The 144,179-nt window shown below is 37.8% G+C and overlaps 1 protein-coding gene across 1 annotated transcript; it reads left to right on the top strand.

The window, feature by feature from the left end:
* Positions 1 to 24,256: 24,256 nt before the first annotated feature.
* Positions 24,257 to 139,493, top strand: LOC126481710 (cilia- and flagella-associated protein 47-like). The gene is made up of 5 exons (XM_050105659.1): positions 24,257 to 24,547; positions 28,290 to 28,764; positions 94,488 to 94,661; positions 138,541 to 138,774; positions 139,377 to 139,493. Exons 1-5 carry the CDS (start codon positions 24,330 to 24,332, stop codon positions 139,491 to 139,493), a joined length of 1,218 nt encoding a protein of 405 aa, XP_049961616.1. The 5' UTR covers positions 24,257 to 24,329.
* The last annotated feature ends 4,686 nt before the right edge of the window (positions 139,494 to 144,179 follow it).

Below are 144,179 nucleotides of genomic sequence, written 5' to 3'. Positions count from 1 at the left end.
CAAAATTCTCCCCACACCACCCAGAGTTGCCTTTTGTCGCCCCCCTAACCTCCGTAACATCCTTGTTAAACCCTACAATATTCCCAGACTACCTTCTCTACCCAGCGGTTCCTACCCCTGTAACCGACCCCACTGCAAAACCTGCCCCATGCATCCCCCCACAACCACCTACTCCAGCCCCGCTACTGGTAAAACATACACAATCCAAGGCAGGGCCACGTGTGAAACTACACGTCATTTATCAACTGACATGCACAGCCTTTTACATCAGCATGACAACAACTAAACTGGCTGAGCGCATGAACGGACACAGACAAACTGTCCGCCTAGGAGATGCCAAATACCCAGTAGCGGAGCATGCCCTCCAGCATAATTCTAGGGACATAGGAACCTGCTACACCGTATGTGCCATTTGGCTTCTCCCACCCAACACCAGTCCCTCTGAACTGCGGAGATGGGAACTTGCACTCCAACACATCCTTTCATCCCGCCATCCCCCTGGACTGAACCTACGTTAAACAACCTCACTCCCATTTACTCTTCAGTCTTCTCCTCTTTCCCTTTCCTCTTTAGCCATTCACGCATCTTTTCATCCTACATAGTTGTGTTTATGTTTATACTATATACCTCTTTACTTCTGTATGCATCCTCTTTGGTTTGAAGCTGGCACAGTACTTACAGTAGAATATCTTTGGCTTCCCTCTGACAACCATGCCTCCATCCTTGCTACCCTCCCTATTTTCCTTTCCCTGTTGGTTCATAACCTGGGTTGTGAGTAACTGAATCTCCTTTCCCCTCTTCCCTTTCTTTCCCCTCTCTCCCCCCGATGAAGGAACATTTGTTCTGAAAGCTAGGAACGTAAATTTTCGGTTCTGTTTTATGTGTATCTATCGGCTGTACTGAGCTGAGGTAAGTACTGGCCAGCCCGTCTATCACTTTGTTAGTATTTGTTTCACATCTTTATATGAGATTTTCCATTAATCATTAATGTCTTGTCTGTATAGACGTGTATCTGTTGTCTTTAAGATCCCTTCACCTTCACACATAAGTCTATATAGTAAAGTAAGACCCTCCCAGTTCTTGGCTGATCTGTGATAAGATAGGCAAAAAATTAGACTAATGGAGGATTCTTAGTATTATCTCTATTTTCATTTGCTCTCTGTCTTTCTCTCCTTTATCTATGTTTAGTTTTTAATATTAGATTTCATTACGTGATATAGTGATAAAAAGAATCAGCCAAATAGAATCTTTGGTGGATTCCTTCGTCTTGGTAATCAGCAGCTGGCTTGCTGTAAGAGACCTTTACATTTATTATTACTGTTAAACACTGCACTCAGTCAGGAGAATCAATCGTTTGGACAATTTGTTCCTTTTATGAAAGATTGCAAATTCCAGATGTGTATGAAGCCTTTTTGGATGGTTTAACACAGACTCAGTGATTGCAGGCTTTCTTCGACACAGCTGAAACTTCCCCACTAATTACAGGGCCAACATGATCAACAAATGATTCAGGAAAAACTCATTTGTTCATTCACTCCAGAATAAAAAAGTCACAAACCTTATTTATGGAGGAAATCGTGTATTAAATCCATCTCCATTACGTGTCCAGATCTCCGGTGATTCCACACCTTAATTATTTTCCTTTTACAATCTCTTTCTCTTCAAAACAAACTGCTAGTGGCACAAATGTTAATTGGCTCACTTTAGCGAGAAGAAAAGCAGAATATGTATCTCTCAGAAACACGTCAATCGCTCAACAGATACTCCAGAAGCTGTCCTCGTTACCACTCTCACAACCATGGAGAATGCATATATGCATCTCTGTTATTTCAAAGAATAAATGCACTAGAAAATACTTTGTCATTGATGAGCTGTTGCCGCATATATTACCAGAAAATCAGATCAGATAACTTTTCCAAAGTGAATGAATGTGGATGGTTTGATTGAAAATGATTAATTGGTGCGTGGTAGAGGCTATTTGCTGTGGGGACATTACAATGCCCCTCACAGCGAGCGAAGATTGTGAGCCTGATTTTGATTTACTGAACACACTTCACGAGCTATATATTAGTGTGGGTAACGCAGAAGTGATGAGTGTCAGTCCTCTGACTGAAAAAAAAAAAAATTATGTATAAGACAGACGAAGAAAAGAAACATTGAAAACAGGAGAAATGAAGAGACAGGTGCCGGGGCTGTAATGCTTTTATGTGCATCAAGGTGTTATGTTTGCTGTGCACAACCAAGGAAGATGATCTTTCATGAAACAATTATCAGGGTCTACCTATTCGGGAACTTTCTTAAGCAGGGAAACCTTGTAAACCTCTTAAGCCTTGACCCCAGCCTACGGTACATAGAAGATAGGAAAGCCTACAGAAGAGAAAAAATAATTTTGAAATTGATCTCTAAAGGAAAGATAGGGATAGATTTATATAACAATTTGGAGAAGAGTGATTTGTGCCATAAATTAATTGATTCTGGATGCTAGTTGGTAGTCTTGCCTTAAGTATGTTTATTATGTCTGGCAAGGGCATAGGTCTGTCCCAGTATCTCATTTTATTTATATATTTTTCGAAATACCTTCTAAGGCTTCCTTGCAAAAAGGCGAAAGGCTCTGGGTAGAACACCTCCTGCCTTAGGTGTTCCTGTACCCTTCTGACCAGAACTTTGCTAAAAACGCCTTCTCAAAATCGTCATATGTCGGGCAAACAGAAGTCATGTCCAAGGCCCAGATCGCCCCCAAACCTTGTATATATCCTGTAACAAAACTGATCTTCTGCCACTCCAACCAATTTCTGGGTAGCACTCCTCTGAAACTTCGAATAAAAACAATTGGATGGAACCCCCTTTTGTCAGGGTTAAAAATCTGGAATTGCCAATGCTTTATCATTTTTTCTTTGGCATGGCAAAGGATTTCGTAATCTCCGGTAGATAAGAATTCATGCAAACAACTAGCTTGTGGCAATTTAATGTTTGGATTACTTGCACAAGTCGGTATTGTGTGCGAATGGGCAGTAACTGCCTCTATAGTCATTGCCAACTTCAGCTGCTGCCCTGTATTCATTTATTCTGAGCTTTGTTGTGAAGCGCGCATCGTCTCTTCTATAATTTATTTCCAATGCTCAAGATCAGCACCTAACTGCTGTCGCACCTCCTCAAGTACTTTCACAAACAAATTCTCATACTGTTTGCCAGATAAATTCTGGAATGCTGCCTTAACAATTTGCTCAACATTTTCACACATTAGCCTTTTGTTTTCTAATGTGATTTCGGATAATTTACCCATTAATATGTTAATTTGGTGGTCTATAACGTGTTGTTGCTCTGTCAGATGTTCAACGCTTTTCTTTAGGTTAGTCTGTGTACGTGCCAATTCAGGAAGTTGCGCAATTGCACATGACATGGCGTCTTGCTTTTGCACTAACTGCGGAAACATTTCCACTTGTTCCCGTACTGTATCTATTTTAATAGCCACATACTCCTTCATTTCGACATGTATGCATTGAGTAGATTTTCCTCTCATTGTGCTTTCACCAATTCTATTTGTGCAGTTAATTTTCGTTCTATCTCTTCGGCCTGATCTTTGAGTTCCTTGGTCTTCGCCTCTATCCGCTGCTCTAATTTGGAAAAACTATCTTGTAACTGCTGCTTAATCTCAGTCTGGACTAATTTCATCTCTTCTTGAGTTTGAGTGACTGTCACAAATTGTGCTTTAATATCGGTTTTCAGATTTTGCTGCCCTTCAGTAACTGAGGCTAATTTCGTATTCAAATCATTTTGCCCTTCAGTAACTGAGGAAAATTTCGCGTTAACGTCAGTTTTCAAAGTATTCATGCTCTCGGTTATCATCTGCATCTGTCTCATGATAATTACCAATGGATCTAATCCCTGCTGCGTACTCGCTGTTACACCCGCAGCCGTGTCTACAGGGCATTCTGTTGCGCTATCTGTAGCCATCGGTCCTACAACACTTCTTACTGCTTCGTTATTATCAGTGCTAACAGCTGAAGGCTGATGCATGCTGCTTCGCTCTGCTTGACTCATCCTAAACATTGCCTGAGTTCAAACCATACAAATGTTCTACTGTCACAAAATGAAACTTCCTTCACGCGAGAGTACTTCTGTGCCTAATTTCTTAATGTACACATACAGATAAATGCAACAGGGACAGGTCAAGCAAAACACTTCCTATATCTAACACAAACACAAATAACACAGCTCTACAAAATAAAATTTTTTTTTCGTTGCCAGGGAAGTTTGAATGAAAATGGGATATTGTTATGATACTCATTCCGAGTATATTTGTACTTTTTCCAAATTGGCTCTGGTTTTTGAGATATAGGTTATTTGTGGAAATGAGAGTTTCATGTGGATAATATCGACTGCAGGGTCCATATATGGTGTAATGTATTTGCTAGCTGTTTTTTAATTAGTGATATTGTACTATCTTTATTAAACAATTGTGCTCAGGGAGTGCATATGTGTGGTTGAGGATTACATCATGCAAACATCACACTGTCAGCATGTGTTCAGTCCTGTTGTGCGGTGTGTGTGTTGAAGATATTGAGGGTTGTGCAGATTTGAATTCGGCGGTACTCGACATTCATTTGTTGGCCGAGGTAATCCCTGCAACAGCCGATAGGTAGCATTCAGTGTAAACAAGAAAAATGGCGATGGTCGAAAGTCACACACATGTGCAGTGCAGCTTCAAGGAGATAGAACCTTTTCATCGTGATGTAGCAAATAAGAGGTGAGTATTCATTTCACACAAAATGCATCTCTGTTATTTCAAAGAATAAATGCACTAGAAAATACTTTGGCGTTCCACGAGCTGTCGCCGCACATATTACAGCAGCATTATAAATATGACATTGAAAAAAGTGCACTATCCCATGAAACAGTCTCAGTGCTTGACAGCATTCAGGAAGAGGGAGGTTTTTGATGAAATCAATGGGATCAGACATCAGGCTGATACCCTTGAGTAAGACAGAACGTTCAAAAAACAGAATGCGGCGGCATCGGAGTTGTGGTTTTTCATGGTTGATTTCTGCACAGTGGTCAGAAAGAAGTTGTAGGATGTGTTGAAGATGACGTTCATGTTTCTCAACAGAGGAAGAAAAAATGAGGATGTCATCCAAACATGTGAAGCAAAAGGAAAGTGAAATCATTTTAAAGTCAATACATCTCTGCCAAGTTTGAGCTGCATTTTTTAGATCATATTGCATGAAGCAGTATTTGAATAACCCAAATGGGGTAGTGATCACTGTTTTTGGAATGTCATCCTCAAATATTAGAATCTGATGGTACACTTTGCAGCAACTGATCATGTTTAAAACTTGGGTGCTGTGAAGCTGCTGCAGGAAATCCTGAATGTGGGGAATAGCGTAACTGTCCAAAGCTGTATGAGCATTCAGTTAGTGGTGGTCCCACAGAGGTGGAAGAAACCATCTTTTTTCAGCAGCAGATGAATAAGGGATGACCAGGTCCTATTGGAGGGTTGTACAATACCCACTTCTGACAGTTCCTGTACCTCAGCCTTAGCATGATGTAACTAAGTAGTGTTAAGGTGGTGAGGTCTGTGGGAGACTGGAGGACTGTCTGTGACATGCATTGAATGGCCCATACTGTTTGTAATCATGACAATCTGATGTGCAGAGTCGATAATCAGAAGAGTAGTTGATGTCACAAGAGAAGTCTGAGGCACAGCACATGAAACATAAGAAACATTAAAGTCACTAAGTTGAGAGGCCAGTGATGATGTCATAGAAGGCAAGTGCGCAGAATCCTTGATAGAGGGTGCCTTCAGAACAGAGAACTATTCAATTGCCAGGTGAGCTTGCTGCAATTTATGTGTCATGTCGATGATCTGTCAGCATAGAGTGTCATCACTGGATCAAAGAGCAGAAATGTCATGGCACTGTGACACAACACTGGCAAGAACAGCTGTGAGGAACACAGCCAAGTGCACACATCCAGTAGATGTGTGAATGAGAGGCTCAGATGAATAGACAGAAAGGCTGTGTTGAAGAAGGGAAACACTGGATAGTATTGCATGATGAGAAGTGCAATAACGCTGCCATGTTGAGGACAAGATTGAGGCCAAGCCAGCAAAGGATATCTATGCCAAGAATTGGAACATCCACATCAGCCACTTGAAAAGTCCAAGTAAGAAACAATTCAGGCGAGGACTACAGTCATATAGTCACAGCCCTGTAGACAGCACTGGGAGAGTGATTAGCAGCATCAAGAACCAGTGATGGTGGGAGAATGTCCATTGGAGGAAGTGACTTAGGAATCATGCTCAAATTGGCACCATTTCAACCAGAAAGGAGGACATGTAGCAAGATACTATGTGTAAAGCAGGCTGGAAGGCAGATAATCTGATTTGAGAGGAGACACCAAGGAGAGACAATGCAAGACAGGGTGCCTAAGTCAAACCACATGGCACATTTGGATCCCATGTGCGTGAAGGATGGTAGTTACATGCTGCATCACCAAATGTGATGTGAAGCAAGCATTGTGGATGTACTAGGTCAGCACATGGCAGGAGTTGTTCTCACCATCTGTAGCACTCTGATGTGTACCAGGAGAGGGAGGTTCCGTGGGAGGGGGAGCCGCCAAGTCTTGAGTCTGGCCAACAGGTGGTAACAGTGTTGCCCGACAGGGTGTGTGGTGGCCACGTCTTCAAGGAGGCCAGTGAGGCATGCATTCCAACTGTCTCAGATGAAGAGAGCTTCATAGAGGGTAAGAGTTGCCAAATACAGATAATGTTGTACCTCCTGTCTGTGAAGCAGAGATGAGCATCCAGGGATTGGCTACATGAGACAACAGTTGCAACTGAAGGTTATGTGGGAACTTGACCATCCATAAAGTCCACTAGGAGGAATCTGCAGCACTTATGAATTGACAGGGCACAGAGATATCTCCAAAATTGTGAAGAAGTTTTATCTCCTAACACTACTTCATAAATGTTGTAGTGCAAGGCATCATCATGAGAGTGAGAAAGGCACTGAATAATAATAAACTTGGCATTTTCGTACTTCACGAAAGAAGGTGGGGAGAGTAGGAGGTCATTGATTAGGTCAGTATGTTCATATATATGTGAGATGAGACACACAGATTTTGCATCATCACTGTGCACACCTTGTATGTTGAGGATGTTATCTTCTAGCGTGAACCAAGTCTGCAGGCTGTTCTTGGTGAGCAGAGCCATCCAAGGGAAGTGGCCAATTTGCACTGATGTTACCACCAAAACAGCAAGCATTGAATGGGTGGATGGCAAGGTAGGTTGTAGACCCAGTGAAAAGTTGTCAGTTATCTTTGTACTGTCCTTGAAGGAATCAAGTGGGAGTACTGATGTGGCACACACAGGTGGACAAAACACAGGCATAGGTGTGGTAGCGACTGGCATGGTTGACGAGACATAGGCCAATGTCTGCACGGAGTCCATAAAAACAACGCCCAAAAATCCTGATGTGGCTGGTGTGGGCTGATGAGAAGCTGGCAGTTGTGTTTGAAATGTGAGCAATGTATCGAATATCATAGATGAGAGACAATGGCCCGGAATGTGGTATGTTGCCCAAGGTCTTGATGGCAGCCAGAAGCGGGTGGCACAGAAGGCATAGCACAGTGGACATGGAAGCATAGAACAATGTAATGGCAGGGACTGATTCTGGAGAAGTAACAATTCCATCCAGCACACAAGAAATGGCAATCCTGGCTGGGATGTACCAAGCTGGCAAGGAACTAGTGGTAGACCAGTAGGCAAGCTAGCGATAGCAGTACCAGCACTGGTAAATATGTAATCGTCCAAAGAATAAATCATCACAGCCACGGAATCCTCTTGCTTATCTGGCATAAAATTGGGACATGGACATGTCATTGTATTGTATTGTCCAGTCAACATAGTATCACAATAGGGCAGCATGGCATGGCCTTTCTGCCATGGAGGCAGCACACAGACAGGTTATGGTCCTGCATTTGTGTGTCTAGAAGCATGAACAGGTGGCTGAAAATTGTACTGCAGGTGAGAAATGGGAAACTTGTGATATATCTGGTGCACATTAACAGAAAGAAACAAAGCCTCTACCAGAATCCATTGTCTGTGACCATTATGCAAAAATAACTGCATAGAACAGAAAGAAGAGATGACATCAACATGAAGTCTGGGTAACTACTGTGGAACTACATATGCATAATTAATAGTACACGCTATACAAGTAGTAGTGTACAACACTTTATTTTTGCACTTAGGATACACTGTGTAACATGATGTTGCACATGTTAAGGAACCAAAACATCAAAATGCAACTGGCATCAAAGAGGTTCAGTCCAAAGAGGCAACTTCCATGTATCAATAGTTCAAGTTCGAAGTTCACAGAAGAAGCTGCAGTACAGAAAACTGGCAGGAAAGAGTACTTCAACAGTTAAGACCATTGTGCTTGCCAAGCATAAACGTACAAAATTGTGTACATCCCTCTAAGGGTTACAATAATGACATAAAACAACATATTTGCATATACTTTAGAACAAATAGAGTTAAAGCAAGTAACTGAATCAAATTTCATCTAAACTGATATAAAGTTACTAGTTTGGCATTTAAGTTTCTGTTTGCCAGTGAATTTTGTTTTTCTTTACTCAACAAGTCCAATCTTACAATGATTCAAGTTCTGCTTCGCATACCTGGATGACATACTCATTTTCAGCAAATCAACTGAAGACCACAAAGAACATTTATCCCAGGTCCTCCAGACTTTGGCATCCAATGGTGTTGAGGTCAACAAAGAAAAATTCCAATTGCGTCAGTCTTCTGTGACATTTCTGGGTTCCACTGTCTCCACAGACAGAATACAGACTCCCAAATTCTGCATGCAGGATATCATGTCATTGCCACCCCCAGCTATGTGCAAAGAACTCAGACATTTCCTAGGTACTATAAATTACTACCACCGTCATCTGCCTTCTGCTGCTGCCGTGCGGCCCCACTGTTGGACTCACTCTCCAGCAAACAAACTTCGGGCGTTAAACCAGTCCATTGGACTGAACGTATGCTAGAGGCTTTCAGGGCTCTTAAAACAGCTCTAGCTCATGCAGTCGTACTTGCCCACTCAGATCTGTCTGCTGATTTGTTCATCACTACGGACCCCAGCAACATTGCTGGCAGGGCAGTATTACAACAGAGCAAAGGCGACACAGTTTCACCACTTCATTTCTTCTCCAAAATACTGTCTACAGCGCAGAAGAAATATTCCGATTTTGACAGAGAGCTTCTGGCGGTGGCCATCAAACATTTCCGAACTGACATTGAGGGCCATCTTTTCTTCATTCTTACTGATCACAAACCACTGGCGGGTGCCTTCTGCAACCTGCGAGAGGATCCCCCCCCCCCCCCTCTACACACACACCTCCCCCCCACCCACCACCCCCACCCGCCCAATGTTTCCAACACTTCGACCTGGTCTCTCAATTTACTATGGATGTACGCTACAACAAAGGTATGGAGAACATCCCTGCTGGTTTCCTCTAGTGGATCAATGCTGTTTCAAGTATCGTCAATTTATCTGACCTCACTGCTCTACAGGCTTCGAATGAGGACACTTAGGTTCTGCTCACAGACCTGCAGTCTTCACTTGTGTTTACCAAGTCTAAGTTCCCTGGCATTTCAGACAAAGTGTAGTGCAACTCATCTACGGGCATTCTGTAGCCTTTGCTCCCACCCACGCTGCACTGACAGGTTTTCAATGCCTTGCATAATCTCGCCCACAGGTATATCGCATCCACAATAGACTGAATGCCTTGTTGAGTGGAAGCCATCTCCTTACCCAACATCACAGCAGAAACTGTGGCCAAAGGATTCGTTTCTTATTGCATCACTAGGTTCAGCTGCCCGTCCACCATCACAACCGACCAGGGTTGACAGTTTGAGTCTGCAGTATTATGATTCTCTGTAATCTTTGCAGTATTAAAAAGATCCATACAACAGCCTACCACCGACAAAGAGACGGGTTGGTGGGACGATGGCACCACACCCTTAAAACAGCACTCAGGTGCCATGATTGTCTCTGGTCCAAGGCACTTCCTTGGGTGCTGCTGGGCCTACATTCTAAATTTAAACCAGATTTACATGAGATGATTTCCGAATTCGTTTTCAGCAAATACCCAGTTTTACCTGGGAAACTAATTCTCCCCCTGGATCCTGGGGATTCCCCCTCCTTCCCAGATTTTATCAGAAGGATGCGTGCACACTTTAGAAACACCCGGCTACACCCCCCTGTCAGCCATTCCCCACCTGACACTTACGTGCAACCACACTCAGCTCTTGCTCACATATCATGGTCATGGAAGACTCTGTCAATCGACCCTTACAACCCCCTTACCTCAGCCCCATCGAAGTACTCCGGAGGGGCGAGACTATGTTCAACATTATGGTAAATGATCGCCCACAAACCGTTTCTCTACACAGGCTCAAGCCTGCCTTCGTAGACTCCGACACCCCTCTGCCATCCCAGTCAGACTGCCCGAGCACATGTTCTTTTGACGAATCCTCTAATGAGTCCATTCATCCTACAATCGGATTTTCTCTGTCCAACGATTCACCACCGCAGTTAGCGGGTTCCTCAGGCATGTCATCATTATCCCCATTCACAGGTTTTGAAGATATTTCAGGTACTAGAGACTCAGATGCTCTGTCCTTCATTTTGCACTGCAATGTACCACCTGCCCGCATCAGCGACATGTCAATTATGGTGTTAGATAATCGTGTGCTCGTACTGCTCACCGACAGCACAGACCAGACCCTCCCCAAGGAACACAACGTCAAGATAGTGCACAGCTTGTCCCTCCCACAAGAGTGCAACCTGTCATGAGTTTGAGCTTTCATTTCTTGGGTTGAGGCAGTCTGCACTCGGGAAAGGCACACTCACACACCACCTCCTCTCACATACCACTACTCCCGAGTTGGCCAATGCATCATTGCCCCCCCTCCTGGTTTTCTGATCACGAGTTGGACTGGTGGCTGCCCTTCACACCTTTGCATCCTGACCTAACAGAGATGGAGCTTCTGGTTGTGTGCCTGCTGCCTCGCACCACTCATGCCAACACTGACACCAGCATGACCCCCCACTCAGGTCTCATTGGCCATACTCCGTATTGATGGGATTGGTGGGCGGAGGGGGGGGGGGGGGGGGCATCGATAGGTTACATAGACAACACAAATTACAATCTTTGGAATATTAACTGCTCTGTATTTCATGCAGTGTTAATGTGTATCAGCCTTTATGGTAAAATATATCTGCGTATAGAAAACTTGGGAACTGTTACGTATATTATGATCCGTATCCAGAATCCCATAATGGTATAGTCATTCTTGAAATTTTTCCGGTGAGCAAGATGTATGAGACTGGCGAAATACCCTCAGACTTCAAGAAGAATATAATATTTCCAATCCCAAAGAAACAGGTGTTACAGATGTGAAAATTACCGAACTATCAGTTTAATAAGTCACAGCTTTAAAATACTAACGCAAATTCTTTACAGATGAATGGAAAAACTAGTAGAGGCTGACCTCATGGAAAATCAGTTTGGATTCCGTAGAAATATTGGAACACGTGAGGCAATACTGACCCTATGACTTATCTTGGAAGCTAGATTAAGGAAAGGCAAACATACGTTTCTAGCATTTGTAGACTTAGAGAAAGCTTTTGACAATGTTGACTGGAATACTCTCTTTCAGATTCTGAAGGTGGCAGGGGTAAAATACAGGGAGCAAAAGGCTATTTACAATTTGTACAGAAACCAGATGGCAGTTACAAGAGTCAAGGGACATGAAAGGGAAGCAGTGGTTGTGAAGGGAGTGAGACAGGTTTGTAGCCTCTCCCCAATCTTATTCAATCTGTATATTGAGCAAGCAATGAAGTAAACAAAAGAAAAATTTGGAGTAGGTATTAAAATCCATGGAGAAGAAATAAAAATGTTGAGGTTTGCCGATGACATTGTAATTCTGTCAGAGACAGCAAAGGACTTGGAAGAGCAGTTGAACGGAATGGATAGCATCTTGAAAGGAGGATATAAGATGAACATCAACAAAAGCAAACTGAGGATAATGGAATGTAGTCGAATTAAGTTGGGAGATGCTGAGGGAATTAGATTAGGAAATGAGACACTTAAAGTAGTAAAGGAGTTTTGCTATTTTGGGAGCAAAATAACTGATGATGGTCGAAGTAGAGGGGATATAAAATGTAGACTGGCAATGGCAAGGAAAGCATTTCTGAAGAAGAGAAATTTGTTAACATTGAGTATAGATTTACGTGTCAGGAAGTCATTTCTGAAAGTATTTGTATGGAGTGTAGCCATGTATGGAAGTGAAACATGGACAATAAATAGTTTGGACAAGAAGAGAATAGAAGCTTTCGAAATGTGGTGCTACAGAAGAATGCTGAAGATTAGATGGGTAGATCACATAACTAATGAGGAGGTATTGAATAGGACTGGGGAGACGAGAAGTTTGTGGCACAACTTGACTAGAAGAAGGGATTGGTGAGTAGGACATGTTCTGAGGCATCAAGGGATCACAAATTTAGCATTGGAGGGCAGCGTGGAGGGTAAAAGTCGTAGAGGGAGACCAAGAGATGAATACACCAAGCAGATTCAGAAGGATGTAGGTTGCAGTAGGTACTGGGAGATGAAAAAGCTTGCACAGGACAGAGTAGCATGGAGAGCTGCATCAAACCAGTCTCAGGACTGAAGACCACAACAACAACAACATTCCCAATCTACTGAATATTCTATGAGGTTTTGGGATTGCAGTTGGATCATTTGACTTCTTGCCATAATATTTTGGCTATCAACTGTCCAGCCATCTTCAGATGAGCGTCTGCCACTGGAGACTACTGGTGTATGGTGTTGGCTTTATAGCAGAAAGTGGCGTGAAAACACATGCACATTGGTGACTGCCACAGAAATGTCCTCTATCAAAATCTGCCTCCTCTGCAAATATTGTTACATATGTGGCAGACAGGCACATGTTTAAAGGTGAAATTACATGGTTGCTCTGTGTTTGAATGCACGCTTGAATCGCTAAAAGCAAATGACAGATGTCGCCAGATGTGTCATCCTGCACATTGGTGACTGTCACAGGAGCGTCCTCTATCAAAATCCACACCCTCTGCAAGTATTGTTCCATCTGTGCCATGCAGGTACATGCATATATTTGAAACTACATGTCTGCCCTCTGCTGGGATGCATGCTTGCATCACTTAAAAAAAAAAAAAAAATCCCGGATTGGTCTCTCTGGGGCCATGATTTTTGTAGCAGAGTAATCCATAGAGTTTATTTATTTAGCAGCTTGTGATGTACATCTATGGAGAAAGTCCAAGTATATATTTGCTATGTCAGTTTTCCAATAAAATACATTACTTTTACTGATCCTAACTATAGTTTTGCTAAGACAACTAATAAATTTCAGCCACAACATTTCTGAAAATTAACATCATAGTTACAAAATTTTAGATACTGTAAACTGAATGGATTTTATGAGGCATACATAATCTATGTACCTAAATTACAGAACATTTAATTGCAATAATTCTAGCGTATGGGTCCATCATTTTATATACATAGTATAATACAGTCACACAGCACATACATATTCTAGATCCCGTTTTGTTTACATTTATAAAAAATTAATAGCAATAATGCTGTAGAAAAACAAAATCATTAGATAAAACTATGCTGTTAAGAAGTTAACACATTTTACTTTTTCTTTTTCTCTATAACTGTGTACATTTTTCTTTTACTGTACTATGCCTGTTTGCTCCAGTTATTTTTGTTTGAAAGAAATTCTCTGATTGAATATAAAGGGGTTTCTAATAGCAGTTGTTTGATTGACTATTTAAACTTATCCTTCGATTTGGCATTTATGATGTGTGGTGGTAAAGAGTTGTACAACTTTACTGCCACATAACCACTGCTTCTCTCATATTGAGTTGTGTTATGCTGCGGAATTCTTAATTTCTTGGTGTTTCTGGTGTGGTAGTGGTGTACATCTACGATTTTGTTGAATTTATTTTTATGATCCCAAGCAAGGAGCAAAATTTTATATATGTATAAGCTGTAGAAGGTTAGAATCTTGTATTTTTTGAAAAGAGGCTTGCTACTATCACTTGCTCTTTTGTTTCCTATTATTCTTGAGGTGGATGCTCGAGTGAGACACACCAAACAACACCTTGCACCTTGTAATCAGGAGTTCATTTATTTACCTCTTCACACAAGTAAGGCATACAGAGAACTAGCTGGCGGAACTACACAAAGATAATGTTTTGCTAGGTTCAAAGATGATGCTCAGATTGATACTGGTGTCGATCTCATCAGTGCCACATAACCCCCCCCCCCCCCTGCAGTATGGAGTACTCCTGAGGTGGGGGGGGACTATGGCGTCGGCAGGGGTGCTCTGCAGAAGCCGAACCATGGTCAGCTCGACAGCATCGTTGGGGAGCTGTGTTGGTAGATGATGTGAAGGAAGGTCCGGCCACCGAACCTGGAAGTCATTGAAGCGCGCCGGGGGTCGTACTGGGTGTGCTGGTCATGTGGCGACAGGTAGCCCAGCGATATGTGGGAGGAACAGAGATATGACGATGACGTCTCCGGTGGCCGTGGCGAACACACGAGGCATGTCCATGTTGACGTCAGGAGAGAGGAGAACACATTCCACCAGGTGGCAGGGAATGGCGGAGTTTGTGTCATGAGCACCAGATGAAGGGTAACATATGACGAACAGTGTGTCATCGCAAAGTATTATAGAGATGTCATGGATATGTCCGGGGGACAGGCACAAACACCTCAAGCGAGGGTTTGTTCAAGATGGGGGGGGGGGGGGGGCGTGAGAAACTTCGACAGGGCGAGGCAGGCGAAGGGGGAGAGGTCGAAAGGACTGGAGAAGGGCCTGGTGGGGAGGGCGCGATCGTAGGTAAGCTCGACGTAGGGAGCATGTGATCACTCGACGGAGTGCATGAGACCGGAGTAGAGGGCGAGGTCAGAGAAGAGCTCAACGATTGGTGCTGGAAGTCACTTGACTGAGTGAGTAAGTCCGATGTGGAGGAAGTGGTCGGAGCGTTGTGAGCCATAACAGTGAGTGGCGTGGTCGTGGCCTGAAGGGGAAGGACTGTAACAGCTGAATCTTTCATCTGGATGTCGTAGGTGTTGACTAAGCACCAGATACCTTGGTATGGGCCGGTATATGGGGGTTGGAGGGGAGCGCGGACAGTGTCATGTCAGAGCATGATGTACTCGCAATTGTCCAGAGATTTTGGGATGTGAACCTTAGGGCGGGAACAGCTGGTGGGCGGAGGGATGTGGAAGTTGATGAAGTGGCATCTGACGTGGTCCATGAAGGAAGGTAAGTCAGACTGAGGGAGAGAAGCAGAAGGGCTCACAACTTCGTCAGGGAGAACAATGTTCTGGCCGTATACGAGCTTGGCTATTGTGCCATTGAGGTCTTCCTTATAGATCGTACAAATGCCGAGTAGCACAAGGGGAAGGCCTCTGTCCAAAGAGAGTTGTGGCATTGTAGAGCTGCCTTGAAAGTGTGGTGCCAGCACTCAACTAGCCTGTTACTTTGCCGGTGATATGCTGTGGTATGGATGCACCGGATGCCGCAAATGTTACAAATCTCGTTGAACAGGGCTGACTCAAATTGTCTGACCTGGTCAGTCGTGATGATAGCTGGATGTCTGAAATGTGATACCCATGACTCAACGAAAGCTCGAGCAAAACGTTTCTGCCATTATATTGGGGAATTGGACAGCCTCGACCCAGCGAGTTGCTCGGTCGATAGACTAGAGAACATAATGAAAGCCGTTAGAAGGGGGGAGAGGACCGACAATGTCAATATGAATATGTTGGAAACGCCCAGGAGGGATCATCCTTTACCAAACTGAGAAGGGCCCTAACCCCTGCTGGTGGTTGGAAGGCATATACTCCTTCAAATGGTTCAAATGGCTCTGAGCACTATGGGACTTAACATCAGAGGTCATCAGTCTCCTGGACTTAAGAGCTACTTAAACCTAACTAACCTAAGGACATCACACACATCCATGCATGAGGCAGGATTCAAACTTACGACTGTAGCAGCAGCGCATATACTCCTTCCTCTCAGATATTTCTCTCTTCATTTGTCATTTTATAGTACGATGGAAACTCCATTTTTTCAGCGTTTAACATTTTCAAGGAAGTTTTCTCCATTGAACCAGCCTCAGTGTCCATTCTAATTTCTTCACCCATCATACATACACTCCACCATCTATTCACATCTTCTATCTCCACACACACTTTAAATAAATCGTTAAATATTTCACTTGCAAAATCACCATTCATTTCCTCTATCTTTCTTTGTACTTTGAATTCCTCTGTCACTAACATCTGATGCAGCTTTGCATGTGTCACCCAATCATTTATATTATACTCATGCTCATCTTTCCTCATCTATTCATTGTTAATATCCCTACTCACAACCACATGGCTTCCACTTTCCCTGAATACAAATGTTTAAACCTTTGACAGACTTGTATTCTTAAATTGAATGACGTTCCTCCACTGAAAAATTCTGTATAATTATGTTTCCTATGCCCCTTGGCTAACTGCACTGATGGAATTGCTTTACCAAATACTTCATTAGACATGACATTCCTTAAACTGAATCTCTCTCTCTTTCTCAATATTTATTACTTCTGTTCTGAACCTGTTACTGTTATTTCTAAAGCTCTCCTCAGATTTGTTTACACCCAGTATTTTAATTCTCCATTTCCTTGCAATTCATGTTGTGCACATTCCACCACTACATACAGTATTCACATGAATCACCATTTACTCTCCTATATGTTACATTTGTGAACAGCTTTTTCGCAACTTTAATATGACCCTTAATACTATCATTAAATTCAGTTATCTTGTCATCAATGTGATCTAATTCTTCACAGACTTCATCTGTTTTTTCATTAATTTTAGATTCTGCTTCTTCATCATTACTGATTTCCAGATTCTCACTATCTGATTTATTCTACACCCAGCCCCCTCCCCCCCACTACCATCCTTGCAATTACCTTCCCCAGTTTTATTGCAAGAATTATTCATTTTTATTACTTTGTCAGAAATTGATGGCATATTATTAAACCTTCTAGACACTTCATATATTTTATCAACAACTTCAGCTCTGAAAGTCCCAATTTGAGACTTTATACTATTACCAATCTGAGACTAGACCATCGAATTTTGATTCCATTCTGCCAATTAGTTTCTCACTCAATGAGTTGAAGTTGAAGAACAGCATAAACTGAATGGCCATGGCTGATGACTAGAACACAAGATATATATAATGCAACTGATGCTTGTACTTAACTTGTGGCTGCTGTGAGGCTGCAATGCAGACAGTTGCTATAACATGTGGTGCAGGCGATGGTATGGATGATGCATTGGTGATGTGAAAACTACGTGGGACAAATGGAGGCAATGGTGCGGAGACTCAGGTGATGGCATAACTTGCCCATGGTGTGAGTACGTACGTGGGTTGAGCGATGGCATGGAGATGGCCACATGATGGTGGGAGATGGATGGGCGACAGCCTGGAGATGATCACGGCACATGTGGGTGTGGCAAAGAAAGCAAAAACAATGACACTGGCTGGCAATGGTATGGTCAGCACTGCCTCACAATGACTGCCACATGGACTGGCAGCAGCATGACTATGGCAGCTCTGCAAAATTCATGTGGACCAGACTGTCTCACAAAATGTGGTGACACAAACTAGGCCTATGCTGCCAAGTCTCTTATGCTGTAGGCCATTGATATATCAATGCTCACATTTGTACAATGATTGCACTGCCAGACTATTACTGCAATGCACTGCCTATAGCTCTGAACCCTGACAGTAACTTTTCACAGGCCTATACATTTTCTGTGACACTCACTCTCAAACTACTTAAATGGAAAGGAAACCATCTAATCCAGTACAAGCCTACCAATTGCAACATACTGGGGAAATGGCATACACTATCACACTTTAATAACAGGAATCAATGCTACTTTTCTACCAAAGGGCCAAGTGTACAAACTAAAATTAGCAAATGGCTCATCTACTGAAAGGGGCAGTTGCTCGCCATTGCATTTACATCCACTTGTGTATGTTACAGTTTTATGAATCTCAGTCAGTGAATTATGAAGGCATTGATTTAATGATAATAGTTCACATACAAAAACTCATCAGTGTGATATTATTCCAAGTACAAATACATACAAGCAGTTTTCTGAGAAATTACATGTATGTGAACGCACACACACACACACACACACACACACACACACACACACAAAACACTACATAGTGTTCAAAAGACAAGCGGCTACTGGTATTTCAGAAACTCTGAATATGTATTTCAATCCCAACCTAAAAAAATCATACTGCCAAAATGCTGTACACATATATCCAAATGGCACTTCACCACCTAAATGATCTCACCCAATTGGCAGCCACTGGGAAAAGACCATGAAACATCCCTGCATGCTCTCAGCTCCATGAGTCACATGATCACTACCCTAGTCATAACTCCATCTGCAGCAAACCACATTTGATCACACTTGGTCATTTATGTTTAACAATTTATGTTTAACAATTTGGGATATGTGCGTGTGTGCGAGTGTATACCTGTCCTTTTTTCCCCCTAAGGTAAGTCTTTCCGCTCCCGGGATTGGAATGACTCCTTACCCTCTCCCTTAAAACCCACTTCCTTTCGTCTTCCCCTCTCCTTCCCTCTTTCCTGATGAGGCAACAGTTTGTTGCGAAAGCTTGAATTTTGTGTGTGTGTTTGTGTTTGTTTGTGTGTCTATCGACCTGCCAGCGCTTTTGTTCGGTAAGTCACCTCATCTTTGTTTTTATATATAATTTTTCCCACGTGGAATGTTTCCTTCCATTATATTAACAATTAACTCATATTCATGAAGATGATTTATCACATCATTTAAAATATTCTTCAATTCACAATTGTTATTATATTTGTTTATATCATTAAATCCCCTGAATCCACATACCCTAGTCAAGATTCTTACTATATTTATGATTCCATTCCAGCACTACGTTATTCAAAGTTATTTTTTGTTATTAATACTAGTTTCTCAATCAAAACACAGTCAAACCTTATGTGGACTGAAGTAAAACTGTTTCATTGTGGATGACTTGTCTTGATACTTATTTTTTCTAAACCACTATTCTCTCTCATTAGAAAATTGTTGGCAAAATTTCCAAGAATTCTTATGTTCCAGCAGGCGGTGCCACAGCTGTAATATATATTATCATGCAACACTGCCTGATTATTTCAGTTTGCAGAGTAACACGACATTATTGAGGACAATGTACATGAGACAGTCACTCAAAAACAGAGTGCACCACCTTCTAGACAGACAGGTGGAGGGCATTTTTTTTCTTTTTCTTTGGGATTGGGGGGGGGGGGGGGGGGGGGCAGGAGGAGTTGTGTGTTTTGTCGCATGTCAAGAACCAGTAACAGTGCAGATGCTAGGTGGAGTGGGGAACTCACATGGTCAGATGGTTAGGCAACACTGGGGTTCCCCATGTGGTGCCATACTTGTCATCATGATGGTTGGGTATTGAGACCATGAGCTGCTCGCACACCATGGCGAGGACAGCACATGTGTCATTTTTAAGTGGCAGGTAGCATTGCTGTTTCTGTACAGAGTGCACCCCATGATGCACAGCAGTTGGTGTAGTGTTGTTGAATCACCAAGAACTCATCAGCAAAGGAGGCACACTGCTTGAGTGTGCTGATGGATGTACAATTGTCTTTCTGCTGTTTTTCTTGAATGGCCAGTGTACCAGGCACTGGTGGAGTTCCCAGGTCTAAAGATCCTAGGATGCAAAGGTCCATGTTGAGTTACAGGAGCATGGCATGATGGACAAACAAGTAGAGGTGGAACCAGTGGAAAAACTCCACCACTAGATCTGGTTATATCATGTCCTTAAGAGAGAATGTCCATTTGAGGCTGCGAGTTGATGACACTTGCAGAGTCCAGATCATGGATCCATGAACTGTGACCAATGAGCTGGCAATTTCATACAGATGCAATGCCATAGATTCATCCATTGGTGATGAGCAGCCAAGTGATAGCAAGTTGATGTCAGAGCTGATGTCTGCCAGAAAAATGTTCATCAGAAGTGGGGTGGTAGGTGCTCGGAGCCTCACATAACACTCACTAGAATCCACACAGTCACTGATATGATGCAGAACACTGAGCCAACTAGGATAGTCTTCTCAAACACATTAGCTTGTTGTGAGAATTATTGAGTAGTCACAAGATGGGTAGCAGTCATGTGTAGTGTAAGTGAACTGTTCCCATGCAGATGTGGTGGCACATGGGACAGGATTGCATCACACAGAATCATTTGTTATGAAAGATTGCAGGACACTGGGCTGGACATTGGTGGGCACATAAGTTGCCAGCTGCTTCCTGAAGCAGTTCTTCCTGAGTGTGGCACAGTCGATCACATGAAACTGCTGTGTGGACACAGCACATTTTATCATATTTTCTGCACAGGTGAGAATGCGGGGTACTCAGTGTTCTGTGTAGGGCAAGGTGCAACATGGATGATAAATTTCTGCACACGCAACACCTCTCTGATTTTTGTCACATCTGCCATTCCATCCCATATGTGGTTCAGCTAACAGCCACAAACTAAGGAACCATTTCCCAGAGCTGTTTTGTCAACATTGTTTGCTCTGGGATTACACAGGTGACACAAATATAGCCAGCAGTTCAACCTCTGCACCAGTTACATCCTATTTCCCCACTTAACCCTCATGTGCATCATCTTAATCTGCATTATGAAATGCAGCCATGTAATAACTCCATGCCATGTCATCACAGTCACTGGTTATGTCCCCTGGTCCCTATGAGCTGACAGTTTCTTTGTCTCAGAGATTTCTGCCTGTGAAACAGGAACCACTTTGGGCACAATACATCTTACTTGCCCATGTGTCCAGTTTGCTCTACCATTCCTTTACAATTGGCTATGGCTGTGGCACCCATGCCAGTATTTCAGTTTCTTCATTGCTCATGAATTCACTCACACTGGTTTTGACCTCACCAGCCCTGATCATACATTTATCTGCGCTAGTTTTGCCCTCATCCCCACTATGTATGTTCATCATGTGGGCTCACCCTTCTACTATTTCTTTCTACCATTTCCTTGGCCATTCTGGCTATTCTCCACTCAACAATTCCTTGAATTTCTACTATAATTAGTTCTGTTATCCTGTTGAGCTGAAATTCTCTCCCTGATTGATTATTGTCATCAATATTCATGCTGTGATCTTCCACTGAGGGCTTCACCCTCTCTACTTTATAAACACAATTCAAAAAATCACTATTATTACCCCTAGGGGCATGTACAAACAATTCTCTAACTTTCTGAGGCAACTTAGTTTCTAAACCCATAATTATTGATTCACTGCCTCTTTGTCAAAATATTTAAGTTTGTTTATCCAAAGCTGACAGAAACCTTTCACAGTACCCTTCCAAGAGTCAAATCTCCCTCCTCCCATAATTCACTCAAAATTTTCTGTTGTGTATCTATTCATCTAAAAATGCTTTCTTAAAACTTTATGATGAAGTAAGTACAACTATCAGCTACCTGAGCTGCCCATCCATAAGCATCCTCTTTCAAAAGGCCTCTCATAAATAAAATTTTTTCTTTGTCATTGCATGTTTCAGGCAAATCATTAAATTCCCTAATGAAATCCAATGGATACACTTCCCCATATGGTTCAAAATTATTAAATTTGTTACAACTAACAAATGAAGGACTGAAACTTCCTGGCAGATTAAAACTATGTGCCCGACCGAGACTCGAACTCGGGACCTTTGCCTTTTGTGGCAAGTGCTCTACCATCTGAGCTACCGAAGCATGACTCATGCCCGTTCCTCACAGCTTTACTTCTGCCAGTATCTCGTCTCCTACCTTCCAAAGTTTCATATCAGCACACACTCCGCTGCAGAGTGAAAATCTCATTCTGGAAATGGACTGTTTGGACACTACATATTCTATGCTTTAGATTTTGTACCTCTTGCATCTTTTTCTCCATTTCAGCCAATTTTGAATCTACATTTTTATTTAGTTTTACCAGTTTATCCTCTACCACTAGTGCACACTTGGTTTCTACCTCTGCTTCAAAATCGTTTTTAATCTGATTGATTTGGTTCTCAAGTTTGACCCTATTTTCAGCACAGAATTTCTTGGCTGCTTTGACTTCATCTCCACACTGTTTCTCTGAAGCCTTTAAGTCCCCCCCCCCCCCCCCCCCCCCCCCCACCCGCACACACACTATGTTCATTCAAAGTTTCTTTCTTTCTTCTACGCATTTACTGCTCATCAATGTTAATTTCTCATTAGTGATGTGTACTACATCCTTGATCATTTCATCACAACCTTTCCCTATTGCTTCAACCTTCTTATTTAGTTCTGAAAGACTAGAGCTAACTACCTTAATTTCCTTTTTAATTTCCTTCTTCAGTTCATCCTTTAAGCTAGTCATGTCACTTTTAATACTGATAATCCCTGCTTTTATACTACTAATGTCTTCTTTCATACACATATTACTCAAACTACACATAATTTATCTTAACATTGCTTCCACTTCTCCATCAGCCATAAACTTTTGCCATTGCTGACTTTCACAGCTAGATTCCTCCCCCTTAGCCTTAATGATTTCACCCACTTCAGTACTGTTTTCATCCATTTCACTCACCTCACCATACACTGTAGATGACGCTATCATCATTTCATCTATAACAGGACTTTCATCCCCATTATCCAAAGTTGCATTCATGAATGACTTATAGCCACTATCATCTGCAGAACCAGTCCACGCCACTCATTATGTACCACTTAATATAAAACTGCTTTTGCTATGAAATTACCTTATTCTTATTCACTCATCTCATGCTGCTGCTGCTGCTGCTGCTGTTGTGGTTGTCATCTTGATTCATCATCTGCACGGCTGCTGCAAGTTGTAATTCTCTCATTCGGCTGTATCCATCTGTGTACTGATCGGTTCCTCCTGTACTAAATAGCTGTTTCCTTAAGACCCACTTGCTGATTAGCTGCTGTCATACTATGGCCATGAAACCCAAGCACTGATTGGCTGTTGCATTTCCGTCATTAAATTCACTTTACTGTAAACCACTCTTGAGTTCACTCTTCAAAGTTCGCAAGTTCTAGTTTATTGTGCCCACATAAAACAGTCCTCACCCAGAAGGGCATCATATGTGACATTCACCTGGTTTATTTCTTCATTGATAGTCCTCAGTGTCAGTGTACTGCATTGTTATACTCGCTGCAAAATGGGGGATGGAAGTTCAACACTAATTCCTGTAAATGAAGTAGCCGACAGGTGCACAGTTGCGTTTCACAGTTATTTGCTTTCACTGTTCACAACCCCCCAATATTACACAGTCCACTATTGATTAACTTTTGATAAGCCTCATTAGTAGTTTGCAGGCAAACATCAGCATACTGTTACAACAGTTTACTGTTGAATATCTATTAGCAGTAAAAACCTGGCCACACTGTTTACAGTTCTTGCAGAAAAATATGGTATGTATTGAACAGACACTGTCATTGTTTCAACTCATGGCCTATTTGTGGCACACTTATTTCATGGATAAGTTGATGGATTGTTGTTCTAACCAGCATTGCTCGCGATAAGTGGGAAATCCGGGTTCGAGTCCTGGTCCAGCACAAGTTTTCACTGTCATCATTCCATACTACTGCTGATGGTAGTCATTGTTCACAATTGCAAATTCAATTGATGTGTTTCAGATGGCTGTGGTTGCCACTGTGCATCATCGTCAGAATAACACAGGCAATACAATATCGTATCCATCTTGTAACTGTTGTACTTGTTTTTTGATAATGGTGACATCATTCTGTAAGTCTGACACATATGATTCTGTTATCTCAGCTATTTTCTGAACTTTTTCATCTTCTTCTGAAGCAACACTGTCTATTTTTTTCATTTAACTTATTTATAAGGATTACAGCTTGTTTTCTAGTGTCTCCAACAGCAACTTTACATCGAACTTCAACAGCACCTATCTCAAATCTGAGATCCTTGTCAACTTCCCCTATTTTTGTCTCTAAAAATTGTATTTTGGATTCTGAAGCCTCTACCCACCCCTCTACTTTTTTCACACGTTCATCTATAGCTTTCACTTGAGAAAATGCACCAACTAAGTATTTTTTAAGGTTTGAAATTTGCACAATAAGCTCTCCTTTAATGAGATTAGATTCTGAGACTATAGACTTTTCAAGTTTTTCCCTATTTTTTTCAAGTTTGTCACTATTTTTTTCCATTGATGACATTATTGCAGTAAGCATGTCTTGTAAATTTAACTATTTGGGTTTTTCATTCACCATTGTTTTACTTACATGTGACTGTGCTTGTTTCTCATGGTCTGGACTTGAATCTAAAATGCTACTGTCTAAAAATCTCAGGTCTGCACTGATTTTATTTCACTGTTTTGGTTGACTATTGTCTAATACATCCTGAAACATGTATTAATCAGCTATATCCTGTTTAAAATCGCTAACTGAAGCTGGTATGTTTGGTATATTTATTTCATTGTTCTGATCATGATCCATTTTTGTAAATTTGTTCATAAATTATCAATGTGAAAAAAAACTGGTCAAAATGTTCGCACAACACTGCACTGAGAAAATACAAAAATAAATGTTTGAATTGGTACTTATCTTATTATTGTCCTGGACTGGGTAGATGGTGTTAACTTTAGTTATAATGCTTCAACATTTACAACCATGTATGTTTATAGTGTTGCGTCATTCCAAAACTTCTCCACATGTACTAAGTCAAATTGTATTTCATTTAAAATCATTTCACTTTGCAACACAGTTATATGCTTTTTGGTCACCTGAAATATTAACACAGTCAAAAATCCAAATGTACGAGTGTCCTGGTCATGATGGCTTCAGTTTAATGATCTACATTGTTATGCACAATTGGATGACCATTAATTGTAATAAATGTTTATAGAGTAAAAAAAAAAAGTATTGGCCAACTCTAGTGGTAGTTTTAAAGAAAGATTACTCATCTTGTTTTTTGAGGATCTCCTTCAATCTTTTGCTTGAATTTTTTCTGTCTGGAACCCGGATTCTCTTGTAGTCCGGAAACCTCATAGGTTCACATCTTTCTTGAATAATATAGACGACAAACTGATTCACATGAAATTTTCATATTTCATAGTCCTAGACCCCTTGGTGCCATCAATTACAATGTTCACTCATCAAAATACATTTCATTTGTACGCAACTCAAATTTACAATCTGTCCAATAACTGAACACAACAGAAAAACTTTACATCCCTCCTCCCCTCCTACCCACCATAAAACACACAACTAACTCAACACACAGTTAACATCATTCCAAAGTAAATCAGTTAAGATAGTCATACAAAGATTGAAACGTTGAACATTAAACTGAAAATAATTTACAGAAAATGAAACAGCACAATATAACAATTATCATAATATATATTCACATAAACAACAATTTATCATTCTGTAGTACTGTAATTTTATGAAATTTGTTTTTTAATCACAGGGGTTAATTGTTAGTGTGACAAATATTGCTATACAGTCAGAGTTTAAAAAAAGATCGAGAAAAGGATAAGATCAAAAATTTGAGAATATATTTGTTCCAAAGGGCTTATTGCACATTACTCAGTCCATGTAGGCTTTCACTCTTATTAACAGGTGAACAATGTTGAAGCAGTAATCTCAGTCTTGTGTATTATCCTGTCTTCCACTTTTAAGCTTGGTTTTCGAATCCCATCTGGTGCAGTCCCCAACAATTAGCCTACCTTTTCAATGTCTCTGGTAAGTCTACCAGTGACCCACAATTCTGGGTGACTTCTCGGAATTGTACCCCATTTTCTGAACCTCTCTAGTCCTTTTCCTTCATCCCTCTTCCTTGCCCTTCAGCTCTTCTGCTGCAAGAAGGAACCACTGGCTGCAAAAGCATGGATAACTGAAACATTTGTGTGTGTGTGTGTGTGTGTGTGTGTGTGTGTGTGTGTGTGTGTGTTTTCTCTTGCCGCTGGTTGGTGAGTAGATTTTTTTGTCTAACTAATCACATTATAAAATTGATTATTTTTGCTGTTATATTTATTATATGGGACAGGTTTAGCTGTTCATTATAACTGATGGAAGAAAACAAAAGTTCAGATATTTAATAACAATGCATTTATGCATTTCGTCAATTGTAGTGGGCCACTTCATTGTAACTTGTTCTTGTTTAATACCAACAACATAATTTTATTTATGGATTCTTCTGTTACTTCTTGGTACAAGAATTTCATATTTAAGGTTAAATACCAAGTACACTATTTTTTTCTATTGATTTTCGTTTACTTCAAACTACAAGGTGTACAACTTTGCTTCTGCTGTTTGCTGATAGGTGGCAACAATGGTAAGTAACGGTTTAAAGAAACAGATCACAGATGTCAGGCAATTAGCTTGGACCTCAGTCAACATAACCTCATTCAAACATTAGTCAATTTGTGTCCGCATCATAAAGATGTTCTTGATTAAAAATGTCATTTTACAAACCTAATTTTGTCATTTGTGGGAGGTGTTACTGTTTTGTTTCAATATGAAGAAAACAGTGGCTGAGTCTCATCGAATGCTCTCAAGTACATGTGGTAAGCATGCCTTTAGTGAAAGAACATGTTGTGAGTGGTTTCAACATTTCAAAAATAGTGATTTTAATGTTGTAGACCGGTATAGTGGTGGAAGAGAGAATGTTTTGGAAGATGCAACATTGGAGACATTGCTGAGTGAAGGCTAGCAACAAACTCAAGAAGAATTGGTAAAATTAGTGGTAGTGAGACAGCAAACCATTTCAAAATGTCTGAAGGCTATGGGAATGATTCAGAAAGAAGCAACTTGGGTCCCGTGTGAGCTGAAACAGAAGAGACGTCGAATGGCGTTTGTGTGTTTGTGAACAGTTGCTTCAGGGGCAAAAACGGAACAGATTTCTGCATCACATTGTGACCGGGGATGAAAAATGGGTTGATTACAATAACACTAAATGCAAAAAATCATGGGGATATCCTGGCCATGCTTCCATGTTGATGGCCAAACCGAATATTCAAGGCTCCAAGATCATGCTCTGCATTTGGTGGGACCAGCTCAGTGTTGTGTACTATGATGTGTTAAAACCAAGTGAAACAGTCGCAGGTGCTTATTATTGAACACAATTAATGCATTTGAGCAGAGCATTAAAAGACAAATGGCCGCAATACAGCAAGAAGCACTATAAAGTGGTTTTGCAGCAAGACAACACTCAACCCCACGTTGCAAAAGAGGTCAAAACATACTTGTAAAAGTTAAAATGGGAAGTCCTACCACACCTGCTGTATTTTCCATACATTGCTCCCTCTGACTATCACCTGTTTAGATCAATGGCGCCTGACCTGGCTAGCCAACACTTCTGATCTCATGAAGAAGTCACAAATTGGATCGATTCGTGGATCACTTCAAAATATGAACAATTTTTTCGATGCGGGATTTGTACACTGCCCAAAAAATTGAGAAAGTAGTGCCAGTGATGGAAAATATTTTGAATGATACATGTGTAACCAATTTGTTTCATGAAAGCTCAAACATTGGGGAATAAACAGTGGAAGCAAAGTTGTACACATTGTAGTTTTTTGCTTATTTTGCCATATCATCTAGAAGATGCCCTAATAAGACAAAAACTACATAAAAATAAACAAAAACTAAGAGAACAAACACAGTGTACTTGTTATTTGATCTTAAACAATATAAGTTCTGTTTACTATGAAATTCAAATTTATTGTGGAAAGTCTAAGTATTGCTGAGTCATAAGTCGTAAACAATGAATTTAGTTATGTCCTATACATTTAAGGAAAGAGTGAAAAATTTAAAGTCAGTTGACAGATGTTTATATAAACATTATCCTCCAACATAAATTTGTGTGTGATGTGGTAATGATGCACAATGTTTTTAGCAACATTAATTTTGTAGTAACATGCTTTCAACTATTACAGGTATTCATAAACAAAAGTTGTGAACTTCCATTTATGTGTGAAGTATTTAGTCATGCCCTATAAGATTTTATGCTCTTGGAACTAACAGACTTTAATTTAGTACTATAAAGTAATCTAATAAAAGTCTAACCTTGTGATTTATTTTTCAGTTTATATGACAATAGCATGTTGCACTCAAAGGAATCGCATGAAAGTCTACCTGCAATCAATGTAGCAGGTACAGTGGGAAAGTGTCTTTTAGATTTTTCCAAACAAGAATTCCACTTTATCTTGTACTCAGATGATGAAGAGAGCTCATACACTAAAGAAAATCTTTTCATATGGAATAAAGCTGCAGAAGATGTATCTTTAAGAATTGATTGTGAGGAATTTAGTGAAAACTGCCCCTTTTTATTTGTCAAGATGAAAGGGAGCAGTATTACAAGGGAAGGCAATTCTATATACACAACTTTAGAGTACAATGAATATGCTATGTTTAAACTAGCCTTTGTCCCAGAACTGGCAGGTTACTACAAAAGTGAAGCTGCTGTTTTTATAACAGACTACTCATGCAAGGAGCCATTTTGTTACATTAGCTATGATGGAACATGGACACCACCAACTATCCAGCTTGAAACTAGTGAGGTAACATCTCATCTTTAACTTACATAATTAGTAATCACTTCTTATGATGTTGATTTAATATTGGTTATAAACATGCCATGTCACTCAGAATTTTTATCAATAAAATTTATATCAATAAACTGCCCATGTAAGTTCCTTTTACTGACTGGTCATTATAAACAATCCACAAATACTTCTTGGCCAATGAGTGATTCATAATATGACAGAAGTTGACATTCCCATGAAGTTCTACCCTAAGTCCTCTAGTAGGAGGCTCATGGGGAAATTGACTCCTAGCATGTCATAAGTCAATAAGTATTTCTGGACTATTGATAATGAATAGTCAGTCAAAATGAGTTGAACCTTTAAAGAAGCTATGAATGAATTTCACAGATATAAACTTTGTTGTTAGAAGTAATGTGCTCCGTATTGCTCTATGCCAATAACATGGCAATTGCAAACATTTATCAAACCTCCAGCTAAAAATTAGTTGTTGCAGTCATGCATATTATTCTAAACTGTTACTTACTAAGCAATTGTAATAACTGGAGGAAGATATTAAGCTTTCGAAAGATTTTGAAATTTAATTTAAAATTTTTCTTCATTAATCGTGGGAACTGTCTGTTTTGTTAGGAGCTTTGCATATTCAACATCTCACATTGTAGGATTCCAAGAAACTTAGTAGGTTGCCTATATATGTTTACTTTTATAAATTCTACAGTCTGAAATGTGGAAAGAAGTTCCTCATAAAAATTTTTTTAGCTGAATCATTTTCTTATATCAACATACAGTATGATAGATACTGATTATTCTACAGAAGTAACGCCTTTTGGCACAACTTTGAACATGGTCCATATTATACTGCAAGTCATTCAGTCTAATGATTGGCTGTAGGCAGTCTTCTAAATAAGACACAGTGCATGGATTCTCAAAAATAATGAAATTAGGAATCGTACTATGATAATATGACTATTTTTTGTAAAATAAGGATTAAATGAAACAAAGTTAACTTGAGGTTCATAAGTATGTATAGTGACTCTTCTCCTTCCACTTCCACCATGAAGAATTGAGCTGTCATGTTTAAAATGGCAATGAAAGAGTTTAACATACTAGAAGTGAAGACATCCAAGAAATTCAACCACACCTAAAATTGTCAAAAAATGCACTAAATATATGACCCTGGAAGATCAGCCTATGAAGTCACACAAAAGTGCCAAGACTGTAGGAATGAAAGTTTGGCTAGATTTTGCATGAAGAAATGTATATGAGAAAGCTCTGTGCATGATGGATGTTGTGTCGTGCCACAGTGGATCAGGACCAAGTTTGTGTGAGAATATGTGGCTTCACCACTATGGAAAAGAACCGAAACATCAATCAAAACAATGAATAGAAGCCGGTTCTTCAGCTCCAAAGAAGGAGAAGACACTAACATCAAATACAGTAACATTGTTGCTTTGGGACATGAAAGAAATTCTTTAATTAAAATTAATTTTCAAAAATTCTAGAAAAGATATTTGGCTCACAGTAGGAAAAAAGTCATTGCAAATCAAGACAATGTCTCTGGTCACAAAAGTCTCTTGACGGAGGTAAGCGTGAGAAATCGTTGCTGTGAAATGTTGGAAACCCTAACAAATTATCAAGATTTAGTTTCTCCAGACTTCCATCTCTTTGCAAAGCTCAAAATCTTTCTTGATTATCAGCATTTTTCATATAACGAAGAAATAATTTTAGCTATAGAAGAGTATTTTGGAGCTCTTCCATTGGAGCCCTGCAGAGATGGAATAATACCACTCAACTATTAAAAAAGATTATGTTGAAAAATAAAAGGCCCTTGAGAGCATAATTTTTCATTTTTTCCACCAGGCTAGAGTACCTTTCAGACATTCCTCAAACTGGGGAACTCACATTCCTCAAACTGGGGAACTATCAAGAATGGGGTTCCACAAGGGTCGGTCTTGGGTCCTTTGTTGTTCTTAATATATATTAATGACTTGCCATTCTATATTCATGAAGGGGCAAAGTTAGTTCTCTTTGCTTATGATACAAGTATAGTAATCACACCTGGCAAACAAGAATTAACTGATGAAATTGACAATAATGTCTTTCAGAAAATTACTAAGTGGTTCCTTGTAAACGAACTCTCACTGAATTTTGATGACACAGTACATACAGTTCCGTACAGTAAATGGTATGACGCCATTAATAAATAATGACCTTAATGAGAAGCATATAGATAAGGTAGAATATTCAAAATTTTTAGGTGTGTCCATTGATGAGAGATTAAATTGGAAGAAACACATTGACGATCTGCTGAAACGTTTGAGTTCAGCTACTTATGCAAATTTGGTGATAAACATCTTAGTAAATTTGCTTACTATGCCTATTTTCATTCATTGCTTGCATATGGCATCATATTTTGGGTTAATTCATCACTGAGGAATAAAGTATTTATTGCACAAAAGCGTGTAATCACAATAATAGCTGTAGTCCACCCAAGATCATCCTACAGACATTTATTTAAGGAACTAGGGATATTCACAGTAGCTTCTCAGTATATATACTCTCTTATTAAATTTGTTATTAACAACCAAACCCGATTCAAAAGTAATAGCAGTGTGCATAACTACAATACTAGGAGGAAGGATGATCTTCACTATTCAAGATTAAATCTCACTTTGGCACAGAAACGGGTGAATTATACTGCCACTAAAGTCTTTGGTCACTTACCAAATAGTATGAAAAGTCTGACAGATAACCAACAAGTATTTAAGAAGAAATTAAAAGAATTTCTGAATGGCAACTCCTACTCCATAGAGGAATTTTTAGATATAAATTAAGAAAAAAAAATTTAAAAATAAAAATAAAAAAAAGTTGTAATATTAACTTAATTATGTTGTTAAATTAACTTAATTATGTCATGTATTGGAAAATTTGACTCGTTCCACATCATTACAAAATATCATATTTATGATCCATGGAACTAGTATTAATCTAATCTAATCTAATCTAATCAATCCACATAACATGCTGGTTTATAATACCAGCCTCTCCAGATAACATGGGTTTGGATCATATCACTGCCAATATTTTTAGTCCCACATAAACAAATCATAAGATTTATAGGTTGTAATAAATCAGCAAGGCAGTTAAATACACAGACCCTGTAATAAATGAAGCATAAAAAAATATGACACAGAATGTGGAATGAATTTAACTGACAAAGTTTGGCGGACAGTGAAAAGAGCTAACAGTGAGGATATCCCCAGTTTATGGGATTATAATTTAAAAATTAAATACAAAAACATCAACCTCAATGAATGTTACATGTTACACAGCTGATTAAATGTTGAGCTGAGACATTCATTAATGAGAAATCTCTATGGTTTCTGTTACATCCCTGCAGACAAATTGTAACATAGAGGAAGTGTGACTCACACAATTCACATTGCCACATCATGCTTAATGGGCACCATCAAGAAAAACATACAAGAACATCAGAAAAAAGATAGTATAACAAACTGCAGCAGAACTGCCTGGCATTATATCATTGTGGAAATGACAGTGGGATGTCATAATACAATCTACATGAGAAATGATGCTTGTCAAATCTGGAGGTGTCGTGTTTGTCACTACCACTACACAGTACCAGAGAAGCAGCAGCTTATCGTGAAACTTGGAGTTAACTGAGAAGAGTTGTGGTTTGCAATAGCAGTGTTGAGGCTAGCTTGGAAGATTGGATTATAGTCAAGTGTGGGTGTCCACAGAAATGTTTAACAGGTGGTGGGCAGGAGATTCTAACTCACATCTGTATACTTAATAATAATAATAATAATAATAATAATAATAATAATAATAATAATAATACAAACAAGGAAAATACTTAAAATGTAATCATATTTAGAAATTAATTTGCAATATAGATGCAAATGACTTATTCCACAGCATTACAATGTATTGTTCAGACAATCCATAAAACATGAAAATACCTAACTATTACATACATTTTAGGGTACAGCCCAGAATATCATTTTGAAATCTAAGTATTTATTGAAACATTAATTATTATTCAGTTGTATTTTTCACTAGAAATTACTTTTTTCAGAACTTGTTTGTTTTTATCACATCATAAAATTCACAATAAGAAAGTTTGTGATTGATTTCAATATTTAGCAGAAGTTTAACAGCAGATACTGAGAGTCCACCTCTTTCTGCAGAACAGACATTCCATCTCATTGGAAAATCTCCACTGTAGCATCTGTGCCAGGCAAAGACCTTACAAACTCAAACATTTCAGAAGTATTGTAACATGAAATACCAGTCTCTAGAAAACTTGAAAATTCCTCTTATGTTTGCTGAAGCAGTAGCAATAATAGTGCTCCTACATTTAGTTTATTATTTGATCTTTTATATCACCCTTTCCCTTTTGTGCAACAGAAAATTTTGGAGAGCATGGAGTGCAATAAACAAGCTCATTGCTACTGTCATCACAAAATTTCAATTTTTTTATACCTGTTATATGTTAACATTAAACAAACACATTCTTTTGCCCTTTGCTAAACAGTGAAACAAAAAGTCAGTAGTGATCAAATAATCAAATATTTATTTATTTATTTATTTATTTAACAAGTTACTTTACACATGAAAACAACAAATACATTATTCCTGTTGTATTGCTGATTGACTATTTCAAGAACTGGGGTGGAATAGCCATGCCTCCCCATTAAAATAAATGCTAGCTCCAAGGTCAGCTGAAAGAGGCATGGCCATGAGAGAATCTCTAAAAAGGTGAAAAAAAATTCCTCGCCAATCACAAAATTCTCAAACCCCAGACATTGTTGCAACCCTGGACATTGCCTCAGACAGCAGTAATAAACCAGGACTGTGCAGGCTAATTGTGGACATATGGTAAGGCAGTCTACATCTATATCTATATTCGACAAGCAACCTTGATGTACTGTAAGCGGCGAAGGGTACTTTGTGTACCACTGTCACTTGCCCCCTTTCCTGTTCCAGTCATGTTCGGTTTGGATGAAGAATAATTGCCACTAAGCCTCCAAATGGGCTTAAATCTCTCCAATTTTATGTTCATGGTCTTTTCATGAGATGTGCATAGAACATACTCTTCTGGGAACATACACTGACAGAACTTTTAACAATAAACTACACAATTATGTAGAATGGCTGTCTTATGGCATCTACCACTGGAGTTGACTGTTCATCTCCATGAAGCTTTTGTGCTTGCTAACTGCAATGGATCATGCTGTTCTTCCTTGTATCTTCCTGGAATGGGACCCACAGGGGCACTGAATGGACACAGGAAGGACAGCATTAATGGTCACAGGTTTGGCTGATCCATGGGAGAGTGTCACAGAGATACTGAAGAAACTGAACTGACAGGCTCCTGAAGACAGACATAAGCCATCCTGAGAAAGCCTACTTACAAAATTTCAAGAACCAACTTCAAATGGTGTCCAAAGAAATTCACTACAACCCCTAATTGTTGCTTCAGTAGGGGTCATGCAGATAATATTAAATTGATTAGATCACACATGGGGCCATTCACACTATCACCCTTTGCATGTGCTATACATGAATAGAACAGGATCCCATACTGCCAAGCAATATTCAAGTACGGTGTGATAAAGGCAGTCCACAGGAGCAGGACAAATAGGTTTATCATAAATTCTGGAAAACAGTTTCAGTCAGTCTCTAATCTGCTCAAAATCTTCACCCAGCAGCTCTGATTTTTAGAATTCATGGAAAAACTGTCTCATGAGTAAATGAGACAAAATTTTTAGATATATATGTTCAGGAAAATATGAAATAGCTGATGCATGTCAATAATCTTAATAAACAATTAAAAACATTCACATAAGATGTATGAATCCTACATTAATTCATTCCCTTAACCCCTCTGACCTCTGCCTCTGCTAGCTCATGTTCCCATCAGCCTCTGTTCCCTTCCCTGCTCCGATTCCAGACTCTCATATACCTTATATCCCTGAGCACATCTATATAGTTCTTCCCTGCCCCCTCCCCCTAATCTTTTTTCCTGTCTCCCATTCAACTGAAGCATAGAATCCCAATGCCCCAGCTAATGACCACCATTCTGTCACCAACACCATGACCCAGCCCTGCACACTCCCATAGACAGCACTACAGCACCTTCCCCCTTCCCCCGACCGTACCCTAACATTTCATTCCTCACACCTTTTCTGTGACCCCACTACCTGCCCCTGCTGAGGCAGTAGAATGAGTGTTTCAGTAAATAATCATAAATATTAACTTTAAATATACTGTAGGGAGAGAAATGAGCAGATTTTTCAAACACATTTTCAGTTGTTTCAAGATGTCTAAACTTATTTATTTATTTTTATTTATTTATTTATTCTATCCATCCATAGACAATATAGGTTGTATGGATGTTGTCAACAAATACGTATATATGATACAGACATGAGGGTATATAAAAGTACAATTGCATTTCCTAAATATAAACTACAATTATTTGTCTTACTGTGTTTAATGTTTATATGTGATGTACCACTTGGTTATTGAACATACCAAAGAAAGCCCCGAGTTACAGTACTTAATCAGTCATATTGTCAACATGTCAACAATACATTGTCAGCAAATACATATATATGTTACAGACACAAGGGTATATAAAAGTACAATTGCATTTCCTAAATAAAAACTACAGTTATTTGTCTTACTCTGTTTCATGATTATACATGATGTACCACTCTGTTATTGAACAGATGTGTAGATTTTCAGCAGTCAATAACTTCAACTTGATAAAGAGGAGTGAGCAGTTTTGCTTAGGATCTGTTTTGCTAATAATTCTGATTAATTTTATATTTAAATAATTTTCAGAATTTTACTGGCATCACAGAAATGTTCCATGCCAGTAAAATCTAGGAGATGTGTGACTGTTGTAAGAATATTAATGTGTCACAGCAACTGATGCAAAGCTCTCCCTTTTCTCTTTGAATGTATTTTCTAGCTCAATTTTGCAGCTATCAAGCAGTTGGACTCAAGAATGGGAGCTTTGCATAGAGATTAGGCATCATTATGAAAATAACCTGACCATGTGCCTAATACAAACATGTATCTCTTATTTGCTGAAAATATGGAGGTACTCAACTAAGGAATGAAAAATGTCTCTTTGATGTAATAACTATACAATTCAAATTACTTCAGTTTATTGTTCATTTTGCATGTAATGCATTTCTCTAACAATGCCTGTGATCATCCTGTCTCATTTAACAGCTACATTTGTTTTACAGTAACACTGTATTAATCATTGTTACAATGGGTTTCTACAGTTCTGCATTTTATAGACTATAAGACACTACAGAATATAATACACATCTTAATATTTAAGCAATTTCCTTTAAAATTACATTTTTACCATTTTTGTTAGTAGATTGATAGCAAAGACAGACATAAAAACACTCTTTGTTTATAAAACTGAACTGACCTTTCAAAACCGTGAAAATTGGCATCTTCTAGTTTTGGACAATTTGCATTCAATCCTCTGTTTGCAGATTTAGTCTCCCTCACTTTCTTCAGTCCTTCTTTACTAGCCCTTTACTTGTGAATGGTGTTTTCTGTTGGTGGAGGGCCAAAATACCACTCAGATGCTCTCTTTCCATGTCAATCTGCATATACTATTACTTTCAATTTACAGCCTGCATGATATGAATACCTATTTTTTTATTTTTTTCATTATAAAACTGGATGCTATCAAAAATATTGTACTGTTTGTAGTACAAGCAATCTGAGAACAATTCCCATTTTGTTTTGTTATTTGTCTCCTTAAACAATTTCTTTTTGCTTTCTTAATTATCATTAGTGTGCGGGCTTTCAAAAATATAATGGTGTGGCCCTCAACTACATACCATCAGACTCAGAGTTGAAATTTTAAAAGTTTTTTCTGATTTCATTGTCTAGGGGCTGCGATATGTATTTGCCACATTACAAGCCAAATACTGCTGAGTCTACAATACACAATATGAATGTACACATGAATCAAATGGTCAAAGGTTCCTATCACTCGACAATTTCGAATTTTGAATGTAACGTTCAAATTTATAAATGAACGATTGCAATTAAATAAAATCTGTAGGTACTATTATTAACAACTTTAAATGATGAGCACAGTAGCAGAAGTACCTTTGAAAATGCTGTTTATTACTGCAAACACTTACTGGTGTTGATGGTCCAGCAATTAAATAAAATATAAATTAAGAATGAGGAAACAATAGATTCCTACTTCATGTAATTAGTTATGAACAACAACATAGCTTGTGAGATCTTCTTCACTTCTAAATGCATACTATGTCTTAACTTCAGAAGAGACAGAAATCTCACCAGTGCACAAGTCAGCACTACGAAATATTTCTGTCTCCCACAACCACGCCCAGAACTGCTCCACTCTCCAAGTCTTTCCTGTGACCGTACATCGCTGTGTCCACTCTGTGACCTGATGCTCCTCCCCCACTTCCCTACAGCCTCACCATTCTTCAGTAGTTACCTACCATAGTAACGACTGCTGTGAATGGCTTGAGTGCTCCCGCCATGTCTCCTAGCCAACACACACTCACAAACATATTGAAACACTTCAAAATACTGGATTTAAATTTAAATGACTTGAAATTAAATAAATAAGCCTATGGATGGACTATAAACATGCTCTAACAGACACTATTAAATACGAGGGTAATCCCAAAAGTAAGGTCTCCTATTTATTTATAAGTACATAGACCTGTTTATTTCTACAATGGTTTACATCAGTTTACAGCTTGAACATTTAGCTATTTTTCAACATAATCACCATTTCTGTCAACGCAGTTTTGTAGACACTGTGGCAGTTTTTGTATGCCCATGTCATACCAGCTCGCTGCCATGCTGTTCAGAAATCTATGAACCTCTTCTTTCACCTTTTCATTGGAGGTGAATCACTTTCCAGTCAAACATTCTTTTAACCCAAGACACTGGGCACCAAGTCAAGACTATACGGTGGGTGGCTGATTATGTTCCACTGAAACTGTTGCAGGAGAGCAACAGTTTTTCTGAGCAATGTGTGGGTGAGTGTTTTCATGGAGAATATGTATGCCCTTACTCAATATTCCTGTTATCCAGTTATGAATTGCCCATTTGAGTTTTTTCAGAGTCTTACAGTACCTGTCAGTGTTAATTGTGGTCCCAGCAATTCAGCTCTGATGACGAGGTGAAGGAAGAGGTTCATAACTTTCTGAATAGCATGACAGTGAGCTGGTATGACATGGGCATACAAACACTGCTGCAGCGTCTACAAAAATACATTGACAGAAATTGTGATTACTTCAAAAAGTAGCAAAATATTCAAGCTATAAACTGATGTAAGTCATTGTAGAAATAAACAGGTCTATGTACTTATAAAAAATAGGAGACCTTACTTTTGGGATTACCCTCGCACATAAACAAATCAAATAAACATATATCAAACAATGGAAAATCCAGGAAGGAATGTAACAATACCAGAAAAGGGAAGTTGCTACTCACCATATAGTGGAGATGCTGAGTTGCGATAGGCACAACAAAAAGATTCACCCAATTATAGCATTAGGCCATTAAAGCCTTTGTTAGCAGCACATATGCACACAAACACACACACACACACACACACACACACACACACACACACACACACACACACAAGCACACACACACACACACACACAAAGGCAACTTGCACACACATCTCCTGTCTCAGAGAACTGAAACCCCACTGTGAGCAGCAGCGCCAGTGCATGATGGGAGTGTTGACTGGGTGGGGGTAAGGAGGAGACTGCGGCCGGGAGGGGGAGGGATAGTATGATGGGAGGGACAGACAGTGAAGTGTTACAGTTTAGACAGAGCAGGAGAAAAGGTGTGGAGGGTGGAGAGGGTAAGTAGCGGAAAGGAGAGAAATGAAAAGAATTTAAATTTAAAGACTAGGTGTGGTGCTGAAATGACGGCTGTGTAGTGCTTGAATAGGAACAGGGAGGGGACTGGATGGGTGAGGACAGTGACTAATGAAGGCTGAGGGCAGGAAGGTTATGGGAACATAGGATGTATTGCAGGGAAAGTTCCCACCTGCACAATTCAGAAAAGCTGGTGCTGCTGAGAAGGATCCTTGTGGCACAGGCTGTGAAGTAGTCATTGAGATGAGGGATATCATGTTTGGCAGCGTGTTCAGCAACAGGGTGGGCCACTTGTTTTTCGGCCACAGTTTGTCGGTGGCCATTCATGCAGACAGACAGCTTGTTGGTTGTCATGTTTACATAGAATGTAACACAGTAGTTGCAGCTTAGCTTGTAAATCACATGAATGGTTTCGCATGTAGCCCTGCCTTTGATGGGTTAGGTGATGTTAGTGACCAGACTGGAGTAGGTGGTGGTTGAAGGATGTATGGGACAGGTCTGTTGGGGCTTGCAGGCAGTACCTCATGTAGGCCACTAGGTGGCAGCGCCAGATAGGCAGCTAAGGTGCTGAGGCGCTGGTCTCTGTCAGCAGAGCGCAGAACCGAAGGCTCAAGCACACCAACTGGTGGTGACGGGAATGTCATCTGTGACAGTTGGTGTCGATGATGAATGATTGCGTATGCACAATCGGCCACATGTAGGCGTACCTGGAGAGGGTCAGGTGATGTGAGGTAACAGGTGAAGTTGCAGCTCTGACTGCAGTTTGCCCAACCACAAAATCCAATGTGCTGCATCCGGCAGTGTTTAATCATCAATTAATGCATGATTGTGCCACCAAAGCTGTGAAGGTGTGCAGTCATTGAGGTGCTCATCATGGATGATGTAGTGGATAGCTTCTGCCAGAGAGTGAGAAAGTAATGTTTTTGCTGTTAAATACTTGGGCGAGGTGGGAGGTGAGAGTAGCAGATCATTGATGAGGTCTTGATGGGCATGGACGAGCTCACCAGGCAGACAAAACATGTGTTGTCATCCAAAATTCTATGGATATCCAGTAGATGGTCCATCAGTGTGAACCGAGTCCTAGGGTTGTCCTTTTGCAACACAGCCAGCTTAGGAAGTCTTCCGGGTTACACTTGTTGACAGCACTGGTAGGGGAAGATCTGTGTCAGCAGTGGAGGGAGGCCCCCAATGCTGAGAGTGCAGTAGCGTTGAATGGTGCATTGCCCGAGGTCTGCATGGGGGGGCCTCAAGCAGCATGCGATGTGGAGTGAGGTGGGGTAACTGACGGCACAATGGGTTCCAACTGCAAGCCCAGCGGAGGGCATGGCATGGGTGTAACGGCCAGTGTCATTGCAACAGCTGATGGAAGGCAGTTGCAAAGCAGCCCAGGGGCGGGGCTAGTGCCATTACAGGGGTCGTGTGACCACGGGGCTTGATTTTTCAAGGAATTCCTTGACAGAATGGATGGAGTGACCCATGAGGAAACTCTTCAGTTTTGATTTGAAAGTGCGTGAATTACTGCTAAGATTTTCGGATTCTTGTGGTAGCTTATTAAAAAGGAATGCAGCAGTATACTGCACACCTTTCTGCACAGGAATGAAGGAAGTGCAATCCAAATGCAGATTGGATTTATGCCTAATATTAACTGAGTGAAAGCTGCTAATTCTTGGGAATAATCTGATATCACTTTTTTGTCAACTCTGCCAATCTTAGCCTTCCAACCCACAGAAACCAGAATTCCAATTCAACACATACACCTATTTCTCACCCCATATTTGGCAGAAATTTTCAACAAAACATTACAAACATAGTGTCAGCATGTAAATGGAGAGAAGTACAAGTAACTGATATAATTAAAGCAACCTCTAAATTAGGATACTCTAGATCTGAAGATGTGTATGGCCTGTCAAACTATGTAATTAAAAAAGTTGTAGATCTCATAACATACCCTCTTTGCATACTGATAAACTGGATGCTCTCGAGTGGACACTTTCCAGAATGTCTCAAAAAAATAGTTGTCATACTATTATACAAAAAGGTTGACAAGTCCTGTATCAATAATTATAGATCAATTTCACTTGTGCCTATTCTCTCAAAAATAATAGAACATTGCATACTGCAGCAAATATGCATACACCTATCAGACAATAATATATTAAATGATTCTCAGTATGGATTCAGGTCAAACTTATCAACAGTCAAAGCAGTTGAAAACCTTATCTCTTTTGTACTAAGAGCATTTGAGTCAGAATTATCTGCTGAAGCCATTCTAATTGACTTGAGTAAGGCTTTCAACTCAGTTAACCACAAATTATTATTAGATAAACTGTGTTGCTATGGAATCAAACACTTGGAACTCTCACTAATTGAATCATACCTCAGCAATAGAAAACAAATAGTAAAGCATAATGACCAACAGTCACAGACTTTAAGTATAAAACGAGGTGTTCCTCAGGGCTCAGTGCTTGGCCCTCTACTATTTATATTGTTTGTAAATGACTTTAAGAATAACTTACCCTGTAAATCTATCCTCTATGCTGATGACACAACATTAGCTAATTCTGGAAAGGATATAAACATATTGAAGGAGGAAAGTGAAGAGTGTCTCAAAATGTCTAATATCTGGTTTAAAGCTAATGAGTTATCTATGAACCATGAAAAGACTGTCAAGATAATCTTCAGTTTATCAAACAGTAACATGGAGCTATCATCTGTTAAACTACTAGGAATACACATTGACTCGAAATTAACTTGGGACACACATACAGATTATGTATGTCGAAAGCTATCATGAGTTATCTACCTACTAGCCAAACTACACACATGCGTTACACAAGATTTATTGCTTCAGTCATACTATACCTTCTTTCATTGACCATGTAGCTACAGATATAGGTGGGGAAAACTGTGTCATAACTGTCAAAAATCTTGGACTGTCAGATCATTTATGCCAAATCATAAAAGTAAAAGCTTCTGTAGAAAAACCAGTAAACCTCCACATGTTTAAAAGAGTCTACTCAGACGCAGCAATACAAAAATTTTGCTTACAATTAAGACATGAAAGATGGGAAGAAGTATATTCAGAAAATAATGTGAATCAGAAATTCTCCAAATTCATGTCGGAGTTTAAGATAATATTCGAAGAAGCCTTCCCCAAAGCACTAAGTTCTACTGGAACATCCACCAAAAATAAGTGGATTACCACAGGAATTAGAAAATCTGCCCAAACTTTTAAATACCTAAACTCTATAAAAAACAACAACAGTGATCCAGATTTTCTTCATTACTACAGAAACTACAAAAAAAAACTATAGGAAGGTGCTCAATGTTGCAAAAAAAAAAGGCCAATGATAGACTAATAAATCTAGCTAAAAATAAAAGTAAAGCTACATGGACTATAGTGAAACAAGAGACAGGAACAGCAACACAAAGGCAAATAAACACCCAAATCAGGAACAAAGAAAACCTAACAAGTACCCCAAAAGAACTAGCAAACTTTGTTAATTCTTACTTTAGTAGTATAGCTACAAAGTTACAGGAAAATTTTTCAAAATCTCATAATCCACGAACACGGGAATATACATCAAATTCAATAGTATTGCTACCCACTACTGAGGAAGAAGTATGTAATGTGGTAAGGAAATTAAAGAGCAAAAATTCAGCAGGTTTAGATGAAATTCCAATGTCTGTGCTGAAAAAATGCATAAATAGTATCAAAGCCCCCCTAACCAATATCATAAATGAATCTTTCAAAGCCGGTTGTTTCCCTGATTATCTGAAACATGCAAAAATTTTACCTCTACACAAAAAAGATGATGTAGAAAACATTGAGAACTACAGGCCAATTGCCCTACTGTCATCATTTTCCAAAATAATAGAGTCCATAATGAAGAACAGACTTATGAGCTATCTAAACAAATACAACCTTCTTTCAAATGACCAATTTGGTTTCAGACCAGGCAGAGATACAGAAATGGCAATAGCACATTTCACTAAAGTGGTTCTAGAAGCACTGGATGAAGGCAACTATGTATCTGGCATATTCCTTGACCTGTCAAAGGCCTTTGATACAGTTGACCACCAGAATCTATTACTTAAGTTAGAAGCACTAGGAGTAAGAGGGGTAATCAACAAATGGTTCCATTCATACCTTAAAAATAGAGTACAGTGGGTAGAGATCTCGCATGTCTCCAGTAGATCAAAGTTCATAGAAAAACACCTGTCAGATCCACAGCATATTAATATTGGGGTCCCTCAGGGAAGTGTGCTGGGTCCAGTGTTGTTCTTGATTTATATAAATGACTTTCCACAATATATCCGACATGGAGAGAAGATATTGTTTGCCGATGACAGCAATATTATAATCACCAGTGAGACATCAGCACAAATGTTGGAAAATTGTAATGAATCACTGAAAGATGTCTACAAATGGTCTACAGAGAATAAAGTGATCTTAAATATTAAGAAAACAAATAGCATACGCTTTAGAATAAACAGAAAAAACAGTCCCCTAAAGTTAAAGCTACATAACACCTCTGTAGACGAAGTGCCCACCACAAAATTCCTAGGGTTGCATATTGACAGCCAGCTTAGGTGGAGTGAACATGTTAAAAAAACTCACAAAAAAGATATCTACAACGTGTTACGCACTTAGAGTTCTCTCCTCAGTATGCAGCGATGAATGTCTAAGAGCTGTATATTTTAGCTATGTACATTCAGTCATAAGCTATGGGATAATTTTCTGGGGAAATAATGTACTCAACTTACAAACAGTTTTTAAAGTGCAGAAGAGAGCAGTGAGAATTATAACTAAAAGCAGTAAGTGGGCTCACTGCAGAGAACTATTCAAAATACTTGGTATTCTAACTGTTCCCTGTTTATTTATGTTCCACACTATAGTATATATAAAGAAAAATATAGTGAATTATAGTACAAACAGCATTTTACACAGCTATAGCACAAGAACAAGCCACTGCCTTCATCTAGATAGGAGAAACAAGCATAAGACCCAAAAAAGTTTCTTGTATCAGGGTGTAAAATTGTATAACAAGCTGCCACAGGAAATCAAAGAAATTAACAGCATGTACTGTTTCAGAAAAACTTTTAAACTGTATTTTCAGGAACACTGTTTTTACACAGTAAGTGAATATTTAAATGTTTGAATGTAATTTAAGTGACATAATGACATTGTATTGTATATTCTGTAAATGTATAACTAGCTGCACAGGACATCAAAGAAATTAACAACATGTACTGTTACAGAAAACCCTTAAACTATATTTTCAGGAACGCTGTTTCTAAACAATAAGTGAATATTTAATTGTTTGAATGTAATTTAAGTGATAAATGTCATTGTATTTGTATACTCTGTAAATGCATATAAAAGTGTCAATGTATCTGCAAAAATCACTGTATCCAAACTGACAACATCCATACATTGCAAAATGTCTACGGATGGCTAATCAAATAAATAAATAAATAAATAAATAAATCTACAATATGGCATTCTTTTATGGGGTAACTCTCCAGGAGCCAAAAAAATTTTCACTTGGCAGAAGAAAGCAATTAGACGTTTTTACAGAATCACTGACAACAAGACCTCATGTAGACCTTATTTTAGAGACTTAAAAATTCTCACAGTCCCATCTCTTTACATATATTGTTGCCTATTAAACATAAAAGAAAACTTAAACCACCAGACTATAAGGAAATCAGTTCATCAATACAATACTCGACAAACAAATATGATTGATATACCCGCAACCAGGCTTAAGAAAACCCAATCTAGCTATGAATACATAGGCATAAAATTATTCAACACTTTACCCGTACAGGCTCAATTGGTTTCAATGGATATTTTCAAAACTAAAACCAAAGTGTGGATGAAGAAAAATACTTTCTACAGTGTAGAAGAGTTTCAGAATAGTTGTAAAGATGATCTAATTTATTGATAAACTAAGGCTTACTGTTATGTATAGTTATGGATGTAGAGGCAGCTAGCTATAAGGTAATAGGGTACAACACTGTCTTTTTTTTCCATGTAATATTTTTGTTATATGAAACATAATGTGCAAATAGCTATAATACTTCTGACAACATTGATTGCATGTTAATGCTGATAAATTATGGCTTACTCTTATGTACGGATCTAGGTGTAGAGGCTGCTGTAAGCTAATAGTTTACAACATTGCTATATTTTTACTATGTAATATTTTGGTATGTAAAACATATTGTACAAATAGCTGTAACTCTTCTGACGACATCGATTGCATGTTAGTGCTGAAAGATGGATAAAATTAATAAATAAATATTATTAATGAGAAATTACAGTAAACAATATATATATTGAGAGGCCAGTCTTAGAATAGTGAGACTAACGAACAGGGTTTGCCAAGAGGTTTGTGAACTTACACCAGTTATTCCCCGAACCACCCATTTCTGAGCCAAAAATATCCTTTGCGGATGGGAAGAGTTACCCCAAAATATAATAACATACATCACAAAAAATGAAAATAAGCAAAGTAGACGATTTTTTGTGTTAAACTATCACTTATTTCAGATATCATTCTAATAGCAAAAATGGCAGCATTAAGTCTTTGAACAAGATCCTCAATGTGGGCTTTCCACGATTGTTTACTACCTACCTTAACATACATAAATTTGAACTGTTCACTTTTACTAATCACATGCCCATTCTGTGAAATTAAAATGTCTGGTTTTGTAGAATTGTGTGTTAGAAACTGTAACAACTGAGTCTTACAGTGATTTACCATTAGTTTATTTTCTACAAGCACATGGTGTATGTGCAGATGGATATGTGTGTATATGCGAGTGTATACCTGTCCTTTTTTCCCCATAAGGTAAGTCTTTCCGCTCCCGGGATTGGAATGACTCCTTACCCACATCCTTTTGTCTTTCCCTCTCCTTCCCTCTTTGCTGATGAAGCAACTGTTGGTTGCAAAAGCTTGAATTTTGTGTGTACGTTTGTGTTTGTTAGTGTGTCTATCAACCTGCCAGCGCTTTCGTTTGGTAAGTCACATCATCTTTGTTTTTAGATATATTTTTCCCATGTGGAATGTTTCCCTCTAATGTAAACAAATACTTAGACAAGTTATAACAAAAGCAAAGAAAATGGAAAGTGAGAAACAAATAAAAATTCCAGGAATATGTCTAAAGCAACCTGGAGTATAATAAAAAGAGAAACAGGTGCTACATCATTAGCCTGGAAAAATATAGAACTTCATGAAAACAACAATAAAATAATCAACCCCACAGTAGTGGCTAATAAATTTAACACCTACTTTTCTAATGTAGCACACCAACTGATTACCAAACATTACAACTCACAACCAGACACCAATGCACTCCAGTCAGATACAAAAATTCTTACAAGAATCCTATTCATGTCTCCAACAACACCTGAGGAATTATCTGTCATTATAAAAAGGTTACCCAATAAGTATTCAGCAGGTACTGATGAAATACCAGATATTATCATCAAAGCAAGTGTAACATCTATCACAGAACCATTACTGGATATTTTCAATTCATCATTCTTGAGTGGTATATTCCCGAAAAATCTGAAAATGGCAAAAGTGACACCACTGTACAAGAAAGGGGACAAACACGAAGTTGCAAACTATAGACCTGTATCAGTATTGTCAGGCTTTGGTAAAATTCTTGAAAAACTATTTCTTAGATGGCTGTCAGCCTTTCTGAATAAAGAAAACATAATAAGTGATGTGCAACATGGATTCAGAACTGGCAGATCAACACAGCCAGCTATTTATACCTTCTTAAATGAAGTTGTAATTGCAGTAGATAATAAGCAACATGTATCTGGCATATTTCTTGACCTCAGTAAAGCCTTCGATGTAATTGATCATAATAATCTGTTGCAGAAGCTAGGTAATTATGGAATACGAGGCCTGCCAAACAAGTGGATACATTCCTACCTTCATGATCACCAACAGATCACTCAAATAAAATACAAAGACATAAAAACACAAAAAATTTGTAACTTTTACAGTAATGCACAAAACATTACATATGGAGTACCTCAAGGGTCAGTTCTTGGGCCAATTTTTTCATTCTTTATGTTAATGATTTGTCAGAAAAAATAACGAAAGGGACAACAGTACTTTTTGCAGATGACACAAATATCCTAATCAAATCATGTGATGAGGAAAGCCTACAAAAAACAGCTACAGGTATAATACAAAATTTGACACAATGGTTCAGAACATACAAGTTAATAATAAATAATGAAAAAACAGTGACAGTCAATTTACACAATTCACAGAAACTACATCCTGCAAGACCAATTTTTAAAATTGATGGAAAAACTGTCTCATCTGTGAGCGACACAAAATTTTTAGGTATCCATATTCAGCAAAACCTAAAATGGGAGACACATCTTAACCATGTAAATAAAAAGCTAAACACACTTACATACAGAGTAAGAATCCTCACACAAAATACAAGCCGTGCATCTGTGATCACAATGTACCATGGCAGTATTCAGTCACTGCTGATGTATGGCATTATCTTTTGGGGTAACTCCGTAGGTACAAACAAAACAGTTAGACTACAGAAAAAGATTGATAGAATAATAAACCATGCTAAGTACAGAGACTCCTGTGGACCAATATTTAATAATCTCAGTATACTGCCTCTTCCTTGCTTATATATGTATGAAATATTAAATTTCACAAAAGGAAGTATTTTAAAAGATGGAAATATCTTCAAGTATAACTGTGATTACCACCCTCATAATACTAGGCAGAAGCATTACTTGCATGTCAATACAGTAAGTACAAACATTTGTAAGAGAGGAGTGTATCATACTGGCATAATGCTGTACAATCACATGCCATCCTATTTGAAACAGATGCAAAATTTACAAAAGTTTAAAGTGAAACTGAAACCTCTGCTTCTATTTTGTTTCTGAGTTTTTAGAGTACCAGAAAAGTGTAGTGTAATTGCTCAAATATTCTTATTAAGTCTATCATTTTATTTTATTATATTAAATTTGTCATCAATATTCAACATTATTGAATAATTTTTAATTATTTATCCTTTAAAAATAACAATGTGTATGATGTTGTATATACTGTACCAACCTGACTTGTCCTACATAATTTGTGCAAAATATGTACCTAAACATGATTTACTGGACCAATAAAGAAATACAAATACAAATACATTTCCAAAACCCCTTAAGGTTACAGGGGTAACACATTTCCCAAAAAATGGAGCTACAGCGTTTGTTAACAATCACAGGCCTGTAGCTCAGCTTAGTGGCTTCTCAAAGATTTTTGAGAAGCTCTTTTACAATCGATTACTAGAGTTCATTAACAAAAACTCTTTGCTGTCAAATCTTCAGCATCATTTTAGGCAATCAGGGTCCATTACCAAAACAGTATATGAATTTCTGTATGTGGTCCTAAAAGCTATAGATAAACAGAAAATGACTACTGTAATCATCTTAGGCCTATTCATCTGATACTATAGACCAGACTATTCTGTTACATAAATTGGAAAGAAAGGGAATTAGAGGTATTCCAAACAAGTGGGTTTGGTCATATCTTACTAACTGACATTTAAAAGTTGTTCTTAAACATCATAAAATAACTAGAAACTTTATAAGAACAACGATATACATTTCAGAAAAAGCTACAATAAAATATTGTGTGCCCCAGGTGTTGACAGTAGATGCAATCCTCTTTCTGTTGCATAGAGATGACCTAAATGAAACTGTTCATGACAAACAGAAAACATTATTTGCTGATGACTCCAGTATTTTGATCACAGGGTTAAATGAGAAAGACCTTCAAATATCTATGTACACATCATTGCTGGAGCTAACACACTTTTTGAAAGAAATAAACTTACCTAAACCTGGAAAAATAGTAGCAATGAACTTTCATGCAGCCACCCTAAGGAACAACATGATCACTTATTGAAAATAAATAACGAAAGTTTAAAATTGGTTGATGATATGAATCCCTATGTATTTATTTATTGAGTTGTCTTATATCTATACAAGAAGTCACAGGACCAAAATTAATTTAATAAATAAGTCAATCAATCAAAAGGAAAATTAAGGGAGTGCAAGCTGTTTCAACTCATTGCATTCATCTCCAAGCAGAAATTTAGATACCCACAAGATTCCTAGAATTTCACTAAAAATTGACTCTTTTCAGAATATTCACATTACTTCTGAATGACTGTGATCAGTTAACTAGCAACAGTATTTTCTTTAATTCATCATCACTACCTTAAGCCAATCATAACCCAGAACACAAAGAGAAGTCTTCAATAATATGTAAAACCTAAATTTGTGAAAATATGCAGCCAGTACTTCACTAAAGTATTGCTCTTTCAGTCAATGGTATGATCACAGTGTCATGAATTACACGCGTAAATAGTAGCAAATGTTACTTAGCTCAAGAACATTTTCACTGTACCTAACCACACATACCTATATACAGTTAGCATTACACTACTCATTCAATTCTGTTATTTCCATCAATTACTTTCAATTCTTATCTGGAGAAGTTCAGTCTCAAAAATTAACCCTACTGCAAAGACAGGCTCCCTAACCATCAGTACCCCAGCACATTTCTCATTACTTCTCACCACTTCATTGATGCGTGTAAAGTGGCATCCTACTCTAGCAGTACCTTTCCTCAACAGTAGTTGTCAGTACCAGTATTACTTTTCGAATTTTGGACAGGTCAGTAACAGCTGCTTTTTGGAAAACTTTTATATAAATTTATTCTCAGTATGTTATATTTCAAGCTAAAATTTATGAAAAAGGATTGTTTTATTCTGAATGTTATAATCGGTAAGTACTAGTTCTGAATGTATAGTTAATTTTTTTTTTAGGAACATTTGCAATTATGAATTATTTGGCACATTTAAAATTTCTTTTATTAATTATGCAATCTAATACTGTTTACTACGTTTACTTCCTGATTCATTTATGAAATAACAATCGAAACAAATAGAAATTCATTTGTGAAGAAAAATTGTAAGCCCTTTGCAATATTGTTAATTTCAAAGAATGGGACAGTAGTAAGCTTGCCTCTGATGTGGTCCAATGTATTTTTGTATTTTGTGTGTACAATGCAATTTCAGCTTTGTTAAGGTGAAAACTCAAAAGACTGTATGATATACTAAAATGTGACAAAATATATTAACATAACAAAAATTCTGCAACAACAATTTTCAAATTTATTTAGATTAATTAAACCATGAGGGCCTAAAATTTGAGAATTTCAGCTTCAGGAATCAGACCCCTAGACAAGACAAACTGGAGCCAACTCCACATGAAAAGATAAGTAAACTAGAAAGTTTATTGTAATCTTTGCTCTTCTCAAATCTTCTTAAAAGATTTATGTAGACAATAGCTGCAAGTTGGAAGGAAGTGGGAAGATTACATGCATCATTATACCTCATTACTGAAAAAACAAGTGTTTCACATCATGTGAATTAAAACAAAGTGAAGACTCAATAGGCATAAATACTACATATAAATGGCCAAATGAAAAGTTCAATAACAAAGGAGACAGATATGACAGTGTCAAGAGTGAAGCTGAAAACAAATTTCTCATAATTGGCAATTCCATTTTGAAAAATGATGTAGTGCCAACTTGTGGAGTCCACTCAGGATTAGGTCCCATCAGCTCAATAACTATTTTAAAAACATTATAAATTCCAGAGAAAACCTTGAAAACTAAGTGAACAAATATTGAAAAGGCACTTTCATCAATGTTGGGACAAATTCTCTATATAGTGAAGAGGAAATTATAAACGAATCAAAAAATATAATCCAATCAGCTGGAAAAATTTATGCTGTTTCCAGGATAGTGATTTACAGAATCATAAACAGGAGGTTGGAGCATGACAATTTTATTGATCTAATCAACTTTAGTTATCTTCATTCATTAATCAGTTATGGTATTATTTTCTGGGGAAACAGTGCTCATAATTTACAAACAGTATTTAAAATGCAAAAGAGAGCAGTAAGAATTATAACAAAAATCAGTAAGCACTCCAACTGCAGAGGACTTTTCAAAATGTCAGAAATTTGAACACTTCCTTGTGAATTTATATTCCAAACCATAGTGTACATCAAGAAAAAAGAGAAAATTATATCACAGATAGCAGTTTTCATAACTATAGTACAATAACAAGTCACTGTCTTCACCTAGACAGGAATAATAAACATAAGACTCAAAAGAGCTTCTTGTATGAAGGTGTAAAACTGTGTAATAAACTGCCGCACAAAATAAAAGAAGCAGATAACATGTACCGCTTTAGAAAAATCTTAAATTGTTTTTGCAGGAACACTGCTTTTATACTATAAGTGAATTCCTTAGTACAAAAGATTGTAAATAGCATTTGTTTCACAATATTCTGATAAGGAGCAAAAATGATTGTAAATAACTTATATGTCACAATGTTTAACTACATCTAACAATAAATTGTATAAATATATGAATGTACACATCTGACAACATCCATACATTTTAAAATGTCCATGGATGGATAAATAAATAAATAAATAAGTGCACAATTAATGAGGGTTGTGCTAAACTACTTGCTATATTTATAAACTCAAATAAGTTTTTAGTCAAGGAAAGTGTGGTCAAGGATGGACTGCATCCAAATAAGCTAGGATCGATGCCCTTTAGCAAAATGTTTATGGATGTTTGCAAAATCAATAAAACTAAGGGAAACAAATATTTACTGGACGGGATGTAAAAGAAAAAAGCCTGTTAGCTGAAAAGAAGACTGCCGAACAATGTGTATGAAAATGTATCCTTAATACCATTAAAACAAACAAAAATTCTTATTTGATGCACTGGAATATAAATGGCTTAAACTCGAAATCTTCCAGCAACCTAAGCTACAAACTTGATGATTTACAAATACTTCTCTCAGAATGTAAGGAGAAAAAAATTATTTGTATAAATGAACATTGGCTTAGCACTAACAAAACAAATATTTTAAATAAAATTGAAAATTTCAATGCCGCTATCAGCTATTGCAGGGAGGAAAAATCTCCCAGAGGTTGCTGCATACCCATTATTACTTATATAAACAATGGACTGAAAACTGGTTTTAATTCTTTAGAGGAAGAGTGTATGTTCAAAATCTGTTTTTCGGGCTTAAGGACCTTGACATGTTAGTCATTTCAACTTATAGAATTCTACGAAGGACATTAGTCACACAATTCACCTCTACATTCTCTACAGATAAACTAAAGAAAGAAAAGTAGAAAGAAATTGTAATAGCAGTTGATTTTAATATAAACACTGCAAATGGCAATATATAATCAGCAAAATTTAATGATTCCATTAAAAAGTCTGGCTTTAAACTAAATTTTTCGTTGTGCACCATAAAAAATATTCACGGAGCCATATGCATTGATAAGATTGTAACAAATTACTACTTTGATAATGTACATAAATTCTGTCTTGACCTAGGAATTTCTGATCACTCAGCCTTGTTTGTCTCACTGCCAAAAACTGATAAACATAATGCAAGAAAAACTCATATCAAAAGAAGTTTCAATAAAACAAAAATATTGAAGTATTTGGTGAGAAACTAAGTAAAGTTAAGTGGTCTCTAGGGGATGGTGATTCAACAAATGAAATTTTAGTACATTCTTAAAACATTTTCTTGAGGTGTTTAATGAAAATTTCCCACCATGATCATGGTACAATAAAACATCAGGCAAGGTAACCTGGATCACACCAGGTATAAATATTTCCAGTGAGAGTAAGAGGAAAGTACACAATCAGCTGAAGTGCAAGAAACAATCTCATTTGTAAAATATGTTAGAAACTATGAAACTACTTTTTAAAAAGTTGTGAAAGCCTCAGAGCAAATGGCAAATAACAAATTCACTCTAGGGCACAAAAATAAAACATGGGTTATATGGTCTGTAGTTATGACTGAAGTAGGTGTCAAAAACATTTCAGAAATCAAACTTAACGAAAAATCTGCCATAAATCCAGCTCAAATATCTGAGTGCTTCAACGATACTTAAAAAATGTAGCAAAATCTGATTTAGATACAGCAAATTATAAGCAGAAAGTAAATAGTTTGTGGTTGAAAGCAATATCACTGAATATCTTACAAAACTCAACACAGTCTCAACAAAATTTTTTGAAAATATTGTACTCTCCTTAAAGAACAAAGACTCTGAAGGCTGGGGAGGGTTACCTACCAAAATGATTAAAAAAGTTTACAACGTAACAACTCATCCTCTCTCTCTCTCTCATAATAGACAAATCCTTTGAGGAAGGCTACTTCCTTTATCTCTTGTAATATAAAGAAGTAAAACCAATGGTTGAAAAAAGGTTCAAAGGATGATATGGGAAACTATCAACCCATTCCTACACTCGCAGTCATATCAAATTCTTTTGAAAAGATTGCTGCTTTACAGATATTCAAAGCTTCTTTACACAGTATGATAACATTTCAAACAAACAATTTTGATTTCAGCAAGGTAAAAACACAGTAGATATGATAAATGAGTTGTTGACAAAATTACTTCATTGTTAGATGGAAAAGGTAAGGTTGCAGGAATATTCTGCGATCTTACAGAAGCATTCAAGTTTATAAACAATGCCCTACTGCTATTCTCTCAGAATATCTTTGGCTTCCCTCTGACAACCATGCCTCCATCCTTGCTACCCTCCCTGTTTTCCTTTCCCTGTTGCTTCATAACCTGGGTTGTGAGTAACTCTCAGAATATCTTTGGCTGCCCTCTGATAACCATACCTCCATCCTTGCTACCCTCCCTGTTTTCGTTTCCCTGTTGCTTCATAACCTGGGTCGTGAAATTCTGAATCTACTTTCCCTTCTTCCCTTTCTTTCCCCTCTCTCCTCCCTGATGAAGGAACATTTGTTCCGAAAGCTAGAAATGTAAATTTTCGCTTCAGTTTTTTGTGTATTTATCAGCTGTACTGAGCTGAGATAAGTACTGGCCAGCCCCTCTATCTCTTTGTTAGTAAAAGTCAACAATCGAATTTAAGATACTAAACAATTACTGACTTCACCCTATAAGAAAAGATCCTAACTAGTAATAGTCAAAATAAATTAGAAAAGCAATTACAAACATAAAACTAAGCACAAAATTAGTCCTGGTGTTATGTTCTTTAAACCTGAGACCCATCCTTCCTCTTTTATGAAAATGCAGATTATACACACATATGTGTATTCATTTATTTATTATCATCTCAATGATTGCATTTGTGATATAGGATTTGTCAGGATACATTTTAACAACTACGTAATATCTTTACAACATTTTTTTCTATGCTGAATTCATATGAATCTACCTTATGTTTAATACAATACACAACTAATAAGTGTTTTTATAACATAAATTCTTATGTGCTTGACAGACCTATTCCTTGATGTTGTGATTTCATTTGTCACATTTGTTGTTGTGGTCTTCAGTCCTGAGACTGGTTTGATGCAGCTCTCTATGCTACTCTATCCTGTGCAAGCTTCTTCAATTTTTACCCTCCAAAGTACCCTCCAATGCTAAATTTGTGATCCCTTGATGCCTCAGAAGATGTCCTACCAACTGGTCCCTTCTTCTTGTCAATTTGTGCCATAAACTCCTCTTCTCCCTAATTTTATTCAATACCTCCTCATTAGTTATCTGATCTACCCATCTAATCTTCAGCATCCTTCTGTAGCACCACATTTCAAAAGCTTCTATTCTCTTCTTGTCCAAACGTATGCGTGCTCTGTATCTGTTTTTCTGTAATGCTTTAATGATTCTAAGAAAATATGTATTGTCTTTTTTCTGTATTATTGCTCAAAGAATTTACTACATAAATTTTTATATAATTATGTACTCAGATGTCTGTATATGCTGTAAGATTATCATATTGTATTTGTAAAATACTGACTCAGTCCACATCCTTGTTAACCCAACACAGTTGGACCTATGTAACACGAAATAAATCAATCAGTCTATCAATTACCCTGTTGTTCCACTCCATAGATTGCTTATGATACTTTCACAGTGTTGGACATGATTTGCCCAAGCAGTGTGTTTTTTGCTACAATAAGTCCTACAAAGCCTATTGAACTTTTTCATGGCCCTTCCACTCATGTTACTTTAAGGAAAATATGTTGAATCCTTTATGTGTTTTATTTTGTGTATTTCCATACAATCAACAAACCTGTCTGAAAGAAACTGAGGACCACTGTCAGATAGGTGATTTTGGCTCCCCCGCACTATAAAAATAAGCAGAGTCTAATTTCTCAATTATGGTTCTTTTATTTGACCTCTTGATAGGGTACAACTTCACATATTTGGAGAATGTGTCCAAAACTATGAAAAAATATCTGCAACCTCCTGTAATGCAGACAACATGCTTGCAAATCATCTGCAAGAAGCTTCCTTGTTTCACTAGGAAGAACAGAATGCATCGAAAGCTTATATGGCACCTCAGTTGTTTTCACTGTCTCAGAGTCATCACACATTTCTAGCCTCTTTTTTACACTTTTCCACATGTTGTTAGACGTCACTATCTCTTGTATCTTTGCTGCTATTTTCCTAACTCCATAATGTCCATAGGTCTCATGCTTGTAGTCAATAAATTTGTCAACATTTTGGTCAGGAAAACACAACTTCCAATCATGATCATCTGAAGTTTTCTCCTAAATAATGTGACCATAAACTCAGGACGTGACCATATTTTCTAGACCCTAAATTCGGGCCACATCACTAATTTTGCAAAAAATGTATATACTTAAGAAGAAGATTTCAGTTATATGTAGTACATACAAAATATCACTTTCATTTGTTACAAAAAGTATATTAATTTACACTATGTTAGTATCTTCTAAAATGAATTAGTGTGATCAGGATAACTGTATTTATCAGTGCTATGAATTTTCTTCAGTAGGTCTGTATTCTTCGACAACATTTAAAAAAATTCAACACAAGTTTCATAATTCATTCTGCTTACTAAAATTGCTTTCATAGTTTCCACAGCAAGCTGTGTTTTGTCACTTGTCCATGTATTATTCATGTGGGAAAATTCACTTTCAGCAGTAGTGTTAGGGCCAGAAAAGTAGAAGAGAAACATCACTAACTTGAGTAAATTTGTGAATGGCACATGGTTCTGGCTGAAATGGAAATCATTTCAACCCATTGTTACTGATATGGATAAGGTAAATGTAAGTGGTTATAAGCTCTCTGCACATGTAATGAGAGAAAATATGGAGAAAGGAGGAGTTGCCATGTATGTCAAAAGTTATCATTGTGCAAAAAGTATAGAAACAAAAAAGTTTTGTGTAGAGAAACATATAGAAGCATGTGCCTGTGAGCTTAAATTAAATAAAGGCACATTTATAATTGTAACTGTATATAGGTCCCCATCAGGAAATTTTCATCTATTTCTGAAAAATTTGGACTCCTTGCTGTGCTATCTGTCAGTCAGGGGGAAGCAAATTATTATTTGTGGGGGCTTCAATGTAGATTCTCTGAAAGAGGGTAATAGGAAAAATGACCTCGAAGTATTACTCGGTTCTTTCAATTTGACACCCGTTATTGATTTTCCTACTCGGGTGGTAAAGGATAGCAGCTCACTGATAGATAACTTCTTTATAGACCAAGATAAGTTTAACCAGATAAATGCTCAGCCTGTTGAGAATGGTCTTTCTGATCTTGGTGCACAGCTAGTTACAATATATGACATAGCTCCATTCAGCAATACTAAACAGTCCTCCAAAGTAGTACGTTCAGTCAACGATTTAACAATTGCAAATTTCAGGGAAAGCCTACAGCAGTTAGACTGGGATGAGGTGTACCATGAACCTGATGCCAATTTAAAATATAATTTATTTCATGACATTTTTGTAAATGCGTTTGAAAACTGCTTCCCCAAGAAAATAGTTAAATATACTTGTAAGAAACCTTGTAACAAACCATGGCTTACTAAGGGTATAAAAATATCTTGCAACCGGAAAAGGGAAATGTATCTGACAGCAAGAAAGAGTAGTGACCCAGAAACTATCAAAAATTATAAAAACTACTGTGTTATATTAAGAAAAGTTATTAAAAAATCCAGGAGTATGTGTATCATGTCTGAAATCAGCAACTCTGATAATAAAATTAAAACAATTTGGAATATTATTAAAAGAGAAACAGGTCAACCAAGAGCAGAGGAAGACAGTATTACCATCAAATTGAATGAAAGCTTTATGAACAAAAAGTCAGAAGTTGAAAATATTTTTAATAATCATTTTCTAAATGTTGTGGATATAGCAGGATCCAGGTGTTCATTAGAAGATGCTAGGCTGTTAATGGAAGAGGCCATACCTATGCAATTTGATACAATTGAAATCTCACCCACTTCTCCCTCTGAAATTAGGAAAATAATAAACTTGCTTAAAAGCAAAAACTCACATGGAATTGATGGCATTTCCAGCAAAATACTAAAAGCTTGTTCTCAACAGATAAGTAAGATTCTCAGCCACCTGTGTAATAGCTCTCTGGAACAGGGCATTTCCCTGATAGACTGAAATATGCTATTGTTATACCTTTGCATAAAAAGGGGGATAGATCTGATGTCAACAATTACCGTCCAATCTCCCTTCTAACAGCTTTATCCAAAATTTTTGAGAAAGTAATGTATTCAAGAGTAGCTTCACATATCTGTAAAAATGAAGTACTAACTAAATGTCAGTTTGGTTTCCAGAAAGGTTTTTCAACAGAAAATGCCATATATACTTTCACCAATCAAATTTTGAATGATCTGAATAACCGAACACCACCCATTGGGATTTTTTGTGATCTCTCAAAGGCTTTTGATTGTGTAAATCATGAAATTCTGCTAGACAAGCTCAAGTATTGTGGCATGAGTGGGACAGTGCACAAATGGTTTAATTCGTACCTAACTGGAAGAATGCAGAAAGTTGAAATAAGTAGTTCTCGTAACATGCAAAAATCAGCACATTCCTCGAACTGGGGAACTATCAAGAATGGTGTTCCACAAGGGTCAGTCTTGGGTCCTTTGTTGTTCTTATTATATATTAATGACTTGCCATTCTATATTCATGAAGAGGCAAAGTTAGTTCTCTTTGCTGATGATACAAGTATAGTAATCACACCTGAGAAACAAGAATTAACTGATGAAATTGTCAATACTGTCTTTCAGAAAATTACTAAGTGGTTCCTTGTAAACGGACTCTCACTGAATTTTGATAAGACACAGTACATACAGTTCCGTACAGTGAATGGTATGACACCATTAATAAATATAGACCTTAATCAGAAGCATATAGCTAAGGTAGAATATTCCAAATTTTTAGGTATGTCCATTGATGAGAGATTAAATTGGATGATCTGCTGAAACGTTTGAGTTCAGCTACTTATGCAATAAGGGTCATTGCAAATTTTGGTGATAAACATCTTAGTAAATTAGCTTACTACGCCTATTTTCACTCATTGCTTTCATATGGCATCATATTTTGGGGTAATTCATCACTGAGGAATAAAGTATTTATTGCACAAAAGCGTGTAATCAGAATAATAGCTGGAGTCCACCCAAGATCATCCTGCAGACATTTATTTAAGAATCTAGGGATATTCACAGTAGCTTCTCAGTATATATACTCTCTTATGAAATTTGTTATTAACAACCAAACCCAATTCAAAAGTAATAGCAGTGTGCATAACTACAATACTAGGAGAAAGGACGATCTTCACTATTCAAGATTAAATCTAACTTTGGCACAGAAAGGGGTGAATTATACTGGCACTAAAGTCTTTGGTCACTTACCAAATAGTATCAAAAGTCTGACAGATAACCAACAACTATTTAAGAAGAAATTAAAAGAATTTCTAAATGACAACTCCTTCTACTCCATAGAGGAATTTTTAGATATAAATTAAGAAAAAAAAAAAATATTAAAAAAATAAAAATAAAAAATAAAGAAAAACAAAAAAAACACAAAAAAATAAAGTTGTTATATTAACTTAAGTATGTTGTTAAATTAACCTAATTATGTCATGTATTGGAAAATTCGACTCGTTCCACATCATTACGAAATATCGTATTCATGATCCATGGAACTAGTATTAATCTAATCTAATCTAATCTAACCATCTTCGACCTGAAAAATTGTTGTTAACAGTCCATTCACTGACTTTTTCACTGGTTGCAAACAGTTTGACAATCACACATTCATAATACAGTTCATTTTCTGCAAACTAAAAGCATGGCACATTTTTGATAACTAGGCAGGGAGTTCTTTCAGTGTGTCCCATGAAGGTATTTGATTCAAAATAACCCAACTGTACCATTTCAAGTTCTAGAAACTTTTTTGAGTCAGTTTTTTTTAGTAGGATGGAGCAGTTTCATGAAAGGATCATATTGCACTATGAAAACTGTTAACCTCTGCTGGATGCAGACCAATTTCAGTTTCAAGGCTTTCACAAATTGTCTTAACACATGAGGGTAGAAACTGGTCTTCAATTTTTGATTGCAAAGTAATTTTCAACTTACTAATACAATCATTCACTTAAAATGGAGTAATTGTCTATCCTTCAGCTTTTTTAACTGCCTAATGAAATGATAAAGAGTGACTGTGAACAAAATATAAACACACTTAAGAAAAAATGGTTTTTAACCTCTAGAGTTCCGAAGGTTGGTCCAAAGTCTGATTTTATTGAAATTGATATTTACAAGTGATAAGGACACAAATAAGTCAAAAATACAGAGAAAAATTTTATTTTCATTTTTACATATATTTTTCAGATGGTATCAAGAATCAAGAATTTTGTTCTCCATGGATCATTTTACAATGATATTGGCATCATCATACGGGATGTACTAGTACATACAGAATAATAAAATAAACAAGTATCAGTACATTATAGAATACATTTCAAGCATGGCAGTGTACCAACACGACAGGGTGGGCTATGTTTTTAGATAAATCATCAATAGCTACATTAAAGAAGGGTCCAAGGATAGACCCTTCTGGTACACCTGTGCTGATTTCCCTTACTCAAGAATTTACATTTCTGACTGAAACAAATTGTTTTCGGTTACTTAAATAAGAATTTATCACAGGTAAAGTGCTCCCTCTCACCCCATAAAACTCTAGTTTTCCCAGTAGTACGTCAACAGGAATGCAATTGAAAGCTTTGCTTAGGTCACATAATACCAGTGATAGCATGTTATTGTTTTCAAAAGCTGTTAATGATTGGATCAATGATTTCCAAGATGGCCTCTGTTGTGTTTTTCCCTTTGCAAAAACCAAACTGATTGCTACATATGATATTGTTTTTTTTTTCAACAAAGCTGCTTATTTGTGTGTGTATCAGTGCCTCAAATGTCTTTGAGAATATTGGAACAATGGAGACTGGTGAAGATGTTTGTCCCATTTTTTAAAAACTGGGACAACTTTTGATACCTGGAAATACTCCAAATTCTACTCATTTATTAAAAATAAAAGCTAATGGTTTGGCAATTGAGTGTATTGTCTTTTTAATTATGTTATTTGATAATCAATAACCGTCCATACTTTTAGAACCTGAAAATTTGGATACAGCTTTTATAACATCAGCAGGTGTGAAAGCCCTCCATTGAAATACCAGGTTAACAGGCAGTGGTGTTCCAACAAGGTCCATTGCAGATGAATTTGTTGCTTTAATACTGTTACTTATTTCTTTAAGTGAGTTTAAAAATTTTGACTTAATTCCTTAGGTTCAGACAGAGCTGCTTCTGTTCATTTTGGTGTATTCTCTTGTTTTATTATCTGCCATGCTGCCTTGCATTTATAGGGAGCACTTTCTATATAGTTGCTTGCTTTTTTGCCAGAAGAAATTTAGCTTTGTAGTACTTTTTGCATTTCAGATATGAGCTATGAGTGTTCATGTTCTGTTCTGTTCCTTGGTTAGCGGATTGCTTATGCATCTGGTACAGCATATGCGTGTTTCCTCTAATTTCTTCTAGCTCTTCTGTAAACTAGTTCAGACTTTTCTTTTTCATTTCATTAGGATATCTATTTTTTTTTTTTCTTTTTTTTCTGTTGAGCAAGAATACCATAAATCTGTGTACTTTCAAAGAAGTTATCAAAGGTAATTTCAGCTTCCCTTTTTCCAGATTGACAGTTATATATAAAGTCCCAATCTGCCCTTCCTAATCTATCAACAAACATACTTAAGTATTCTTCCTTTTGTCCTTGTAGCATTACTACTTTAGGTTCTTCCATTTTAACTGACTGCCTCTTACAGAGTGTAAGGAGTAATGGCTCATGAGCTGCAAGTCTGACTGTAAAATCTTCCCTATGGAAATTCACAACAATACTGCCTTTGCAGACATTCTTGCGTGTGGCATGGTTATTTGTACAGTAGAGGTCTAATGATCTTAGCGTATTCAAAAATGTCCTTGCAAGTGACCTCTGTGCGTTTACTATTTCTATGATGAAATCACCACATGTAGCAATTCTTGTTTTACTCTTCAATATCTTTTTAAATATTAATTTACATTTTTCAATAAACAAATTGACATCACCATGTGGTGACCTATACAGACTAACTACCACTATATTTTCATTCAATAGTTTTACACAACTAAATTCCCCAGCTAGTTCTGAGGAGTACATAGATACATCAATTCTGGAAAACTTTATTCCTTCTTTGACAAAAATTCCAGTACCACCATTCTGCCTCTGTTTTCTACATATCAAGTCTCCCACAACATACGCTTGGGGAACAAACATATTTACTTGTTCTTGGCTTAACCAGTGTTCAGATACATATATAACATCTACATGCTCAGTATTACATAAACGTTCTAATTCTAAAATCTTATTTCTAATACTACAGATGTTAACTTGTAGAAAAGTAAGTAGTCTGTCTCTGTCTGTATTCCTCTGCGAGCAATTTGACTCTATAATTAAAGTTGTAGGTTCAGTTAATGTCTTTAATTTTGATGCAGTGTGATCATCTGTGTTATGATAGTCACATACCTGTTCATCCACTTCATGACACATTTTGTTAACTGCTTTCTTTTGTGAAATCACTGATGATCCCACCAAAAATCCTGGTCCCTTGATTGTGGTTTCTTTCTTCAGGTTGACTTCTGTTGGTATTCTCATTCCTTGAGCCTCAGTTGCTATTCTTCTTTTTGCAAGTATTTCTCTCTTCTTATATAGTGTCTTCTTTCCTGCCACATCATTTGCTGCTTCTTCTAGCTTTTGCACTGATCTCTTGGGTATATTTTTTCCACACATATAGAATTCAGTTTTAAAGATTCAGCTGTTTTTTGTGCTGGACTTATATGTGATACCTGCAGTCAATGTCAGTACAAAGTGATACATATGAGTGTTACAACAAAATTATTCTTAACATATAAAATACTCTTGTTTCTGTGTGACAACCATAACATAAGTTCAAATTCACTTCTTGTGAAAAAGATCAAAACAATTTCTTTCAGATGTAAAGCACAGGAACATTTGACATGTGTTACATCATACAAATGTTAGACCTCTACAACCCTCGAAGCTGCGTCTAGATCTATTTTTCTGTATGTTGTTCATCGTCTGACCCATGTGCTTAGCATTTGATACTCTGAATGGCAAAAGTGGTAAAGCTTTTGGGGCTCTTGCCCATTTTGCTGGTAGACCTTCATCATCATTGCTCGAGTCTGATCTTTGCTAATATTCTGGCACATCACAAAAAATAAGATTTTGTGCAACATCAAGCTTGAAAGCTTGATACTACATGATGTCTTTTCTCATAAATTTATTACTTTGCACTGCTTGCCCATACTTTAGCCAAGGAAACAACAGCAAAATCTATGAAGTGGTGGATCAAGCTTACTGTCCATTCCTTAGTTCTGCTTCTCGTTGGGTATTTTCCCATTACCCTATCCACAAGATCCACACCACCCATATATTTTTTATATTTGGTAACTGCATTTGGCCTAGGAATTGGAACTCAAACCTTATCTTTCTTTGACCAATGTTGAATTTGAACAGTGAGATGAACAGAAAAAGCAGAAGATGCAACATAAATAGGTTTATTGTCAAACCATTTCATTGCAGCTATTTTTTCATCACTCCTTACAACCTGATCAAAAGAACCTCTGCCCTCCCTTTCACATCTAAATCTCTCTTGAAATTTACACCTTTTAGAAGACGATTATCCATGATAGTCCCAGCTGCTAAGATTTGGCCCATGAGTTAGGAGACTATCTAGTAAGGGGACAGATGTGAAGTATCTATCAATGGTAACTGGATTTTCACAAGGGTATAATCTTGAGATGTAAATGTGCTGGATTCCTTGTTCTTTCATAGTGTCTCTCCATACTTTGATTGTATAATAAGCAGCATTGTCTGTCAAAATCATTATAGGATTGCCAAGCTCAGTTATATAGTTGTTGATAAATTTGCATAACATGGGTCAAATGTGGAGATTTTTCAAAGGATATAATTTCACATATTTTGAAAAGAGATCATAGAAAGCCAAAACATATTTGAACCATTCATGTGTCATGGGACATGGCCCACAGACATCACATGACACCAACATTAAAGGTTGTTGTGGGATGATCAAATGTAATTCTATCTTCTGACAATTGTTTATGGGTTTTGCCTTCTGACATATTTTGCACTTCTTAAGAATATTCATAGCTAGACGTCCCAAATTTGGATGATAGCAGTATTGTGCTATTTCGGTTGTACATTTAGCGGCACCAAAATGACCCCAATTCAAGTGAGTGTACCATACCAGTGATTCTAAATATTTATTCGGAACACAAACTTTCCAAACATCATCTTCATCCTTCCTTCGATACAATATTCTGGATTTTAATTGATACTGTTCTTGAGAGTGACTTGGCATTTTGCTTTCGACAGCAAGTCTAATGGCTTTCCACAACTTATCATCTTCTTGCAGTTGTGGGAGACTTTGTCACAGCTGTGAAATCTGCCTCTCACAATATTGCCTTGATAAATTCATGACTTTAAAGTCAATTGTATGTTCTTCGCGCTCGTCTTTCTTTCTTTTCGGTAGGCTTGAAAGAGCATCGGCTATGATGTTGTCTTTCCCTCTGATGTATTTGAGCGTAATATCATATTCTTGCAGAAGCAAGGCCCACCGGGTTAAATGTGAATGGAACATCCTTCCTGTTAAAATAAATGATAAAGCTTTGTGGTCACAGAATACAATGATCTTCTTTCCATATACAAAATAGTGAAACTTTCTAAGGGACCAGACCATGGCCAGTACTTCCAATGCAGTAGTACAATACGCACGTTCACAGCTAGAGAGTGTTCTGCTGGCAAACCCAATTAGTTTGATGGTACTGATATCTTCTGGATTGCCCATCTGGAAAAGAGTGGCACCCAATCCTGTTTCAGAAACATCTGCAGCAATATAAAAACCTTGATCAAGTCTCGGATGATGTAACAGTGGAGCATTAGTCAAACCATCAAGGATGTTATCAAAAGCTTGTGTGCGTTCAGTATTCCACTCCCACATGACATTTTTTCTTAACAGCGATAACAAACAGTCTTGGCTTCCTAACTGATTGGGAAAAAAAGGTCGAAAAAAAGAAACTAAGCTGATGAACAACTTTAATTCCATTCTATTCTTTGGATAAGCACATCTGTTAATTGCATCCGTCTTTTTAGGATTTGGTTTTATCCCTTCAGGAGTAATTACATGTCTAAGAAATTTCAATTGGTTATGAGCAAACTTGTATTTGCTCAAATTTACAGTAACTCCGTATTCAAAAAATTTCAAAAAAACTCTTCTTCATAAGTCCAAATGTTCCTCTCAAGTTTCAGAAGCAATTAGCGAATCACCCAATATAAAGTAATTTCATTCAAAAGGTCTCTGCCCAGTACGGTATCTAATTCTGATACAAAAACAGCACCGCTTATTTTCAACCCAAATGGCATGATGGTAAACTGGTAACTTCGGCCTAGATAAATGAATGCAGTATATTTTTGAGATTCTTTCGATATACTAATTTGCCAATATGAACACACATATCCAAAGAAGTTAAGAAGTGGGCACCATAAAACTTACGTACTAATTCTTCTAGGTTCTCCAGTCGCGTTTGTACAGGTACAATGATCTTATTGATCTCTCTGGCATCCAAGACCAGTCTGATATCACCATTGGGTTTAGTTACCGCCACAAGATGGTTACAATATTCAGAATCTGAGGGCTCAAAAATATCCCCATTCTAACGTTTTATTGATTTCCTTTCTGGCTACTTCTTTCTTTGTCTATGGGATGGAATAGGAAGTATGACAAAAGGGTTTATGCGCACACTACATCTTTATATGGTATTCAAAGTCTTTTATTATACCAGGATGTTTACTAAAAATTGACTGATATGCTTCCAACAAGTAGTACAATTTGTCCCTTTGGATAACAGATAAATATTCTGATTCTAACACCTTTTCCTGCAATGACATTTTATCCATCATTTCTTCAGAACATTCAATAAGGCAGATATCATACACATTTTCATCATCAATACTAACATATATTACCATTAGATTCATACACAGTTGATTTGGAATTACTGGCCCTTTCTTATGGTGGCTGTCAAAACATTACTATTGAAATTAAATACAAATTCACCTTCCTCTAAATTAATGATTGCACTAGTCTCACATAAAAAATCCAAACCCCAGATACATGGTACTGTCTATTGTAACATCAACACGTACCTGTTTTACAACTCTTTGCATTTTTGTGCTGAACGCGCCAGACACGGTACATCCTGTGATAGGAAACGTCCAGCGTCATGACACTAATAGTCGCTCCAGTATCAATTAATATTTCAACATCCACATTATTTATACTTGTTGGAATTATTGTCTGTAAAATTTGTCTGCATTTATTAGAAACTTCAGGTTTTTCTTCAGTTAATTCATTCCTTATACCCCCCTCATGAACCATGGACCTTGCCGTTGGTGGGGAGGCTTGCGTGCCTCAGCGATACAGATAGCCGTACCGTAGGTGCAACCACAACGGAGGGGTATCTGTTGAGAGGCCAGACAAACGTGTGGTTCCTGAAGAGGGGCAGCAGCCTTTTCAGTAGTTACAAGGGCAACAGTCTGGATGATTGACTGATCTGGCCTTGTAACAATAACCAAAACGGCCTTGCTGTGCTGGTACTGCGAACGGCTGAAAGCAAGGGGAAACTACAGCTGTAATTTTTCCCGAGGGCATGCAGCTTTACTGTATGATTACATGATGATGGCGTCCTCTTGGGTAAAATATTCCGGAGGTAAAATAGTCCCCCATTCGGATCTCCGGGCGGGGACTACTCAAGAGGATGTCGTTATCAGGAGAAAGAAAACTGGCGTTCTACGGATCGGAGCGTGGAATGTCAGATCCCTTAATCGGGCAGGTAGGTTAGAAAATTTAAAAAGGGAAATGGATAGGTTGAAGTTAGATATAGTGGGAATTAGTGAAGTTCGGTGGCAGGAGGAACAAGACTTCTGGTCAGGTGACTACAGGGTTATAAACACAAAATCAAATAGGGGTAATGCAGGAGTAGGTTTAATAATGAATAGGAAAATAGGCTACTACAAACAGCATAGTTAACGCATTATTGTGGCCATGATAGATACGAAGCCCACACCTACTACAGTAGTACAAGTTTATATGCCAACTAGCTCTGCAGATGATGAAGAAATTGAAGAAATGTATGATGAAATAAAAGAAATTATTCAGATTGTGAAGGGAGATGAAAATTTAATAGTCATGGGTGACTGGAATTCGAGTGTAGGAAAAGGGAGAGAAGGAAACATAGTAGGTGAATATGGATTGGGGGACAGAAATGAAAGAGGAAGCCGCCTGGTAGAATTTTGCACAGAGCACAACATAATCATAACTAACACTTGGTTTAAGAATCATGAAAGAAGGCTGTATACATGGAAGAACCCTGGAGATACTAAAAGGTATCAGATAGATTATATAATGGTAAGACAGAGATTTAGGAACCAGGTTTTAAATTGTAAGACATTTCCAGGGGCAGATGTGGACTCTGACCACAATCTATTGGTTATGACCTGTAGATTAAAACTGAAGAAACTGCAAAAAGGTGGGAATTTAAGGAGATGGGACCTGGATAAACTAAAAGACCCAGAGGTTGTACAGAGATTCAGGGAGAGCATAAGGGAGCAATTGGCAGGAATGGGGGAAATAAATACAGTAGAAGAAGAATGGGTAGCTTTGAGGGATGAAGTAGTGAAGGCAGCAGAGGATCAAGTAGGTAAAAAGACGAGGGCTACTAGAAATCCTTGGGTAACAGAAGAAATATTGAATTTAATTGATGAAAGGAGAAAGTTTAAAAATGCAGTAAGTGAAACAGGCAAAAAGGAATACAAACGTCTCAAAAATGAGATCGACAGGAAGTGCAAAATGGCTAAGCTGGGATGGCTAGAGGACAAATGTAAGGATCTAGAGGCCTATCTCACTAGGGGTAAGATAGATACCGCCTACAGGAAAATTAAAGAGACCTTTGAAGATAAGAGAACGACTTGTATGAATGTCAAGAGCTCAGATGGAAACCCAGTTCTAAGCAAGGAAGGGAAGGCAGAAAGGTGGAAGGAGTATATAGAGGGTCTATACAAGGGCGATGTACTTGAGGACAATATTATGGAAATGGAAGAGGATGTAGATGAAGATGAAATGGGAGATATGATACTGCGTGAAGAGTTTGACAGAGCACTGAAAGACCTGAGTCGAAACAAGGCCCCCAGAGTAGACAATATTCCATTGGAACTACTGACGGCCGTGGGAGAGCCAGTCCTGACAAAACTCTACCATCTGGTGAGCAAAATGTATGAAACAGGCGAAATACCCTCAGACTTCAAGAAGAATATAATAATTCCAATCCCAAAGAAAGCAGGTGTTGACAGATGTGAAAATTACTGAACTATCAGCTTAATAAGTCACAGCTGCAAAATACTAACACGAATTCTTTACAGTCGAATGGAAAAACTAGTAGAAGCCAACCTCGGGGAAGATCAGTTTGGATTCCGTCGAAACACTGGAACACGTGAGGCAATACTGACCTTACGACTTAACTTAGAAGAAAGATTAAGGAAAGGCAAACCTACGTTTCTAGCATTTGTAGACTTAGAGAAAGCTTTTGACAATGTTGACTGGAATACTCTCTTTCAAATTCTAAAGGTGGCAGGGGAAAAATACAGGGAGCGAAAGGCTATTTACAATCTGTACAGAAACCAGATGGCAGTTATAAGAGTCGAGGGACATGAAAGGGAAGCAGTGGTTGGGAAGGGAGTAAGACAGGGTTGTAGCCTCTCCCCGATGTTGTTCAATCTGTATATTGAGCAAGCAGTAAAGGAAACAAAAGAAAAGTTCGGAGTAGGTATTAAAATTCATGGAGAAGAAATAAAAACTTTGCGGGTCGCCGATGACATTGTAATTCTGTCAGAGACAGCAAAGGACTTGGAAGAGCATTTGAATGGAATGGACAGCATCTTGAAAGGAGGATATAAGATGAACATCAACAAAAGCAAAACAAGGATAATGGAATGTAGTCTAATTAAGTCGGGTGATGCTGAGGGAATTAGATTAGGAAATGAGGCACTTAAAGTAGTAAAGGAGTTTTGCAATTTGGGGAGCAAAATAACTGATGATGGTCGAAGTAGAGAGGATATAAAATGTAGGCTGGCAATGGCAAGGAAAGCATTTCTGAAGAAGAGAAATTTGTTAACATCCAGTATAGATTTAAGTGTCAGGAAGTCATTTCTGAAAGTATTCGTATGGAGTGTAGCCATGTATGGAAGTGAAACATGGACAATAAATAGTTTGGACAAGAAGAGAATAGAAGCTTTCGAAATGTGGTGCTACAGACGAATGCTGAAGATTAGATGGGTAGATCACATAACTAATGAGGAAGTATGGAATAGGATTGGGGAGAAGAGAAGTTTGTGGCACAACTTGACCAGAAGAAGGGATCAGTTGGTAGGACATGTTCTGAGGCATCAAGGGATCACCAGTTTAGTATTGGAGGGCAGCGTGGAGGGTAAAAATCGTAGAGGGAGACCAAGAGATGAATACACTAAGCAGATTCAGAAGGATGTAGGTTGCAGTAGGTACTGGGAGATGAAAAAGCTTTCACAGGATAGAGTAGCATGGAGAGCTGCATCAAACCAGTCTCAGGACTGAAGACCACAACAACAACAACAACAACATCCTGATCATTATTGTACCTTAATACTCCCAGTTCAAATTGATGTCTGCTTTCCTTCTCCCTTCCAGTCATCCTAGGAAGGCATTTGGTGACTGGTATTAGTTTAATCTATCTCATTGAGGCATCGGTGTGGGTTCATGAACTTCCACAATCCGTACAGTATGATCTGAGTTATGGTATTCAACCTGTCACACATTGGAGGCCCCTTCGCACATTGGTATAACTACTTGTGTTGGATGAGGACTCGAGGCATTTGTTCCATCCTCCCGATGGACATTAAGCTTTGAATTATCTTCTAAAGGTCAAATACAAATGGGTTCATTGCCCGGGTACATGTTACTCTTATTAATATCATTACTATACATATTCGCGTCATCATATCAATGTTTACGATTAAGTTGTACAGCATTAATCTGATTTATTGGGTTGACATTAGCCCCATAGTTACCTCTAGTGCAGTAAGTATCTCTTCTATATTTATTATAATCATTGTTTTTATTGTAACCATAGGATGAAGATTATCCATGCTCCTGTGATGTGGGTTTGACCTGGTTTCCGGTATTATTATTATCATAAGTTAATTTATTATTATAATTATTCATATTACTATGAGTGTGAGTCGACATTTGATTACTACTCATTTGTCTTGCATCTTCCATAATCATAACTATAGAGGCAATCACCGACAAGAATGGTTCTACATCCTGGTCAGGAACATTTATTAACTTTTCACGTATATTCATGAGCAACCTTCGCTTCAAAATTCTGATCAGTTCCTTGTGAGAAATCGGATCACTCCAATAACTTCTCTTATTTATGTACTTTTCAAAATATTGCCTTAAAGTACTGCTTCTACTGTTATAATACTCAGGTTGATAAACCTCTTTTCTTAATTTCTCTTGTTTACTCGACGACCAGTATTTAGCCAAAAAAAGTTGCTCAAACTCAACACAAGTATGACAACTTCCACTTACTTTGGCGGCCCATAATATGGCTTCTCCAGTAATTTTGGATACTATAAATTGAAGTCGGTTGTGTTCAGACCAGCTACGTGGAATTTTTTTTTTAAATTATTGATAAAGATTTTTGGATACAGGTTGTTCTTTTCAGTGGAGAATGTTGGGAATTGTCTACTTTTAAAAATGCTATTCTCTACCTTTAAAGAAGACAAATATCCTCACTGACCAAAAGAATCATCATCTTTACCAACCGAATCATCAACTTCCCAATGCAAATTTTCACCACAATTGTACTTCGTATTATCACATGTTCGGTTGTTTTTCGACCTATTCTCTGAACATTTGTCCTCAGTCAACAAATTTTGTGATGACTTTCATTCGAACTCTGCTAATTTATGATTGGTTTCCTTTTGCCATTTAGGGAACTCATCAACTATTTTGTCTTTTATTTTCTGAACTTCGCTAGTGAAGAGCTTAATTCATTCATCATTTCTACTTAGGTGCTCACTGATATTTTCATTTGGCTGGGATCCAGTAGTAGTCTTAACCTTGTCTACAATTTCATTTCCTTTTATTTCTATCCATTCAGATAGATTTTCATCAAGTCTTTTTGTTTGATCTACCAAATACTTGTCAATTCCCTTACGAGCATCGGACTCAAACTCGACTATTTGTTTCAAAAGCTCTTCTATCTGTGCGCTAGCATTGAAACAGCTGCTTTCACACTTAACCATCCTATTGGACAGGTCATCGTAGCTCTTCGAAACTACCTCATATTTCTTTTCTACATCACAAAGTTTTCCCATTAAATTATTATGTTGCCTTTCTAAGGTGTTAGAAAACTCTACATCTAGTTCTCCAAATTTCGTATTTAATTGAGTCTCCCAGTCCGCCTTTAACGCTTTCTTAGTATTTTCCAGTTTATGATCAAAGGTTTGCTTTCCAAAGAATCCATTTTACCTTCTAATGAACCAAATTTGGCCTCAAATTTTTTATTTAACTTTAGATTGTCCTCTTTTAATTGCTTATTATCTTTTTCTAGTGAACCAAGTCTTCCATTCATTACACCCATTTCAGTATTTATTGATACCAGCATATCAAACATTTTTTGATTAATATTTCCATTTTGAGGATCAACTTGCTGATCTACTTCCAAAACCTCAAGATCTTTATGCTCTCCCACACTGCTTACCTTACGTGTCATTGTATTTGATTCTCCTAACAGCTCTAAATCAATAACTGTATTATTATCTGTACATGTCTCCAGTCCCCTCATTGAGCTCATGGGATGCATCATCTGTATCCTCCTTACTTTCCTCTCTCTCTCTCTCTCTATTCATTACTCTTCTCAACTGCACATTATCATGTATTCTTTTGGTTTGTTTTGACATGATTATTCACTAACAAGACATACAGTTATTTTCACTATGTATTTATATATATTTATCTACCAAAATCACAAGTCTCAACTTCCTTTTTTTTATAATTGTACTGTTATTTTAATCATACCTCGTAGTATCACTCACTTTTAGCTTTTATTGAAGAATAACTCTCTTCATTGAATAGATTCACTGGCTGCTACAATATTCTCCAACTCTAGGGTTCATGAATCCGGATGACACTCGACTCGATGCAGCAATCCTCCTCGATTGAGCCGCACATTGTGGTGCCACTTCTACCGTATCTTCCTTCATTGTTGGTGTTGTCGTTGTTGCCATGAGGCACTGTTATACCAAGTGGAAAGGCGCATTGATCTTAGAGCATGAGATATGGTAACCTTAAGTCATTGACTACACACAGCAGTCATTGTAGCACCTGTTTCCAGAATAGCTGCAGTAGATAGGATCTATGAACTACCCCTCCTTGACCAGGTCTCCAAAACTTAACTTGTAATGAGAGCCTTTTGAAGCAAATTGTCATAAAGATCATCTATAAAGGCTTTGTACAACGATAAGAAATGTTACAGTTTGTGGAATAATAACAGATACAACCAAACTGTCTTGTTTCTTCTCTTATATTTAACGTAACTTTGTTCACAGTTTTATTTTGCATTCATCACTCATTCACACTCTGATGTGGAGTATAAGTGAGTGCCTGAACTCTAACTCCCAAGTTCCATCGAAATGATTTGATGAACAGCTTTGGTTGCTCAACACCAACAGTCAATGATAATGAAACAGTATTTTGTAACTGACTCTTATAGTTTAGCCACCGCCCTCCACAGATGTTTATTAGGCCTAAGACAATTACACACTTTTCTCTCCGGTCCGCTACTATTAAGGGTTCACATAAAAGTTAACGTTTTTCTCCTTTTCATAAATTGGAGCCATCTCTCCGCGATGTAATTAAAAAAAAAAAAAACGGTCTCAATACCGCATCCCTTGTGAGATGCATATAGGTTTATGCTCTAATTGACTGCCCCGTAGGTGTACTCAATTTAATGACCACCAATTGTCCTTTTGTTACTCTGATCGTATACAGTCATTATTGAAAACTCACCCCTATATTTTTTCACAACGCACAATTAGCACTTCTTTACTTGTTTATTTCTAAGAGTAAATGAAAAAATGAAGCTGTATCATCAGCTTCATTGATATAAAGCAAAATACCTCAATATGCCCAATTTTACCTCTTCTTATAGGATCGGCTACCTTACTCATTAATTTACTACATATTATTTCCAATAACAATAAGCAGGTATCACCATTATATTTTAATTGTATTCAAAAGCATGTTATTATTATTATGACTTACCAAATCATAACAAAACATGTGGTGTGCATTTTTAACGATAGCTTTACACTCGCCCAGCCTTTATTCATGCAATATTATATATAAATATACAGACAGGACCGAAAGATTGATCTCTCTACTGTAACCAATAGAGGCAAATACACTATTCAAGTTCCATTACGTCTATCTTGACTCATATTGTTACAGATGTATATTAGTGTTCCAGGTGGCAAGGGATCTGAAAGCCATCCAGTATCAAGGTTGTCAGGTACTGGAATTTTTCCAGACGTGATATCTTTGTGCTTTTCTTGGTATAGCAAAAAGTCAAATGGTATACCATTGGATGTAGCTGACACAAATTTCTTCAAGCTAACTGAGTGAGGTTTATCCCTAACATACTGTTTTGTTCTTCCTTGACCTGTAAACAGTACCATATGATTATCTATACATGCATGAGTTGGTTGGGGATGATTTTGAAATGCATTTCTTTGTCTGTCAAGTAGAGGTCATATCTTCCAATAACTGTCACTTCATTTGTTTCCCACTACCACAGTATTGTTATTAACCAGTTTCAGATTATTTCTTATCATGTAAAACCTGTCCACATTAATTGTATCTGCAATCAGTGGACAATGTGTTCGCCTTTCCCAACACAATGTCATCAGGGGAACCCCAATAATGCAATCAGCATACTAATCCCCCCAAATTTTCTTAATTCTGCTCCACTACAGTCCATTGACTTTCCTGGTAGTGTAACATGACATAAATTTATATAATAAGCTGTATCAATGAACAATGTTTCGTCAATATATTGTGTGAAATATTCAAATGGTGGCTTCACAGTTGGAATTTCAGATGTTGCAAATTGTGGTACTTCAGGATTAAACCTAGATATTAAAGTAAAATAACATAAATCTTTGCAAACTATACATTAAGAATGCCATACAAATTTGTACCTGTCAACTACTTGCTATGTCATGTGTCTCCATTTTGCACCTCTGTGTTGGATCCGACTCAAAGGTACCCCATTGTCATCTTATTCGGATGATGACTCATCAGCTGCTGGAGTTTGTGATCTGACAGCTATATGAAGCTCATCTTCTTCTTCTTTAGACAGCTCAAATTCACAAATAATTGAATCTTCCACTGCCAAACGTTCTGCTATTTCTTCGTCAGTTAGCCCTGCAGCACGGAAAAATGGGATTACTGGGTTCATTATTTTCATCAAAGTAATACAATAAATACCCAATATATTTACATGTAAAGGAAACATGTAATTTAATGCAGGATAACGACAGTAAACAGAAGAACATTTAGCAAAAAATGAAAAAAAAAAACAAACACACATGCCACTATAACCAAGTAAACAATGGCAGAGTCCAGAGGTATCAGGGATGATACATGCTATTAAGTAGAACATTTTGTTCATGAAGAGTTTTTTTCTCAGTAGAGATATTTATTTATAGGATAAATGAACCATTTGCGAATATAAATATGTTTCTAAATGTGTGAATGCTGTCGTAACACTCACTTTCCAGCTGCTGCTGTGACCTGTTGATGGCATGAAGAAGTTTAAACAAATGACGAACGGAATGTGCTGAATGTATGCTGTGTGATACCAGCAGGCGCTCTCACTAAAGTGGACGAAAAATGCATAAAAACATTTTAGACTGCAGGTATCACATATAACATCTATGGACGCTAAAGGTTAAAGAAGTTTTGGAAAAACAAAGTGGTCTAGTTTTCAGATTGGAAGTACGATTTAGTGGCTTAAACATTTTCATAACTTGTTCAACAGCAGGTAATAGTTCTAACCACCTTGTTTGAGCATAACCCAAAATCATTTCAAAATCTGTTTCAACAAAGCTGCAAATGTCTTTCAGAGTTTGAACTCTCACAGTGTATAATTTGAAGTACAGAAATATTCTGGAAACTACCATTTCTATATCTACAGGCAAAATACTAGTAGCTGCTCTAACACTATTATGCAATAAAAGGGCAGCACAACCAACCCCTATCAGTCCATGCTCGAGTTTGACTTGTAGTTTGAAAATTCAACATTGCAGTTAGTATCATCAGCACACAGTCCAATAACTTTTTCTTCTAGACCATTTTCTCTTAGGCAGCCTGTTAAATAGTCACTCATAATAGTAGATGTTCGTCCACACAGTCATTTCAGTTGTAATTTTCTTACTTTTACACCAGTTTTATAGTAAAATCATCTAACAAGGAGAGGGAAGATCTTAATCTCTTTGTGGTTAGCTGCATTAGTCAGAAGTGAAACAAATAACACATATTCTAAATCACATCACAACATATCTTGTATGGGGAGCTAACACATTTGCTATTATGGCGTCTGTTTTTGTACATACACATGCAGATTTTGGCTCTATTGCCTTGCTTGAAGAATTTCTATGTACAGTCCATCGAGTTGAAACTATTACTGTGCTGAAATGTGTGATAAGTGTAGACACCTTCAGTTGCAACTAAGCTCTCATCATGTCCACAAAGTTTCTCAGCTTTAGAGAAGGAGTTTAATGTTGCACTAGACACTGCTATAGAGACTGCTCTTTTATGTTTGTCATTTTTTAAGTCATCCACCATGACTTACTGAGAAATTAGAAGAACTTTTTCTGCACCTCACTTTTCCTTTTGATCCTGAAGAACTTATGTCACTGATGAAAAGAAATTCTGTCTGTAGTTGTTCATACAAGGAGCACTTGTGCTTCTCTGAGCTCATTCCTGCCAATAAATATCATTACTGACAAAGAAAAACAACTCTTCTTAATTAACATAATAAAGTGGAACATTACATGGCACACAATACAGTCTGATATAATTTAGCTTGTACAGACAACATGTGATAGTAAACACCAGCATACACTGTGCTGGTGATGCCAAAACCATTGAGATTGTACATTAAAATGTAAGTGGGTCAATTCTAGCATCTGATTCCACTTGTCAGCTTTGAGCAATGATATCATACCAAAGGCAGAGGTGCTACATAGTAGTGTGCTGCTTAATCCTGTTCGATCCTTTGATCCACAGATTTGTACTTGAAGTTCTGGTTACATTTCAAAACCTTGCCTTCAGCAGGTTGTGGGTTTGTATTAGGTTCAGTGCTTTTGGTTGTCTATGCTCCTCTACATCATGAACTTCTTTTATTATGATGGTTGCCACATCATAGTACATGTGGCAGATTTATCTGGTTGCTATCTCTGCATAGTGTAATCTTCAGCATTCTTCTGCATTGTCTTGATGGTGCAGCTGGTCAGGCCTGCATAGTGTTGCCCACCAGTGTGGTCTTTTGCCGAGATTGTGCACCAGAGGGTTTGGCAAATGCTCTGTCTTTTAAAAGAAGTTAGTCACCATCTGTTTGTATCATTCTCTTAGAGGAAGTATGCCAGCGATCTTGTGGAGCTCCTATGTTGGGTAGTCCTAGGGGAAGTGGAATGCTAACTTAAATGCCCTGTTTTGAATTATCTGGAACTGTCTTAAGTTGGTATCGGGCATGTTACCCCACACTACAGCCACATATTCTAGTAGTTGACGTATGGCGGCCTTGTACAGGGTGAGGCTGACGTGGTCTGGAAACACAGAGGTCAAGTTGAGTAAGGGGTAAAGCAGTCTGAGTCGCCTCAGTGCTTTTCCCCTGATGCTCTCGATGTGCCACCTAAACGTTAGGTGACAATCCAATGTGACCACAAGGTATTTTTCTGTTGCTCTCCATGTACTGGGACTCCATGTACAGTGACTGTGGGCACGTCTTGTCAGTAGCAACATGTCGCTACGATGATTGCTTTTAATCATGAACTGATTGGACTCAATAACTGGAATTTATCTATTTAGGTTAATTCTAATTATTGATTCCAACATTCATTATTTTTTGTGGATTTTTGTTAGTTGTGTACTGGCATATTTCATGTTACTGTCTCATATTTGGTGTCATTTATTTAGTTTTCCCATTTTTTTTTTGTTACATTTTAATTTCTACTGCACAAAACGTAAGCTTTTCTCCATTTCTCCAATTAGATTTAATAATTAATAGTAAAATTAGCGTTATTATAATGTATGACTTCAGCATGTGTTTTGCTGTAATGCAATTTACTGGTTCTCTGTGCTTTCCTACTCATAGAAATTATGAGAATAATTCTTATCAGACATGAAAATGTGTTTTCTATTTTTATTCTTATTTATTTTCATTATATTCCTTTTGACATAATTCATGATGAATTAAATAACTGAATGAAATGTGACTGTTATTTTCTTACATGCTCCATTTATTAGGTTATATGTTTGATCCATTACCTTCATAGACCGCATATGTGCAGCATCTTTCATTTATGTATGACATCATTGTTCAAAGCCAATGACTGAAATTCGACACTAGTATTTATCCCTCTTTGGTAAGAGCAGAATCTCTTTGTCAGTTTCTAAGGATAACTACAACTAATAATAAAATACACTGATACAGGTGAAATAAATGTCTCATTCAGGATAAATCATTTCATAATTGTTAACTTTGGGACAAATATATGTCCTGAATTACTTTTGAAAAAATTCAGGACAGACCCACAAAAATTGTAACTGCCCTGAAAAAATTGTAATTGTTATAAATAACAAATCCCTACATATTGTATAACAGTGTTTCACTTTAGGCATACTGTCTGGAGGTTCTCACTACTGGCATGTGCAGTAAGAGTTATATGTGGTGTGAACTCAAGAGCACCCTGCAGAAGCCTGTTTAGGGAACTAGGGATACTAACTACCTCTTCCCAATATATTTATTTCTTAGTGGAATTTGTCATTAAAAATATATCACTTTTTCAAACCAACAGCTCATTTCATGGAATGAATACTAGAAATATGAATAATCTTCACAAGGATTTAAAGTCACTTAGTCTTGTACAAAAAGATGTGCATTATTCAGGAACACAAATTTTCAGTGACTTGCCAGCAGCCATAAAAAGCTTAATGTGACTTACTGAACGAAAGCGCTGGCAGGTCGATAGACACACAAACATACACACAAAATTCTACCTTTCGCAACAAACGGTTGCTTCGTCAGGAAAGAGGGAAGGAGAGGGAAAGACGAAAGGAAGTGGGTTTTAAGGGAGAGGGTAAGGAGTCATTCCAGTCCCGGGAGCGGAAAGACTTACCTTCGGGGGAAAAAAGGACGGGTATACACTTGTACACACACACATATCCATCCACACATATACAGACCTTTCCTCCAAACCTCTCTCCCAATCCGAAACCTCTGTCCTATCCAAAGGCCTCACCTTCAGCCCCACTCCCAGATTACTCAATCTCCCACTTCCAGCTCCACTCCCTCCAAAACCTCAAAATTCCAATCAACACAATCTGGAACCACAACACCCCAATTCAGTAGTTAACCTTTCCTCCAAACCTCTCTCCCAATCCGAAACCTCTGTCCTATCCAAAGGCCTCACCTTCAGCCCCACTCCCAGTTTACACCCTTCACAACCTTTCCAGCAAACCTCAACCTCCTCTCATTGCACACAAACCCAGTCTCTCCCATCTACTCAATCTCCCACTTCCAGCTCCACTTCCTCCAAAACCTCAAAATTCCAATCAACACAATCTGGAACCACAACACCCCAATTCAGTAGTTAACCTTTCCTCCAAACCTCTCTCCCAATCCGAAACCTCTGTCCTATCCAAAGGCCTCACCTTCAGCCCCACTCCCAGATTCAACCAAACAGCCCTCGTCAAAGATTTACTGTCCTACACTCGTACTCTCTGCTGGAAATATCACTTTGCCACGAAGAAAAATGATCCTAATCCTACTCCTAATGATCCAATTCCCCAAGACACCATCCACATTTGTCAGACAAAATGTCTGTTTGTGTCTGTGTATGTGTGGATGGATATGTGTGTGTGTGCGAGTGTATACCTGTCCTTTTTTCCCCCTAAGGTAAGTCTTTCCGCTCCCGGGATTGGAATGACTCCTTACTCTCTCCCTTAAAAACCACATCCTTTCGTCTTTCCCTCTCCTTCCCTCTTTCCTGATGAATCAACAGTTGGTTGTGAAAGCTTGAATTTTGCGCGTATGTTTGTGTTTGTTTGTGTGTCTATCGACCTGCCAGCACTTTCGTTTGGTAAGTCACATCATCTTTGTTTTTAGATATATTTTTCCCACGTGGAATGTTTCCCTCTATTGTATTCATATATATATATATATATATATATATATATATATATATATATATATATATATATATATATATATATATATATATATATGTGTGTGTGTGCTGCACAATTCAGTGCAGTAATGTGTTCAGGAAAATTAAAGAGACCTTTGGAGATAAGAGAACGACTTGTATGAATATCAAGAGCTCAGATGGAAACCCAGTTCTAAGCAAAGAAGGGAAAGCAGAAAGGTGGAAGGAGTATATAGAGGGTCTATACAAGGGCGATGTACTTGAGGACAATATTATGGAAATGGAAGAGGATGTAGATGAAGATGAAATGGGAGATAAGATACTGCGTGAAGAGTTCGACAGAGCACTGAAAGACCTGAGTCGAAACAAGGCCCCCGGAGCAGACAATATTCCATTGGAACTACTGACGGCCGTGGGAGAGCCAGTCCTGACAAAACTCTACCATCTGGTGAGCAAGATGTATGAAACAGGCGAAATACCCTCAGACTTCAAGAAGAATATAATAATTCCAATCCCAAAGAAAGCAGGTGTTGACAGATGTGAAAATTACCGAACTATCAGCTTAATAAGTCACAGCTGCAAAATACTAACACGAATTCTTTACAGACGAATGGAAAAACTAGTAGAAGCCAACCTCGGGGAAGATCAGTTTGGATTCCGTAGAAACACTGGAACACGTGAGGCAATACTGACCTTACGACTTATCTTAGAAGAAAGATTAAGGAAAGGCAAACCTACGTTTCTAGCATTTGTAGACTTAGAGAAAGCTTTTGACAATGTTGACTGGAATACTCTCTTTCAAATTCTAAAGGTGGCAGGGGTAAAATACAGGGAGCGAAAGGCTATTTACAATTTGTACAGAAACCAGATGGCAGTTATAAGAGTCGAGGGACATGAAAGGGAAGCAGTGGTTGGGAAGGGAGTAAGACAGGGTTGTAGCCTCTCCCCGATGTTGTTCAATTTGTATATTGAGCAAGCAGTAAAGGAAACAAAAGAAAAATTCGGAGTAGGTATTAAAATTCATGGAGAAGAAATAAAAACTTTGAGGTTCGCCGATGACATTGTAATTCTGTCAGAGACAGCAAAGGACTTGGAAGAGCAGTTGAATGGAATGGACAGTGTCTTGAAAGGAGGATATAAGATGAACATCAACAAAAGCAAAACAAGGATAATGGAATGTAGTCTAATTAAGTCGGGTGATGCTGAGGGAATTAGATTAGGAAATGAGGCACTTAAAGTAGTAAAGGAGTTTTGCTATTTGGGGAGCAAAATAACTGATGATGGTCGAAGTAGAGAGGATATAAAATGTAGGCTGGCAATGGCAAGGAAAGCGTTTCTGAAGAAGAGAAATTTGTTAACATCCAGTATAGATTTAAGTGTCAGGAAGTCATTTCTGAAAGTATTCGTATGGAGTGTAGCCATGTATGGAAGTGAAACATGGACGATAAACAGTTTGGACAAGAAGAGAATAGAAGCTTTCGAAATGTGGTGCTACAGAAGAATGCTGAAGATTAGATGGGTAGATCACATAACTAATGAGGAAGTATTGAATAGGATTGGGGAGAAGAGAAGTTTGTGGCACAACTTGACCAGAAGAAGGGATCGGTTGGTAGGACATGTTCTGAGGCATCAAGGGATCACCAATTTAGTATTGGAGGGCAGCGTGGAGGGTAAAAATCGTAGAGGGAGACCAAGAGATGAATACACTAAGCAGATTCAGAAGGATGTAGGTTGCAGTAGGTACTGGGAGATGAAAAAGCTTGCACAGGATAGAGTAGCATGGAGGGCTGCATCAAACCGGTCTCAGGACTGAAGACCACAACAACAACAACAATGTGTTCATTGTAAATAAGTGTGTGTGTGTGTGTGTGTGTGTGTGTGTGTATGTGTGTGTGTGTGTAAGTACAATCTAACTTCTGCACCAGTTCAGTGCAGTAATGTGTTCATTGTAAATAAGTTTTTAGTAGTTGTATTACTTGTTTATTACCTTATAAATAAATAAAAAACTTTTTTATTTTAAATTCAGTGCATTAGTATTTGTAAAATGATTCTTTCATATAGCGTTCATTAAAAAATGATGACCATGCCACTTGAGACCTGTGGAATGCTACATTAGCTTATTCATTTGAGTTGTAAATATTTGTCATGTATTGTTGTTTTTCTGACATGTTCTACATCCTGGAGGACCTCCTCACTATGGATCAACTGGAATGAAAGTAAATCTAAACTAATCTAAACTACCCTTTCTCTGGCTGGTAATCTAGATAAGGCATCAACCACAATATTTTCTTTCCCTTTTACATACCTCACTTCTAAATCAAATTACAGATATAAAGTCCACCTAGTAAACTGGGCATCTTTTATCCTGCACTTCTGAAGGTAACTCAGACATTTATGATCAGTGTATACTACTGTTTTGTGTTCCCATAAATAATGTTCAAACTCATCAAATCAAAAAAGATCACTAAAGCTCCAAGTTCTGAAATGTAATAAGTCTTTTCTTGTGAATGCAGTGTTCAACTAGCAGAAACAATTGCTCTGCATTCAGTTCCTATCTCAGTAGGTACCAACAGAAAAATTTCTGCCCCAGACCACATAAACTTGCTCCATAGTCATACAAAATGTCAGTGAAAAATTAGTATGTTATAGCAATTTACTGTTAACCAATTCTCTTTTCAAACTTAGAAACACCTCTTCACATTACTCCATCCAGTTACATACTACATTCTTTTTCAATAAATTGCCAAGACATGGATGATTAAATGATAATAAACTGAATATGGCCTTAAGATCTTTTTTGTTTCCAGAAGGTAGAAAACCAGCAATAGCAGTCAACTTTTCTGCATCAGATTGTATGCCTTCCTCATTGATTTTGTGATCCAAAAATGAAATTTCCTTCTTTATATATTCAGATTCACTTAACTTCAGTTTCACACCTCCTCTATAAATAGCCTTCAGTACTCCATTCAAAATTTTATCATGCTTAAACCACTCTGAACTAGCATCTAAAACATTGTGTACATATTTGGTCACTTCATTTATCAATATTTCACCTACCACCATGTCAGTTGCTCTGATAAAAACACACAGAGATAAATTCAGGCCAAATGGCACTGCGCAGTACTGGTAACATTTACCTTCATGTAGAATAGCTGTACATAGCCTAGATACCTTGGGCAAGCTTATATTCTGTGTCTATCACTTTCTTCTGCTTCCTTTTTGGAGAATGAGACAACATATCATTTCTTAAAAAAATGGTTCATGATCTTTAAACTTTAATTTACATTCAGAATCTTTACTAACCCTGGCCCATCTGCCAGACGTACCTTCGCTTCTTCAGTAACTTGACCAGTGGACAAAACTCTCACTGGAAAATCTAATTTATTTGCCTCACAGTTGTCTATGCTTTCCAAAAAGACACTTCATACCAACTCCCTCATGTTTAAAGCTAAACTTACCACTAGCAAAGTCAATATTTACATGCCATTTACTTAAGAAATTAGTCCCGAATATGATATCAGTGGTGAAATTTTCTATCACTAAGAAACTGCATTCTAACTTGTAACCTACCCCCTTCTTCCTAATTCCATCTATTGTCCAGATTAGTTTTCTATGAAGGTTTGAGAGGAGCAAAAATTACAATAAACTTTCTAGTTTACATAGCTTGTCATGTAGAGTTGGCTTCAGCTCATCTTGTCTAGGAGTCTGATTCTTGAAGCTGAAGATGTCACATTTTAGGTCCTCATGGTTGGGCTGACCTAAATAAATTTCAAGATTGTTTTTGCAAAATTTGTGTTTTTACATTAATGTATTTTTTCAGATTTTGGTATGTCATACAGTCTTCTGATTTTTCACATTAACAAAGCTGAAATTACATTGATCCCTCAAAATACAAAAATATGTCCAATCACATCAGAGGCATGTTTACAGCTCTCACACTATGCGGACATAACCATGTTCCAGAGGGTTTACAATTTTTCTTATCAGATGAATTTCTTCTAGTTTCTGTTACATTATTACTTTCGATTATTACTCTATAAATGAATCCAGAAATAAACATACTTAACAGTACCGAATTGTGTGATTAATGACGGAAATTTTAAGTGTGCCAAATAATTTGTAATTTCAACTGTTTCTAAATAATAATAATAATAATAATAGTAATAATAACTTTAACTGTACATTCAGAACTAATACTTATCGATTATAACATCCAAAATAAAGTAATTCCTTTTCATAAATTTTAGCTTGAAATATAACATACCATGTATAAAACTATATGAATTTTTTTCAGGAAAGTGACTGAGATAATTGAATTGAATTGAATTGAATTGAATTTTATTTGATCCTGTAAGATTACATCGTGTACAGTAAATGTACATGTAATAAGTACATAGCCTAGATAATGATGACCTGTTCAAAATGACCCACCTTAATCAGTTCCAGTGCAGGTTGCTGAGGTATCACTCCATCAGTGGTAATCTGTCTTTGTTTGAAGGCAGTTATGCAGCAGGTTTTCCTATACAGACATCTCCTAATACGAATCTTTTTCAATCTAAAAAACGCCTGCAGAACCATTGAAAGATCTGTATGGTGTGAACTGAATGCAAGAGGTCTCACTGCCTCATGCATGCATGCTGCACACAACATTTGTGACACTTGCAGCACAATACTACAACAAACCCACTTTGGTATGTATTAATATTGTGTATGCCAACAATTCACAAAACAAAATATTTAAGTATGGCACAGAACACAGTTCGTATTTACATTAAATGTCACAGCCCACATGCAGTACTGTCTTGCAGTAATCCATCAGGTAAAAGTACACTCCAATAATTTCCTTAGCTCAGCCACTATTGAAATTTATCACACCAAACAGTAGCTTGATCATATACACAGACAGTCCAAGCCTCCTATCAATCACAACACAGTCAAAATATTCATTAACTTGAGTTTCAGAAAGCACTATAAGTGTTTAAATATCAAAATTACTGAGTTTTTGTGGATACTGACACATGTAATTTTTCAAACAACATAGCTATTGAGTGTGCAATTACCAGAAACATTCTTGACATAGTGTTACATGCTTGTTAGTTTAAGTGCAACTGGGTAGAGACTGCTGATTTTGAGCAATGTCTGACTATTTAAAAACTTGTCAATACACAAGTAGCTGTTTCAGAAATGCCACAATCTTGTGAAAAATGGCTAGGTTAAATTTTTTTATTCAGAATGAGTTGCAACTGTTGATAAAATTTTGGTCTACAAAGATATGGTAGTGTAGGAATTTTGAAAAGTTTGCAGAATCACTTTATGCATTCACATTGGGAATACCATATTTTTGAGTACAAGCACCATACTGAAACTTATTGAAAATTACACTTAAGTCTTAGATAATGACTCAGTCAATTAATGAAGTGAGCATAATCTCCTGTAAAAACAGCTGGGAGATATATAAAGGTTAGGTCTGACCCTGATCCACTATCCTCCACCAGAGGACACAGTCCCACACTCGTTACAGACGCTTAATATTGTTGGACAGCCCAATTAAAGGGGCTTCTAGGGACATCCTCCCAACATTTTTGTAGTTCTTCCTGTCTTGTTGCTCTTTCATTTATAGATCTGGTGAAGTCCTCTTGGATGGGTTTGAGCAGAGTATAATGTGTCCAGGGGAACATCTTCTGAGCTATCACAATTGTTACTGCTATTAGTTGCTTATTTTGGCATGGTTGGGATATGTGTGTAGGCATCTCTGTTATTTGTATACAGTTTTGTAATATTTTGCTCATCTCCTGATGCTGTAATAGCTACACAATAATTTCAGATGACCAATAAGTAGTGGGAATAGCAGATATTGTGTACACAACTATCCACACCACACTCCAAACCATAAAGGATTCAACACAAAGACAAATGAATTAAGATGCTCAGTGTGGTGTATTTTGCTCTTTGAAGTATCTCTTATCATGTTGACTGAGTGGCTAAGTTCATGATAGGGCCTACATATGGCGTACTGTTTAGTCTGTTACCTTACATAATTATTTTTTGAGATGGAGCATTGTAAGTACATAAAGTATTCATAATATTGTTGCATTCTGTCCTGGATTTTCCCTTGTTGGATAGTTATAATACTGTACAAGAGATCAAAACTGTTTGATGACTTTTCCTTAATGGAATAAAGCTTCCTTTTGTCTTCTCTCTCTCTTGTCTATCCAGATTGTTTAATAACAGTGTTTTGAACTTTAGGTTTAGAGTCCATTCTCTGTCATCACTTTTGCATCAATTCTTAAAACATCAAGTGAAACACTGGTACTTCCTTTACACGTACTTTCTTTACAAGTATGTAGAAGTATCTCCCCTTTGTACAGTATTCACCAACACTTGTGGCTTATTAAGTTATTTTTCCATGAGGTATATATGGCACAGAAATGCTCATCTTTAGTCTGAAATAACAATTATCAACTTTTATTAAAATAACGTATAAGGCTAAACATTAACAACAGAAGATATTGTCATTAAAGGACACAGAAACTATTGCACACTTAATGGTCATTTTCAGGGACTCCATCATGGTTCATGGACATTGGCCTGTGGACACATTATTGCTGTTCAGGTGCTAGTTATGCACAATACACTGCCATGCTGCATCACTGGGGAAACTCAAGAAAATTACAAATTTACCAGTTTCTGCTTGTAAAGTTAAAGTTGCGTAGGACCTCATTTCATTTCATATAATTTATTATCATCCTTTGCATCATTTACATGATACAGTAATTATCATAGTTCTGTCTAGAATATGCACAGCAGAATATTACAGGTTTCTATCAAACACATAAAATTAACATTATATAATATGTTGATAATTAAAACTTTTAATTAATGGGTTGTTCTTTTACATGCTCTTTTAACATGTACCATATGTGATGAATTTATATATATTTAGTACAATTTGGTAAACACATATTACAGATAATTTAGAGTTAAAAGAGTATAAACCAGACATAGAACTGAAAATGAGAACAACATGATATTGATCAGTTAGTGATTTAGGGATTCTACATCTACATCTACATCTACATCCATACTCCGCAAGCCGCCTAACGGTGTGTGGCGGAGGGTACCCTGAGTACCTCTATCAATTCTCCCTTCTATTTCAGTCTCGTATTGTTCGTGGAAAGAAGGATTGTCTGTATGCTTCTGTGTGGGCTCTAATCTCTCTGATTTTATCCTCATGGTCCCTTCGCGAGATATATGTAGGAGGGAGCAATATACTGCTGGACTCTTCAGTGAAGGTATGTTCTCGAAACTTTAACAAAAGCCCGAACCGAGCTACTGAGCGTCTCTCCTGTAGAGTCTTCCACTGGAGTTTATCTATCATCTCCGTAATGCTTTCAGAATAACTAAATGATCCTGTAACAAAGCACGCTGCTCTCCGTTGGATCTTCTCTGTCTCTTCTATCAACCCTATCTGGTACGGATCCCGGCCGGCTGATGGCGCAGGTGCGCGTGACCGATCGTGGTGTGGCAGGCACTAGTGCGAGGCGCAATTGGACCATTTCTTGATGTCTTGGTAGGCACAACCATCGGAGGTAAGGAGGCACGGAAGGCATCCACAGGTTGACCGTGCCATGCTGCTGATGGCACGGTGGGAGCAGAAGGCGGTGGGGAGAACATCGTCATGCTGAGTCCATGCAGCGCTGCGGGGTTTTGATCCGATCAAAGGCGTGGAGTGCGTTCAAGATGCGATGCGATGTATTGCCAAAGTATTTGCTGGCAAGCGCCATGCTAAGTGCAATGGGTCCGGTAACAGTTTGTTATTGGCCATATGACATAAAGGAGCAAGCATGCTGTGGCTTAACAAGTTGTGTAAGAGATGCCGGATGAACAACACTCGCGGTAATGACGGAGTTATAGAGACACTTGATGTCACAGCAGGGGAGAAAACAGCAAGCTGCACATGACTGACCTTGGCGATGGATGACTTCGGTGTAGATGGAAGCATCACCTCAGAGTCTGTGGACAGTGAGTGTGTTACAGCAGTAGATGGCAGGATGTTCCAAGTGGAGTTGACAGTGTCAGTGTTTTGATGTGCAAAACAGCCATGATCGAAGGTTGGGGGGCATGGCCGTGAGCCCTGTGCATGAGGCATGGCGACGGCAAGAGGTGGTGGAAGGCGGACGACGTCGGTGAAACCGTGGTCGGAGCAGGAAGGCAATGAGACGTAATGTGAACTTGAAGAAGTCGAATCGGCGGAGGAACAACTGGTCCGTGGTGGAGAGGCGACATAGTTCGACAGAACTGGAGCTGTGTGTGTGCTGTGACTGTTGGTGCTGCAGTCAGGTCGTAAGCCTACAAGCTGCTCACGCGAAACTGCTGCACGGTCGTGTGTCGGAGCGGAAAGTTGCTCACTCATCAAAGCAGAAACAGCAGATGTGTTAGTCGTACATTGTGGAGGTAGTGAAGAGGGCGGTAATGCAAGAGGCACTGAAATGTGCTGGTTATGCTGTGGTACAGAAACGAAGTGTCTGGATCTACCGAGGAAAGGTGGCAGCGGCGTAAATATGTTGCTTGTATCACATCAGTAACGTAGAATTCCCACTTGAGGCGGCGTGATGATGACAGTTGTAACATCTCAGACATAGATCCATGTAGCGTGATCAGAAGGGTATTAGATGTAGCTGGTAGTAACAGCAAAGGATCATCAGCAATCGGAGGCAGAACAATGACAGGAGCATCTCGTTGCATGTCGTGCTTGGTCGGTGTGAGCTGCAGCATGTGTAACTGATCTTGTACCAACAAGTTTTATGTCACAATTTGCTCACGTAGTTGTTGCAGTTGATCAGGCAAAAATGTATGTCATGAAGCAGTCTGCTGTGTATCACTGGGTAAGATGGGGCCAAAATCAGAATATGTCTCTATCAAAGGGTAACCTGGCATACAAGCAAGGTCTACAGCACAGTATTGATGTAACAGCTCGAGTAGAAGAGATCGTGTGTGCGATCGCAAATGTGAAACTCAGTACTCTGCAGAGGCGGAGTGAGAACATGTTCACTGCTGTATCAAGCATTGATATGGCTGAAATTGTCTTCTGGGGTGGGTGAACAAGTTGCTTGCACGATCCAGTAGTGAACGGCCAGGCAGTAAGCGTGCATAGTGTCAGTGAGTTGTTGACAAGATGTGGGTGCTGTAGCCTTGGCGGGGTCATATGTTGCCCAGCTGTTTGTTTTGACTGAGTCGAGGTCAGTGAGCCAGCAGGTGGCAGCCGTGACGTCTCTGTCAGCAGCAGTCGAGCAGAGTCGGTGCGTCTCAGGTGCTGTGTAGAGGGAGGTGTGGCACGTCCAGTGTTGCACTGAGAAACAACCGGCATTGTTGTTGGTGTAATTGGTGCATTTTCGTTGATCGGTAGGATGTCCTTGATGAAATCGTTCCTGAAAATTCGATCAGGCATGCGGTTTAGCTGTAGTTCAGAGTTCGTGCGAACTGGGAATTGCAACATAGTCCCCGTTTGTTGCAGTCCATTGTTTGGCATGATTATCTCATATCGAAGCACTGCACAAAGTTAATGCATTACACAAAAGCAAGTCAAAATTGTCCTAATTAATTGGCGAAGGAGCACTGCACTGTCCGTAAGTGAAATTACCGATGCATTGAGCAGGTTTTGACGGACGACATGTGCGCCTCGGTCGCATTGTCGATGTGTGAGAAGGTGCTAAAAGTTACCAAAAAGCACAATTCACACAAGAGTCAGGAATTTACACACTAATAACACTTCCTGTACATTGAATCCAGATGCAGCACGATGCGAAGTCGATGGATGTAGAAATCGGACAAAGGGTTGCTGCATTGTTTGTCCATGGGAATGTTCCAGTACACATTTCTGGCGTCATAAGTGGCGTTCGTAAGTGTCGGGGTCACCAGTATGGGGATTGAGATGTTACGTATGGTAATATCAAACCCAACATTAAGTATTCGCTCATTTATAATGAATTAACTTTATTTTGATCATGTCAGTACAAACACATCCAGTCGAATACAGATTTCGGAACACACTGAGATCAACAGTTTTCAAAGAAGTTCGTTCTCAAAGATGAGGCGGTCAACTCTTGCAGTCAATAACCACCGCAAGTCTATATTTTTAAATGTCTATTGTTAACCAAAGCTAACCTAAGCAATGTCCACACAAATGCAGACTGTCACAACTATAACACAAGGAGCAAGAATGATCTCCACATAGAACAAGTATGAAGAACACGAACTCAGAAGCATGTGAGCCACATGGGCTTTAAGCTCTATAATGCACTGCCTCAGTGGATTAAAGATTTAAAGGACAATACAAATTTTAAATTGGAACTTAGAAAATTTTTAATTGATAAATGTTGCTACTCAATAAATGAGTATCTTGAAGACCAAGAAAGTGACTTTACAAACTAACCTCCACAATTTTCTGTCTTCGATTATTTCACCTTTTATTATACTTTACCATCTATAGTACTACTTATATATTGTTACTGAGAAACAAATAACTATAAACCATTTATGTGAAAAGAAACTCTTAAGTTTGCTGTCATTTGCTATAGACATTTTCATTTTGTATATTCTGTATTGTTAGTTTCTATGTATGGCAAGTCTAATATCATTTGTATGATGACATGGATGCCAAATAAATACAATAAATAAAAATAAAATTCTCCTTGACAAACTGGAGGCAATAGGTATCAGAGGAATTGGAAGGAAATGGTTTGTATCCTATCTCCAAGATAAAACCCAGGTTGTGGAACACACCTCATCTTAGAATAACCAAAAGATAAAGTGGGTATCTGATGCTAAGAAAGTAGAGGTAAGTGTCCCTCAGGCCCCCTATTATTCCTTTGAAAGGCCCAACAGATCATCAAAAATTGTCATTTTCAGATGAAAGAAGCATAATTTTAAGTGATGACAGCAAATCCTTATTCACTACAGCTGAAAAAGTTCTGAAGAGTGTGCAACAGTGGTTTTATGCTAATAAGTTAACACTCAATTTAAATAAAACAAATTATATACAGTACGATAAAGTAAATGAGAAGGATGATCACCATTTATCATTCAGTGACCACGAAATGGAGAAAGTCTGGTCTACAAAATTTTTGGGTATGTACGTTGATTAGCACTTGAGCTGGAAAGACTATGTCACTTACATATCCAAAAACTCAATTCAGCATGTTTTGCACTGAGAATAATTTCTAGAGTTTGCAGTGCAGAGTGTACAAGATTAGTGTATATGGCTTTTTTTGATTCTATTATATCCAATGGAATAACATTCTGGGGTGAAACTAAATGTCGCTTCAGAGAAGTTTTTAAATTACAGAAAATTGGCATTAGAATTATTAGACACAGCTCTCCACAGACACACTGCAAGCCTTTGTTAATGCAGCTAAACATACTTACAGTACCACCTTTGTACATATGAAAAAGCATACTACATACAAGAACACACTTGAGTAGTTTGCTTGTAAATTCAGATCTTCATGACTACAATACATGCATCTGTGAGAATCTGCATGTAGAAAGAACAGGAAAAACAGAAACTCAAAAACAAGTCAGCCACTATGGGATAAAGCTTTATAATGCTCTGCCCCTCTGCATCAGGGGAACAGAAGATGAAGGAAAATTTAAGTCAAAATTAAAAAGTATCTCATAAATAAATGTTTTTATAGCATAGAGGAATATTTTGAAGTGTAATGTGCTGCGAATACATAGAAAGATAGATCCCTTATCATTTAGATACAAAATAGCAGGTCAGCAACTGGAAGCAGTTAATTCCATAAATTATCTGGGAGTATGCATTAGGAGTGATTTAAAATGGAATGATCATATAAAGTTGATCGTCAGTAAAGCAGATGCCAGACTGAGATTCATTGGAAGAATCCTAAGGAAATGCAATCCGAAAACAAAGGAAGTAGGTACACTCATTCGCCCATTGCTTGAATACTGCTCATCATCCTTACCGTGCTCTGCACTACTGGCGGGGGCCCTGTGGTGGTTATTGACTGCAAGAGTCAACCGACTCATCTTTGAGAATGAACTTCTTTGAAAACTGTTGATCTCAGTGTGTTCAGGACTCTGTATTCGAGCAGATGTGTTTGTACCGACATGATCAAAATAAAGTTAATTCATTATAAATGAGTGAATACTTAATTTTGGGTTCGATATTACCATATGTAACATCCTGATCCCCATAGACTGATGGCAGAGTAAGTATCTGCTGTGAGCTTGTGTCGGACTGTGGGTAATTATTCGAACAGCCCATTTTTGTAAAATAAAAATGTCTTTCAAATTAGATTTTGAGCTGGCCCATAACACTATTCCAAATTAGGCCACAGAATCAAAGTATCCAAAGTATGCCATTCTGATTCCTTCTGTAGGGCAAATATTTGCAATAACTCTCAGTGCAAAGCAGGCTGAGTTAAGTCTGTGTGTAAGAAATTTTACATGGTGTTTCCAATTCATAGCTTCATCTATATGCATTCCTAACACTTTTGCAAAATGCACTCTCATCCAGTTCATCCTGAAGCATTTTACTGAACTCTACGTAATTTGTTTTCTTTGCATTGAGTGTAAGTTTATTTGCACTGAACCAAATCTCAATACTTCTTAGTATTTTAGTATTTTGAAGATCTACTGTATCGAAGGCCTTGAAAATATCTAGGTTGATTCCTACCACACATTTGCTATTGTCTAAATTTCTAATAATTTCTTCCATATAAGCCTGTATAGCTGTTTATGTGCTGTGACCTGTATGAAAACCATGTTGATTACAATTTAGAAGATTGAATGTTTCAAGGTAGCTTATGAGTCTAATTTTCATCAGTTTTCAAAAATTTTTGATAACGATGGAAGGAGGGATATAGGTCTATAGTTTTTTATCTTACGTGTACCCCCATTTTTGAATAATGGTTTAACCATAGAAATTTTCAGCCTTAGAGGGAACACACCTTCATTGAATGATAAATTGGTGATATTTACCAGTGGTTCCAAGATTTGTGAGGCAATTTTTTTTATTATTGTCACTGGCACTTCGTCCAGTCCTGCAGACATTTTGGGTTTCACACTGTTAATTACTTTCAATGTTTCATATTTATTAGTGGGACTTACTATCATGCTACTGACTACTATTGGTGCTGTTATTTTCTCTTCTTTGGTAAAGCTCATGCTTAATTTAGTAGGTACACTTAGAAAGTAGTTGTTAATGTAATTGGGCAAGACTTCATTCATTATTTCAATGTTATCACTAGATTTAAGTACAATATCCTAGTCTTTAGAGCTTTTTCCTATTTCTCTTTTAACAATTTCTGATGTGGTCCTTGATTTATTGTCTGACTTCCTTATTAGTCTATCGTTACTTATTACTTTTGCTAGATTAATTACCCTTCTATACACCTTTTTGTAATTACTAAGATATTTTTTTTAAATTAGGTTCATTATTAGCTTCCATTTCAGAGTTTAGTCTTTTCCTAGTCTTGGAAGAGTTTTTAATGCCAGATGTGATCCAAGAATTTGTGTGTCTATGGCTAGATGAGTTGATTGTAACTAATCTTTTTGGGAAGCACATTTCAAAATTTGTCATGAAAAGAGAGGAGAAAACATTGTATGCAGCATCTGTATGGGTTTGTGGCAATACTTGTGCCGAAGATTGGTTAATCAGTGAGATACCAAATTGGTTGCAGTTTTTGGGAGAGAAAATTCTCTTATACATATGATGTACTGTTTTTGTATGTATTGGAACTGTGAGCATTTTAATAATAAGTGCATTATGATCAGATATTCCTATGTCAATATTCAAAACTTCTGCATCTGGGCTTTCTATATTTGAAAATATATTATCTATATGACTTTTTGAAGTGTTTGTTACCCTTGTAGGACTGTTTATATTAGAATATAGGTTGAAACTGTGTAGAATATTGAGGAATTTAATTTTGAATGAACTACATACCAACATATTGACATTAAAGTCCCTACGTACAATTATTGATGACTTCTCATCATGTAAGATGCTCAGCAGTTCTGCAACCTTATTTTTAAAAATTCTGGTTCACCACATGGTGATCTATACACCGACATGACTGTTATTTTCCTATTTTTACATTAATTTGCACTTATGTTGCCTCAAAATGTTTTTCTATGCTCGTGTGTTCAGCTTCAGCCCTGTTTTTCACTTTCATATCTGATTTTACATAAATGCAGACAATGCTATTCTTGGCTTCCTTCCTAGAAAAATGACCAACCAAGGTATATGCAGAAATATTAATGTTTTTAATATAATAGAGGAAAACATTACACGTGGGAAAAATATATCTAAAAACAAAGATGATGTGACTTACCAAATGAAACAAACACAAACATACACACCAAATTCAAGCTTTCGCAACAAACCGTTGCCTCGTCAGGAAAGAGGGAAGGAGAGGGAAAGACGAGGATGTGGGTTTTAAGGGAGAGGGTAAGGAGTCATTCCAATCCCGGGAGTGGAAAGACTTACCTTAGGGGGAAAAAAGGATGGGTATACACTCGCACACACACACACACATATCCATCCACACATATACAGACACAAGCAGACATATTTAAAGACAAAAAACGTCAGCCATGTTCAAAGTTGTGACTTCTATCACTTTTTCAAGCTTCTGTAGATACAGTTTGGCTAACATAAGATTGTATTGTAGTGGAAGCAGTCACACAGTCTTATCGATACTCCTTTTGTAAACACTTTAAAACAATATAACTACAGTGCACATTTCCACAGGCACAAGTCATGTTTCTTTTTTCTAAAGTATTTAAACATTGTCAATGGATCCACTTTAGTGACCATGGGATTAATTTAACACAATTTCTCTCCTTCTCTTGTAATTTTCCGCAGATCTGTTGGTAAGTATGTCTGTATGCGGTACCGCCATCTTTGATCCACACTTGCAACAACAGCTGGTTTCTATCACTTATTAAACTAATGCAAAGGATTTGCATCTTTATAAGTCTGTGAAGATGACAACAAAATTTCTTGCAGAGGCCTCTTTAAATGTTTTTGAATTCTTACAGACATTTTCCATTACGTTACCTTTTTAATGGTGTTCTTCACTTATTTATAAAATGTTCCATGTTAGTTTCACAGCCAGAACACAAGACAGAAAAATCTTTTCTACGTAAACATAGATTCATTATCTAGAATTGAAAGTGACATCTGTGTTCTGCTGTGAAGTTCTTCAACGATCTCTCATCTAACACAAACCAAGAAACTGAAAATTCTCTTAAATTAAAATAGAGCCATGTTTTATTAGCCATTCTTTATATAACTTATCTAACATCTACCTTTAAGAACTGAAGATTTTTGTTGGTTTTTGCAATCATTGTCAACTGTTAACAGATCTCTGTTCTTGAGTTTTACAATAAATATTAATGTGAACATATGGGTGTCGAGTTAGCCTTAGCATTTTGATAAATATGAGAAAGTAGGAGGACTTTTAAAATATTTGCTTCCCTCTCAATTTTTCTGTGTCAAAGCTAACTAGAGTAAGAGAAATTGTCCAGTAGGATCATTATTTTTGATGAGATATATATAAGAACCTGAATGAAGGAATCTCATACTGTTAACAAATGTGATTCACAGCTAGTTTGTAATTTCTCTTACATCTTTTACAGATTTTTTTCCCCCCTGTGCCACTTGGTATACAGTTATCAGCTATTGTGGAACTGAAATTACTTCACCATATTGGAGTACCATACATAATAGCAAAAATCGCACCAGTTCTGGATGATAATGACTGGAATATGGCAGAGACCATTACTGTCGATTTTGGAGATAAAGGGAATGAGGTATGTTTACATTATGGCCACATATGAAAAATAATACCACCATATTGGATATACATGAAATGTATACATAGTTATGAAGAAGTTCAACCAACAGCTGCTGATGATGATGAAAATCTATGTTAGACAGGGACACAAATCCAGATTTCCCTCTTATTGTGAGCAGTTGCCTTACCATTAAGCTATTTGAGCATGACTCGTCAGACCCACACTTCAATATATCATCAACCAAATGTCTACAACATGTCCCCACACATCAATTATGTGTATTCCCATACAGGCTAGACTTTTTTTACTTGGAAGTCACTTGCTCATTGTTGACAGATAAATATGATATTAGAGTGCCTGTGTTATTCCGAATTATGATAAGGAGTAGATATTGGAGCAACTACAGCCATTATGATATACATGAAATGTATTTGCAGTTGCAAATATGAAAACCATTAGCTGTATAATGGAATAACAACAATGAAAATCGTTGCTGGACCGTGACTTGAACGCAGATTTCCCACCAATAACAAGTGGTCACCTTATCGTTAGGCTACCTGAGCACAACCCATGGTCAGACTCAGACTTCTGTATGTGATCAGCCTGTACTCATACATCCATTACATACAGTCCCATGCAGGTGAGACACTTTTAACTTGAAATTTACCTGCTCAGTGTCAGTAGACAACTACAGTATTGCAGTGCCTGTGTTGTTCTGAATTACTATGCAATGTTCCTTTGGACATGCATGCATATAGTCACATTATTCAGTAAATGAATATTGTACACACATGTTAAGATCATCCCGAAAGGAAAGAGACTCATGTAAAGAAAAATGTACAACAGATATGCCAGGATATCGATTTCAGAATTCTCTTTGTGGTTGGTTGTCACTCTACAGGCAATCCATGAAACAGCTAAGAAAGTAATATAATTTATACATTTACACATATGACAGTAATTACAATACAAATTATACAGCTTCCTGAAGTGATCAGTTATGTGAAACAGTAATACCATGTATAGAAGAAAACTTTTTTGAACTTCCCCTTACACCACACTGACTCAGTCTTTTTTCCTAAAATAACTTATTTTCAACTGCATTTTAAGGCAGGCAACCATAAATCAAATCTCAGTCCTTCACTGCAAACATAACATATAGGTACTGATAGTATCACGGATGTTCTTATGCAAGTTTTCATGATCGATTAACTGGTGTATCATTTCTCTGTGTTTACTCAAATACAAATCAATCAACTGTCAGTGTCTTCCCATAGCTAAAGTCACATGCAATAAGCTATCAATATTTTCCCAACTTAGATCATTTATATTTAAATGTATCTATTCTTTCCAAACAGTTCATATCTGTATAAGTTCTCATCCTTCCTATGACAGGACGTTTCAAGCAAAACATAATTCCTCTCTGCCCAAAATGTAGCAAAGCAGTAGAGCATATCTCACCAAGAATGATCTCAGTGTATCATATAACAATCATGCAGTATGTGTAAGTAAATATGTGTCAAATAAAAGTTGCCTCAGTGTATATACTGAGATAAGAAGTCAAATATCAATTTCATTTATAAGTTAAGTAATTTAAATCAGTAGTGTTGATACCAGTTGCGCTAGCACACATTTCAAATATGGTATAATTGATAATTCTGAATTCAATAAATGATATACCTACACCTAAGTAAAACTTCTATGTATTCACACTGTAATGTTGACTTATACTTCATTTGTCAAGTAATGAAAAATCATTTCATAAACCTCCAGTTCAAGGTTGGAGTGGAATTACACCTTATGCAAGAAACCTTTATAATTTTGTTCTTACCCAGGCATGTTTCTGCATTTTTTGTGCTATCTTCAGTGATATTATAGGTTTATTTTCCTTCTGCAAAATTGTTACCTTAAAAAAGCTGCCCATACATATTATTTAAATTGCTAATATCAACAATTACTGCCCAATGTGTAGCAAAGCAGTAGTGCATATGTCACCAAGAATGATCTCAATGTATCATACGGAGATCATACAATATGTGTAAGTATATATGTGTCAAATAAAATTGTCCTCAGTGTATATACTCAGATAAGAAGTCAAATATCAATTTTACTTATAAGTTAAGTAATTTAAATCAGTAGTGTTGAATTTATAGCAGGAAAAATATTGAATACTTACAGTACCTAATAAGAGAAGTATATGATACCTCTGTTACCAACGAAAACATGGAAAATTTTTTGAACATTTTCAAGCATAACTTTGACATAGCTTTACCACAATGGAAAGTGATTTCCATAAGCACAGATATATTCAAAAACTGGATTACATCAGGCATTAGAGTATCTTGTAAAAAGGAAGCGGGAACCTTTTCTGCAGTAAAACACTCACAGCAGCCTAGAATTTAATAATTATTTCAAAAATACAAGTTAGTTTTGAAACAGGTCATTAAAGAGGCAAAAATTAAGGAAAATGACAAATGATTATGAAGTCATCCAATAAAACTAAGTCCATGTGAAAAGCTGTGCAGGATCTTATGGGGAAGAAGACATCTCACAAAAATATTATGATATCACATGGTGGCAAGAATGTCACTGACCCTATGGCAGTTGCAAACAGTTTCAATTCTTACTATGCAACTATTGTTGGAAAATTAGTGAAGGAAAAATTTGGAAATCCACCTAATACAACATGGAAAGAACTTTCATCTATCAAAATAAATAATATATCCATGTTCCTCAGTCCAGAAAGCCGAACAGAGGTCCTAAATACCATTAATTCACTGAAGAACAAGTATTCAACTGGTATTGATGATATTCCAGATTATATTATAAAAATAAAAGCAAGGCAAATACTTTCACCTTTATTGGACATATGCAATTCATCCTTATCATGTGGTGTCTTCCCTCAGCAACTGAAAATGGCAAAAGTAATACCCCTATATAAAAAAGGTAACTATAGGCCTGTGTCTCTATTGTCAGGGTTTTCAAAAATCATCGAAACAGTGTTCCTTTCAAAGCTAATTACATTCTTCGGCAAGAATAATATTATTTCTGGATGTCAACATGGCTTCAGACCGCAGTGATCAATTGAAACAGCCACTTTCAATCTGATAAACCATATCTTAAATGCAGTGGACAACCACAGAAATTTCTCAGGTTTATTCTTGGACCTAACAAAAGCTTTTGATGTGATTGGTCATTCTATACTCCTGAGGAAGCTTGAATGGTATAGGGTGTAGTATAAGAGGTGTGCCAAATCAGTGGATTAAATCATGTTTGGAATATCACTCTCAGGTAATTGAAATTAAGTACATGGAAGGAAATGAACTCCAAGTACACCTTTCACAACCATGTGGACTAAGTCATGGTGTTCCACAGGGCTATACTGAAGTACGGTATCATTTCCTGGGGAAATGTACACCAGGCCATAACAGTTTTCAGGAAACAAAAGGCAATTATAAGAATAATGAAATGAGTGAGCAACAGAAACTCATGCAAACCTTTATTTAAAGATCTAAAGATTCTACCCCTTTCTTGCATTTATATACTTGAAGTAGTCATGCATGTCAAAAAAAGCATACTGAGAAAAGAAAACCTTTTTCCTCAAAACAAAAGTGTCCATGATTACAGTACCAGGTCAGACAGTGACATACATGTTAATCATTGTAACACCACATTATGCCAAAAAATGTGTGTATCATGCAGGAACAAAACTTTACAACAGATTACCAAGACATATAAAATCTCTTCATCAACTACAGAGCTTTAAAATGCCTGTGACAAACTACCTTCTGAAAAACTGCTGCTATTCAATCTTACAGTATCTTATGCAAGAAAAAATGTAATTTGTCTCTTTAATTGTAGAAATAAGTTTATACAGTATTTCAAAAATTTGTAATTATTAACTGTATAGATCCAGTTTGTCATAAAAATTTTAATAATCTGTGTTTGATCTTTGAAAAACCAATAGCCAAAAAGGTTTTCTGTCCAATATCCTGTGTACAATATATGCACTGAAAAAGAGATTTATATGGACAAATAAATAAATATCAGTTGTGCTAGTACACATTTCAAATATGGTATAACTGATAATCCTGAATTAAATAAATGATATACCTAAACCTAAGTAAAACTTCTATGTATTCACACTGTAATCTTGACTTATAGTTCATTTGTCAAGTAGTGAAAACTCATTTCATAAACCTTCAGTTCGAGGTTGGAGAGGAATTACACCTTATGGAAGACACATTTATAATTTTGTTCTTACCCAGGCATGCTTCAGCACTTTTTGTGCTATCTTCAGTGATATTATAGGTTTATTTTCCTTCTGCAAAATTGTTACAAGCTTACCTTAAAAAAGTTTTCCATACATAGTATTGAAATTGCTAACATGAACAATTACTGTCAAATATTTTTTACTTTGGTTTTGCACAGCACAGAACTAAGAGATGTACCATTGAGTGGATGCATTCTATGTTGCTTCTTTATTATATGTCTAAAGTCACTAACTGCATGGTAAAATAGAAAATAAAGTGGATGTATCCATTTATTTACATACCTCACAGGATGTCATAGGATATTTATGCTAGTAGCTTTAGTTCTACTCTGCAATCTACAGCTTGTCATCTGCAAACAGGAAAATGTTATTTCATTTTTCTGTTTATTATGCATTTTCAACCAAGAATCACTATGTTGTTAAGAGTGTTTTTGATGTTGCAGCATTTTTATTTTTTTGTATCAAGATAACTTTCTTATTTCTTTTAATTTTGTCATTACACATTCATTTTATATGATTTCCTTGCCAAGCATAGATTTTCTACTGCCATTATATCTTGTTGTGGCTGCATAGTGGTCATCTGTTTTATAGCATGTTTTTTGGGATGTGCCACATGGATTTGAAGTGTTGTTGATGGATTTTAAGAGTTGTTGATGTTTGTGGTGTTTAATTTATGTGTGTTTTTATAAAATAGGTGTTGTGTGGGGGGGAGGGGGGGGGGGGAGGGTGATGGTCAGGCGCAGAGAGAGAAAAAGAGAGTGTGAGAGGGAGGGAGAAATGGTGTCAGGGAGTTGCAGATTGTGAATGGTGTGTAGTATGGAGTGAAAGGAACTTAATTTTAGAGAGGCTGATCATGTGCAGTTTTGGAATAGCTGTTTGGGGTGGGTATTTGGGTTGGATGTTATTCATATAGTTCTTCTGTTGCAGCAAAGAAGGTTTTATTGCACAGTAATGTGTATTCATTTAGTACTTTCTTTCCTTGGGCTATAAATTTTTGGATATGATAGTTTTCTTCTATTGTTAATTTTTGATGTAGGCTGTTACTAGTTGTGACTTCTTTATGGGTTATGGGGTAATTGGATTGGTTATGAATGATGGTGCTGGTGATCGCACATTTTCTATAACTTGTGAACTCATGTTTGTTGTTTCTCTTATTATGGTGAGAGCTAAGAAATTGTTTTTATGTGTTTGTGTTTCTGTCGTGAACCATGTTTCTGGGTAGATGATGTTCATGTCCTCATGAAGTTCTTTTACGCAAGATTGTGGTTCCTGCTCTAAGCAGATTATGTCACATGCATATCTGTACCAATATTTTATTTTGGGATGCTTTGGTTTTACTATTTTGCGAAAGATTTCATTTTCTCTCTTCTTAATGAAAATATCAGCTAGAAGGCCACTGATTGAGGATCCATTCTTGTTAAGAGTAAAGTTTGTTCTTGAATAGTGGCATATAGGGATGGAGTAGGCAAAACAATGTAATGAAATGGAAACTGATTAGTAATTGCTGCTTGAATAATTGGAAAAAACTTAATTGGAAAGAAAAATTGAAAGAAATTGGAAGGTACACATATCCTGGGTGAACTTTAACTGGTACTAATATCAACAGATCTTCAATGTCAATACACTTTTGATCAACATTTATTATTTAAATTCATGTACTTCTTATCTCCATTGTGACTAGAGTTGATTATGAGAATGCTGTTACCAGATTGCCCCTCCGCTGTCACACAACTTCCTTTTGTCCGTTTCGATCCTCTTGATGCAGGATTTTTGGCATGGGTGAAATGATGAACAGATCAGGTATGTGTGAGTCTATGTATGTATAAAAAAATTAGACACAGCAGAACTACTTGTCATACGTCTGCCCGCTATCACTTATAGAGACAAACACATGAAGATACAGAAATTGAGCAATTGAAGAACGTATCTCTACTCTTTGAACACACTATGTTTACCATAAAATATATTCTATGTATAAAAAGAAAAGAATGAGAGGAAAAAAATTGTGATCCATTATGATTCCCTCCACTGTGAACTGACCTCATTAGATGATGCATAGTGTATGAGCTTATTTCCCTTTTTGAGGGTGGATAACCCTGGCCAGTATGGGCATAGCCCTTATTTTCAGCCATTGGAGTTATCCTGTATGTTTATCAATTGGTACTGGCATGTCAGCTTCTTTTAACACATACATACACAAATTTTGTTTCATAACGAAGAGCTTATGAAACCAATAGTCCCATCATTGTCATTCAGTATCTGCACAGTATTTAGCTTGTGAAGCATGTACGTGCTGCTCAATGTCTGTTACCATCCCATCTCACTATCAGATGTTTAACACAAAGCCAGAGTGTCAGTGTCATGTGTTCACAGCAGCTTCCACTGCATAGATTTGTGAAACTCATGTTCAGTGGTGTGATCCTTTGTGAAATCTGCACTGCAGTGACAACTGGTTTCCATATCAGTGGCTCTCACTTATTCAGTAGGGACAGCTGTACATCCAAGATCCATTGACAAGATAAGTTTCTTGCCACAGCATTGTCAGGTACAGAAAATTCATGTTTTTATGGCATTGTTGAGCATAGAAAGTTCACATTTTTATGATGTTGTCAAGCACAGAAAATTGAATTGAATTGAATTGAACTGAATTTTATTTGATTCTGTAAGATTACATTGTGTACCGTAAATGTACATGTAATATAGGACATGAAAAAGTTGTAACATTCATTATCACTTATTTTTCTACCCCTTTAGCTTACATTTTTATATCATTGATAATGAATAACAATATACACAAATTTAATGTCGTAAGTATTCTGCAACACTGTAAAACTCATTTTCAGTGAGATAGTCTTTATGTTTCTTTGGAAAGACATTGTCAAGTACACTATCTTGCAGGTTTTTGGCAGACTTCTTAGTAGTCTGATACCAGAGTACTGGGGTCCTTTTTCTAGCATTGCCAGTCGGTGGGGTATGCTCCGTACTTCATTCTTCCTTCTTGTATTGTGGGTGTGTACACTAGCATTTGTAATCCAGTCCTCACTACCTTCTTTGATGCACATTATTGTTTTGTATTTTTTTTTTTTTTTTTTTTTTTTTTTTTTTTTGTGAACACTTGTTTTTTCTCTTGTTTGTTTGAGTTTACCCACACAGTCACTCCATACTGTAAGTATGGTTTTAAACATCCATGATACACTGTACACAGAATGTCCTTGTCTGAAAACTGTGATAGCTGCATCATTCAGAATATGACAGAGCTCAGTTTCTTACAGACATTATTAATATGTTCTTTTTTTTCATTTCAGTTCATTATCCACAAGAATACCTACGAATCTATGAGATTCTACTTCTTCCAGCCTTTTTCATGTTTGTATGACATTGTTGAGCACAGAAAATTCGTGTTACATGAAATATTGACATCTTGAATTTATCACACACACACTCACATATAACACACACACACTTAACACTTTGCAGCCAGGTTTCACATGTTTTTGCACTTTGTTTCTGAGTGTTTTTCATACTGTTGCATTAAATAAAGTGTCTGTAGTGTCCTTTCCACATACCATACACATAACATAAAAGAAAATACAAATACAATTACAAAATTCACTTATTCTACTCACTTGCTGACATGCTGCTATCCTCGCTTCTATACATTAAGAGTCTGCTTGTCATTTTGCTTTAGTACATTTTGTTAAATTACAATTTCGTTACATTGTTCAATTTCAATTATATGGGTATACTATTACTCTCATTTGGCTTTAGATTTTTTTACATAACATTCATACAATAATAGACTACGTTTTCCTTTATCGCATAAATTGACATACATTTCATTTAATCTGGAGTGACTTGTTATAAGGGCATATTTGTCAGTTCAAAAGAATTAAAGAAGTAAACAAAAGTCGTTACAAGAGATACTATGCCCTGCTTAAATAGCTAAGCAAGGCCTTGCCTCTCTAGCATTCTCCAGGAAGGATTTACACACTACAGGGTTTAGGAAATTTCACAGAAAGGCATTTATGTGCTCAGTTACATCTTGTTGCTGGTCTTAACTGCATTTCCAAGAAGAAAGTAGTTTGTTGTTTATAAACACAACTCAAATCTGATGATACCAATCATATCAAATACTTAGTCAGAATTTAATTGTGATGTTCATTATATAAAGGATAACCATTTCATATGCCGAAGTTGTGATGAAGCAATTGGGGTATTTTTACATCACCTCTTGTTTTGCAATCTGCCTCAATAAATTTGTTTTTTCCCTTTTAACTAATTATCATAAATGTACTTGCATATAACCTTCATTTTATTAAAAGAGATATGTTGGCCCTCGGTTTTAATGAATATGACACCAGATGTAATTTTGTGTTTAGTTTTATGTATGTAATTGATTTTATAATTCATTTTGACTATGCCTAGTTAGTAACTTTTGTTATAGAGTGAAATCAGCAATTGTTTTGTAACTTAAACTCTATTGTTACCTTATAAACAAATATAAATTCCGTAATACTTATAAACATTTGGAGGAACAACTAATATTATTCATAAAGGGTCTATTTGGCTCTATTCGAAAACATCTTAGCAGAGCCAGCCTTTAATAATTTCCAAAGTAATTAACAGTGTTGTCAAAAGTGTTGTTTGCATAACAATATCTGTTAATTTCATCATTTAAACAAATAATTCAGCCTAACTCTTGTAACAGAAGAAACTGTTAAAAAGAAACAATTTTTCGATGTATTCAGTTAATTGAATGAGTTAAGTTTCAATTGTAATTTCTGTAAATTAAACATCAAACAATTTATAGTTTCAGTGCCTATTATTGTAAGGATATATAAGGGCCCAAATTTTGGTCACAAGACAGTCAGTCGATGGCCGAGTTTCAGACAAGAAACATGTGTTAGTTACAACAACAACAATGCATCCATTTAACTGTGAAATAAATGTAATAGGCTGTGTGCTAAAACAATGACAGTGTCTGTTCAATACATACTGTATTTTGTGGAAAGAACTGTGTGGTTAGGTTTTTACTGCTTGTAGATGTTCAACAGTAAACTATTGTAGCAGTATGTTGATTATTAATGCGAATTACCAAATGTTAAACAATAGTGCACTGACAATATAACTGTGTATTATTGAGGGGTTCTGAACAGAGAAAGCAAAGAAATGTGAAATGCAAATGTGCACCTGTCAGCTATATCATTTAAAATGGTTAGTGTTGAACCTCCACTCCTCATTATTCAACCAGTATCACAACACAATATGTCGACAGTGAGGATGATCAATGGAGAAGTAAAGCATGTGAACGTCTTAAGGATACGCGACTTGGGTTGGAAGTCATTAAAGCAAAGACGTTTTTTGGCGCGGCAAGATCTATTTACGAAATTTCAGTCACCAACTTTCTCTTCCAAATGCAAAAATATTTTGTTGAGCCCAACCTACATAGGTGGGAATGATCATCAAAATTAAATAAGAGAAATCAGAGCTCAAACAGAAAGGTTTAGGTGTTCGTTTCTCCCGCGTGCTGTTCGGGAGTGGAATGGTAGAGAGATAGTATGATTGTGGTTGGATGAACCCTCTGCCAAGCACTTAAATGTGAATTGCAGAGTAATCATGTAGATGTAGATGTAGACGTAGAAAGACAGCTATTATCACGCCACTTGGTTTGTTCCAATACAACTTCATCCTGTTCGGTCTGATAAACACGGCACAAACATGGCAATGTTTCATTGACTCAATCTTACAATAGCTTGAGTTTTGCTTTGCATATCTGGATGACATACTCATTTTCAGCAACTCAGCTGCAGAACACGAAAATCATTTATCCAAGGTCCTCCAGACCTTGAACTCCAACAGCATTGAGGTCAACAAGGACAAATTCCAATTGCGCCAGTCCTCTGTCACATTTTTGGGTTACACCGTCTCCACAGACGGAATACAGCCTCCCAAATCCCGCGTGCAGGACATCACATCACTGCCACCTCCAGCTACTTACAAAGAACTCCGACATTTCTTGGGTACAATAAGTTACTACCGACAGCATCTGTCTTCTGCCGCTGCCGTGCAGGCGCCGCTGACAGACTCACTGTCGGGTAAACAGACTTTAGGCTTTAAACCAGTTTGCTGGACTGAACCTATACTGGAGGCCTTCAAGGCTCTAAAAACTTCCTTAGCTCACACTGTGACACTCGTCCATCCCGACCCGTCGACCAAGTTGTTCATCAGACTGGACAACAGTGACATCGTGGTGGGGGCAGTACTACAGCAACGCAAAGATGACATGGTTCCTCCCCTTGATTTATTCTCTAAAAAACTGTCTACAGCTCATAAGAAGTATTCCAATTTTTATAGGGAACTTTTGGCGGTCTATGCAGCCATCAAACACCTTCGCCCCACCATTAAAGGCCGCTCTTTCTTCATCCTCACAGATCACAAACCATGAGCAGATGCATTCTGCAACCCTCCCGAGGACCCACCCCCTCGGTGTTTCTGCCACTTTGATTTTGTCTCTCAATTCACAACAGACAGTTGCTACATCAAAGGCACAGGAAACATCCCCGCTGATTTTTCTCATGGATCAATACTGTCCCATGCATCATCGACTTATCCAACCCCTCTAGGCCTCTGACGAGGAATCTTAAGCTCTCCTCGCAGATCCTCAAATACCTCTTGTGTTTACCAAAGCCAGATTCTCTGGAGTTTTGGTGGAGGTGTGGTGTGATTCTTCTACTGGCACCCTGTGGCCATTGTTCCCACCCACATTGTGCTGGCAAGCCATCAACGCCTTGCATATCCTTGCTCACCCTGGCGTCCATGCCACCACATGGCCTGTATCCAAACGTTTCATTTGGAAAAATATTAAATGAAACTGTCAGACCTGGGAACGCAGCTGCATCTGCTGTCAATGCAACAAAATCAACCCTCACACCTCCCCTCCACTACGCCAGTTTGACATACCCCAAGGAAGATTTTGTCATGTACAAATCAACCTTATCGTTCCACTACCACCTTCGAAGGGGCCACAGGTATATTCTCTCCCCAATCGACCATATGTCTCACTGGGTGGAAGCTTTTCCCTTACCCAACATCACCGCTGAAGCCATGGGCAAAGGTTTCGTCTCCTCATGGATTGTCAGGTTCAGTTGCCTGATCACCATCACCACTGACCAAGGTTGGCAGTTTGAGTCTGCCCTGTTCACCATTTTATGTAACATCTGCGGCACAAAAAAAATTCATACAACAGCCTACCACCAGCAAAGCAACAGGTTAGTTGAACAGTGGCACCACACTCTCTAAACTGCCCTCAGGTGCCTCTGGTCCGAGGCGCTTATATGGGTGTTACTTGGTATCTGGTAACCTTTAAACCAAATTTACAGGGAACCATCTCTGAATTCATTTTCAGGGAGAACCCAGTCCTACCAGGGGAGTTTATTCTGCCTCAGACATCTGAGCATTTTGCCCCTCCCCAGATTTCATTAGTCGCATGCGCACTCGCTTCAAACATGCATGGCTACACCCCCCTACCCGCCATTCCACACTGGACACTTACGTGCCGACTGCACTCAACACTTGCTCCGTTGTTATGCTCAGGGATGATTCTGTTAGACAGCCCCTGCAGTCACCATACCTCAACACATTTAAATAACTCCAGTGGGGTGAGACAATTTCAACATTATGGTTAAAGATCGCCCTCAAACTGTTTCATTGCACAGGCTCAAACCTTCTTTCATTGACTCCAACACCCATCTGACTTCTCAGTCAGATCCTCCTGACAACTTCTCCACTGTGGAGCCAGAAAATGCTGTGTCTCATCCCCTGGCACTTTTTTCTCCAACCCATGATTTGTCGTCACCATTCACAGGTTTTCCAGGCACGTTGCTATTCACCACACGTGCGTGTTTCACCACCACATCACCATCTGTGGAGACTCGCTCTCCCACATTAAACCTGTGCTGCAATGTGCCACCACACCACATGGATGATGAGTCAATCATCACCTTTGATGTCCATGTGCTCGTGCTCCTAACAGTCACCACAGCCTCGCCATTCAACGGGCAGGTAAATGTCAGTGAGGTGGATAGGCTGTCCCTCCCCGCGAGTGCGACCCGTCAAAAATCCACGCATTCATCTCATCGGATGGCTCAATCTGCATATGGGTCAGACACACCTGCAACAAGCCACAGGCCATTTTGCATGCCTGCTCTTTGGCTGGTCGACGCATCGTCCGCCGCCGTTGGTTAACCGTCTGTGTGGTGGAGCTGCCACCAATCACTCCGCCTTCACACTCTGCCCTCTGCCTCAACTGAGATGGAAATCCCGGTTGTGCGCCTGCTGACTTGCATGACTACTACTAACATCAATGCCCACATGAACTCTGCTCAAGCCTCACCTATGGTACTCTGTACGAGGAGGAGGGGGGGTGCTATGTTGCGTGTCGATAGGTCATATCGACCGTCTTTGGACTCTTGAATGCTCTGCTGAGCCTCCATGTTAGTTTTTAGTTCTGTTCTGTATCACGAGGTGTGTACACATATATGACGTATTGTGAAATATATCTCTATGTGGAATTTAATGGGGATAGTTATTGCATTCAACTGATTATCGTATCCTTTTCCCATATATGTTCTCAATGTACTTTGATCCACTGGAGACATGTATGATCTCTACTGACTGTACTCTGTTTTCTAGATATGAACAAAACCATTTGAGAACCACTCCCCTTACTCCTAGTGCCTCTAACTTGTGCGACAGCTTATGGTGGTCATCTGTATCAAATGCCTTAGACAGGTCTAGGAAAAGGCCAGTTACACAGCTGTTCTAATCTAGTGCTTCTAATACTGTTTTTGTAAATTGTGCTATTGCAGATTCTGTACCTCTACCAGGCCTGAAACCATGCTGGTCATTGCAGAGGAGGCTGAATTTATTTAGATAGCTCATAAGCCTGTTTTTCATTATTGTTTCTATCACTATGGAAAAGTATGGCAATAGGGCTATTGGTCTGTAGTTCTCAACATTTTCTACATAACCTTTCTTATGAACTGTTAAAATTTTGGCATGCTTCAGATAGTCATGGAAGTAACCAGTTGTGAAGGATTTATTTATGATATCTGTTAGTGGAGCTTTGGTACCATTTGTGCATTTTTTCAGGAGACACATTGGGATTTCATCTAAATCTGCTGAGTTTTTGTTCTTTAATTGCCTTACAACATTGCATACTTCCTCCTCAGTAGTTGTAAGCAATACCATTGAGATTGCTATATGTTTCTGTTATTAGTCGATTAGCACTTCTTGGAAAATTTTTCTGGAACTTCATTGCAATGCAGCTAAAGTAGGTATTCACATAATTTGCTAATTCTTTTGCATTACTTTCTAAGTTTTCCTTGTTCCTGATCTGTGTCTTTGTCCCTCTCTGCTTCACAGTTCCTGTTTCTTGTTTCGATACAGCCCATGTAGCATTACTTTTATTACTGGCTAAATTTATGAACCTATCATTGACTTTTTTTTTAGTACCTTCTGGTAGATCCTTTTGTAGTTTCTGCAGCAGTGCAAAAGAACTGGATCGCTATTGTCCTTTTTAATGGAGTTGTTGACAAGCTCCAGACCACCACCACCACCTACCACTCAAAGAGCAATGGCTTAGTGGAGCATTGGCACTGTACCCTTAAGGCAGTATTCATGTTTCATGAGACTTTCACACAAAATTTAATGAGAAATCCTGGTCTGCACTTGCTCAAGTGAGGTTAAGGGCAGAACTATGGGATCCGGGCGGAGTCACATCTATCCCCCAGGGACATTAACTATCTGTGTTAACGGACGGAGTGACAACCATCAGGTCCCTAGTTGTTTTCGGTGTTTCTTCAAACTTAGGTTTCCTGCACCAGATTCCCTTCAATTCTTAAACTATTTTGTAACTTATTGTTGAATTCTTAAACTATTTTGTAACTTATTGCTGAATTCTTAAACTATCCTATAATTTTGAAAACAAATATGACTACAAGATTAGCACCAATTTAAGAGAATCACAGATGAACAGTGATCTCCAGACATGAAATAAGATGAATAGAATATAGTACTAGTATAAAGGTAATATCAGCGTACTATTTAAACAAAGTAAGATCGGGACATTGGAAACTGAATGAAGTACTTTATGTGTGTGTGAAATATAGTGTAACGTGAATGACTAAACAGCTATATAATTGTAGTGTATAATTTTCTATTTTTATAGAAAATTTTATACCTTTTGCAAGATGTATTATGAAGGGGAGGGGGTTTGTATCACTTTTGAAAGGGGTGGGTAGTGTAGGTAAAAGCATAACTAACACTAATCACCCACCACACCTTCCAAATGACACTTGCAGATGAGTGTGACTGGTTCTTCGCAATTTGCTGTTCCATAGGGGATGCTAAGATTTTTCTTTAGGGTCTTCAAAGGTGAAGGTGAGAATTTCTGTTCTGTAGGAGACGTTTAACATCATACTTCCTCCGGCTTCTCACTCAAGTACCGGCAAAGCAGGGATCCTGGGGAAGGGATGTGGGAAGGGTTTCCTGTCTTTGGGGCTATCATCTTTCACTTCTTCAATCTTAGAAACTGTCTCTACTTTTTCCTTTCTTACTTTACTATTGATTACATACCTATCTTTCTCTCTTTCCATGTGCATATGCTTCTATTGCTGAAGTATTTTTCAATTTCTGCGGTTCATCATAACCTTCATCTTATTTTAAATAAATCAGCCAAAGAATCAGGATACATAAACACACTTAAGCCTACACACAACATAACATGAAGACACAAGCAGGGAAAGTATAAATTTAAATGTTGTGAGAACCGTCAAGTGTTGTAGGGGTAATGTATGTGCACATAGAGAAATATGCACACATTGTTGTTTGCAATGATGGTTCCGCATCACATATATGTACGTACTGATGTTTAAGAACTGTTATGATTATTGTTCTTATTGGTGACAGTTCTGCATTGTTAATTTTGTTGATCTCAAATATATATTTACATGTGTCGTGCTTGTCCTTTGAGAAAAGGCATAGTATCTACTGTTGTTGTTGTTGTGGTCTTCAGTCCAGAGATTGGTTTGAAGAAACTCTCCATGCTACTCTATCCTGTGCAAGCTTTTTCATTTCCCAGTACCTACTGCAACCTACATCATCCTTCTGAATCTGTTTAGTGTATTCATCTCTTGGTCTCCCTCTACGATTTTTACCCTCCATGCTGCCCTCCAATACTAAATTGGTGATCCCTTGATGCCTCAGAACTTATTCTACCAACCAATCCCTCCTTCTAGTCAAGTTGTGCCACAAATTTCTCTACTCTCCAATCCTCCTCAATACCTCCTCATTAGTTATATGATCTACTCATCTAATCTTCAGCATTCTTCTGTAGCACCACATTTCGAAAATTTTTGTTCTCTTCTTGTCCAAATTAGTTATCGCCCGTGTTTCACTTCCATACATGGCTACACTCCATACAAATACCTTCAGAAATGACTTCCTCACACTTCAATCAATACTCGATGTTAACAAATTTCTCTTCTTCAGAAACGCTTTCCTTGCCATTGCCAGTCTACATTTTATATACTCTCTACTTCAACCATCATCAGTTATTTTGCTCCCCAAATAGCAAAACTCCTTTACTACTTTAAGTGTCTCATTTCCTAATTTAATTCCCTCAGCATCACCCGACTTAATTCGACTACATTCCATTATCCTCATTTTGCTTTTGTTGATCATCATCTTATATCCTCTTTTCAAGACACTGTCCATACCGTTCAACCGCTCTTCGAAGTCCTTTGCTGTCTCTGACAGAATTACAATGTCATTGGCAAACCTCAACATTTTTATTTCTTCTCCGTGGATTTTAATACCTGCTCCAAATTTTTCTTTCATTTCCTTTACTGGTTGCTCAATATACAGACTGAATAGCATCGGGGAGAGACTACAACCCTGTCTCACACCCTTCCCAACAACTGCTTCCCTTTTATGTCCCTCAACTGTTATAACTGTGATCTGGTTTCTGTACAAACTGTAAATAGCCTTTTGCTCCCTGTATTTTACCCCTGCCACCATCAGAATTTGAAAGAGAGTATTCCAGTCAACATTGTCAACAGCTTTCTCTAAGTCTACAAATGCTAGAAACGTAGGTTTGCCTTTCCTTAATCTTTCTTCTAAGATAAGTCGTAAGGTCAGTATTGCCTCACGTGTTCCAGTGTTTCTACGGAATCCAAACTGATCTTCCCCGAGGTTGGCTTCTACTAGTTTTTCCATTCGTCTGTAAAGAATTCGTGTTAGTATTTTGCAGCTGTGACTTATTAAGCTGATAGTTCGGTAATTTTCACATCTGTCAACACCTGCTTTCTTTGGGATTGGAATTATTATATTCTTCTTGAAGTCTGAGGGTATTTCGCCTGTTTCATACATTTTGCTCACCAGATGGTAGAGTTTTGTCAGGACTGGCTCTCCCATGGCCGTCAGTAGTTCCAATGGAATATTGTCTACTCCGGGGGCCTTGTTTCGACTCAGGTCTTTCAGTGCTCTGTCAAACTCTTCACGCAGTATCATATCTCCCATTTCATCTTCATCTACATCCTCTTCCATTTCCATAATATTGTCCTCAAGTACATCGCCCTTGTATAGACCCTCTATATACTCCTTCCACCTTTCTGCTTTCCCTTCTTTGCGTAGATCTGGGTTTCCATCTGAGCTCTTGATATTCATACAAGTTGTTCTCTTATCTCCAAAGGTCTCTTTAATTTTCCTGTAGGCGGTATCTATCTTACCCCTAGTGAGATAGGCCTCTACATCCTTACATTTGTCCTCTAGCCATCCCTGCTTAGCCATTTTGCACTTCCTGTCGATCTCATTTTTTAGACGTTTGTATTCCTTTTTGCCTGTTTCACTTACTGCATTTTTATATTTTCTCCTTTCATCAATTAAATTCAATATTTCTTCTGTTACCCAAGGATTTCTAGTAGCCCTCGTCTTTTTACCTACTTGATCCTCTGCTGCCTTCACTACTTCATCCCTCAAAGCTACCCATTCTTCTTCTACTGTATTTATTTCCCCCGTTCCTGCCAATTGCTCCCTTATGCTCTCACTGAATCTCTGTACAACCTCTGGGTCTTTTAGTTTATCCAGGTCCCATCTCCTTAAATTCCCACCTTTTTGCAGTTTCTTCAGTTTTAATCTACAGTTCATAGCCAATAGATTGTGGTCAGAGTCCACATCTGCCCCTGGAAATGTCTTACAATTTAAAACCTGGTTCCTAAATCTCTGTCTTATCATTATATAATCTATCTGATACCTTCTAGTATCTCCAGGATTCTTCCATATATACAACCTCCTTTTATGATTCTTGAACCAAGTGTTAGCTATGATTAAGTAGTGCTCTCTGCAAAATTCTACCAGGCGGCTTCCCCTTTCATTTCTTAGCCCCAATCCATATTCACCTACTATGTTTCCTTCTCGCTCTTTTCCTACTACCGAATTCCAGTCACCCATCACTATTAAATTTTCATCTCCCTTCACTATCTGAATAATTTCTTTTATCTCATCATACATTTCTTCAATTTCTTCATCATCTGCAGAGCTAGTTGGCATATAAACTTGTACTACTGTAGCAGGCGTGGGCTTTGTGTCTATCTTGGCGACAATAATGCGTTCACTATACTGTTTGTAGTAGCTTACCCACACTCCTATTTTTTTATTCATTATTAATCCGACTTCTGCATTACCCCTATTTGATTTTGTATTTAGAACCCTGTATTCACCTGACCAAAAGTCTTGTTCCTCCTGTCAGTGAACTTCACTAATTCCTACTATATCTAACTTTAACCTATCCATTTTCCTTTTTAAATTTTCTAATCTACCTGCTCGATTAAGGGATCTCACATTCCACACTCCGATCCGTAGAACCCCAGTTTTCTTTCTCCTGATAACGACGTCCTCCCGAGTAGTGCCCGCCCGGAGATCCGAATGGGGGACTATTTTACCTCTGGAATATTTTACCCAAGAGGACACCAACATCATTTAACCATACAGTAAAGCTGCATGCCCTCAGGAAAAATTACGGCTGTAGTTTCCCCTTGCTTTCAGCCGTTCGGAGTACCAGCACAGCAAGACCATTTTGGTTAATGTTGCAAGGCCAGATCAGTCAATCATCATGACTGTTGCCCCTGCAGCTACTGAAAAGGCTGCTGCCCCTCTTTAGGAACCACACGTTTGTCTGGCCTCTCAACAGATACCCCTCTGTTGTGATTGTACCTACGGTACGGCTATCTGTATCACTGAGGCACGCAAGCCTCCCCAGCAGTGGCAAGGTCCATGGTTCTTGGGAGTTGGTAAATACAGGCAGACATAGTATCTACTATGTGTGGCATGATATCTGTTTATGCAGTAAAAGTGAGGAGTAAAAGAGAACTCTAGGGTATAAAATGAAGTATTAGAAAGTGGAATATGAGTGTAAAGTAGATTTGTAATTTTACCAGAGGATATTTAAGTATAGTAGACATAAAAGTGTATTATGCGAGGGCAATGAACTAGGAGGCCAACTCAAGGAGGATTTGCAGGGTGCACTCGACATTTAGTGGATGAGAAAAAGGTCGGATAGGCAGACCTAAAGGCTGACCTATACTGCATGGACAGGGGCTCCAAGAAGGGGATTGACCTGTACTACAGGAAGATAGGAATAACAAAGAGGCGTACCTGCCAAAATGGAAGGAGACAGGGTACTCGTAGGATCAACCCGTGTAAGATATAGGTACTGTTCCTAAAGGGAAAGAGGGCAGTATCATGGCAGAAGTCACACATTTGAAGGAAATAGTAGGGTAAGTTTGAATTCTATGAGTCAATAGCCTTATTGAGTTTCAGGTTTACAAATATCCAAGAAGGGAACACTTTTATTGTACCCAGAGTTCCTCCAGATTACAATAAGTAATGAATAAGTCCATACCTGGGAAAAGTAGTATGGGAAATAAGAACATAGCTGTAGAGTAATCATGAGTTTTGCACAACTGTAATTTAAGAATGGAAGAGAAATAGAAAACAGAGCTAACTCCAACATGGATGGAAAGGGTCATGCATTATAATTGTGGTAAAATATGCACGGTTATTAGTAGAAAAAGAGGCATTATTAAAAGATAAAGAATTATCTTGTGTAGTTGTACATAATGAATATGTATAAAAAAGCACATGTTTGAGCTAAGGGTAGGGATATGAAGTGCCTCAAGAATTTTGGTGTAAATTCTAAAGACACTTGGCTTTCCACTATCTCAAATACACAATATTGTAAGTATGAGGGTGAGATAGTGGAGAAGTGTCTACCTCGCCACCAGTTTCTATGTGTGCAGGATAGATGTGTATCTGGAGAATACAGCAATAGTGATGGTCGATCAGTGTGGACAAATGTTTGCAGCGCGAGCTTAAGAAGCTGTATGTCCAGTACAAGAAGCAAGCATGCTCTGTTCCTTGACGGTGTAAGAACTGTATTGTTGCGAACAAATGTATTGAACAAAAGACTCTTACATTTTCTAATGATACATCTTTCCCCAAAATTCATACAAAATGTCTGATACCACCTCCTTTTTACATGCATCTGGATAGTTATCGGACAATCAGTAATACCTAAGGTCTTGTATGTTTGTCTTTATATATATCAAATATACCATTCTGTCCTATTTGATAAAAAAACTTGATATTTATTGCAAAGGCATAAGGAATGTTCTAGAAGATCATGCATTGTCATAATTATCTGTGGATTGTTGTCATTGATAAAAATATGTGCACATTAAAATTAAGTAAGTAAACAAGAAATTGAAGTAATAAGTCCTTACCAATTAATAAGTAGAGACTGGAGAGATTTTAGCATGAAAAAGCAATGCTTCTAACTAACAAAATGGAAATCTAAAAATCCAGTAATAGAAAACATCTTTATCTTGAGAATCAGCTTGAAAGTTATTACCAAGTCATGTAATTTCATTCGTTATTTATTTTTATGCCTTCCTCAGCAATTAATAGTCTTTGCAAATACATTTATACTTAACTTTCCAATTGTTTACATCTCACAGTTTTTCAATTTCAGAATTTCAGGCCTTATTTGTAACTTTCTTGTATGCAGTCGGATAAAGCACAAGATTTGTAATGTGATTGAATATTAGGAACCAAATCCAAACTGTAATTAATTATGTAACTATAATTATATGAGAGACATTATTGTAATTAAAGATGAGAATGATTTTCTTATGGAAAACTAAATATATTGCTATAAAAGATTGTTTTTCAAATATTGTATTTTATACCTTATTTGGCTGTAACATCAGTTTCTTTACATTTTGTAAATTTTAATTTTAACATTGAAATTGTACATATTTAACAATGGACTATTTTGGAAGCTATTGTTATAATTCTATATAAAGAAATGCAGTGATGCTGCGACGTGTCAGTTTTGAAGTTACTTTTGGAAGTCAAAGAGATCAGTGAAGTCTGTCTGTGTTTTGTTTAGATGACGAATGTGAAATTCAGATGTCAATTAATGTGAATAAATTTTGTTAAGCAGGAAAATTTCGCATTCATTCATCAATGGACCAGGCAGAAAAAACTTAAGTTATGCAACATTCAACATGAATCTTAACAGTTTGACTTTTGGGTGTCGGACGTGCAAGAAGCAATATCTGATTTTATAGTGGTTATTAAACCAAACCCATTATAATTGTATCTGTTAGTTTCTAAAGGTCCATGGCAGGGTTGACTCATGAGAGTTAAATGCTTGTGTGAATCTTGTAAAGATGTTTTATTGTGGAGATGAAAATATAACAGAGTTGAACAAAAGTATCCTGAGAGTACAGAATCATTTCAAGAGCCGTAAAGAAATTCCTTTAACCAGCTAGCATCTTTAGAGAAGAAGAGTTTGTCAAGATCCACGCAGCCATCTGACCCGAGAAAAAGATTGGCTGCACACAAAATGTGAGTCAACTGCAGAGACGTGTGAGTCTTGCACCCCAGCACCACACTTCTCTCCTGTCATCCAAAGACCATTAGAACCTTGATAACCTCTCCATTGAGATTCAAGAGGTCACTGTCTTTGTTTTCTCTGTCCTTTCACCTACACAACACAATGTGTCAACAATTCAGTTATGGCTATTGAACTCCTCTGAGCTCTCCCCAGATGCTGAGAAAAGTCTCAGGTGATGGAGCCCTCTCTATTGTAATCCCTCTCCTCTATTGTAATCCCTCTCTGCATGTATCTCATGGACCATCCTCTGGCCAACAAACCTCCCCACTCCCATCTGAGATGGCTCCTTCAACCATTGAAGTTGCTTCAAGATTTTGTTGTAGACACCATCTCTGGTCCACTTTCTTCCCCAGGTTCCATGCTACATGGGAATGGGGGCTTATCCACAAAAACAGTAGCTTTGAGTTTTGACCTGCAGACTCTTTACTCGGTACTTTGACATCTTTGTCTTTGCTCAGATTTCTCTCAAGTTTGTACTTTGTTTATGTGTTCTACAGTACTGTTACAAAATTGAAATGTCCATTAAACATGCACTCTGAAATGCATACTGTAATCTGCCCCACCCTTCTTATTTTTGCTACTGATGACTATCGTAAAGTCAAAAAGACAAGATTTGAAAGCAGTAAGATTTACAATAAAATTTTTACTTTTCTTTTCTTGCACAGTTGGCAAAAGTTCTTTATGTCCAGGGGTCTGATTCTTGAAGCTGAAATTCTCAAAGTTTCGGTTCTCATGGTTCAAATGACCTAAATAAATTTATCTAAATAATTATGAAGAATGTCATTGCAGAATTTTAGTTTTTACAATAATTTATTGTCTCACATTTTACTATGTCACACTGTCTTTTGAATTTTCACATTAACAAAACTGAAATTACATTGTTTGTCCAAAATACAAAAATATGTCCGATCACATCCGAGGGTAATAACAACATACCAAAGGGCTTACAATTTTTCTTGACAAATGAATTTCTATTAGTTTAGATTGTTATTTTCTAAATGAATCCAGAAATAAACATAATAAATAGTAGTAGATTGCATAATTAATAATAGAAATTTTTATTGTGCCAAATAGTTCATAATTTTCAAGTGTTTAAAAAAATAATTTTAACTGTACATTCAGAGCTAGTAAATATTGATTGTAACAATGAAAATAAAGTAATTCCTTTTCATAAATTTTAGCTTGAAATATAACATACTGTGTGTAAAATTATATGAAAGTTTTCAGAAAAACAGTTGAGATTATATTGACCCGTCCAAAATTTCAAAAATACTTCTAGTATCAACTACTACTGTTGAGGAAAAGTAAGGCTAGAGGAGGATGTCCCTTTACAATATCTCCCTCACATAATATGGAAACAATGTTTTCACAATATTTTGTGGCCTTCTATGAGGTTTGTCAAACAGTATACAAAATTATGCCAAAAGATAGAATACAGTTGTATAGAAGTATCTGATACATAATATTATACAGAAAGTATAGGAAAAATATCTACTGCACAAATCATAATTTATGCACATATCAGGACATCACATTCAGATTTTTAGATCTGTGGGACATTCTATCACAAGACAAATGATGCAAAGTTAACACTACAACATTACATCACTAAACTGTAGAAATAAGTGCAGAGGCAATGTTAAGTACTACAATTACAAATTGCAAGTTTACATCTATAAATTACATCTCCAAAAGTATCAAAAGAGTAGAAAAAAGTTTAGACGCTGTATGTACGATGAGTGATCCAACTCAAAAAGCTCATAGGGATGGGTACAGACCAGAAGTATATACTCAATCATGAGTAGGAGTATAGCACAAAATCAATCAGCCAGATAAACCAGAACATGTAAGGATATGCTGCTTCATGAAAGGAGAAAATAATGAAAAAATATTATGGCCTAAGCTTATGATGTGGGAACCGAACAATGAATCCAAACCACACTGCGTACTCACCAGCAGAAATGTTTTGACACAACAAAATGAATAAAGTCCATAATCATATATCAATAAGTTCAATCATATGTAAAGAATAATTATAGAAAGCATCTAGCTTCAATCAGTAGTTGCGCACTCTCCTTGAGTACACACACACACACACACACACACACACACACACACACACACACACACAAAGTCGCGACTACCAGGGATACCCAAACCAGAGTTAAGCATGAGTTAGCACACAACTCAAGTTCAAATGAGATACAATAATGTGGTACTCAGGATAAATACAGATAATCAGAGTCATAAATAGCATTGAATAATCACATAATGGAGTAGCTTGAGGACCTAAATCAGTGTGTGAAATCAGAAATGTATATGTCTCGTTATGCAGTCTACACTTGTAAATGTCTTCTACATTATTTGCTAATTATGCATACAAACTAACCTATGTACATAGGAACCTGATTTATTTACAGCTGATAAAAAAAAATACATACTGAGTGATGAGGTTCGTAGAATGCACTCTTGAACTTTTTAAGTTTTCACATTACAAATCATCAGCCATAGAACATCAACCTTTCACAGCATAATTTAAAGTTATGTAATGCATTGGGAAGTTAATCCCCTTACTAGAAAAATATATATTTATGTGTAATAACAGTGCCCATAGCAGTGACGACGTTTCTAAACAAATAGTTCCATGAATTCTTCATATAGGATAATTTATTGGCTAGCAATGTTGGTTACCAATGTGAGTCACAACTCTTATGTAGTTGACAGATGCTTGAGTACATTACCCACATTTATGATGTCTTGTAAGTCGACTGGACCAACAAGAGTGCATCCATAGAGGAGTTGTGGGAGTGGATCAACCCACATCTTTCAGTTTCCTCCCTAGATTTCTCATGACACACTCTAATGGATAGTTTTCTGTTTAACTTTCATATCAAATCCTGAAACATTGCTTTGCCTACTAAGTATGGTGTTTAATAGCGCCCTCACATCACATGGCACATGTTTTGCCTAATTATATTGAAAAAATAAGTATACAGGGTTTACATCAGAATAGATTAAAAGTGTTAACAGATGAAAATACACAGATATACCAAGATACTACTCCTAGTTTTTATAGTACATATGAATAAAAAGAGTCTTCACTGAATTTACCACAATACCCACGACTTTACCCAAAAGAGTTCATGACAAATTTAATTATTCTCTGCAGAGTACATAGGAATAACAACAATATTTAACACTGATAGTATTCTAAGATAAGAAAATTTATTACTAGACATTTGATGGCACTGTCCCATTTCAAAAATGTAAAATGATCTACACATTTATTCTAATGGTACATATGTACAAATTCTAAAGCACAAATCTAATTTACCCTTCTCTGGTTGCCACCCCTCCTTCCACAATGACTTCCACCTGTTCAGATTCTGCCAATCCTTAGCCCTCACCAACATAGTCGTGCAAAACCATATCAACCAAGCCCAATCCTCCTTGCAGTATCTTCTCTCCATCCACAAAATTCTCCTGCTATGGAATCCCAAATTCCTGGAACCCATAACACACATTGAAACTCTTGCCCTGCAGTAACTTGAGCAACATGCACAACGCCACCTCAAAAAGCTCTCCAGCCTGCTCTCTTCCTACTCCCACCTTGGAGTATCACTGTCCACCACTTCTGCAACAACCTCATAACCTCCCCCACGCCCCCTCATAGTTGACAAACCCTGCCTCACATACCTACTACACTTACCCCACCCACCAAAACTCCCTCCCACCACCACACAGAACTCAAAACCTAAACAGACCCTCAACACAACAGTCATGAACCTTTCCTCCAGAAGCCTTAGTCCCACAGAAATATCAGTCCTTTCCAAGGACCTCACCTTTAACCCCACTCCCAAATTCAACCATGCAGGACTAGTTAAAGACCTTCTCTCCTTCTCCCAGTCCCTACAGTGGAAACACATTTTTGCCACCAACCCAACCAATCAGACTCAACCAAAGACCAATATTGAACCTTGCGTAACTCAGTTCACTCCTCCATCCAACCGTGATACACCTCCACTGCCTCCAAACCACCCCCTGTTAACTTTCCAAAATTTCTTATCCCCAAACGTTGCCTCACCATCATTCCCCAAATCACTCAACGTGCATTCTAACCTTACATCCGTAGAAAGAACCACAGTCCACCATCTAAGAACTGATCCCGATCTTATAATCCTACCTGCAGACAAAGATTCCACCACCGTAGTTTTGAACTGCAAGGATTACATGGCAGAAGGACTCGGTCAGCTGTCAGATACTTCCACCTACAAATCATGCCACAGTGATCCCATTCCACCAATCCAGCTGGATCTCCAGTTACTACTCAAATCCTTAGGCCCATCCCAGAACATCTCCCCAGAGTCCATGTCTCTTCTTACCACTCCCCACTCTCCCACTTTCTACACGCTTCCTAAAGTCCATAAACCAAACCACACAGGATGCTTCATTGTGGCCAGTTACTGTGCTCCCACTGAGAGAATTTCTGCTCTCATACACAAACACCTTCAACCTATTACCTGGAACCTATCCTTCTATATAAAAGATACTAACCATTTCCTCGACCGACTCTCCACAGACCCTGTCCCTTTACCACACAGTGCCCTGCTCATCACTACTGATGCCACCTCCCTGTACACTAACATTCCTAATGTCCATGGCCTTACTGCTATCAAGCACTACCTTTACAGACATGCTGTGTATTCCAAACCAACAATTTCCTTCCTAGTCTCCATGACCAACTATATCCTCACCCACAATTCCTTCTCCATTGAAGGCATTACCTACAAACAAATCCGCAGTACGGCTATGGGCACCCACCTGGCACCATCCTATGCTAACCTATTCATGGGCCATCTAGAGGAATCTTTCCTAAAAACCCAGAATCCTAAACCCCTAACCTATTTCAGATTGGTTGATGACATCTTTGCTATCTGGATTGAAGGTGAGGACACCTTATTCACATTCCTCCAGAACCTCAACAACTTCTCCCCCATTTGCTTCACCTGGTCCTACCCAACCCAACAAGCCACCTTCCTAGATGTTGACCTCCACCTCAGAGATGGCTGCATCAGTACCTCCGTCCATATCAAACCTACTAACCACCACGAGGATAATGGAATGTAGTCGAAATTAGTCGGGTGATGCTGAGGGAATTAGATTAGGAAATGAGACACTTAAAGTAGTAAAGGAGTTTTGCTACTTGGGGAGCAAAATAACTCATGATGGTCAAAGTAGAGAGGATATAAAATGTAGACTGGCAATGGCAAGGAAAGAGTTTCTGAAGAAGAAAAATTTGTTAACATCGAATATGGATTTAAATGTCAGGAAGTCGTTTCTGAAAGTATTTGTATGGAGTGAAGCCATGTATGGAAGTGAAACATGGACGATAAATATTTTAGACAAGAACAGAATAGAATCTTTCAAAATGTGGTGCTACAGAAGAATGCTGAAGATTAGATGGGTAGATCACATAACTAATGAGGAGGTATTGAATAGAATTGGGGAGAAGAGGACTTTGTGGCACAACTTGACTAGAAGAAGGAGCGGTTGGTAGGACATGTTGTGAGACATCAAGGGATCACCAATTTAGTATTGGAGGGTAGCGTGGAGGGTAAAAATAGTAGAGGGAGACCAAGAGATGAATACACTAAGCAGATTCAGAAGGATGTAGCCTGCAGTAGGTACTGGGAGATGAAGAAGCTTGCACAGGATAGAGTAGCATGGAGGGCTGCATCAAACCAGTCTCAGGACTGAAGACCACAACAACAACAACAACAACAGCCACCAGCAATCCCTCCACTTTGACAGCTGCCACCCATTTCATACCAAGAAGTCCCTTCCTTATAGCCTAGCCACCCACGGTCATCGCATGTGCAGTGACGAGCAGTCCCTCTCTAAATATACTGAGGGTCTCACTGAAGCCTTCACTGACTGTAATTATCCTCCCATCCTTGTACAAAAACAAATCTCCTGTGCCTTATCTTTCAAGCCCCCCACCACCTCCCATAGTCCTACAGTTCGGCCACAGAGGAGAATTCCTCTCGTAACTCAGTACCATACGGGACTGGAGCAACTGAATTACATTCTCTGCCAGGGTTTCAATTACCTCACGTCATGCCCTGAAATGAGAAATGTCCTACCCACTATCCATCCCACCCCTCCTACTGTGGTATTCCGTCATCCACCGAACCTGCACAATATACTCATCCATCCTTACACAACCCCTTCTCCCAATCCCTTACCTCATGGCTCATACACTTGTAATAGACCTAGATGCAAGATCTGCCCCATACATTCTCCTACTGGGTCACTTAACTTCACCTACCTGTGAAACCAATCATGTGATTTACAAGCTATGCTGCAACCACTGTGCTGCATTCTATGTAGGCATGAATTGCCACCGACAAACTGTGGCCAAAAAACAAGTGGACCACCCAGTAGCTGAACATACTGCCAAACATGATACCCCTCATCTCAATGACTTCTTCACAGCCTGTGCCATATGGATCCTTCCCACCAACACTAGATTTTCTGAATTGTGCAGGTGGGAACTTTCCCTGCAATACATCCAACGTTCCCGTAACTCTCCTGGCCTCAACCTTCGTTAGTCACTGTCCTCACCTATCCAGCCCCCTCCCTGTTCCCATTCCAGCACTACACAGCTGCTATTTCACCGCCACACCCAGTCTTTTAATTTATTTTTATTTTTATTTCTCTCCTTTCCACTACTTACCCCCTCCCCACTCCACACTTTCTCTCCTGCCCTCTGTTTAAACCTCAACACTTCACTGTCTGCCACACCCACCATACTATCCCTTCCCCTCCCCACCCCAGCCTCCTCCTCACACCTACCCAGTCGCCACTCCCATAATGCACTGGTGCTGCTGCTCGCATTGTAGTTTTGGCTCTCTGCGACTGGAGACGTGTGTGCAAGTTGCACTTGCATGAGTGTGTGTGTGTGTGTGTGTGTGTGTGTGTGTGTGTGTGTGTGTGTGTGTCTACTGCTGACAAAGGCTTTAAGGGCCGAAAGGTATGATTGTGTGAATCTTTTTATTCTGCCTATCATGACTCAGCATCTCCACTATATGGTGAGTAACAACTTTCCTTCTCTCGTATTGGTAGAAAGCATAATTATATAGTTACATGAACCTTCAAATATATTGTGGCATAGATTTAAACTCAGTCAATAGATAAGACAGAACTTTAGAAATCACATCATCTTACATACTACATTCCTGAAAATAGAGAAAGGAAAGGAAACCAAAAAAATTACATACTTATGGATCATGTCTGTATGCTTTCAGTTCAGTGGTACTGCATAATCCAAACAACTTCAGGATACACAAGTCTGTATGTATTAGGATGTGGATTTTAAAGAATTTCAAATTGTGCTATATAAATATCAAAAAATTTCTGTATCTTAGATGTCAACTCTTTAGATTTCTCTTTGGCTTTCACTGACACAAGGTTTCCTACCACAAACAAAAATCCAGCTTTACCATCATGTCTCTGCTTTCTCCTATCCCCCTGTTTTTTCACCATCTCCCTGATGCACTCTTCTCTCTCTTGAGGTGACAGAATTTTACATGGAGGAAACTCAATATTCTCAGAAATCAAGTTAGTTGGTCTGTAATTAAACATGATTTCAGATGGTGAAAAACCTGTGGAAGAATGTTGTAAGCTGTTCATAATATCCTCAAAATCACTGACATAATCTATTCAACTGGTATGATTCTTACTAAAATATGTTCTAAACAGTCTTCCAATTTCTCTCATATATCTTTCTGCAGGGTTATTTGATAGATGGTACACCAAGGTTAGAATATGCCTTGTTTTTGTATGATCAACAAAATCTTTTCAAACTTATGATGTAAATGAGAACTGTAGTCAGATAAAATTGTTTTAGGAATAACCACTTGATGATAATATGTGTTTTCAATTTTAGGGATGGTTGGCTTACTGATAGCTTTCTTAAGAGGAAACAGCTTTTTGAACTCCAAAAATACATCAAACATTACAAAAACATAACAAAATCCACCCTTAGACCTATGAAAAAGTCCATAAATTCCACAGATACAATATCTAGTTTACCATTAGGCAGTATGTTTTGCATTTGTCCTCTACTTGTTTGGCTACTTAGCTTCACGCTTTGACATCTGTCACATCTGTCAATCTTCTTTTTCATCTCCTTCCTATGCTATAAAAATAGATGTTCTCCTGAATCTTTTGTGTGCATTTGGTTGATACACAATGCCCAAAATTCTCATGTGTATAAGTAATTAAAGTATCAGCACATTGTTCCAGTCAAAATAGTTAGCAATCATCTGAGTCTGTCTTATGTCTCCTGAATAAAATACCCTTGTGTACCATTTAATATTGTTCAGTCTTTTCTCCTTCTTTCTTACCCAACATGCTCTTAACCAATTTCCAATTTTGATCATGATTTTGATTCTTGCACATGTCTTTGCACATTTTCAAGGTCTGTTTTTCCTCTTTTACACCTTTCAATTACATAATTTTAAACTCTTTCTCTCCTTCTCCAAAGTTGTTAGATAATTCACTCCCTAAAGGTAGCCTAGATGAAGCATCAGCAACTACATTGTCTGTGCCCTTAAAGTATCTGATTGCATAATTGAACTGCTGTAAAAACAAGGACCAAGGAATAATTCTGTTATGGTACAGCTTACACACCTAGATTTAACATAATGCTTTGTACAGATGATGATTTTGTGACATAGTAAAGAATTTTTAAATTTGTTGAACACACCATGTACAGCCAAAAGTTCTTCCTCAGGTACTATTTATGTCTTTTCATGTTTCTGCAATACTCTACTAGCAAATATTAGGACATCCAAAATCTGAATCATCTTCTCTGTTGTCAGACACGTCATGCAAAACATCAATTTCAATTTCACAGAATCCTACATTCACATTGTCTTCACAGGCTTTTATCAACTTTTTACAGCTTATCATAGCATTACTTTGGTTACTTATGTTGTCAGGTAAAAGTTTAACACAATGAATAGATTCCATGACACTTCTGTAACAAGAAGCTACAGAAGGAACACATAACACATTACTGTTGAAGGAGATATCTAGGTGGTAAGGTCATGAACACGGTTCTCTCTTCTAATCATCAATATTTTTATTACACGACAAACGTACAGGTCGGAGACTGGGCAGGAACTGAGGTCCTGGAAGTATGCAAAACAAAGATCAAGTTGAAGACATAATACACATATGATGTTCTGGTCTATTGATCCATGGATCGATGCCACATAGCCCCCCCCCCCTTCCAGTATGGAGTACGAACCAAAAGGCTGAGGGAGGGGGGGGGGGGGGGATTGGCGAGAGTTTAAGTGGGTTACAGTGAGTTCTTCTGCGTCTAATGGCACGGGCCATGTGGGTTGTCAGTGGTCGTAGTCGTTGGCCGGTGCGGGAGTGCTGGTGTGGAAGGGTGTTGTCGGCAGTGAACCTAATGATCATCTTTCCACTTGGCCTAATGTAAGCACTTAGGTTGCCACATGTAGCACTCGAGAGATTTTGAAACGCTTCACTACACGTTTTGACACACCACCAAATGAGTCACATGAATTGTCACACGCAAGCAGCACTAATGCGATATCACCACTAACGATGACAGATAAACCACAAATGTCATTACGATGAACATGGGTAGAGAGCTCATAAGTGGCGCCTGCTAACAGAGAGGTATGCTGAGTTGGTGGGGTGGGGAAACTGAAGCACAGTGAGGGCAGTGTGCTGCGAGTAGAGGAGTGAGTGTCAGATGGTGAGGTCTGAGTGGGCGTGGCAGGAACCTGCGGGCTGCACCGGTTAGAAGAGCGGTGTGGTGTGCTGCTGCACGAAGATGGAACTGTTATATTAGAGCCCTGGGAGCTGGGGCCTCTGCTATGGGAGCCGGGAGGCAGAAAACCCCGGAATGATTGTGGGCTTGTTGATGGGGCCGGTGGAGGCATGAGTTTACTCGAATCATAAGCAGAGGAAGAAGTCCAAGGGTGGCCAGGCAGTGTGGTCTCTTCAACGGAGGATGAGGTAGGGGAAAACACGATGTGAGCAGGTTTAACCCTGTTGAGGGAGACAGTAGTTACTGAGCCCTTAATTACGATGTCCATTGTGTTACTGGTTCGTTTGACAACTCTGTATGGGCCTATGTAAGTGGGCTGTAACGGGGCTTTTACAGTGTCGTCGCGAAGGAACACAAATTCGCAAGTGTCGAGCGCCTTGGGAATATATGCGGAGGCCAGAGGGCATGAACAAGTACCAGAAAAGGCTGAAAGGTGTTGTAACAGCTGTCTTTTCAATATCCTCTGGTGCCATCGGAATTTGATGATAGGCCCTCCTACAGTCCACTACCGAGAAATATCTGGCGCCTGCAAGAGTATGGTTAAAATCCACAATGTTAGGAACCGGGTACTTGTCTATGATAGTATGAGCGTTCAACTTAGTATAGTCGCCAACCATATGCCAGGTGCCATTGCTTTCTGTGAAAAAGTGGATAGGTGAGGCCCAGCAACCGGCAGATGGTTCAATGATGCCGGCTGTTAAGAGATCGTCTATTTGTTCGCGAGCCACTTTCATGAGTTCTCACTTGAGACGGCATGGTTAGCAAGCGAAATTTGTGGGTGGTGCCATCTGTAACCAAGGAAACGTGCGACACAGTCCATGAAACAACTGTCTGTGGTATAGTGTGCACAGCGGCCGCTAGGCTGGGTTGTGGCGTGGACGGCAAAAGTTTGCATAAGTTCCAACTGTTGGGCAGCTGGGAGTGACAAACAAGTGAGCTACGTGAAACAAGGTTGGTACACTGCTTATTAGTAACCGAAGGTGCCACTGTCGAGCTTGGTGGTGGAAGTGGGCGTGAATGAACAGCTGATGGCGGTAAATCAAAAACATTAACCTGCGCCTGGGAAGTTAGCTGCCCATCCGAGGAGGGGGATGAATATGCTTTTGAATTAACACAGTTAGAACTGGCAGGAGTGTTGACAATGTACAGTTTATGTGGCACACAGTCACAAATGCACTCAAGCGCGATAACACTGTAGTGGGACCGACTAACCTTGTGTGTTCCTGAGGTGTCGTCTGCTGCAAGCTGCTGCCATGCCAAAGATAACTCATTACTTAAGTCGTTGAGGCAACGGCGTAGCTCAAGTTGTTCCAAGCACAGGTGTGTAGACTCAACACGCTCTGTGAGGCACTTATTCTTGACAAGGTCAGGCCACAGTTTGTGGTGTCATAGAAAGTCGATGCCCAAAATGGGATTGTCGATGTCAGCCACCAGGAAGGACCATTTCAGTTTGCACTCAGGTGAGAGGGACATTGAATATGAAGTAGAACCTAGGCACAACAAACTAGATGAGTTTACAGCACATATGACAGATTTGTGCAGTCGGATCTTTTTGGTAGCAAGACGAGATGGAAATAGGGAAACATCTGCACCCATGTCGATGAGAAAGTTTGTGCCAGAGTTCAAGTCGTGGATGTATACTTGCCCATTCAAAGCATTAGAAGCATTAGTGTTGGACACAGAATGGAGCGTGGGATGGCGCCTGTTGTTTTTATCACAGGAGGTGGCGCCGCTGCCTACCTGTGGTTGAAGTTTGGGTAGGAGCACGGTGGTTTGCAATTGCATGCTTGTTCCGAGAATTTTGCATGGAAGAAACAGTATTTATGGGCAGACGTCTGCACCTGCGAGTGGTCAGACAGCAGCAGCCCAGAGTCTTCCATGGAGTTAGATGTGCTGTTATTGTGCCAACGTGAAGGTGCCTGTAGTGCAGCGAGCTTGACAGACTTAGGTTTAGTGGGGCGTCCACGTTGGAGCCATGTTTGTGGTTGGAAACTGGCATAGCTGCCAGACTGCTGGGCACAGTGTTCACATAGTAGAGCGGAGTAAGCTCGGTGGTGGTGTGCAAGCATTCGCTATTTGGTCTATCTTTGTAAGCGGAGATGGCCATTTGGACAGACAGAGGCAGCTTTTCCATCCAAATCTCGGTAAGTGTGGCATCTGGCATGTTGCATTCACCGACAAGAAGTCATAGGCATCACCACTGCTGGGATGGAGATCTGTTGCCGAGGCATTCTTCATAGACGAGCTGTCGAACGTTTTCTCTTCTTGTCTTGGAGACACGTTCCAGTATTGCTTGTTAAGCCGCAGTGTACTTCTCGTTCTGAGGAGGTGACTTTCAGGTCATAAATTAAGTCAACACGGTCATAGAGGTGGTTCATGAGGCATGTGAAATGGGCATTTTCATCAAGTGCACAGACACTGAAAGTTTGCTCGACCAGGTTGAACCAGAATTCCAGGTGGGCAGGTTTGAATGCCGGGAGTTTCGGTAGATTCGATGAACTGGCGGTCGAAGAAAGTGGGCAGCCACTCACGGATGCAGGAGTAGGTAAGTCAAAGTTAACTCTGTGTCGTGAGTGTGGTAGAGAGGTAGCAGACATGCCGGCTGGAGGGGAAGCAAAATCCATTAGCAAGAAGCCTGGCATGGATCGAAGCAGGACCGGTTGTTGCACGGAAGGTTAAAGTGGTCACGGTGGTTGCTCGACAGGTTGTTATGCAACTGGTACTCTTCATCTGCAGCGAAATTGTCCATCACAGAGTCACTAATGAGCTTGGTGGAACCTGACGCACTCAAATTACTGCACTGATGAACACTCGGAGTAACAGGCTGGCAAATATCATTCACATAGGGTGCAACCGGTGCGGGGTGATACACACGTGGAGCTTGCACATTCAAAAAGGTGTCCTGTTGTGGCACATTATGAAAATTATGCTCCCTACTTTTTACAGTACTTGCATTAAAGTTCGGTATCAGTGTGTAGTGGTTTCTTGTACTGCTGTCTGGCGAAAACTGAAGCACTTCAGGGCTAACAAAGCTGGAGTCAGAGACTGCTAGCATCACGTTGAAAACCATTGCACCTGACGAGGTCCCTGGGTTCTCGAGGCTATAGGATTGCAGAAATTCACATCGGGCACCGACTACAGCTGGCATGCTTGAATTTAGTTGCTGTTGCTGGTGAAAACCGGGCGGCAGTGGCGGCGTGTTGTGGAAGGCCATTGCGAAGTGGTCAAAGGTCCATGCAGAACGCGGAAGCTGGCACAGTAGTCACTTTGTACTCGGTTTCACGGATTATTCGAACTTCGGGTTCACCACTGAAGGAGATATCAAGGTGGTAAGGTAATGACCATGGTTCTCTCTTCTAATCATCAATACTTTTATTACACGACAAATTTACAGGTCGAAGACTAGGCAGGAACTGAGGTCCCGGAAGTATACAACACAAAGGTCAACTGGAAGACATAATACACATATGATGTTCTGGCCTATCGATCTGTGGATTGATGCCACACTGTCAAAATTACACTTCCTGCCTAGATCCTCTTTAAGTTCATTCCACAATTTGGTGTTACAAATTCTGACTAACCACAGCTAACTCATTCCAGAATGCACCTTTATCTATATTATCATCAATCTGGTCCAAAACATATTTCAAAAACTTTTCACCTTTATTCTCCAGGCTCACAGATACCTCACCTATGCTGTTTGGATCATTACTCTGCATAACATTAACGAAAAAGTGTTATCACTGGACTGGTATTCCATGACCCTCATTTTAAAAAATCACTTACATTATCTGTATTGTCAATATCATTCACACATAACTCTGACATTTCATTATTATTAAACTCCACAAATAGCTAATACTCATCATCATCATGTTGTTGTTGTTGTTGTGGTCTTCAGTCCTGAGACTGGTTTGATGCAGCTCTCCATGCTACTCTATCCTGTGCAAGCTTCTTCATCTCCCAGTACCTACTGCAACCTACATCCTTCTGAATCTGCTTAGTGTATTCATCTCTTGGTCTCCCTCTACGATTTTTACCCTCCACGCTGCCCTCCAATGCTAAATTTGTGACCCCTTCATGTCTCAGAACATGTCCTACCAACCGGTCCCTCCTTTTTGTCAAGTTGTGCCACAAACTCCTCTTCTCCCCAATTCTATTCAATACCTCCTCGTTAGTTATGTGATCTACCCATCTAATCTTCAGCATTCTTCTGTAGCACCACATTTTGAAAGCTTCTATTCTCTTCTTGTCCAAACTATTTATCGTCCATGTTTCACTTCCATACATGGCTACTCTCCATACAAATACTTACAGAAATGACTTCCTGACACTTAAATCTATACTCGATGTTAGCAAATTTCTCTTCTTCAGAAACGCTTTCCTTGTCATTGCCAGTCTACATTTTATATCCTCTCTACTTCGACTTTCATCAGTTATTTTGCTCCCCAAATAGCAAAACTCCTTTACTACTTTAAGTGTCTCATTTCCTAATCTAATTCCCTCAGCATCACCCGACTTAATTTGACTACATTCCATTATCCTTGTTTTGCTTTTGTTGATGTTCATCTTATATCCTCCTTTCAAGACACTATCCATTCCATTCAACTGCTCTTCCAAGTCCTTTGCTGTCTCTGACAGAATTACAATGTCATGGGCGAACCTCAAAGTTTTTATTTCTTCTGCATCGATTTTAATACCCACTCCGAATTTTTCTTTTGTTTCCTTTACTGCTTGCTCAATATACAGATTGAATAATGTCGGGGAGAGGCTACAACCCTGTCTTACTCCCTTCCCAACAACTGCTTCCCTTTCATGTCCCTCGACTCTTATAACTGCCAGCTGGTTTCTGTACAAATTATAAATAGCTTTTCGCTCCCTGTATTTTACCCCTGCCACCTTAAGAATTTGAAAGAGAGTATTCCAGTCAACATTGTCAAAAGCTTTCTCTAAGTCTACAAATGCTAGAAATGTACATTTGCCTTTCCTTAATCTTTCTTCTAAGATAAGTCGTAAGGTCAGTATTGACTCACGTGTTCCAGTATTAGTATGGAATCCAAACTGATCTTCCCCGAAGTTGGCTTCTACTAGTTTTTCCATTCGTCTGTAAAGAATTCGTGTTAGTATTTGGCAGCTGTGGCTTATTAAATTGATTGTTCGGTAATTTTCACATCTGTCAACACCTGCTTTCTTTGGGATCATCATCATATTCCTCCAAAATTACTTCATCAATAGCATCACTAACAATACAAGATTCATCACTGTCAAAGTCACTTACCTCACCTACATTCATTTGCAATAAGCCACCAAGACTTACCAACCTCAGTTATTCTGTAGTTCTCATTCACATCTACATCAAAAATACCACCTAGCTCAGATAAAATACAGTCATCACCTGATTTACCTGCATCAGTAATGGTGTTTCCTGACCCAGAGAATAAATCATTAGTATACACTACATCAAAATTCCCACAACTCTCACATTCTGGTTTGTGATTAGCACTTACACCACCATAATTAAAGGTAGTATCCCAAAACTTCTGATCAAAATATAAATAAGAAATCTGATATTCCTTCTGTTCAATTTCAGATTCATGTGCCGTATAATTAACACTGTTATTACTGTCCAAGTGTAACTTGGGGTTCTGTGCTTGTTATGTTTCTTCAGCCCAAAACTGTGGACCTTCATTGAGGTGAACTACCGTTTCATGAGAAGTTAGTTCTGTGATTGTTTCTTCTATTAAAATGCCCATGGTTATCCCCATTATTCCTATCCTGCTGATGTTCAAACTTTCTCTCTCTGTTGACACTTTGATCCTGACAGAAGTTACCGTTATCTCTGTTTCTGTACTACTCCCATTGTTATTTCTGTCATTTTGATTATTATGGTACATACTTCATTCTACTGCCCTATACAGCCTGTCAACGTATCTTAAAACTGTTCAACAATTGTCAGTTCCATGTATTAAATCCCACTGCAGTCTTTCAGGTAATCTCCTTTTAAGTGCATCAGTCAAGGTCATTTCATCAAATTGATTGTCAAGGTGTGCTAGTTTTTTAAGTTGGTGCTTACAAAATTCTTTCAAAGTGCAGTCCATATTCGTATAATTAGGACATATAACCCTACTGCTACTATTGTAATTTTGTATGCTTTTGCCTAAATAACAGAAAACCCAATCTCTATGTTCACACATACAACCCTCTTACTAAATTTAGTTTAGTTTCCAAATAAAATACACTATAGGAGGATAGTTCTTTTAATACGAAAAGCTAATCAATAGAGTTATGGTTCCTACAAGATTTGACCATGTGTTATGTCTAATGGAAAAGTAAATTAGACTATTCAATTCTTTTCCTAAGATCTTACCCAGCAGTTAGAAAGAAATTCAGTATGAATAGTATTATACTGAAACTAGGAAAACTCAGTTCCAAGTTCATATAGTGGTTTAAAATATGTACTAACAGTAGCCAGCCAATCCAGGCAATGATACAGTGAAGTATTGAAAAAATGGAAGTAGGAATTTTTCCTACTTTCTTGCTACTGTTTAAGTAGCTTCTTCAAATAAATATTACTCAACATAAACTATGATGGTGCAGACACTGGAATTTGTTTTTGACTACTGCGCCTTATGCATTATGCAGTGGTGTTGTGGTGTGGTCATGTTTTTCATAAAGGGAGCTTGCCCCCTTGTAGTTTTGCATGGCACTATCAGAGCACAGGCCTACATTGATGTTTTAAGCACCTTATTGCTTCCACTGTTGAAGAGCAATTCGGGGGTGGAGACTGCATCTTTCAATACGATCAGACACCTTATCGTAATGCGCAGCCTGTGGCAGAATGGTTGCACGGCAATAACATCCCTGTAATGGGCTGGCCGCCACAGAGTCCTGACATGAATCCTATAGAACATCTTTGGGTAATTTTGGGATGCCAACTTCGTACCAGACCTCACCAACTGACATCGATACCTCCCCTCAATGCAGCACTCCGTGGAGAATGGGCTGTCATACCCCAAGAAACCTTCCAGCACATTATTAAACATATGCATGCAAGAGTGGAAGTTGTCATCAAGGCCAAGGGTGGGCCAGCGCCATATTGAATCCCAACATTACTGACGGAGGGTGCCACAAACTTGTAAGTCATTTTTGGCCAGGTGACAGGATACTTTTGGTCACATAGTGTATGATACTGCATGATGAATTTGACAGAAAACTGAAATCCCTTAGTTGAAACAAGTTCCTGGAAGTAGACAACATTCCATTAGAACTAATGATAGCCTTGGGAGGGTCAGCACTGACAAAACTCTACCATCTAGTGAGCAAGATGTACAAGACAGGCGGAATACCATCACACATCAAGAAGAAGATTGTAATTCCAATCCCAAAGAAAGCAGGTGTTGACAGGAGTGAAGATTACCAAACTACCAGATTAATAAGTCATGGCTGCAAAATACTAATGCGAATTCTTTACAGATGAATGGAAAAACTGGTAGTAGCCTACCTCGGGGAGGACCTGTTTGGATTCTGTAGAAATGTCGGAACATGTGAGGCAATACTGACTCTCCTACTTATCTTAGAAGATAGATTAAGAAAAGCAAACCTGTATTTCTAGCATTTCTAGGCCTAGAGAAAGACTTGGACAATGTTACTGGAAAACTGTCTTTACAATTCTGAATGTGGCAGTGGTCACATACAGGGAGCAAAAGAATATTTACAACTTGTACAGAAACTAGATGGCAGTTATAAGAGTTGCAGGGCATGAAAGGGAAGCAGTAGTTGGAAAGGTAGTGAGACAGGATTGCAGCCTATCCCTGATGTTATTCACATGTATATTGAGCAATCAGTAAAGGAAACAAAAGTAAAATTTGGAGAAGGAATTAAAATCCATGGAGAGGAAATATAAACTTTCCAGTTTGCTGATGACATTGTAAATCTATCAGAGACCGCAAAGGATCTGGAAGAGCAGTTGAACAGAATGGACAGTGTCTTGAGAGGAGGATTTGAGATGAACATCAACAGAAGCAAAATGAGGTTAATGGAATGAAGCCGAATTAAATCAGGTGATCTGAGAGAATTAGATTAGGAAATGAGTGACTTATAGTAGTAGATGAGTTTTGCTGTTTGGGGAACAAAATAACTGATGATGGTTTAAGTAGAGAGGATATAAAATGTAGACTGGCAATGGTAAGGAAAGTGTTTCTGAAGAAGAGAAATTTGTTAACATCAAGTATAGATTGAAGTGTCAGAAAGTCATTTCTGAAAGTATTTGTATGGAGTAAAGCCATGTATGGAAGCGAAACATGGACGATAAATAGTTTTGAAGTATATGTATGGAGTGTAGGCATGTATGGAAATGAAACATGGACGATAAGTAATTTTGACTAGATGAGAATAAAAGCTTTTGAAATGTGGTGCTACAGAAAAATGGTGAAGATCAGATGTGTAGATAAAGTAAGTAATGAGGCAGTACTGAATAGAATTGGGGAGAAGAGGAATTTGTGGCACAACTTGACTAGAAGAAGGGATTAGTTAGTAGGACATGTTCTGAGGCATTAAGGGATCGCCAATTTAATATTGGAAGGCAGTATGAAAGATAAAAATCATTGAGGGAGATCGAGAGACAAATGCAAAAAGCAGATTCGGAAGGATGTGGCTTACGTGGAGACGAAGAAGCTTGTGCAGGATAGAGTAGGATGTAGGGCTGCAACAAACAAGTCTCTGGAATGAAGACCACAGCAACAATAACAAATTACATTGTTTGTCCAAAATACTAAAATAGGTCTGATCACATCCGAGGCATGCTTACTACTACATAACTCTGTGGTAATAACATTATTCCAAAGGGTTTACAATTTTTCTTGACAAATGAATTTTTATTAGTTTAGATTATTATTTTATAAATGAATCCGGAAATAAACGTAACAAACAATACTACATTGCATAATTAATAATAGAAATTTCTAGTGTGCCAAATAGTTTGTAATTTTCAGATGTTTGTAAAACAAAATTTTAACCGTACTTTCAGAGCTACTACATATCAATTGTAACAACAAAAATAAAGTAATTCTTTTCATAAATTTAGTTTGAAATATAACATATTGTGTATAAAATTATATGAATTTTTAAAATGAATAATTGAGATGATATTGATTGACCTGTCCAAAATTTGAAAAATATTTCTGGTATCAACAACTACTGTTGAGGAAAAGTAATGCTACAGGAGGATGTCCCTGTACAATACCTTAAGAGGTATGAGCATTTGTTCAATAGAAGAGATGTGTTTCTAGTGAAGATGAGCAAGTTCTCATAGCAATTAAAGTATGGATTTTAGAGCACATTTTAATGGATACATTTTCTTGCTTCAGTTTATACAAACTCCTCTAAAAACAGAAAGAGCAAAGAGCTTGCAGTAGAAGAAATGTTTTTCACAGCCTTGAGATAGCAAGGGCTCATAGCTTGTAAGGTATGCATTTTACTGCCCAATGTTTATAAGAATTTTTTTTCTTCTTTTGGTGTAAGTCATCTGTCCAAAAAGACTGTAAAGAGAATTTTGTTTTATCCTGTCGGTCAAGGTAACTATTTTATTTGAAAGTTACCAATGTATGTAAGTAAATATTATACTACCAAGTGAAGATAAATGGCACCTATTTACTTAAAGTGAGGAAGCTGCAGTTTTTTTTTTTCAAAGTGTCGCCTTCTCCGCTCTTTTTCTAGGTCACATGTAGATGATATGAATGAAAAGTATAATAACAAATTTATTGTTACGTAATGCACAGAATAATTTTTTAAGGGCTTCTTCCACTTCTTAATGTATACATTATGTATTTTTCCCAAGGGCATGCAGCTTTACTGTATGGTTAAATGATGATGGCGTCCTCTTGGGTAAAATATTCCAGAGGTAAAATAGTCCCCCATTCGGATCTCCGGGCGGGGACTACTCAAGAGGACGTCATTATCAGGAGAAAGAAAACTGGCGTTCTACAGATCGGAGCGTGGAATGTCAGATCCCTTAATCGGGCAGGTAGGTTGGAAAATTTAAAAAGGGAAATGGATAGGTTGAAGTTAGATATAGTGGGAATTAGTGAAGTTCAGTGACAGGAGGAACAAGACTTTTGGTCAGGTGAATACAGGGTTATAAATACAAAATCAAATAGGGGTAATGCAGAAGTAGGTTTAATAATGAATAAAAAAATGGGAGTGTGGGTAAGCTACTACCAACAGCATAGTGAATGCATTATTGTGGCCAAGATAGACATGAAGCCCATGCCTACTATAGTAGTACAAGTTTATAAGCCAACTAGCTCTGCAGATGATGAAGAAATTGATGAAATGTATGATGAGATAAAAGAAATTATTGAGGTAGTGAAGGGAGACGAAAATTTAATAGTCATGGGTGACTGGAATTCGAGAGTAGGAAAAGGGAGAGAAGGAAACATAGTGGGTGAATATGGATTGGGGGACAGAAATGAAAGAGGAAGCCGCCTGGTAGAATTTTGCAGAGAGCACTACTTAATCATAGCTAACACTTGGTTCAAGAATCATAAAAGAAGGTTGTATACATGGAAGAATCCTGGAGATACTAGAAGGTATCAGATAGATTATATAATGGTAAGACAGAGATTTAGGAACCAGGTTTTAAATTGTAAGACATTTCCATGGGCAGATGTGCATTCTGACCACAATCTATTGGTTATGAACTGTAGATTAAAACTGAGAAATTGCAAAAAGGTGGGAATTTAAGGAGATGGGACCTGGATAAATTGACTAAACCAGAGGTTGTACAGAGTTAAAGATGGAAACCCATTTCTAAGCAAAGAAGGGAAAGCAGAAAGGTGGAAGGAGTATATAGAGGGTCTATAGAAGGGCGATGTTCTTGAGGACAATATTATTGAAATGGAAGAGGATGTAGATGAAGATGGAATGGGAGATACGATACTGCATGAAGAGTTTGACAGAGCACTGAAAAACCTGAGTCGAAACAAGGCCCCAGGAGTAGACAACATTCCATTAGAACTACTGACGGCTTTGGGAGAGCCAGTCCTGACAAAACTCTTACCATCTGGTGAGCAAGATGTATGAGACAGGCGAAATACCCTCAGACATCAAGAAGAATATAATAATTCCAATCCCAAAGAAAGCAGGTGTTGACAGTTGTGAAAATTACTGAACTATCAGTTTAATAAGTCACAGCTGCAAAATACTAATGCGAGTTCTTTACAGACGAATGGAAAAATTGGTAGAAGCCGACCTCGGGGAAGATTAGTATGGATTTCATAGAAATATTGGAAAACGTGAGGCAATACTGACCCTACGACTTATCTTAGGAGCTAGATTAAGGAAAGGCAAACCTACATTTCTAGCATTTGTAGACTTAGAGAAAGCTTTTGACAATGTTGACTGGAATACTCTCTTTCAAATTCTGATGGTGGCAGGGGTAAAATACAGGGAGCAAAAGGCTATTTACAATTTGTACAGAAACCAGATCACAGTTATAACAGTTGAGGGACATAAAAGGGAAGCTGTTGTTGGGAAGGGTGTGAGACAGGGTTGTAGCCTCTCCCCGATGCTATTCAGTCTGTATATTGAGCAACCAGTAAAGGAAACAAAAGAAAAATTTGGAGTAGGTATTAAAATCCATGGAGAAGAAATAAAAATGTTGAGGTTTGCCAATGACATTGTAATTCTGTCAGAGACAGCAAAGGACTTAGAAGAGCAGTTGAACGGAATGGCCAGTGTCTTGAAAGGAGGATATAAGTTGAACATCAACAAAAGCAAAATGAGGATAATGGAATGTAGTCGAATTAAGTCGGGTGATGCTGAGGGAATTAGGTTAGGAAATGAGACACTTAAAGTAGTAAAGGAGTTTTTTCTATTTGGTTAGCAAAATAACTGACGATGGTCGAAGTAGAGAGGATATGAAATGTAGACTGGCAATGGCAAGGAAAGTGTTTCTGAAGAAGAGAAATTTGTTAACATAGAGTATTGATTGAAGTGTCAGGAAGTCGTTTCTGAAAGTATTTGTATGGAGTCTAGCCATGTATGGAAGTGAAACACGGACAATAACTAATTTGGACAAGAAGAGAATAAAGATTTTCGAAATGTTGTGCTACAGAAGAATGCTGATGGTTATATGGGTAGATCACATAACTAATGAGGAGGTATTGAACAGGATTGGGGAGAAAAGGAGTTTGTGGCACAACTTGACAAGAAGAAGGGACCAGTTGGTAGGATATGTTCTGAGGCATCAAGGGATCACAAATTTAGCATTGGAGGGCAGCGTGGAGCGTAAAAATCGTAGAGGGAGACCAAGAGATAAATACAATAAGCAGATTCAGAAGAATGTAGGTTGCAGTTAGTATGGGGAGATGAAGAATCTTGCACAGGATAGAGTAGCATGGAGAGCTGCATCAAACCAGTCTCAGGACTGAAGACAGCAACAACAACAATAACATGTATGAATAATCTGAAACCCAGCAATAAATCACCATATCAGTTCCTTATGTTGAAATAGTAAATTCTCTTGAATTTTTCATCCACGATTAAAATAGTTGTAGGTATTTCTAAACAGTCATTTCAGTTTACACTATCAATATTTTCTACAGATTTTATTTAACAAATCTATAGCCATAAGCACTTGGCAATTAAGTAGAAACTAGTTCTTCCAAGAAATTGAACATTAATACTGAATTTTATCATTTTTAGTCTCAGTACTCACTGTTGGAATGTTTACTTTCAGGTTGAAATTGAGAAAGGAGTGGGCTACATTTGGCCTACTGTATCATTTAGAAGTGAAAAACCTGTTTCACTGAAGACAGTCATAACATTTCAAGACGAGTTTGAAATTAGGACTCACCTGTTGGTAGTTGCAATTGCTGATAACTGCATCCTTACAACACATGCCTTTTTGAAAGGGTACTGCATTAATCCTAATTTCATTGAAAGTGTTAGTCAAAAAGATAATACAATGAAGGTAAGAAACTAGAGAGATTTTCACAGATATACCTTTTATTGTTCAAGACAATACTTTAATTGAAAAGGAGATTGAAGCATTATGATAATAATTTTATACTTGTTTTATACATCTCCAAACAACATGTTTGTCAAAACATTTCAAATGCCTGCATTTTCAAAAAATAAATAAAAAAATTTGTATCTCCCACTTGAGTACTATTCTAATCAGCCCAAAACTATCAGTTCAAACAATATGAAGGTCATAAAATTATGAAAATTTTAAGTTTTACAGTAACATTTCTTCAGCTGATTAACTAGACAGATAAATAATAATCAGTAAATGTTACAAGATGCTCCTGTAGAATATGTTCCAGATCTAATTGTTACATTACTTCGAAAAAAAAAAAAAAAAAAAAAAAAAAAAAAAGCAAATATTCATTCAAAATATTTTATAAAATTCATGGCTCAGCTCTTTGACTTTAAATATATAGGAGCATCATTCTTCTTGTTTCCCATGTTTTACATATTACCAAAACGATGTTAGTTTGTTCAAGCAGATTCCTATCATTATATTTTCCACTTCATGATGACTGTGCATCTGTTTCTTATTATTGGCATAAGAGACTGGATATAAAAGCCACTTTCAAAATAATTACTGGCTTCATGACTAATGAATTTCTATTTATCCACAAAAATGAGACTTCACAAAGGCTGACACTTACATTACACATAGTTTAAATCACTTTCAATAGGCAAGATAAAATTTCACTTCATCTTACATGAAACGGATGTCCCAGTACTTACTTCCCACATTGGTTCACCACTACAATTCCTCAAAATCTTCCTACACTCTTTGAAGTGAAATTATCACCACTCATTAAAACAAAGGGTCAGTGATGTGTTTTTTACACCTAGGCCTATGTTAACATTTGTAAAGGAAATGATATTAAGGACATAAACTATTTTTGTAGAAACAAAACAATTATTTATTCTTAAAAGTAATTTTATAATGAATTTTGGTGATTCAGTAACGCTAAATTACATAAATACCTGTCAGTTACTGATGAGACAAACATCTTGTATGTTGTAGGATAATCAACATTCTTAAAAGTCAACCAATGAAAGAAATGGAATTCGAAAATATACACAAAAATGACATTGCGAAAGAAATTTCAAATTCGTATCTCCGATGAACACAATAATCCCAAAAGCTCCTTACAAGTGCATAAGATATGCAATACTTGAGAAAATGAAGATGACAAAAAAATAAATAAATGGAATTGGAGAGTTCATTAAACAGAAAATGTATTGGCATCTACCACCGATAAGCAGAAGTCCCTGTTGTACGGATTTAATATAATACTCTCCCTCCCTCCTATAACAGAATGTAAAATCATAATTTCCATAATTTCATTACATGTAATATTTTATGTAAATATTGTCTTTGATTTTGCGTTTAACAACTCAGGGAGGCTGTTAACTTTGATCATGTGGGGAGGAAGTGGATCTTTGGAACACAAGTTTCACAGTCTTTAATCACTAGCGTCGGTTGGGTGAGGTTGTAGGTTCGTTTGAGCAGTTACCAGACAGCACTAGATGACAGGCTGTACTGCAACAATGATGTAGGTAGCCCGTGCTTGGTGCATGCTCTGCTCATATGCTTTTCGTCGCATTTGTGGTGGAATTTCGTGTGTGGTGGGGCATCACGTGACCATGTGCAGCCCTACGGCATGTTGTTGAGAGGACATACAGTGTTGTACTTAGAACAGCTGTTTTATCATATCCCACCCAGATAAAGGATGCAAAAAAGGAAGCAGTACTTGGCAAAAGAAGTTCTGCAATCCTACAAAAAGTACAGGAAAATTTACAGAAAGGTGTTGCTAGCCGCAAAAAAACTTTCAAACAACAAAATATTACTTGAAGATGAAAACAAGAGCAAAGCAGCCTGGAACATCGTCAAACAGGAAACATCTAACTCTGCTAAAAATGACCTCAATTCACATATTAAAAACAAAGATGTACCCCAAAAAATTAGCTGATTTTGTAAAGTCATATTTCAGTAGTATTGCAAAAAAATTACAGCAGAAATTTCCAGATACGTATGATTTACCTACTCAGAACCAGCCAACAAACTCATTGGTGCTCTTGCCAACTACACAAAGGGAAGTGGCACTAGTAGTACACCAACTAAAAAATAAAACTTCAGTAGGACTTGATGAAATCCCAGTCTGCGTAATTAAAGAATGTATAGATTCCATAAAGGGCCCATTAACAGACATAATTAATGAATCTTTCGAATCTGGATACTTTCTGGAGTACCTAAAACAAGCAAAAGTTATACCAATCCTTAAAAACGGAGATGTGGAAAATGTAGAGAACTACAGGCCGATCTCTATACTGTCTATCATTTCTAAAATAATAGAAATACTAGTCAAAAAGAGACTGCTAAATTACTTGAATAAATATAATCTTCTTTCCAATGACCAATTTGGTTTTAGGCCCACAAAAGGCACACAATATGCTATAGCACAGTTCACTAAACTAATTTTAGAAGCACTGGACAAAGGTGAAAATGTAAGTGGTATCTTTTTAGACTTATCCAAGTCCTTTGATACAGTTGACCACAAAATCTTACTTCATAAATTAGGGCAAATAGGAATAAGAGGTGTGACAAAGAAGTGATTCAAATCATACTTGGAAAACAGAGTTCAACGAGTTGAGATATCACAAGTTTCAAACAATTCCCTTATAAAACACCTGTCTGACCCAGAAAATGTGAATATAGACGTCCCACAGGGAAGTGTATTAGGCCCAATATTGTTTCTTATATACATTAACGACTTCCCACAAAGTATCAGACATGGCGAAAAAATACTTTTTGCTGATGACAGCAACATAGTAATAACAGGTGAAAATCCAACACAACTGTCAGAAAGAGCAAACGAGGCTCTCAATGATGTCCACAACTGGTCATTAAAAAATAAAGTAACCCTAAATGTAAAGAAAACTAACTATATTAACTTCCAATTGAACAAAAAACACAATGCCACTAGAATAAAAGTTAATAATAATGAATTAGAATATGTAACAAGTATCAAATTCTTAGGGATGAATGTAGACAGCCAACTGAAATGGACAAACCATGTCAACATTTTGGCAAAGAAATTATCCACAGCATGCTATGCTCTCAGAATCCTTGCACCGGTATGCAATAATACCTGTCCTAAAATAACATATTACGGATATCTACACTCAGTCCTCAGCTATGGGATCATGTTTTGGGGAACAAGTGCCAGTAACCTACAAACTGTGTTCAAAGTACAAAAAAGAGCCATAAGGATTATAACAAATAGCAACAATAGGGCCCACTGTCTAGAATTATTTAGAAAGCTAGGAATTCTAACTATTTCTTGTGAGTATATCTTTCAGAACATAATGTTCATTAAGAAAAATCTCAACATGTACAACACAAACAGCCTAATACATGACCATGAAACAAGAGCTTGTCACCACCTCCATCTAGATAGAAAGAACAAGGCAAAGACGCAAAAAAGTGTATTTTACAATGGGATAAAACTGTACAACAAATTACCACAAGAAATTAAAGAAATAAATGAGCCCCTCACTTTCAGAAAAAAGCTTAAAACCTTTTTAGTAAGTAAAAGTTGTTATACTGTAAAAGAATATTTAAGATAGATGTAGATTATTAGCAACATATGACATTATCACCAAAATATTATGTAATTATAAATGTGTATGACTAGTTATAAAAACTACACAAATATGAGAAATCTGTTTAATTGTAAATGTAAATGTGTGCTCATGTGTTGTAATCTGACAACATCCATACAATATTTATTGTTCCACAGATGAATAAATAAATAAACAAATAAATAAATTTCAAAATTATACTCCACAGATCGAAGTACCGTAACAATTTTGATAAGGGGTGACTTGATAGATTTTTTTTTTATTTTTTATTTATTTTTTTATTTCATACTCTGCAATATTGTTATGTAGCATTTCAAACACGTTTACATGTACACAGCACTCCAAAAAGCTAGTAGGGTGGAATACAAATTCCTTGAAAAAAAAAAAAAAATGTTTCTTAAGTAGCTTATACTGGAATAAAGGACAATAAATTTCATGACTATTTCAAAATGTGTAAAAAATTAACAAGATTGTCTGTGAGGCAAGGAAACTGTATAACTGACAGTTTATATTCTACTCCAGGAAAAAATATTGGGGGTATTAATATGTGGGGTATTAAAACAATAAAACACGGTATGCTGCCAGTCTATAATTTAGCATAGAATGGCATTCTATAAATTTAAGACATAAACGCAAATTAAGAAATAACTTCAGGCCTAGAGGAAGTGCTAGACAAGTGCCTTGTTTTTGAAAAACACTTTCACAGAAGGCAGATTTCTAAAATTTTGCTACAGACGTCAGTATATTTGAAACAAAATATTTACTACCGACCAAACTTGCCCACTTAGTCAGCTTCAAGCAAATGTTTATGTATCTTCGTACATACATAGCATTAAGAGATCTTACAGTGTCATAAAATGAGCAGGACATCAAAGACTACACCAGCAGCATCAGAATTTTGTAAACCATACTAAAATGCTTCATTCCACTCTAATTGCACATTTCGATGTCCAGATGCACTCTGAAGTACCAGATATTTAGCTTTTCATGTGGTTTTCATGATACCAATTTTCTTGGAGGTCCAGTACTGTATTCTCATGTTTTGTTTTTTATTGTGGTATAATGTCATTCGTCCCAGAAAATGAAAATTTGCACTTGAAATTGAAAGAAGTTGAAAGTAGCTAATAATAGTGCGGAATGAAACACTTTGTTTCAAATAAACTAACTGCCTCAGCAGAAAAAAAATTAATAGAAGCAAATTTCTCTATAAAACAGACAGAAATAGCTTACCGTATTTACTCAAATCTAAGTCGGACTTTTTTTCTGGTTTTTGTAATCCAAAAAACTGCCTGCGGTTTAGAATCGAGTGCAAAGCAAGCGGAAGTTCTGAAAAGTGTTGGATGGTGTCGCCACAACTAACTTCTGCCATCGAATATACGTAGCGCTACACAGGCATGCTTTGTAGGCACAATGATAAATACTGGCGCCAAAACCACTACGTCAGTAAATAAATTTCAAAAAAGAGGTGGAAGATGAGCTTTTTTTCCTCTGCCCGGAGTTTCGACCACTACATTTTCATACATTATCCAACGAAGTAAATATAAATTCCGTATTGTTCATCTTCGAATGTAGCAGAATTTGAATGTTGAATGTCCTATGAAAATCCGACTTGCAAAACTGTTTGGGATGTTTGTCAATATGGCCAACTCTACGTTCAGAATTTTTTCCTACCTGTGAAAAGAGATAGTTGAAAATAGGAACCTGATGAAATGT

The sequence above is a fragment of the Schistocerca serialis genome, chromosome 5 (genome assembly GCF_023864345.2).
Source record: "Schistocerca serialis cubense isolate TAMUIC-IGC-003099 chromosome 5, iqSchSeri2.2, whole genome shotgun sequence".
Taxonomy (NCBI): Eukaryota; Metazoa; Arthropoda; class Insecta; order Orthoptera; family Acrididae; genus Schistocerca; species Schistocerca serialis.
Note: the sequence above shows the minus strand (reverse complement) of the source record. Positions and strands in the feature narration are given on the sequence as shown.

What these genes read in the sequence shown, in the direction of transcription:
- LOC126481710 (XM_050105659.1), top strand. Translation starts at nt 24,330, where the DNA reads ATGAGATTAGATTCTGAGACTATAGACTTTTCAAGTTTTTCCCTATTT. An exon ending in CTACTGTCTAAAAATCTCAG is followed by an intron (nt 24,548 to 28,289) that starts GTCTGCACTGAT and finishes TTTATTTTTCAG; the next exon opens with TTTATATGACAATAGCATGT. An exon ending in TCCAGCTTGAAACTAGTGAG is followed by an intron (nt 28,765 to 94,487) that starts GTAACATCTCAT and finishes CATCTTTTACAG; the next exon opens with ATTTTTTTCCCCCCTGTGCC.